The sequence below is a fragment of the Colossoma macropomum genome, unplaced genomic scaffold, assembly GCF_904425465.1.
Source record: "Colossoma macropomum unplaced genomic scaffold, Colossoma_macropomum, whole genome shotgun sequence".
NCBI lineage: Eukaryota > Metazoa > Chordata > Actinopteri > Characiformes > Serrasalmidae > Colossoma > Colossoma macropomum.
In genome coordinates this window covers 11,768,638-11,890,533 of record NW_023494804.1, presented here as the reverse complement: position 1 = coordinate 11,890,533, position 121,896 = coordinate 11,768,638, and the positions used below count along the sequence as shown (strand labels likewise).

Below are 121,896 nucleotides of genomic sequence, written 5' to 3'. Positions count from 1 at the left end.
GTATTTAAATTCCTATGTGGTGCACTAGCTATGTAGGGAACAGGGAGCCATTTGAAATTCAGCCCCAGCGTGAGAAAAGTGGCATCGTCAGACTGGCAAAAGACTCACCAGTATTTAAATTCCTACGTGGTGCACTAGCTATGTAGGGAACAGGGAGCCATTTGAAATTCAGCCCCAGCGTGAGAAAAGTGGCATCGTCAGACTGGCAAAAGACTCACTCAATTTGGTGACCAAAGGTACTTATAAACCGAAAGTATTTGCATTAAACAGTGCTGCGTTACATATGTTCACTGTTCACGTAAAAGTTTTAAAAATCATGAAATGTCTGCAGTATACAGTGACTGGCGACCGAACGTTCTCCTCCCCATTCAGCGGTCAATGGTTGCTTAGCAACAATACCATACTCTAAAGGAACTGAATTTCTCGGCGGAATACTTGTTTATGTTGGTTATTAATAATAACTTAAATCATTATCTAAAATATTGTGCATTTTTATATATTTTATGTTGGCCACCGTTTTATAAAAGAAATAAGCCACTCGAGGCAGTGGGTAACTGCAAATTTTATCACGGGGAACGGAGATAAAAGAACACCCTTCCTGTGATAAAATTGCAGTAACCCATGGTGTTTCCTGGCTTATTACTTTAATATAAGTATTGTATAAAACGTACCTAATAAACCTGAAAGGTATTGTAGGGCAACACTTCTTATTTAAAATCTTACAAATGCAGGACCTTTTATTACCTTTGGAATTTTCATGTCATCATACTTTTTACATCATGTATGTATTTGTGTTTTTGCAGTTGTTCCTATATAATTTAACTGTACATTTTCTATCATTTTTATGCATATATGGACCAAAAGAGCAATTAAGGAAAAGCAAACTAGTAAAAATAATTAAGCACAAGAAATCAACTAAAATATCCTACATGTAATTTACTATTTTCCACCAGTGGGTTTGTGTGCACAAGCTTCTTGATTAATGTCATTCTTCACTGAATGTCAACATAATTTACTCCTGAATGGCCTGAGAACTTGAAAAATAAAAACATCTAAATAAAAACAGTTAAATCAACTAGAGTAACCCCACTGTTTACAACACACAGCACTGTTGTGAAATCACAAAAGGAAAACCAAATAAAGAAGGCTGAAGTAAGCACTGTAAATGTGACCAGTTCTCTGTTTGTAAGGAAACTTGGACATGGAAAAGGCAATCTTGGATCTGATTTGTTTTATTGCAAACTCAAAGAAACAAGGCAGTATTTGGGATCTTCACAAAGAAAGTTTTCATCAAACAAACACTCACCAGATAAAACATTCTAAGTTACAAAAGTATTTTCTTAGTTTCTTATGTATCCTTAGTTTAAAAAAGCGTATCCCAAAAACTTGCCAGACAATACAGTGCACAGATTTGTATGATTCAATAGTGTTACTGTTCCTCAAACTATAAATACAATAGCTGAACAAGTTTTCTGGCTACAACTTCCTTTGGATTTGTACAAAAGAAAGCTCAAAATTCATTTAGATTTTGATTCCAAGATCTCATTATCAAATCATAATCAATATATCTCATTGGATTTCAGTTTTTGATTTCTATAGCTTACAGTATGGTTTTCTTTTGTATTTCCCTTTAACAAGTGCTGTTAGTTTCGTTGAATTTTAATGCACCCTGTGCACTTCTTGTTAAGTCTATAGGCCTGTTTCAACATCTGACAGGTTTGAAATAAAATCTAAAAAATGAAAAACAAATGACTCAGGTAACATTTTTACTTTTGGTGTTGCTGTTTTACAGTTTGTTCAGTAAATTCTTAAACATAAAACCTAACTCTGAATATTACTGGATTAGCCTGTTAGCAATTTCCTGAGGCAGTTGTTAAACGAAACTCCTTTCTCCAAACTGAACTGTGTCAAAATATTCTTCTTTAAAATGTTTCTCTGAACTCTCTTTACCTATGACACCACCCATGTCGATACTGTTTTCTGTCCTCCTGCTCTACACATATCGAACAAGAAACCAGTTGATATTTATTAAATTGGCCTGCTTAACATAAGAGTTGGTGTACAAAAGTTCATATAACAGGAACTATGTTAGGGAAGAGCTCTGCACTATAAGCAATGGTCGCAGTATTTCAGAATGTCCCTCGAGGCCCACGCATATTTTCATGCTGACAGGTTTTATAACAAACAGAACAGTATGACCAGAACTGTCACATCTTGCCCAACAAATCTTTGACTACCAAGGTGTGGGAGAAAAAAACAAGCATTCATATATGACTACTCGAGTAAAATTAAATTAATTCAACTCAAGAAGGCCTTGCTTACTATTTGTAGGTTTAATGAGGCAGAACGCTGAAGCCTACAGTGCTTTGGCCTGCAAGGACTGGAACCTGACGTGTTATGGCATCAGTTAGGAGCAGCCACTGCTGTGCAATAGCTTAGAGGTACTTCCAGTCTTACCATAGGTCCTACCACACTCAGCCATGTAACAATGTAGTTAACTTTCCTGGAACAAGATACATAAAGTAGTCAAAGGAAGAAAGTGTTTAAATCACAGAATATGCTACTTTTCAACAATTCATAGTATTCGACATTAAGGAGACCATGTTGCCATTTTGGAAGGCAAGCTGTAGTTCTGACTGTGCTCTTAAATAATAAAAACTCATGCATAAATAGTAAGCTTATTCACCTGCTTCTCATTTGAATTTTCCATGAATGAAATGAATTCTCGTTTGTGTTCCACTTTAAATGGTGCTGCAGATACAAAGAGGCGCCTATTAAACAAAGAACGAATTTTAAAGCTGGCGAACATCGACTTACCTCAATAAATGATCCTTAATCAACAAATATGTCGAAAGTTTGCTTGGAAATGTTTAACTGTTACAGAGCAGTTGTTGCGCAGCACAGCGAAGCTATAATCAGTTATTGGAGCTGCTGATCGCGTCTCACTGACTGATCTCACGCGGCGTCCCAAACCACACACTTCTGTACATCACCTACTACACTAGTAAGTGCACTTCTAATGGTATATGCGCTGATTTTTGCATACCATTTCATGTGCTAGTGTGCAGATTGGAACATGAAAATAATAACGCAGCTGGGAATCTCAGCCATCTAGATTATAGCTTTCATTTGTCATCACTACAACCACAAATCAAATGAAATCAAGTCAGTACACTCAAATACATTGGTTAATGTGCTTTAAAAACGTGAAAAGGTTAAAAACTTGTTTTTCTGCCTTTACTGGATCGGTGATGGCTTTATTACCTCATTACACACAGCCACAGCACTGCTGAATGAACTTGAAGTTGCCATCCAAAATGGTGGCAGCGCAATCATGATGTCATCAGATTACTATCAATAGCTAATTCACCATACATGAACAAATAGGCAGTGGAAGACATGATGAGCTGAAATGTAATGTTACCTTTTCTTCGCATGTGCCATTTGCAAAACTGGTCGCATAAACTCCTCAGTGCAACAAGGATGGAGCACAAAGAATGGTTGCCCAAGTAAAGGATGTTCCTAACACATACACACATATACAAAAAAAAAGGCAAAAAACAACGTTAATTTGCAACCTGACCTCATCCTTTTTAAAAAGGAAGAAAAGATCAATTGTTAATTAATAATTTTTTCCATTATTTTCATCTTATTATTACTATTATTAGTAACAAAGTAACCAAATTATTTTAAAAAATTATAAACATACAGGTATAATATGTACTAACAGTATTCTTTACAAATAAATAAGCATATAAAATGTCCAGTAATAGCAGAACACCAGCTGCCCTCATTAAACAGCAAAAGAGGGAAAGGAGCATAGTTATAGGAACTGTTGTAGTGTCACATACACGGAACTCAATATGTTCAAACTGTTTCTTCCATCTGAATTTCTCAGAGGTGATATATAGTTTAGGAACACCTTTAAAGTGAAGGTGTTGTGCTAGTAAGTGATGAGATTTGTGCTAGGAATCCAGCCTTATATTTCCACTAAATGTTACCATTTCAACCTGTACAGGGTGTATCCTACCTTCAGCCCAATGAATGCTGGGATAGGCTCCAGCTCCCCCTGCGACCCAGAAGGATAAGCGGCTTAGAAAATGTGTGTGTGTGTGTGTGTGTGTTATCATTTCAGAATCAACTATCCTATTAGAAACTATTATCATTAACCATGACTTAGATCAGGTGTGACAATCACAGGTTGAACCCAAAGCTTAGAAAATCATCAGTACTTTGGGGAGCATATGTTGATTCACTGTATGATTAACTGCTCACCAGTTCAGCTGCTGATGCGAGTTTCTCACCAGTATGTGAGTTCAAAATCAGTAGTGAACTAGTTGTCTGCAGAAGGCAGGTTCACTCCTGGGTCCTGTGTGATCTGCAAATAACTTGCGGGAAGGATTTATTTTGAAGCACCACGCTCATTGCCGGTAAACAGCCAACAGGTTGTGGGCTCATGGTATTATGTAATTACTTAAATTACGTACATAATTACGTAAATGACATTTATTTTGTTTGTGCACAAACTAAAAAAAAATGTGCACAATAAAAAAAAAAGAACACATGAGCATGATTAAAAGAAAACAAGAGAACGAATGAAGACACTGTGACCATAAATAAATAAAAAAAATGTACCCACAAATTAAAGAAAATGTACACATGAGTACTAGAAAATGAGAGGAGTTCTTAGTCGTGGGAACGAATTAAGAAATCGTGACCATGAATAAAAGAAAACGTGCATACAAATGGCAAAACTTTCACTCAAATTAATATTTTTACCTCAGTCCCCTCCAGGGCTCCATAAATATAATGCTGACACAGATTATATTATTATTAATAATCAGGCCCGTGCAGACCTCTACAGTCAACTCTGATGCTCTTTAGCACAAACAAAGAGCCAGTTTGGTTAATCTTTACTTTACCTCATCTTGCTACAATACATTTTGTAACTGCTCCACACTGAATATTTTCTGTAACTGGACTTTTATCAACAGAATAGGCTTATATTTTGGCAGGCCCTTCAAGTAATAAGAGACAAATTGTAAGTTCTCTTTACTGAATCTTTACTGAAATAGTGTAGGATTTGACACTAATGACTTCCCATGGCAAATACTAAGGGCTGCATCTGGTTAATGTTTGCAGTGGCGCTGATTAATTTTGCATGCATAAAAGCACCAAAAAGCCACTGGCTTAAGCGTGTCCGACTTCATGAAGAAGCACTTTAGGGCCTCATACTCTTAAGGTGCAAAAATAGGGAAAATCTGTGAAAAATCTGTAACTGTACAAATTAACAACCTGGAGTTACTAACCTTATTACTGTTCAGCATGTTTTTAAATGCAAGAAAAAGGCGTAATTACTTTGAAAATGGCTGCCAGTCTTAAGGTGCAAGAAAAGCCAAAGACAATTTTCCATTAGAGAATTACTCTCATTCAGATTTTTTAAAAGCAACCTTTTCAACATAAAAAATATTACAATTCTGGTAAGTTCTTCCTCTATTTAGCAGTTTGCTTTTATCATTGTCTTTGTTTTCCCAAGCCAGACTTTCTATTTGGACTTTTTCTTTGGACCATTAGCTCTTCTTATATGAAAAATATTGTATTGTACATTATGTATTTGGAAAGAAATGGATGAAAATTACCAATTTATTTTAATTTGATTTTTATTTGTTTTGAACTTTCGTACTTCTAATGCATTTTGGAAAATAAAAAATACCTACCCATGTTTCTTTTCCCATACAATTTATTATTATTATTATTATAATTATTACTAAATTTCCATTTTTTAAATAAGCTGGTATGATAATGTATGGATTCTTATTTTCTTCAGAGGGATTTTTTTTCTTCTTCTGTCTGCTTTACTACAATGGGTCCACATGCACTCTGAGATGATTTGTTTTAAAATCTGTAAAATTCAAATTGCTACATCATACTACATCAGTTGCAAATGTAGAGCCAACAGTGATGTTTCAGCACATTCTATAAGTTTTACACACACCTTTGTAAATACAGCCCAAAGTCGAGGCAGCAGCATTGAAAATCACTTATCCAGATAGGAAAGCTTATGGTCAGTGACAGGATAGTTCTGGACCTACAGAAATAATAAGTCTAAACCAGTATCTTGTTGGCAACGTCCAAATTTAAGTACATGTATTTACTGTTATGGAATTTTCAGGGAGGCAATCATCTTTTGCATACAAGAAAAAGAAATGGAAACATGGAACAACACGGGCATTTAGTTTTAGAGTTTTGAGCTGATCTACATGCTACATAGCAAATGGACTTCAAATTTCTTTTTTAGTGTTTGACAACCAAGTAGGGATGCATTGATGTGAAACAATGCAGATATCCAATATGTTTTATGTACGTATCTGTCAATGTTGATGCCGATACATTAATTTTAATAAAATGTAAAAATGTTCATGTAAGTCTATAGGGTTAGAAATGCAGTGAAATTAATAAAATGCAGACATTTTAGCAGAGTAGACCAGCATCATCTAACTATTCTTCTTCTTACAAAGGACAAAAATCTTCATCATATATTATTTTGGAATATCACTCAAATTTAAAGATCTATCTATTTGATTGAATACTGTCATGGCATATTTATTTCAGTCTAATTTTTTTAAATATCGAAAACAGTTGCTGAATTGTGTGTATAAGGACCAGTCTTAATGTAATCCAAACATTTACACCCATAAATGTTATATATAGTCTTAAATAAACATTTACATAACATTGGATGCTAATGAATGCCTTTTTGGGGTTCTCATAAGTTACAATCCAATTTCAGAAAACACTCTCAGCATTCTCTGTCCAGATTCACTGCTACTTGTTTCCCCATCCAAAAGCCAAAAGTCTCCAGTGGTGGTATGCTATACACTACTCCAGCCAACACTTGTCTTACTGTAATCCAAACATTTACACACATAAATGTTATATATAGTCTTAAATAAACATTTCTGTGGTTATTTACATAACATTTACATAACATTGGACGCTAATGAATGCCTTTTTGGGGTTCTCATAAGTTACAATTCAATTTCAGAAAACACGCTCAGCATTCTCTGTCCAGATTCAATGCTACTTGTTTCCCAACCAAAAGCCAAAAGACTCCAGTGGTGGTATGCTATACACTACTCCAGCCAACACTTTATATAGTGTATAGTGATCAGAGGCTTGTGTGTAGCTGCTCAGCCAGAGAAACATAGTTCTTGTGCTGATGTCACTTCCAAAGGTAGTTTCGGAACTCTGTAATGAGACATGCAAAGTAGGATTTTTTTAGAAATTTATATGTGCTTATGCTCTTCAGCACTCAGCGGCCCTGCTCTGTGAGTTTGCACAGTCTACTGCTTCGGGGCTGTGCTGTTGTTACTCCTAGATGCTTCTATTTAACAACAATAGCACTTACAGGACAGATCTAGTAGGACAGAAATTTCACAAATTGACTTCTTGTAAAGGTGGCATCCCTCTTCTGACAGTGCCACATTTAAAGTTCCTGAGTTTTCCAATACAACCCATTTTACTGTGGTGTGTCTATGGAGATTGCATGGTTATGTGCTAAACTCAATAATTGGGAGGGGTTTTGGCCATATATCTGTGTCCTACTCATCAAGAGCTTTTTCATAATATTAATGATGAGTGTGTAATTTATTGGCAAATTTGCTGACTACTGATCTACACACAAAATATAATTGCTCAAGACTGTTGACACTGCAAAAATAATGGAAAATCATCTAGGGTGACACCTGGTAGCCAAAATGTCAGAGTTCCTAAAGACTTTGAATTTCTTAAACGTTTATATATGAAAATATATCAGTTATATTTTGTTCATAAAAATGGTTATTGGTCTTCTGTAGGACCTATTGTTTTTCTGCTCTGCACAGTGTTTACTGCACTGTTTCTATTAGTGTAGTACATGATAGTCTTTCTCATCAGTCTATAAAACTACAGGTGCTTGTTTTTAAATCTTTCAATGGTTGAACAAGGAAACTTAATGAGAATATTCAAATCAACCAACAAAGCAACACAAGTTCCCCACTGATTGAGAGACCCCCCAAAGGCTAAAATAAATGGCCCCCCATCTAAATACATCTTCTGACTGAACCACCCCCAAATAAGAAACTGTGTCAGTCATTCTTAATCCTCACTATCTACAGTTTTTATATACATTTGTTGACATCCTCTCAATTTTTTTAGCTTCTATGATTTGATTTTGATTGGAGTTAAATATTAATTTTAATAATGCACAAAAGTCACACCTTCCTCAGACCTGGCTATGCCTTCCCAGAACCAATCGCTGCAACATGTGACACAGGACTCTCTCAGATCCACCTATCCCCTTCCAGATCTCCTGACTACTGATTATCCACACCTGTTGCTTGTTACAAGTGTTTGTTAGTTGTGAGTATATAAGCCCGAGCTTTTCCTTTGTGCCATTTTCTGTCTCTCTGTATTATGACTTGTATTTTGTTTGTGACCATGATTCAAGTCTTGCCCTATTTTTCGGTACTAATTATCTGGTTCTGCTTCTGCTCGTGTTTACCTACGAGTTTGGATTGCCCAATTGCTATTAAAGTATTGTTCTTAAGCCTCTGCTGCAAGCATCTGGTTCCGCCTTGAATCATGAAGCAATACGTTCTGCAATTCATGTGCCAAAATTAAATTTATCGCTAATCTGTATGAGAATTATATGTTCATAAAAATGATTAGGGAAAACAATAATTGTGCCATGTTTTTGTGTTTTCTTCACTGCACTGTTTCTATAGGTGTAGAGCTTGATATTGCTCGGTTTAATATTGACTACGCTCTAAATCAGTCTATTAAACTAAAGGTGCTCAAGTCTTTCAAGGACTGAACAAGGACATCTTCAGTAAGAATATTATTTCACATCTGCTTCTCCATGATTGATTTTTCAATTTGAATGTAACTAAACAGGTCACTGATGCCATTTGACTGTGATCCATGTGCCAGAATTAAAGGCATTGCTTCTCTATTACATTATTGCTTGTCTGCCGTTAGTAGCAGCAACTAAAATAGGCAAATTATGGAGATGGTACAGCTCTGATGTGCTGCTAAAAAAGAGAACAACATGCTCTGTTGCTGTCTTCCCTCTTCTCGTGTGGACCATTACAAAAATGCATTCCCACCACCAGCAAACTAAACCAGGATTCATCTGGAAATGAACCAAGACCCACAATTTTTGCTTCATTTTTTTGGTGGAGACACAAGTACGTATAGAGCGTTCATGCCTGTCAAAGTGGCGTGAACCACTTCACTAAATCATAATTCATTTTGTACATGCTGTTTTTGTTACTGTGTTTTCAAAACTAATATATTTAAATGACATCTGTGCTGAAAGCTGCTTTTCTTACCCCAGATTTAGTTGACTTCACTCTTAAATATTCAAAGCAAAATATTTGCTTGTTGAACAAAATTCTAGCCTGTCTGCCTGAAATCGGGTTATTAGTCACCTTAATTAATTAGAAATAAGAAATAAACTAGGAAATGTCTAAGGGGATGCAAACTTTTGAGCTTAGATAATTGCTGACATGGATTTCACTATTTTGACATGTAGACAATGTGGTGAGAGTTTAATAGTGAAACATCTGTGAATAAACATAGACTGCCATTTTACAGATACACAGAAAAAAACAAGGGGTAGATTTTCTGTCACTCTGAAACCATGGGGAATACAAACATTTGCACTTAACTTATGTCATCCAAAATATAAGCCTTTATTCTCACCGACTATCCTGTGTCTCGTGAACCATTTACTTAGACTATTAATCTGGTGAGTAGACGATGCACATGTTTAATCAGTTTACTGACTTAGAAGCCTTCTGTGACTGGGTCATTTTGAACAGCGTATAATACTTTTAATGCATTGTAATATTTCTAAAAAAAATTGCTTAAATCGGCAAGTAGAATTGCCAAATCAAATCACAGTTTTGTGCATCTAATTGAATTGTTTGTAATTTACAAAAATCACTTTGAATCTAATCAGAAAACACACACAAATTTTCTATGCCGTTTATCCTTCTGGGTCACGGGGTAATCAGAAAAAGAATTCTATTTTTCTATTTTCAAATGTAAAGATCCACTTGGGATTGTGATGTCTTATAGGTGATCTGCCAGGTTTAGTCAGCCTAGGTGGCTGAGTAGTTGAATGAATCTTCTTTCATACCTGATTTTGGTTGAACTGTAGCGAATGGACCCACTAAATATGTTTTCTGAGCTGACTAACAGATCTTCATGGCTAACAGATCAAAGATCAGAGCAAAATCAAGAAAATCAAATAGAAAAGGACATTTCATTCAATTACTTGGATACAGCCCTAGGCTTCACAGTGAGGGTGCTGATAAACATCAAGCTCAAGCTCATTTTATATTCTAATATGTAACTGCTCCTTTTTTTATTTTCATTTAGGCTTGGGTGTGGAGTTACTGTTCGGATTTGTTAGTTGTTTTAGCTTCTGTTTACCTCTGGAGAGATGGCATATTTGTTGATTGTCAAGTGGTGGTTCTAACATTGCTGACACACACAGTACATACATATACATCAATGCCAGCATTTGTTAGAACTGTGATAGAACTAACTATCAGCAAAGCTTTATTTTACCGCAAAGGAGGATTAGTTTACCTACAAATCTAATTTTGCTGTGGAGCCACAACAGGGCAGTAAAAGCGCCTGTCTCCAAGCAGCAGTTAATTTAAAATACAGACCTGCCCTACAATGCAGACTTGCAAGTTAGGATTCTGGATCCAGATTTCTGACAAGATGCTTTGTGACTATGACTGTTGTTAAAAGAATATTTTTTCTTTGAATAATTTTACCTCAATGAAAGGATAAATTTCTCTTATATCTTCGATTTAAGCTGATAAACAACAAATGCATTTTTTCATAGCCTTTCAGTATTTTTTGTGTTCCTATTTCCTGGTATCCTACTTCTCTGTTTATACTTTCCCTTTTTCTGTGATCTCTGTTTCTAGCTTCTTGTAGTTTCTAGGTTTGACACTGCCTGCCTGTTTGCCTGCTTTTATTATGGATTACCCTGTGTTAATTCTTTCTGCCTGTGCCCTGATCCCCACTACAAACTATGATGTCTAAAAAAGCTTTAATATACATTCTCTGCACATCTCCCGACCTTATGCTCCCTTTCATTACACCTCATAAACAAGCAAGAAATGAACGTGGAAAGAAGACAGAAGATACAAAAACAGCAATGAGTTTCACCTGCTGGGTTAGAGTATCCCAAGGTCCTTGCAGTAGACGTTTTCTGTAGTTTGGGTGAATATTGTTCCAAACCTCTTCAAGGGACAAAAGCCGTCCATCTGTAATGGAAAAATGGAGTTAATAGAAGCCATGGAAAAACAACTGTTATCTTCTGGCACATCAACTCATGTTAAAAACAAGAGGAACCTCAATCCAAACATTACTTAAAGAGGAAGTCACCAAAACAGCATGAGAGGCTATAAACATACCCAGTGTAGATGCTCTGAAGTACAGGATAGGGACCTGATAGCTGCAGGAGTATAGAACATGATATTCATAGCACATCACAGCTTGGTTTTCACATACAGCTTGATCTTCATCATCATCATCCACCTAGAGAAAGAGAAAGTGAGAAAGAGGGAGAGGGAGACTTTTTAAATCCCCAATGCAATGAAAAAATATCCAGTGCTTGATAGAAATAAATGTACTTTATTGATACCTGAGGTATACACATACTCACATACTTACACATACACCTAGCCAAGACATCAGTGCAAAAGCCATGATATGAGGTGCAAAAAAACAATAACATTAAACAAAAAGGAAAGCCTGCCTCATTATTCATACTGAAAGGCTGATAATAAGGTAGCATGCTAAGAGGAGGTATTATGGATCCTGACAGTAGCCGGCAGAGATCCACAAAAAACGCTAAAAAAAAAACGCCAAAAAAAAAGCTTGTCGGTCCTGGATATTGAACCATGTAGGAATTGAAGAAAATTGCATCCCTTTGCATTCCTCTTTAAACCGAGCCTTGCTCGTAGTTCTAGTGCAAAGCTAAAGAAGCCAATTTTGAACACTAAACCTGATCAACATGATTTGGGAGAAACTGTACAAATTTAATTTTTGGCTGAACCATCCCTCTGAGAGCAGCTGCACACTTTATAGCGGTTATGCATATTAAGGTGAATGCTTTAGATAGCCAGATATTTACCATGGAGCAATTTACTCAAGTTTTATTACTACACAGTTAAAAAAGTGCAACAAATGGTCCTTAAAGCAATGCCATAGATGACTCATTTTTAAATGCTAATTTTTATAAAAGAGATGTGAGGGTGTTAAGAACTTTTTAAAAGTTTAATAAGCCTTCATATACTGTAAAGGTTCTTAACATATTTAAGTGCTTTTCCTAGAACTTTTATATTATTTCAAGCTCATTTCAAGGTTCTTCAAATTTACATGTCATTACAAAAAATGTTTCTCATTAAAGGTTCTTTGGGAGTAAAGAAAAAACTATGTCTAATTATTTATCTTTACATTTCCTCATTGCCTTCTTACCCTTCATCTTTTATCATTTTCACAGATTCTCACTCTTGATCTTTCAACAACTGTTACATTACAGTATCTGCTGCTGTTGTACTTACACTTTATCAGGAACACCTCTTGTTTCTACACTCATGTTATCAGCTCCACTTCACAGTTCTACAATTATAGATTGTAGTCCATCTTTTTCTCTGCATAGTTACCCTGACCACTGACCACTGATGATGTACCAGAGGATAACAACACAAACTGTGCAGCAGCACATGAGCTATCATTTCTGACTTTGTGGACCAACAAAGTAGATGTATCTAATAGAGTGGACAGTGAGTGGATACACTGTTTAAGAACTCCAGCAGCATTGCTGTCATTTGTTTGGCTGAAATGAGAACTAGGAACTAAATGAATACGATCAAATATTTGGTAATGCTAACAGATCTTGTAATTTTGATGCACTGTATACAACACTGATTCAAAATTCATCCTATTTTTAAGTGGCACTTGGTTTATTATAACATACTCATGTTCTCAGATGAAATCACATAAGACTGTCATTCTGATCTTTATATTAATAAACTCTGCTGTGAATCTAGCTTTTTCTATTTTCCTATGTATTTTTCTATATTTTCTGTGATGATTGCAAATGCAAAAAACAGATATTCTGTAGATTTTACCTGGTCTTCTACCAGAGCATCCATGTTTTCAGTCTTGTGCTTCCAAAACTGGTTAAGCAAAGAAGAAAATCTTCCAGGTATTAGAACAGTCTTTTTCATGTAGCCTTCTTTAACACCCTAAATGAGAATAAATCAAAGTAATACTCAATGTGGGATGACACTTTAATAGGAGTAGTGTTATATATGCTCATTGTTATATATGTTCAGACATACTGGGTAGATAATTTAGCTTTAGTATACAACTTGATCTTCCAGGTCTTTTATTTTAACAGATAAGAAAATTACACCATTACACAATTACACCAAAAGTATACCATCACTGTCAGAACAAAATATTGAATTTCCACAATGGTAACTTTACAGCAGAAGTAAAAAAACATTCTTAACTTATAACAGAAATTAAGGTAAAGATATATTTTTTCCTGAATAATTTTGGAACATTAGCATTAGCCTATTCATCATAAAATTTTTACACAGTGTAAAAGAAAAAAAAAAAAAAACAAACATGGAGACACAAAGCATCGTTCCAACAGCGACGATATATCACCTTGAACTCTGTCCAGCTCCATCCATCTTTGAGGACACTGGAATGCTGGAGGAAAAGCTGGCAGCAGATATGGAAGCTTTTCTCATCCAGGTAACAGCGAGCAGCACTTGATTCTTCTTTATCTGACATCTGAAAAGAAGAGAATTTGCATTAAAATTAAAAACATTTACTCAAGTACAGTAACTATAGACTTTCAAAAAGTATCAAACACCTTAACCTCATTTATTATTGTTCATTGCCAATATGTGGCCCCAACAAAATGGGGTGCAAGGAGAAATAGAAAAACAATAATTAAATGTTTAATACTAGTGCTCTTAATCAGTCAGCATAGGAACAGTGAAGTGATCCACTTTTATTAACAATAGAAAACATTGCCAATCTTGCACATATAGCAAATAAGCAGTGCAGAAACGCTGAGTACTTACAAGTTTAGTGGCTTATCCGACCTGTAATCTATTTTTTACTTTGATTTAGCCACCAGGTTGTACATAAAACTTTGACGCTATAAGGTATGTTATGGCTTGCAAGGGATCTTAAGCAAAGGCATTTTTTTACTGGCTTAGAAGTATTGACTCCTATCGTGTTCTTGCATGTTAAAATAACAACAACAACAACAACAACAACAACAATAATAATAATAATAATAATAATGCTGCCCGCTAGTTTTCATTTCAGAATTGTTCTAGTCCCCATGACTAGTGGAAAAGCATGTGCCCAGGTGGCTTTTACTAATTCGAAGGAAAAGTGCAAAATATTTAAAGAAGCGCATGACACTCAGTTGCCGTCTTGAGAAAAGATCCTCAGAGTTCGTCTTAAGAAATATGCGTTTATATTCCTTTAAGAACAACTCGTCCGCCCCGGTCAAAAAAACCACAAAGAGTCTGAGTAGTGCTCCTTTTCCAAAGGTAGAACCGGTTCATTTCTGAATAGTTTACTTAAACTTGCTTTGCCTTTATTTTGCCTGAAGTGGTAGCTATGTGGATGTACGTGGTCAGCAGTTCTGCCCATATATTTAGTGAGGCGATGGGCTACAAATGGCGGAATCAATGATCGTAGATAGGAAAGGACGTTTCAGTCAAGTATTCGGACGCAGATTCTGTAGACCAGCTCTGCTGTCTTTTCGGTTTTACCATGCTTAGCTCTTTTGCCCCGCTTATAACGTGACACTATAATTCAGCCAGTCTACTGACGAGCACAACAGTTGCTCCTTAGAGCTGGTTTGTGCAGCCTACTTTGTTACCAAACCTAACTGACCCAAGAGACATCATTTTCATATCACACATATGGTGTTTTGGTATTGTAGAATTAATCTATAGACTACATGGTACTTTTACGACGAAGTAATTTCATTAAAAACAACAGCATTACATAAAGCCAAACTACGAAGTAGCGTGCTGCTATCAATTTTGCCTTACCATGGTGGTTCCATGCCACTTCCGGGATCCCTTAAGCAAAAGGGGAGAAATGTAACAGGAAATGCCATTTAGCAACGGTCTGAAAAGTGGTTGGGCTGTTTCAAACCTGTGTTCTTCTGAGTGTATTTTTCTAACCACTGTATCAACAACTTTTTTGAAAACAAGACATTATTATTACTCATTTTGTTCTACACATATAACACCGTCATCGTGGGTGTTTTATGACCATACATGTTTCATGCAAATGAACATTTTATAAATATTTATTGCGAAATAGCTCAGCTTGCGAGTGTTCAAGAATAGTCTGTATCAGCTGTCAACTACCCGTTAAAAACTCTCAAAAGGAATAGTTTGTCCCAGTATCACATGACCTGCAACGCATGATGTAATTTCCTAAGGAAAAAAGGAGTTGTGCTGTTGCGTCTCATTTTTCCCCCAAATATGTCTTATAAGCTGAGTTACCGTCAACTCATATCACTCGTACATGAAACTGTATTTATATGAAACTATTCTCACTGACCAAGAAATGTTAAGAAATGACAAAAAATAAATAAAATAAGGAGAACCAGTTTCAGTATCAGAATTACTGAGTATGTTTATTAGGGTATTTACCATAACCAGAGTCTGAGAAAGACAAATCCTTAAACTCAATGGCTGTGTCCCTGGAACATGTGGTCAGAATAATGCCTCGACTAAAACCTCTTCACTGTGTCGTGTAGAAATCATGCACCTGCCACCAGATGTCACTGTATCTGAGGTTTATCTTAAAATTGCTGCAGAACTGTAGGATCTGCGTGTAGTCAGTTACACAGCACCTTGTGAGTGTAGGACAGTGGTGGGCCCTTTATTAAGAGAATAGGGACAAAAGAGTGGGCCATGAGATTTTAAGAAATAGGGAGGTTTTAAAAGTAATTGCTACAATACTTGTAGGTTTAAGTGAACTAGTAGTTTTTATTTTGTATGTAATTAAATAGGACAACATTTCAGAAAATTGTGTGTTGAAAAATGAACACATGTTGACATAATTATATCATAAATGCAAAATTGAATGTATGATTTCCTTAAATGAAAATGGCATAATAAATAATTTTTAAAAATATATTTGCATTTTGACGCTATATGGCAACAGCATGTGACACGGGGCATGCAATCTGCAATGCATACAAAGGCAGCATATATGGAGTTTTTAATAAAAACAAAAAAATCATTGCATTTTATATTATATAATCATTGTATTCATATCTGTGGGATTCCGGTTACCAATTAATGAATCAAAGTCAATATGGACCAAATTATCAGTTATGAAAAAGGTTGTTAGTTGCAGTCCTAGTTGAATGTCTTTTTATACATCTAAAAAGAGGACACTACCTTACTATATCTATTGCCCCTGTGTCCTTGATTAAAGAGCTCATGTGATACACTGTTCCACTACGGCTAACCATGCATTCTGACACCTTCACCCAAGTCTGTGTAAAAGAATACAGTGTCTATATGTACATGAAATGTGTATAAATTACTTTCTTTCCTTTTTCCTATGGTATTACAGCATTAAAACACAATTATACTATGTATACACAGTATAATAAATTAAATATGATTTTTTTTTTCTTGCAGTTGTTTATTGTGGTTTAGTCTTTCTTTTATTGCTAAACACAAAGTAAGGCTTTTATACAGACACAGAGAAGCTGATTCTCCATTAGCTATCCAGAGTATGTTCCAGATCTCTTGATATTCTTACTGTAACTTGCAACATAACAGCTCTGACTATTCTGGCAGCAAAACAAGGCTGGGATGCAAGCAGTATTAACAGTAAGGTATCATTGTGTGAGAGCCACCTCATCTTTTACTGTTTATGCATTACCTAATACCCTACATGCCAATGCACACCAACTATGCCTGTGTTCCAGATTAGTGTGTATGTGCATGAGAATCCAGAGCCACTCTGTATAAATGTGGAGATGGATGTTTAGACTCCAGCCTTCTACACCTTCTCTGTGCTAGCAGACCTCAGATTGCGACCTTACTGGGACAAACAGCTCCTATATACAGTATGTGGTAAATACATATTAGAACGATTAGAAATATGCAGTACTCTTATAACTGAACATGGCATTTTGTGAACACAATGAGGAATAATCTTTAGAGTTCAGTCAAATGTAAGACTAAATTGTAAGACAGAAACAGGTTTAACTAAGCCACTGTGTTTAGAACTTGAACTTTGGAATGGGCAAAAGAATTGAGTTTGAATGTGACATGATGGTAGTGCTTCATGTTCCAGTTCCAGTATTTCCTAAATGACTGTTGCCTGTAGCTTTTCATGAATGTCTGTTTCAAGAGTCTACTGAGAATGCTGTTTTTAAAATTGTGGCTCAACGGGATCAAAGAAGAATGGGGAGCACAATACCCAGGGATGCAGATTTCAGCGTTGGTTAACTGTAACTGTGTATAATGAACTTAGAGCTTAAAATAAATGTCATCTTTCACTTTATGCTTTTTGGAAATTAGGTCAACTTTTACTTGCTTAGCTATTCACAGTAACAGAAGTTATGACCAAAGGTGGCCAAACTTTTGCATGCCACTGACTAATTTATGATAGTTAACTCACCTTACCATCACATAGCTTACCTCATATTGTATCTTACAGCACAGCACTGCTGAAGGAACCCAGTGCACTGGGTTGCCTGTTTGCTAAGCAAATTAGCCTAGATACACTAATTATTAAATACAGTGTCATACTTTATAACTGATTTGATAACTATCTTGATTTTCACCATAAAATGTAAGTGATGCTTTATTGATGATGGTTGACTGGCTGTCTCACTTTCCCTTGGCTATGCCTCTACATGGGGAGGTGGGGTAATGTCATTTCTCAGTAACTTCATTCCTCTCTGAATCCGCCACGTCAGTATTTTTTTTTTATGGACTGCTCGCTCTGTGACGATTTCTTACCTATTATAAAATGATTCATTGAAATAACCCTTTTATCTTAAGTATGGAGGTGCTTGTTTAAAGCCAAACATTATAACATGTAGAATGACAAAAAAGATTTTATGTAGTGATGTTGGCTGTTGGCTTTTCATTTCCAAGCAAATTATACATTTCATTTACTTAAGATACCTTTGTAGAAGGTAAGAGTAAATGAAATCAAATGAAATTTTGGACAGTTTCTGCTTGTGAGCAGTCAAAAGTATTGCATATGGAACTTTTTTGGTGTGATGGTGATGTGTAAATTGAGAAGCCAACCCCATCTCTAATTTATACCCAGATTTTTTATCTTGTGCCAATAGGCCATATACATTACAGACATCCTGTGGTAAAATTATATTACCCCACTTCCCCATGTATAACAAACTCCTCACCTACCCTCCTTCTTCACACAAACTTCAGATTTTATCCAAGTCTCTGAACACACTGATTAAGATCTATCACCTCTTGTTTAGGAAATGGACTGTCTTAAGGATATTAAAGCCTGGATGACCTTAAATATTTTAAACTTTAATGAGAACAAAACTGAAATCCTGAATTTGAATTCAGTGGTGCTTGTAATATCCCTCATATGAATCTACATTCTCTGGACACGGATGTAAAACCTACTGTAAAAAATCTAGGTGTGATAATGGACAGTGATTTTAAATTAGACAAACAGATTAACTCAGCGGTTAAATCTACCTTTTTCCAACTGAGGCTCTTATCTAAAGTAACTTTTTCTTATCTAAACACTTTTTATCTTTCAATAATTCAATAATAAGGGTTATCCATGCTTTTATTTTGTCCAGACTTGACTTCGTACCCTCTTACTGGCCTCTCTTCTTTGGCTCCCTGTACATTTTAGGATTGATTTTAGGATACTATTGTTTGCTTATAAATTGTTAAATGGGTTAGCTCCAACTTATCTTTCTGACCTATTACAACCATATGTTCCATCAAGGGCACTTAGGTCTGCTGATCAATTCCCTTCGACTGTCCCTAAATCAAGGTTGAAGCACAGGCGAGATCATGCTCGTTTTAAGCAGTTTTAATGTGTATGAATTTCATCAAAATATTACATTTAAGGCTAAAGTAATTGGTATTGTACATTATCTCTTATGAATGAAATGGGGTCAAATTATCTGTGATGTCATCGCTATAACGGTCACTGTGTTATGTGCATAGCGAAATGGTAAGTAGAAAGGATGAGCTCTGCTCCTAAAAATAATATAAAGTGTACATTACACTTTGTAAACAACTGCTCTTATTTGTTTAGTATGTTAATATTAGTGAGTGACCAGAAAGCCGCTGGATACAGAGTAGTCCACCTCTTAACGGTAAACAAACTGTCTTACTGTGGTTTACATTTTGTTGTATAGGAGCTGAGAGCTGTAGTCTGTGCCTTTTAATGACCAATGGTTTGTTCTTGTGTTTGTCACGTATGTTTATTTCATTATTTTTACTTTATTAATATCTTTCTATGTATTTCTATTGTTTTAGTAATCATTGTTTCTGAATGTAATGGCCTGTTATTGTTGCCATAGTAACATAACAGAAAATGGGTTCTTGTCAGTCAGCTGCATGGTAGATCATATCAAATCAAAACAAACTGATATAATTTCTTATTTTTATGGTATCTAATCTATACAATCACACTTCTTACGGGCACTGCATTATGTGCATAGCGAGACGGAGCTGAGAGCTGTAGCCTGTGCCTTTTAATGACCCCAACGTTTTGTTCTTGTGTTTGTCAGCTAATAAACTTGGCACAATGCCTGAACCCAAAGCTTTGGTGAAGAATCGTTACTCGCACAAAGTGGTCACAGACCGATACAGAGGGGTTACACCCCCAAACTCTGAAATGTTGCTTTCACATGTTAGGCTGGCCCCTACACTTTCTGTTTGTAAATGCTGTCTTAAAACACACTTTTATTCTTTGGCTTTTGATTTAGAGTGAGAGCTGCTCATCTTTTGTGTTGTTACAATAAGACTGTATGTACTTACTGTCTTTTTTTTATTATTATTTAACAGGTTCTGTGTTTCATTGCCTGTTTTATAAGTTTTCCTACATTGAGTGTGCAGTACTTTGGTCAACAACTGTTTTTGAATGTGCTCTTTATTTAAATTTACAATGACATTGACAAATGGGTAAAAGTTCATTTTTAGGATATCAGGTACACCACACACAATGCTGTTGCATATTGTACAGTTTTAAAAGCTTGTCAGAGTTGCTAATGACTTGTTACAGTTGCTACATAACAATTAGACAGTAAGTGCTCGGGGAAGGTTTTAGAGAAGGGTTGGCGTAATGGGGAAAATGCAGCATGGGCAATGACTAACATAGCCAATTTGTAACCTTGCAGAGCCTACTTTAGGGATACCTGGTAAAAAGTACTCTGCGATCATATTCCTTGTAGGTAACAGAATAATTAGGTACATTTGGCCACTCTTGCTCAAGTGTTGCTCTACGCAGTTGCCTAGATTACCTATATGGAGCACTGGCCTTAATCACAGGTCTTGCAGAGCTCAAGCTGGCCACTGCATGCCGTTCAGTTATACACATAATTGTAAACATGATTTGACAGTTCAACCTAAAAAAATACTTTATGTGGTAACAAGCAATTTAACTGTTTATTAACTTGCTGTTACTCATTGGCAGTTTTGTTCATGTAATTCTTCTGTTAATATTTTTACTGGAAAATGTGCTTATGTGTTTAAATCAAGTTCTGAAATTCTTAAGTTTTTTCCTTTCTGTCATCGCCTGCTTCAGTCCACTGCTGTTCCCACAATCTCCCGAACAAGAGTCCAAGGACAACACCGTTGCTAAACTTATCAGTCACAAACATGTCCAAAACTGGGGAGATTATGAGTCTGATCATCTCTCAAAAGAGTTTATTAACACAGAGATTAATAACTGATCATCGCATTGATTTATCAGTCTGCTCAGGCTTTAGCAGAGCCCAGTAACACTGAGATTAATAACTGATAATCACATTGATTTATTAGACTACCCAGGCTTTAGCAAAGCTCAGAAACACTGAGATTAACTGACCACCACATTGATTTATCAGTCTTCTGAGGCTTTAGCAGGAACTTTAGTGTTTGTAATAAGCCATTAATTGAGGTCCTCTTTAGAACTTGTCTAATGAGCATGTTTGCTACATGCTGTGTATTGATTTTAAATAATAAACAAACACTGATGTGTTTCTTTTAAAGATTTATTTTTATTTAGTGGTTAAGTATTTTTAAATCTCCTAAAAATGTTAAAAGTAACTATTCTGAATTCTGCACTTACAAAATGTACACACACTTAATTTATGTATTCTTATGTATTTGGTTATGACATTGTCATTCTATAGTGTTTCTCTTATAACAATGTCATGTGCTGGCCCTGACACCCAAATACTTCTACCTAGAAAAAAATCATTTTAAGTAGGTTGCACTATTAATAAATGGAACGTGATATTTTACATACATTATTTTGCTGATAATTACATGAATATTGTTGTAACTTCATACTAAAGTGGCCTGTTAAGCCCCAATCTCTGATGAGGGTGAAAAAGCATGAAGCTGTCTAATATTTTCTGACACAACATTCCTGTATTCATCTCTGTTATAAGGGGTTTATACACTGCAACCATACTATAACATCTCTCTCTCTGTAGTTGCCAACAGACTGTTCTGATTATGTCCTGCATTGACATTTTGAGTCACCTAAGGAACAGCTACTCTCAAGGCCAACTGGGCTTGCTCAACATTTTTATACATACCACATTGCATGGTAGTATGTTAATTGCTTAATTGTATCATGCAGTATACCTGTCGGGAAGTCTCTGTATTTGTTATGTGTCTCCACTTATTTATAAACATTTTCCTTTGTCATCCATCAATAACGATACCTTATGAACTAGTACCTTCCTGTACTGCCAAAGGGTATTAATGCTTTGCATATCCTGTGCCCAGAAAAGTTTGTGTAGAATTTTACTTAATGGTACAGTAAATAAATGGTATGTCCTAAATAACAATGTAAATACTAAAGTAATTACTTTGTATGTTGAAATACAGAATACTGCAATTGTTATGCTTTTTATATCTGGATAATGTACAACAAAATAAAAAAGTATTCTCAGTACTGCAAAACCTAAGAGTTTATGCTTAATAAATGGGTTACTAAATCTGCATTCGCTCTCCTATAGGTGTCTTATTATAGTGGGATATTAGCTGGGATATTAGCAGGCTGGTCTGAGTCTTTGGAGGAGACAGCCATGTCCTACATTTCTTTTCTTGAGAAAGATGTACTAAAAACTCCCTTCTGAACACACTATTGCAACTACAACATTTTCTAAAAATTGTCTTTAAAACAGAATTCCCACTAATATCCATGTACCCTGTCCCATATTTCAATCTAGACCATCTTTAAAAGTAATAAAAGATGAAAAAGGCATTTTATGGCATTAGAAATAAAACAAGTTGTCAGACTCAGGTTGTAGTTTATGCTGCTTTATAACCTTGCTAATTTGCTAATCAACACAAAATCTGTTTTTTTTTTAGCATACAGCAATACTGATTACGATATACTGAGTAACCTACCTGTAATTAAGTAGTTTTTGTGTAACTGAGTGCAATGCTCCTCACCAGTTAAATTATGCAAATCTAGCTCATTTTAAATGACATGCATTAGCTAGCTACGCTACATTTGTTACCATAAAAAGTTCTGAATAATTTCCATAATGAATTGCAACACCTACTAAGTGAAAATCAGGGTCAAATCTGGCAAGACTCATTACTCTACATAAGATACAGTCATATGCAAATGTTTGGCCACCCCATGTTTGCAATAGTTTTAAAACAATTGATCAGAATGCACCAAAACACATGTGTAATAAATTTTGATAACAGGTTTTATGAAATCATTTTAACAGCTTTTGAATGTTTGATTGGAATGCTCCAAAACAACTCTATTAAGTGCAATAAAATGTACACTTCCGACAGGTTTATGTGAATTAATTTTAATAGCTTTTGAACAGTTGACCATTTTGCTCCAAAACAAGTTATACTTAACCAAGTACAATCCACATGATGTGCTGCACCTAATATATTGGCAAATTTAACAACTTCCAAACTCTAGTAACAGGTTTAATAACTTCAACTTCTGTTGATTTGCAGTGAAAGGTTTTTGTGAATTATTCAATAACTTCTGAGTGGTTCACCATGTTGCTCCAAAAGATGTGTAATGAAGTGCCTTCTACATAACATACTACACCTCTAATGTTGGCAGCTTTAACTGCTGAATTCTAATGATAGTTTTCTATGAAATAATTTGAACAGATTTTGAATGGTTGACCAAAACAAGATGCATTTAATAAAGTGCAACCTACAGGACGTACCAAACCTCATAGTAAATATAACTTCATCAAACTGAAAACGCAATGATTAAAGCTTTTTGTGTAATAATTTCAATAGCCTATTGAAATTGCTCTAAATAAGTGGCATATACTCAAGTGTAACCCACATGACATGCTACGCCTATTATGAATCTTTATGAATATTAATGAGTTTCTCCCACACATCCTACGAAAAAAGTGTGTCTATACTCACAAGCAGCACAACATTCAACATATCTTTTACATTCCTTAAAAGATGATGCCCAAGTTAATCCTTAGTGCAAGCTTGAAATGTTTATTTGAAGTATGGTTGCTCTATATATTGATAATTTACAATTGTTGCATTTTTTGCAACATATACTACAACTTGTAATACAAAGAATTCAGAGCAATGAGTACTGTAATCGCAGGCACACTAACAGCAGAATATTAAAATTTACCTTTCAGTTTTTTCTTTGAAAACAAACATCAATAACTAACAGCACATTTTGGTAGCTCAGCTCAGAAGACCACTTAGACTTAGCTCAGAAGACCACCACCTTAGTCTTCTTGGTTGGCAAATTCTTCACAGAAACACAAATGTCCTCCTGATCAGCACTTGTCTGGTTGGACAGGCGGCTAAGGGTGATGGAGTTTGCTGCGGAAGAAAGTGAAAATTCAAAATACATCATTCCGTAATTTAAAGAATATGGACAAAAGAATTACTTATATTAAACCAAGGATACCTAGAGACACTCTGGTCAAAATCACAAATTTAACCGTCGTTATATGTTATTAATACGCCACTTGCATCCTACAGCAGTACCACAGTAGTCTCCAGAGTGAAATTTTCCTGTGGATTATTATAAACATTATTGTCCAATTATCATTACAATGGAGAGAATGGATTACTTGAATGACAGAAATGACTAGTCAGATGTAGTTGGAAGTGCTGCACATTTTTACATTTTTTTGGTGTATTTACACTCTTTCCTTGTTTTGCAAACAGATTTTTCTCAGAAAACAGTAAAATTACACTAATGCTACCTTGGTTGTATTTTTTACCCTGTTATTGGCTAGGCTAGCAGTCAGGATTGGTTGAGCACAGGGATTCCCAAAGGTTGGATGACATCTTTACATAATGCATGATGGGTATTGTATTGAAAGAACAATGAAGAACGAACATAATCAATTCTGGCAAACCGATGAACCTAAGGGATATAATTCTGTGATACAGTAGCTTAAGCAGAGAATTCTAATTATTTCAGCAGCATGTTTGAAAAATATGGTGAAAATGTTTTATATTGCTAGTGGTGCCTTAACCTTAACACATCATTTGCTAGTGGGGTAACACACCTAACAGGAAAGTCTGTAAGCTGTACAAAATAAAAAAAATAGCTAATTCACTAAATGTAATCTTAATTACGTTTTTTCTATACTTAAATTCTGGGAAATAAGGAACTTATGATATTCATGGACAGGGTGTCAAGGCATAGCCGAGGTCAGGAGGACATTATGTGTGGAGGTTGGAGGGTGGCGTCTCTGCTATTTGCAGATGATGTCCTTTCAGCTGGATCTGAAGTCTGAAGTGGTTGGTATGAAGATCAGCACCTCCAAGTCTGAGTCCATGGTTCTAGCCCAGAAAAGGATGACATACCCACTACAGGTAAGGGGAAAGGACTTTCCCCAGGTGTAGAAGTTTTAGTATCTCGGGGTCACGTTCACGAGTGATGGGAAGAGGGATCGTGAGATCGGCTGCAGACTGGGACAGGCGGCAGCAGTAATGCGGTCACTGTAACAGGCTGTAGTGGTGAACAGGAAGCTGAGCCATAAGGCAAAGCTCTCTGTTTACCGGTCGGTCTACATCCCAACCCTCACCTATGATCATGAGCTGTGGGTAAAGACCGAAAGAATGAGATCTCCACCGCATTGAGAGGAGCCAATTGAGGTGGTTGGGGCAACTGACCAGGCACGGCCTACTGGGACGAGACCCTGGGGTTTTCCTAGGACCCGCTGGAGGGATTACATCTCCAAGTTGGCCTGGGAGTGGCTTGGGGTCCCCCCGAATGAGCTGGAGGAAGTTGCGGGGGACAGGGTCATCTAGGATTCTCTGCGCTCACAACTGCTACTGCGACCCTATCTGGACTAAGCGGTTAATGATGATGATGAGGATGACAACTGATGAAATTGTAGGACATCTACTCTTCTGTAGGTGTCTGTGTTTGAGTCTGTTCCTGGTCCTTAGGAATCCTGTCTGTGTTCCAGTTTATCCTAGTCCCATCTGTGTCTAATCCTGTGCATATTTTCTATGTGTCGTTGTGCATTGTTTCAATGTTACATCTTAGCATCAGTAGCTATTTTAAAATATTATTGAAATTAAAGGAACAGCTTGATGCGCCCTTCGATTAAGGATATATTTATTGTGGCTCTTGTGCTTACTTACAGGATTCTGGGATATGCCTTGTCTTTTTGGATACTGTTAGCCTGGTTATTGTGTCCAATTTGTAAATACTGGAACATTTTTGCTGGGGGTTTGGTTTATCTGTGTTTTCTGTTTTTACCAGGCAACTTATGCTTATGCTACACGTCTAACCAGGGCAGGTTAAGCTCAGAATTTCAGATCAAAAAAAGCTCCTGGACAAATCAAGGTCAAGCTTTAACAAAGAAATCATACTACATACAGTCAGTTCCAGAATTATAAGCACCTCTCCTATAAAAATAAACAGTATAATTTTTTAGTAACTTTTCAAATGTTCCTCAAAAATATTTAGAAAAACTGCTTAGCATCTAATTGAAATCATTCCAACAAGAGTGCTGTTTTATTGTAATATAATTGTGTATTCTTTCAAAAACACTGGGGGCCCAAATATTGATACTCCTAAAGAATATTTCAAGAAAACTAAAAAAATTTGCATCTTTGGTGTAAAAAAAAAAAGTTTCTTTTTATTGCTCTTGGTTTCCAGGAACTCAATTGTTGTCTATGACAATTTTCTGTTTCCCTGCGGTATAAATGAGGTGTTACACTTGTAAAATCCCTTTGTCATTTAGCAACATGGGTAAAACCAAGTCTTCAAATATTAGAATACACTGTCAGACACCACGTCCACGTCTAGATGCCTTTTGGAAGAGTTACACGAAAGAAGCTTTTCCTAAGAGCAAGCCACAAACTCTGCAAAATTGCACCGGAACTACAAATGGAAATCATGTGACATACTCAGATTTTGCAAAAACTTACCTTTTTGGCCTTGTACACCATTGTCACATTTAGTGGAAAAAAAGGACTGCATACAGTGAAAAGCTCCTGATATTCACTGTCAAATATGGTGATAGATTGTTAATGCTTGTAAAAATCAATGGCATAATGAATTCCGCTAAATACCAGGAGATTGTAGCCTAAAATCTGTCTGCTTCTCCTAGAAGACTAAAACCTAGTCGTGGGTTGACCTTTCAGCAAGACAGTGACCCCAAACACATCCACATGGAAATGGTTTCAGGAACACATAATTATTTACAAAAAGTAATTTATTAAAAATAATCAGTTCTGGGTGGCGGGTTGGGGGCAGACAATTCAAGAATAATGTTTCTCACCATAAAATAGCAAAGAACTTTTGCTTTTCCATCAACACACACACTTTCTATGCCGCTTATCCTTCTGGGTCGCAGGGGGAAGCTGGAGCCTATCCCAGCAGTCATTGGGTGAAAGGCAGGATACACCCTGGACAGGTCACCAGTCCATCGCAGGGCAGACAGATAGACACATACATTCACACCTAGGGGCAATTTAGCATGTCCAATTAGCCTGACTGCATGTCTTTGCACTGTGGGAGGAAACTGGAGTACCCGGAGGAAACCCACACAAACACGGGGAGAACATGCAAACTCCACACAGAAAGGACCCTGGTTGCCCGGCCAGGGAATCAAACCCAGGCAATACAGTGTTCTCTGTATACAAGGGACAAGGCCAAAAACCAGTATTTGATGGCTGTGATCTTTGGGCCCCCAGGCAGCACTGCATTAAAAACAGACAGGATTCTGCAGTGGAAATCGCTGCATGGACTCAGGAACATTTCTGAAAACCACTGTCTGTGAACACAGTTCATCACTGCATCCACAAATGCAAAACTCTAAAACTCTAAAACTCTAAAACGTAAAGAAAAAAACATACATAAACAGGATCCAGAAACACCGCCACCTTCTCTGGACCCAAGATCATTTAAAATGGACTGAGGAGAAGTGGAAAAGTGTCCTGTGGTCATTGTGAAATTTTTTTTGGAAATCATGGATACTGTGTTTTCCAAGCTAAAGGGTCCATGTACCTTCTGTTCATTTGATTTTCATTTTAAAAACCAGTATTGAAAACGGCAAATGGGTCGATTCTCGTTTCTGGTTCTGTTATTGTCAGTGGAAAAATCATGAAATAGCTTCGTTTTACAATTTCACAAATTAATCATAAAATCAAATAACAAACAAACAGCAATGGAATAAAGGGTCATATTCTAATGACCCAAATAAAAAAATTCACAAAATAATCATAAAACCAAAAAACAACAAACAACAATGGAATAAAGGGTCGTATTCTAGTGATTCAAATTCAGAATTTCCCATCATAAGCGGAAATAAACCTGCAGAGCGCAGGTATGGAAGCTCAGAAATCAGAGATATCAGGCCTGTGGTGTATTGGTCGGCTATATTACCTTTTGTATAAGCGTTTGTATATTTGACGTGCACACACTATATGAGAAAGAAATGATATGGGGAAGAAACTGAACTCCCACCATTTGACGGCGGCTTCGTGCTCCCCAGATCAGTTGCCGATGCACTCAAGTTCAAGGAGTATTCTGCCAGTATGCTGCCGACCTCTCCTATGTGTGCGTGCGCATCATACAGGCATATAGACACTAGATTACATTCAGTCTTTCAGTCATAATGACCAGTACTGTAGCCTCTTGGTGAAGAAGGAGACTCAGGAGAGACTGTCATTCTGCTAGAGAAGTGCTCTTTATTGTCACCTGCAGAAAAGACACATACAGGGCAGCCCTTAGCAATGAAGGTCACCTCCACTCCCTCCGCTTCATGGTAGACACTTAACCCAACTAACTAAACACACCCAGGCCAGGGGGGCAAGGGGGTGCTGAAGGGTGCTGAAGGCCCCCTGAAAATCATTCAGTGCCCACATTATCTCCCATGAAAAATGTTGAATTCCCTCGTTTGATTCAGACCGTCGTAAAAAAACACTCCCAGAAGCGAACAGAACACAAAGACCCCCAGCGCAGCTCTAATGCGCCTCTAAAGCTCCTTTCCCCCCAAAACCGGAGCCAGTGCTGCCACCACATGGTTATAAGAACACTATGATCACAGGACAGCGTACATGGCGGGAGTCGTATCACGTGTCAGCGCAGTTTTTTGCTAATAGAACGAAGTCATATATAAAACGTTATATAGTCTTCCATAATGCCAGATCTAGGCTGACCTTTTCAATACTCACGCTCGATCTTTGCTGGCCTCACCATTTTTTAACTGCGACAGCCTGATTTCTGAGCTCCTGCAACCACACTGCTCTCTGCATGTTTATTTTTGTTTAATTTGAATCAGTAAAATCAACTCCTTATCCCATTGCTGTTTGTTTGTTATTTGAATTTTTGATTAGTTTGTAAAATTGTAAAATGAAGCTATTTCTTGTTTCTCAACTGACAATAACAGAATCAAAAACAAGAATTGACTCATTTGCCGTTTTTCAATGCTGGATTTTGAAATTAAAATCAACTGAACAGAAGGTACGCGGACCCTAAAGACCACTCAGCTTTTTATCAATGTTCAAAATCCAGCATCCGTGATGGTATGGGGTGCATTAGTGCATATGGCAGGGTTACGTGCACATCTGTGAGGGTACCATTAATGCTGATATATATGTGTTTTGGCAACATATGCTGCCATCCAGACGTCTTTTTCAGGAAATGCCTTGATTACTTCAGCAAGACGATGTAAAACCACATTCTGCAGTTATTACAGCAGCATTGCTCCGTATTAAAAAAGTCCAGGTGCTAAACTGGCCTACCTGCAGTCCAGACCTGTCACCCACTTAAAACATTATGAAATGAAAAATATGACAAAGGAGACCCCGAACTGCTGAGCAGCTAAAAATCCTATATCAAACAAGAATGGTAAACATTTCACTTTCAAAACTACAGTAATTGGTCTCCTCAGGTCCCAAACTTACAGTGTTGTTAAAAGAAGAGGTGATGAAACCCAACTTTTTGGAACATGTTGTTGGCATCAAATTCAAAATGGGCATATATTTTCCAAAAAACAATAAAATTTCTCAATTTCAACATTTGTCTTTTCAACATTGTCTTTGTAATATGTTCCTTATTCAATATGGTTTACATGGTTTGACAAATCTTTAAAAACTTTAAACAAATTAAAGCAACGGGCAAGACTCCTTGCAAGACCTCACCTGAGGTCTGGTGCTCAGGGCAGTCCTTCTGGAAGTGTTCCACTGAACCACATACACGACAGCAGCCCCCTGAACAAAACACCATGACCTCAGTGTTAATAAGGATCTCTGAATCATTGCATGAAAAGTTGTACAAAGTGAGAACCACAATTATTTAAGTATGTTTTTCTTTTTTTTCCTGTGTAAGTTATTTTTTAAAACAAGGCTGTCCAAGAACACACCTGCAGCATACAGTCCTTTTGGGTTATCAGGGCAGGATTTGGATAGGTGACCGGTCTGGCCACAAATGAAACATTTGGCATAGGCATAATCACCTAGAAAAAAAGACAGTGTTATTTAAATAAGTGTTATTAAGATTCAGGTGTATAACACTGAGTAAGAATTTTGAAATGTAAAATTTAGAATTTAATATATTGGTCCTTAAGCATCACTGTCCTTCACATATTACTTTTTCGCCTGCTCCACCATATCCACTCTGGAAGGGATCAAGTGTAATAGGGGGAATTCCAGGACAAAGTTGGGGAAACACTGATTTAGTAAACAAATCATGGTCAAACATAAAAAGTGCATCAGTACAAGCTCTTCCACATGTAAGAAGGAAAAAAAAGTCAACCCTCTGCATAGTGCTTTCCCCACTTTCTGATATAGGTAGCTTTTTTACAATTAAACTTCAAAAAGGTAGGGACGTTCATGTACTACTATTCACAAAAAACACAAATGGAAACAGAAATGGAAAACCCCCAGTAAATCATTAATCATTCTTTCTTTACACTTGACTATGACACTCATTCTACATCCTTACCTAGAGCAGGGTCCACTTTAGCTCTACACATCTGGATCTCATGCTCTGTAGAGCCACAACGATAGCAGATCCCTCTGCCCAACTCTTCATCATTATCAGCCTCTGGGCAGTTGGCCAGTCCATGGCCAAGCTTTCTACAGTAAAAGCACACCTGAACATAGTAAACAGGAATAAATGAATTTGTATGAAGCCAACATACCACCCACTCACAAAATGTAACCCCCATCTTCATCAATATCCAAAGCTACATACCATATTGTTCTTTTTAGCATTCTGTCTCTTAACCCTTCGGACTCCTCTTCTTTTGTCTTTTTCAATTGCTGTGACTACAACGCCTCCCAAAGAGGCTCCTTTACGTGGTCCTAGGGCTAGTGACTGCCGTGGCTGTTTCAAATAATCCATAAACCCATTCACATCAAGTTCTCTTTCATTGTTAGCTCTCTTTCTACCAGGGCGTGGCTGAATGTGCCGTGAACTATGTGATGCACCATCCCAGGCACGTGTACCTGAAGAACTGCCTCTTCTTGATCTTGTGTCAATTTCATTGATCCTTCCAGCTTTACCTGCCCTTAGTTGGCTCCATGGTGTAGCCTCTGTTGCTTTGTGTTTATGAACATTGTTAGCTCTGGCCCACCGTGTCATTGTTTCACTGCATGAAGAGAGCATTCATATTAAAAAGTCACTCTGTCTCTCAAACAATTTGTCAACAAATTATAGAGTTTATGCACACCTTAAGGTAAACACCACCACCAAGACTGTAGTGAGAACAGAGCAACAGTTTGAACTGTAATGTAACTTGCAGACTGGATGGAAAACAACTTATGCAAGTTACAGCTGCCTTGCCCTAGGACTGCAACAGTTTAAAAGAACATACAAACAGGGATTTGCAAACAATTTTGGTTATATCGAATTTGCAGCATGCATGTAATGATTCTTGAAACATTTATGAGCTGAGTGATGCAGAATAAATGATTTAGATATTGGGGAATAAGAAAATGCAACAATGTTTTATAAATATTGGTAATTTGTCACTGCCTATATTTAAACAAAGTTGAAGTAATGACAAACAAAATATCGGAGGAGTGGAACAGTCAATGTTTCAGGTTTGTTTCAGGTGCAAAAGATAAAAAAAGACATATATGAAATCCAAATAAACTATTTTAACCTTGTTAGTTCACGTTGATTGTTAAATTACCATGATTCATCATGCCTGATGATGGGGGCAACAAAAGGCTGGTAAAGTTGTGCAATGCTTTAAAAAAAAACAAACACCTGGTGGTCAACTGGCAACAAGTCAGTAACATGATTGGGTATAAAAAGAGCATCCCAGAGAGGCTGAGTCTTTCAGAAGTAAAGATTGGGAGCAGTTCACCACCCTGTGAAAGACTGCAAGCAAATAGTGCAACAATTCAAGAATAACGTTTCTCAATGTAACATAGCAAAGAACTTTTGCTTTTCATCATCTATGGTACATAATATCATTAAAAGATTCAGAGAATCTGGAGACATCTCTATAAACAAGGAACAAGGGCAAAAACTAATATTGGCTGCCCGCGATCTTTGGGCCCTCAGGCAGTACTGCTTTAAAAACAGACATGATTCTGTAGTGGAAATCACTGCACGGGCTCAGGAACACTTCCGTTTGTCACTGCATCCACAAATGCAAGTTAAAACTCTAAAACACAAAGAAGAAACCACATATATACAGGATCCAGAAACACTGCCACCTTCTCTGGGCTGGAGCTCATTTAAAATGGACTGAGGGGAAGTGGAATAGTGTCCTATGGTCTGACAAATCAACATTTGAAATTCTTTGTGGAAATCATGGACACTGTGACCACTAAAGACCACTCAGCTTGTTATCAGTGCATGGTTCAAAAGTCAGTATTCATGATGGTATAGGGGTGCATTAGTGCACATGGCATGGGTGATGTACACATCTGTGAAGGCAACATTAATGCATGAATGATATTTACAGGTTTTGGCAACATATGCTGCCATCCAGATGACGTCTTCTTCAGGGAAGACCTTGCTTATTTCAACAAGACAATGTCAAACCACATACTGCATGTATTACAACAGCATTGCTTCGTATTAAAAGAGTCCGGGTGCTAAACTGACCTGCCTGCAGTCCAGACCTGTCACCCACTGAAAACATTTGGCGCATTATGAAATGAAAAATACAAAAAAAGGAGACCCTGAACTGTTGAGCAGCTGAAATCCTATTTCAAGTAAGAATAGGAAAACATTTCACTTTCAAAACTACAGCAGTCGGTCTCCTCAGTTCCTAAATGCTTACAGAGTGTTGTTAAAAGAAGAGGTGATGAAACACAGTGATAAACATGGCCCAGTCCCAACTTTTTTGGAACATGTTGTTGGCATCAAATTTAAAAAGGGGCATATATTTTCCAAAAAACAATAACATTTCTTAATTTCAACATTTGATACGTTATCTTTGTAGTATATTCCCAACTTTTTTGGAAATGGAGTCTGTGTACATACATACATACATACATACATACATACATATGGGTATGGGTCGTTTTAGCCATTTGTTAAACCTACACAGTTGGTTTCAGGAAGCTTGTCTAGCGAATAAATTGCTTTTTATCGACAATTTTAATATTTTCTGGAACCATCCATCTTTTTTATAGGAATGATGGCATTCATCCCTGCCAGCTTGACTCGCAGATTTTAAGTCATAACGTGTTTTACTCAGAATTGACTGCCTGAAATTAGAAATGATTCAGCTATCCCTGTAGTCATTAGCACTCAACCTAGGATCAACCATTCAAACAACGGAACAAAGCGAAAAGGAAATTTTATCAACCAATCTAATCTTATTAGCATTAGCATCTTGGTCACCCCTCTGCCCCCAAACTGTTTAACAGACCCCGAAACCTATGCTTGCAGCAAAATTATTAACAGATCTTAATAGTTTTAAGCACAGAAAAGGAATTTTCCCATTCCAGCTTAAATGGTGCATCAGTCAGCTTGTTCAAATTATCCTGTTCCACCTTAAATGGTGCAGCTTCAGGCACCAGAAAGTGACTGCTGCACCATTTAAGTTGAACGGGGAAAATTCGAACAAGAAGCTGGCGAATAGGAAGCCAACTTCAGCTTTGTCCTTCTTACTGGTGTTTTGGGGATTATTTTATTTTTATGTGCATTATGATTAGAAGTGATTCACACATTGATGGATTTGCTGATGTGTGTAATGTTGTGTTTCTACTCACGCTAAACTCGGTTTTTAACGTCAGGTGCAGACTGAATACTTTCCTGCTGGTCCGGACGGCTAATTAGCACGATCAGTTATTAAAAAAATAAAAGCTACTGAGAACAGTCCGTGCAACCTAGATTAATCTATGTCTGAGGATTATAACAAAACAAATTTGGTTAAAATCGGTTGAGTAATATGGATATATATAATATATATATATATCCTATTTATATATATGTGTAACAAAATTATCCCATTTATTACTATGACTATTATTACTTTTTAACATTTGTTGTCTTAATATATACACACACACACACAGTGGGACCCACAAGTCTGAGACCATTAGTGAAAATGCTTCTATTTTGTATTGCTATCTAATAGGAGGAAAATATGACTGAAAAATAGAAAATTAAAATTTCAGCATAAATTTTAGAATTTCCTAGTATTTGTTATGCACTTCTTTTGCTTTCACAAGATATACTCAAGCTAGCAAGGCCTCCACAAGTTTGTGCAAAAGCCTCTGAGTAGATCAAACCCTCCTGAGAGCTGCCAGAACATGTGCTGCAATAGAAGAGATAAGACTAAAAAAATGACTTTTTTTGTACGAAGTACTCAACACAGTCACAAATTTGCTTAAATCTGACTAGTTATCTAAAAAGAGCAGAATCTTGAATATTTCTTCACTTAACTTTGTCACAACTTCATAATTGTTTTAAATGTTTACAAATTCTAAAATGTTCTGTTTATTTCCAAGTTTAAATAGAAAACTTCAGTTTTTCAATATAGTCTCAGACTTTTGGACCCCATTGTGTATGTATGTGTGTTTTAGTGTTGTAGAGGCCACAAACTAGCAGTCTCAGTCTCAACATCATCTGGATTTGAGGTAAGATAGGCTCAGAAATTGTTCTCAACAGAAGCTGAGTGTGATGCCTTCATCTGAGATAACTGGAAGCCTATCAACAAAACCAGAATAAATCAAATAGGACAGTCCTTTCTTTGCATCAGAGGTTACCAAAACGACCACAAAAGCTTCTGCAGATTTTACCAATGTTTTTTCTGACTCACCTATTGAAAAGGATGCATCTATTTGCTATGTTTAGTCTTCAAGTGATTGTTAAATTGTTGAGTTTTAAAACTTCATTTGAAAAGACCCTTGAGCAAACAGCACAGAGCGGTAGTTACTCGTTTTCAGTTCTCACATATTGTAACAAAGTTTTGTCTTAAAAAAAAAAAAATTCAGTACCGCCAAGGCCAAATCATAAACATATACTTTGTATACACTATGAACTCTATCAGGTTGTGAAATAAAATGAGTAAATCTAATTGTGTGAGTGTGTGTGTATGTTAGTATTACTGACATATTGGTATATATCACGGTATAAGGTATTGCTATATTTGTATTCCAAATAAAATCATATTTTTTGTAGATTAACAATGGCGTATTATTCCTCAAGTCCTTTCACTTTTATAAAGAACCATATTAAACCAATTATTTAACTGAATAAACAAATCTAAAATATTTAATTTGGCAAAACAGTAAAAAACAGATATTAACAATATATAGACAGTTAACATGTAAGTCATGTTAACTGCATTCATTTCTATATTGGTATAATGGTAATAACAAAACTAAAACCTTAAAAATAATTTCAATCGATATATATTACCCACTACTATTGCATGTTTGTTTTTTTTTGCACTGGAGTGGCAGAGTGTGGTAACAATGGTGTGTGCCTTGCAAATAAATGTAGCCTACAAATGATGCTCTCTTTTTTGCTTTTGCAATGCCATCTTATAGAATGCCTAAATACTTGGAGAGATGAAAGAAGCTGCTCCAAAAATCTGCCAAAGCAGGTCCCAACAAAAGATTAATAAGTGTATATGCTACCCAGGAAGCCTTTTGCAGATTTTAAACTGACAATAATGCATGCACATCCAGAGAGAATGGATAAACATGGAGCAATCCAGCTATACTTTAAATTATTTTTAGTTTTGTTTGTGTTTATATATTCTCTGCATTATTCAGGGATAGAAGCAATAGCATAAGTTTCTGAATGGGGGCAATGTCTTACAAGACTTACATCTTCCAGGAAGAGCCTCCTCTTAAGACTTCTTTAATAATGGCCTTGGTTCTTCAGACTGTCCCCACCATGGTCAGTTTTCTCTGAAGCAGTTCTTAGCCAAAGACATATGAAGCCGAAAAAAAAAAGTTGTCTTTGTATGTTATATGTAATGTAGTGCACCTTTATACCAGGTATCATTTCAAACTCTCTAATTCACTAATTCTTCTCTGGTCCTCCAACAGTAGGTTTACCACTGTACACCTGAATGTTCCAGGTTTGGTTTGTCATGACATGGAATGCTGCCCAGATATGTATACCATATGTCGGGTTTACCTGGTATTTATTGTTTGAAACGTCAGTGAGTAAGTAAGCTGTATTTAGAACTTATACCTGCATGAACAAGTCTGTACAATCTTAAAACAGGTTCAGGTTTTGCTGAACCAAGGTGAATGTTGATGTCAGACTTACAAGTGCAAATATTTCTTTATATAAAGCATCTATGTGCAAGTATGTTTGTGTGCGTTAATACTGAAATTCTATTTTTCACTACAAAAATAATGTAACAAAATTGAATAAACCACCTAAAACTCGGTGAAAGTAGTTATGAGCAAGTGTGTTGTTCTAGGATCAGACACGTCTTATTTAACTACTATGACTTTATTGCTAGGAACGGCTCCTAAGTCAGTACTCCTACTCTGAGAAGCTTTGTGAATACGGAAATGGCTAATCTGGACAACGTCATGAAGTCTTATGACAGTTATTAAAGAAATCATATTTATGAAAGAGAAAAACAGTAAATCGGTCAAACTTGACCAGAACATAACCAGAGGGCTGACCCTAATGAGCATTTATAATCAGCTTTTAGAGATGATTTAGCCAGTAGCAAGCTAACATAAAACATTAAGCTATAAAGCTAACCGGCGTTTTACCGAACTAATCCCAAGGAGTTCCACGAACTCCATTCGAAAAAGGAACGTTAGCTAAAATACCGGGAACACAAAAATGTCCTTACCGAAAAAATTATTTCGTTGCACCAAATAAAGCGTTCACGTCTGTTTTTTTCTGTTTTGTGTCGTCCGACCTATAAAAATGTCCGTCGTGTTTCTTCGCCCACTTTTTGTTCCGCTTTCTCTGGTTTTCATAACGTTCGGCTCTTTCCTTTTATGTGATTATTGCTTTTAGGTTGTGTCAAGCCATGTCCCAAATGGCAGCTCTGCAGTCCTCTTCCAAGACCGTCATCAACGTGCGGACGAACTTTTAGGGCTGTATATTTGAAGGAATGGATTTGTGAAAGGTCATGCGACGTGCAAATCGTTTGCTTGCTTGTTTGTTTTTGTGTTGTTCACATTATGAACAGAAAAAATAGGGGAATATTACACAGTAAGATTAGGAAAGATGCTTGAATATTATAGGTTTTGAAGTCTTTACAACGTTTACTTAATGGACTTTAAAGTTTCAATATAATTACATTTTCTGAAAAAAGATATGTTTTTTATGTTTTTTATTTTCAATATGCAATTTTAAATCTTCTTAGATATTTCTTAGAATAAAGTTATACAAGTCAGAGCATGTGGGGGTATTGGTATTCCTAAATAAGATATGTCAAACTTTCTTTGCTTGACTTAAAGAAGCTTCAGTACGGAGCCCCTCTGGTGACATCCTGTGTAAATAAAAATAATGCTTGGCTATGACTTAGTAAGGCGTGGGAATGAGATGATTAAGTCGTGGCCAACGACTTAGTAAAGCATGGGAAAGAGATCCTAATGTGTGGCCACCATGTAGTAAGGCATGGGAACGAGATCCTAATGCATGGCCATGACTTAGTAAGCCATGATCTCGTTCCCATGCCTTAGTAAGTCATAGCCATGACTTAATCATCTCATTCCCACGCCTTACTATGTCATGGCCACGCATTATTTTTATTTACACAGGATGTCACCAGCAGGGCTCCGTACTTCAGTGCAAATCCATACCAATAAATTTTTTTAGAAGCTTTCATTGGATTGTATCTGTGTAGTACAGGTAGCATCTGGGTAGCATCTGTGCAGCATTCCAAATTATTTCGTTTGTTGGAAGGTTTTTTTGGAAGTAGCCAGTTGCTTCCCACTGAATATTATAAAACATGTTATTCCACAACAACAGGGGGTGAGGTTGCAATGTGTTGTACATTTCTTATACATTTTTTAGTAGCCTAGAAACTTACTAGAAAATAATCAACAACAACGTAAACAACGTTTTGTTTATTGTTTTTGACCTTTGTCAATCAATAAGCCAAAGTACTTGACTTTATTTGCAATAGGGTTGTCACATATCAGGATATCTGATACATGAAATCTTATTGAGGTACCTTGTGGAAGTTTAATCGAAGCATTGCTATTCTTATAAAGGGTTTTACTGAATTTATAAAAGTGTTTCCAAAAACTGTGTTTGATGATATCCAAGGCCTTGTGAAAGTCAGGGAAAAGAATAAAACTCTCATCATTAACCAGTGATATTTCTTCCCAGTACGTGTTTTCGATAATGTCAAAGCGTTTCTTTGATTTTTTTTGCTAAGCATGTGGCAGTTATCTTATGATAATTTTGAAGGAGGCAAATCATACACCAGTTTTCAAGGAATGTGTCCACTTGCAGTTTAGGGATCAAATTAATTAAGCCTTGAGAAGGTATGTGACAGGTATCCACATTCAATGCATTCAATATAGACTTTAATTAGAAAAGGTGATATGTAGAAGTGTGTTTGAAATCCAGCTGTTAGATTTATTCAATTTGAATTTCTTGATGGTTTCCTCAATTTCATTAATATTTAAAGGCAGGCCACATATAGTTTACAAAACTGAATTCCAAAAAAGTTGGGAAATGCTAATAAAAAGAAAAAGCAGTGATCAGTAAATTCTGTAAATTCTATATTAAATTGAAAACAGTAGAAAACACATTTGATGTTTTACCTAATGAACTTCATTGTTTTTTGTAATATATGCTCATTTCAAATTTGATGCCTGCTATATTTTCCAAAAAAGTTGAGACAGGAGCATGTTTATAACTGTGTAACTCTCTATGTGTTTTCCTTTTCTTTGCCGAGTTGAACAACTCCCCATCCTGTGTGGTCTGATGCTGTTGCTTCTTCTGCTTTGATCGGGTGCCCACTGCTCGCCAGCCTTCTGGACCGGTTTGACCACCACTGAGTTTCATGCTGTATAACACTGTGCAAACCTCACCCTCATGAACTGACCCTCCTGATGTTGCTGCTGCTGCTGCATAAACTAAAACTAATCTAATTAACCATTGCTCTGCCTGTTTTCCCTGTTTTGTATTATAATATTTTATACTAATGCTGTTTGCTATCCGGTGTCAACCAGAGGAGGATGGGTTCCCCTTCTGAGTCTTGGTTCCTCTCAAGATTTCTTCCTCTTGCTCTTAGGGAGTTTTTCCTTGCCACTGTCGCCATTGGCTTGCTCATGGGGGCTCGGACCCGGATTTTTCTGTAAGGCTGCTTTGTGACAACACCTGTTGTAAAAAGCCCTATATAAATAATCTTTGAATTTAATTGAATTGAATTGAATTGTTACATCACTCAACAGCACTTAATAAATGTTTGGGGACTGAAGACACCAGTTGATCCAGTTTTGAAAGCAGACATTTTGTGCAACTGTACAGGGCTTTTGTTATTATATTTTGCTCTTCAATATGATATAGGCAGGCCAGTCTAGCACCCTAACTCTCTCTGATTATGCAGCTATGCTGTTATAACACATACAGAATGGATATCTCTGCAAAAGACGCCATCTAAAAGGCAGCGTGTTTTGCTCCAAAATGTGTAGATATATTTTTGCATTAATGGTGCTTCACAGATGTGCAAGTTATCCAATAATAACCCCATACTATGACAGACACTGGCTTTTGAGCTTAATGCTGGCAACACATTGGATGGTCCTTTTCTTTTTTGACCCAGAGAACACAATATCCATTATTTCCATTAACAGTCCGAACAGTTGACATGTCAGGCAACAATACACATTTCCACTGTGCATCAGTCCATTTCAGATGAGCTTAAGCCCAAAGAAGTCAGCAGAATTTCTGGTTAGCATATTGCTTCCACTGTGCCAAACACAGGCTTGATATCGTGTACACAGCGACAAACAGTGTTTATTGCAGAAACGGTGCAGATAATGCCATAATTATGTTTGTTCCCTGTAGAGCATGTGTTAACTTTTTTCCACTTAGAAAATCAACAAAAATGTAATTTGACCAGGGGTGTTATATATTCAGAAAAGGACATTGCATGTAAAGACTACATTTTGTGTACAGATAAACATGATTTAACCACTAACTATCCAGAAACATGAGATGAGACCTAGTCAACTACCTCATGTGCTGAAGGCTACATAAGATATTGTTGATATACCGCTATCAATATGTATTTAATATATAGTACAATGTCTTTACTGTAAACAAACATTACAATATGAGTGCTGTAAATATCACTTACAGTATCTACCTGGTAACTCTGCTGCCAGTAAGTTACTGTAAATTTACAGAATAATTTTTGACACTGTACCCCCTTTGTCTTCATAGCTGTAGGCTAATACTTCAGCTGATGCTCCTGTTTCTTCGTTGTAGTAATTAGTTTATGTTAATTTCTTTTGAGATATAGGTAAAAGGTGCAAGTGCAACAAGTATTGTTTGTGTTTCTTATTCTGTGTTTTTATTAGGAAATCAAGGACTATGTTTGGCTATTGATTTGCATAGAGAGTTTAGAATTATTCTGTATAATTCATAGTCTGTCAGTCTCAGCCTGACGGCGTGAAAACGCATTTGAACTTCACAGACATGCATTTTTAAAATGTAAGAAAAATCTAAATGACGTTAAAGGTACAAGGCTGTGTACGTAGGCCTCAGGCAGACATTTAGACAACTAGTTAATAGTTTCAGAAGTATTTTACTTTTAGTTTTCTTTATTTCTATGCAGTTTGCGATAATCACGATATACGATTTCTTAACGACAGAATGAGAAGCCTGATGAAACGAAATTCTCCTCTTCAAGCCGTTAGTCACTTCATTTCAATTAGCAGAATCTACCACAAGATTAAAACGTGCTAAAAGTTTATAGCCCTGCTCATTATTATGTTATAGCTCCATTATTTCGATTCATGCTGCAAGATGTGAATGTAAGCAACATAACAGCACATTAATCTGCTGTATTCGGTTAACCATATTCAACTATATTAAATTTCAATTCACATGCCACCTGCTATGGTGATATGTAATTAATCTACTGCAGCAGCAAAATGCTGACTGGCGCGCTGTGGTTCTGTCAAACAGATCAGTGCTGGAACTCGCTAAATTGAGGCGCGTGTCGGCTCAGCCGGTATGGAAATAACCTTAAGAAAATAAGGCGGAGTTCGTCTGCTAAGAAGCAGTGGCTATTTTGCATTAACATTATAAAACGCAGTGACAATTTACGCAAACCCGGACGTTACGCTACTATCCCCACCCTGTGATGTCTCTGGAACTTCCATTTATTGATTCCACTGCATACTGTAGGTGGCGGTATGTGTTTCGTACTTGAAACCAGAAGAAGAGCCAGACAACAAAGCGACAATAGCAGCAACAAATGCCTACTTTTTCCTCTAAGACTGCTTTAGATAGTAGGACTAAACAGATCAACAGGGACGTTTTCACCACCAAATGATAACTGAAAGTGGTTCACAGCTGTCGTTGAACAAAACGTATAAAGTAACTTTAGCTACCTATGTGACGTTAGCTAGCTAACTGCGTTTATATGTCCAGCTAGAAAAAGCTAACTAGCTAACGTCAGTAAGCTGGCTAACTTAGCTAAATGAGTTATTATTATTAATATCGACAAGCGTCTTTAGGCTTTTTAATGCGTAATGTCATGATTCCTGTGATTGTCTCCATCCATCTTGTCGCTGGGCATCCTCCTCTTTTGCTTCCAGTTTTTTTCCAAGCATAGCTAGCTAATAGCTTTTCCAGTAAATTGGTTCTTATGCTTCCCATGTACAAAATAATATAGCCAGCAGGCTTCCGTTTGGTTATATGTACTTCAAGTGAGAATTGAAGCTTGATTTGTTGAAGGATCCGTTTGTTTGTTTGTTTTTAATGTACTTATAAAAATCTTCGCCAACAAAGTTAATAATTTGCCATCTTAACATACGAGATCATTGGTCTTATTCGTATCGCTAAAGATTCTCCTGTCTGGCCTGGCCATTTAACAAGGAAACGTGTAAATAATACCATTTATCGTTTTGTTTGCTTCGTGCAAGCAGTGAAAGCATGGCTCAGCAGCGAGGCGTCAACAGTCTGCAATTCAACCAGGACCAGGGTGAGTTACGTTTTCTGAGCTTTGTATTTATTCTTATCGTATAGTTTAATGACTGATAATCTAAAATAGTTTAATACAATTAACATTATTAGGAATCAGCAGGTACAATCTGCTCACATATTTGTCTCCTGTCTGATTGTGAATTTTTCCAGCACTGGTATCAGATTCTAAACAAACATCCACTTTCAGATAACTAGAATCCTAAGTGAATAAAATAATTTTACTTATTATTTTAATTATTACTGTTCATAGCATTTACTTAGAGTTCTTCTATTTCAAACAGAAAATTCTGCATTTATTCTATTATTAATTCGCTTGTCTCAAAAAGCAGCATAAGTCCACACACAAAAGACTAGCAACACTGTCATTGTCTATCTTTGGATTTTTTTTTTAAAATGAAAAAAGTGACTCCTGTATTAACCAGTACCACTTTGTATTTTCGTTGTATCTAATACTGATTCTGACTTTCTCTATGCAGAATTATGCTTCAGCTTTTCTGACATTATTCTCTTTTTTTTGTAGGTTGTTTCTGTTGTGCCATGGAGACAGGTGTTCGAATTTACAATGTGGAGCCCCTTATGGAAAAAGGACACTTAGGCAAGAAAGTGTGTGTGTGTTTCTGTGTGCGTGTATTTCAAATTACATGCATAGCACAAAGTTTTTACAGTGGTCACATTTTATTGATTGTTTTTTTTCATTGTGTTTAAAATTCAGACCTAACTAAGCTCACAAATTAATATGCAGTAATTTTTTTGAGATGATGAGCATAGTTTAGTTTTTAAGGAGCCTTAAAATCAAAGCAAACTAGACATTGTTGAGTATTTTATGAAGCTTATCATTTCTGTCAAATAAAAAACAGGGTAGCCTATAATCATGAAATAATATTAATGGGCTCATTTAAGCTTTGAAACACTTGGCATGAATATAAGATTTACCCATTTTTAATTTTAATTTCATTTAATTTCTTTGTACGTTTCGCTCGATGAAACTGTTCAGCATGCATCTTCTAAAACTACCTTCCAAAAAAAATTGTTGATGAACATTTTTAGTTCTATCTTGAGAAAATACTTATTGTCTGTCCCTCTTCATAATAATTTTATAAAAAAAAAACCTTTAGGCAATGCCTGTCATTTGTTCTGTGCTACTGTGTCTGTAAAGTTAAAATAAGGTAAATATTTAAGGTTATGGATGACAATTTTGTGTAAAATAAGAATTAAAGCAATATTATGTCACAGTTTTACCTTAAAACAGCTTCAAAAATGTTAAGATAAGATAATCCTTTCTTAGCTCCACAACAGGGAAATTCACAGTGCTACAGCAGCGAAGGGAATGCAAGGCACTGAAGAAAAGAATTAACACGAAGAGAATTAACAAACAGAGTAATTAACCTTGTTAATTACTTAACCTAGGACTTCCTAGGACAGAGCTGGCCCTCTTAATGAGTCTGTCAAGTCTCTTCCTGTCCGCAGTTGAGATGCTGCCGTCCCAGTAGACCACTCCATAAAAGATGGTTGATGTCACTACAGTGTCGAAAAAGGTTCTCAGGAGTGCCCTCTGCACTCCAAACAACCTCAGTCTCCTAGGCAGGTAGAGTCTGCTCTGGTCTTTCCTGTAAAGTGCACTTATGTTATCTGACCAGTCCAGTCTGTTGTTGAGGTGACTTATAAGAGTCCACTCACTAAGAGTCCATTCCCTGGATGTTCACTGGTGGAGGGAGGTGACTGCACCTGCGGAAATCCACCACCATCTCTTTGGTCTTCCCTGCATTAACCAGGAGGTGGTTCCTCAGACACACAGGGTGAAAAGGAATGGTGCCAGGACGGTGCAGGGGCCCCTGTGCTACTGACCACCATGTCAGACACACAGTCCTGTGCCCTCACATGCTGTGGTCAGTTGGTGAGGTAGTCCAGAATCCAGTTTGATAGGTGGTGATCCACCCCAGTTTTCTCCAGCTTTTTCCTCAGAAGTCTAGGCTGTATGGTGTCAAAGGCACTGGATAAATTAAAGAACATGATTCTCATAGTGCTCCCAGGCTTCTCCAGGTGAAATAGAGCTCTGTGTAGGAGGTAGATGACTGCATCATCCAGTCCAATGCCAGTAAGAGTAAATCTCAAACTGTCTTTTACTCGTTGAGAGCTAAAAGAGATGAAAGGATGCAAGACTCACCAATGTTATTTGTGAAAGATTGCGATGAAGCTGTAATCTTATTGGTCTTGGTCTTATTATCTTTGTCTCACAGACTTTTGTAGTTTTTTCGTATGGTAAAAGTCATCTAATCTCAGTCCCTTTTCACGCTAGTATGCAAAGAAAGAAAGTCACCTCACGCCAAAACGTTTGGTCGGTCTTTGTCAGTCTCATACCAAATAAGCCTTGAAAGTTTGCAACCTCCTGTAATAAAATGCTGTAATTTTACTTTACCTTGTAAAGTAATTTGGTTACTTCCCCTACAGTGCAAATTGAACTTTATGCTATTACATAGCTTTTACATGGTGCTTTATCAACGTTGGTTAAGACTGCTGTAACTTATAAGGCTAACTTAGCGGCTGTGCTTAGGCTTTATCATTGAGCATTTTTGATGACGCCATATGTAATGGGGCATGTTAAGTTGTCATGAAAATTTGTTTATTTTTTTTAATTCTGTTAATTCTTTTAATGGAGTCTGTGAGCATGATGGGCCTGTGAGCAGACTTGCAGACCATTGTTAAAGCCCATGTATATGTTTTTCATTTTCATTTACATAACTGGCAGTGTTTTTTGTTTGTTTTCACAGACCATGAACAGGTTGGCAGCATTGCTCACTGCTCGATGCTTCATCGTTCCAACCTCTTGGCCTTTGTGGGTGGAGGTGTCAATCCAAAGTTCTCTGAGATATCTGGTACGCTAAGGTGCTTTTTTACATCCCTAAACACATTTTTTGAAGAGTCTTCTGAAACAGCTTTTAACAGGATCTAAAATCTAATTGGCTGAGCCACAAAGCTGTTGTAAAATACTCCATCTATACACATTAACAGCACACATCAATTGATTCATTATTAATGCATCAAATTATTAAAACAATTTTGCTGTTCATGTTCATCCTTGACTCTTGTGTTGCTTGGCCACCATAGCGTACTGTTAACAAACATAATTGCTTGGTGGAAGATCAATTTTTGCAATTATTATTAACAATATATTATATATTTATCATCAATGTGTTTTTATTGCATTATGTTCCTTTATGTTATGTTTTATAAAAGCAATAAGCTGTTGAAGGCTGTAGGTTGCAGTGATTTTACCACAGTCAGTGGATGGTGTTAGAAATGATGCAGAGCAAATTACTAACTTGTGGGCTTTTGTGGCTTATTGCTTTACTCCACTGTCCTTCCTAATGCCTTTTGTTTTACTGGCCATTTGTCTTACTGCAGTTTTAATCTGGGATGACGCTAGAGAGGTGCGAGACACTAAGGATAAATTAGTGTTAGAGTTCACATTCACCAAACCAGTTCTGGCTGTACGCATGAGACATGACAAGTAAGAACAAGACAAATTTCTCTTATGTGCCTTTGAAAACAATACCTTTTGTTTTTAAAAGTAAACTGACATATAGTTAATGTAGCTTTACTTTCTTGTATACACAGAATCATCATGGTTTTAAAGAACAGGATTTACGTGTACAGTTTTCCAGACAACCCTGTGAAGTTGTTTGAATTTGATACTCGAGATAATACGAAAGGTATTTCCTTTTTGCTCTATGCTTACATACAGAAAGTTCTGTGAATGTGATGCTCAGCTGCTGTAACTAAAAGACCCCATATTAACTTCTCTTAGGTGTGTGTGACATATCTCCCAGTATGGAAAAGCAACTGCTGGTTTTCCCTGGACACAAATGTGGCAGCTTACAGTTGGTGGTAAGTGGTCATTGCGCTTTGGCCAGATGTTATTGTGTGTGCTGTATCTGGATTTCTGCTCTCCAAAGATGTGGCTTATGAGCATGATGGGAGTGTGTTCTGATTGTAATTGTAGAGATTGAAGTGAAATTGCACTAAAAAAACTTCAGCCTAAATATCAGCTATGCTTTTGCTGCATTTCCTGTTGAAACGTAATAGTATAAGGTTAACTCATTTAGCTGAATGGCTGAGTCAGGGCTGTTTCAATCTTGTTTCAGTGATAATGAAAAAAAGCAATTCCTCCTCTGAGGTCCAGGTTGTTGTCAAGGGGGGAGAGAAATGTGAAGAGATATGGATATCTATGAAAGGAACACAAGTTTCTTGGAGTTAGCTTTAAGCCTAGCATGGACACCAGACCGCTTGCTATGTTTCTGTTCCCTTCTGCACCACCTGCAGCACTACCACTCTCAGTTAGCTGCATTGTCTCCGTCCCTGGTGCTTGCAACAAGCCACTTCCATGTAAACAACTTATATAACTATCCTACTTGCATATTTTTTTTCTTTTTTTTGTAAAAGTTGTTTTGTAACTAAGTAGCCAAACAATTGCAACTCCTCCTCTTAGTATTATCCCCCACTAAGCCAAAACACATGCATTAATGCTACCTAGGCTAGAGTGCCTGAATGCAGTTGCTCGATGAGTTGAAACTTATTGTTACCAATAAAATGATGAAATGAGTGGATATCGATGCAGCTAATTACCTTGCAAGACAGATACCACAAACATTAACCAATGTTACTTTCAGTCCGTCAAAGCCCAAAGCCCATTTTGTTGGCTTCAAAATGACAAATCATTTTCTTAGCTAGAGCTAAAACATATGCTAGCTAACATTGTTCATGGTTAACTAATTAGTTGGCTACATAACTTCCTTAGCTGGACAGTTTAGAACTTGTTATAGTTCAGCTCCATTAGCTCTCTTTAGCACCGGAAAGTCACACTGATTCTTAGTTGGGGAAATATTCTTTTCTTTGCTTGTGGCTTGTGAGCTACGGAGACTGTGTGCTGCGGATACACAAAATGATTGACAGGCAAGATCCTGTTTCTCTGTCCTGACTGGTACAAAGTACATGAAACCACCTACAAATCAGCTTTAAATCCCTTAAATGGGCTCACTACTAATTGTGCAGTCTCATCCTACGCCTGAGTCCCACTATAAAAGACTAAGCTATGTCTAAGCCATCTTTAGAACAACTCCTAAATGAGTGAGAATACTGACACAGTCAAAAGGAAAGAGCATAAATATAAGATAGACATCACAACCATGATGGTGTCAAAAGGTTTGTGAACGCATAATAATTCTCTGAATTTCTATAAAGGTATGACCAGAAAAATGGGATCATACCTTTATCTTGTTCATCCCATTACATGACAATCTTAAAGAGAACATAAGAGAAGTTGTGACTTTATGAAAAAAGAACCCAATTAAACAAATAACACAAACAGCTATATCATTTTCATAGATTTATTGAACAAAGTGATCCACATTAAATGTCTTTTCTGGCAAAAGTATGTGTGCCTCTGCTTTGAAGAAATGGTGTCACCTCTTTAAGCAGCAATGACATCAGCCGTCAAATGTTTCTTGTAACTGTTAATCAGTCCTGCACATTGACTTGGAAGAATTTTACTATTCTTCTTTATAGAACTGCTTCAATTCCATCATGTTGCTAGGCTTTCTTGCATTAACTTCATACTGTAGGTCCTGCCAATATATTTCTATGGACTAAGGTCTGGAATTCAACTTAGTCATTCCAAAATGTAAAATTACTTTGGCTTTAATCATTCTTCGGTCGGCTAACTGGTGTCTAGTTTAATTGTGTTTCTGCAAGACTCTCTTTTTGTTGAGCTTCAGTTCATGGATGGATAATTATGGAATTTCCTGATACAATCCAGAATTCATAGCTTCATCAAATTACCAAATGATAGCCAGTACAAGAAAAACAGGCAGATTCTTATATGTTACCATATGGTTCTTTGTGGTCTCCCAGAATATTATTCACCTTGCGCTTGTAGTGATTTTTGTCTGAACACCACTCCAGGGACTGGTAACTACTTCACTTGCAGATTAGTGAAACTTTTCAGAAATTGTTTTGTAACCCCTTCTAGCCTTCATGTGGCCGAAGACTAGACTTTGATAGTGAAGACTCGGGTTGATATTTTTTAAAATAAGGCAGGACCCTATGTACAGAATGCTAATGAGTTCACAGACTTTCAAAATGGCTCTTCAGTAGCATGGATAGTGTTTGCACTTACAGGAGTCTGTGTCTCTTGCTAAATTACCAATTAATGACTGTGTGACTTATCGCCAGTCTTGAAACGCGTATGTGCAAGGTAAGCAGCAGGCGCTGTACACCAGTAAATTTCATACTCTCCATATACTCTATTCATACTCTAGGTTTCACTGACTTCATTTGGAATTTTTCCTTCATCTTGCTGTATAAGCAGCCATTTTTAGCTAATTTGTAGCCATATTATTTTGTTTTTAGCCATATTGTTGACATACCACTGGTCAGTGCAACGATAACAGTGGCGCTCAGAGAGCCACCATTTGTACATCGTTTGTTAATAAAATATCCTGATTGATAAAGTCATGGTGTGTTGTAGGGGTGCCGGAAAAAATCTATTCTTAGATGCATCGTGATGCGGACGTGAACGATTCTGAATCGATTCACAAATGTCAAAAATCGATTTTCTAAATATTTAATTTATACCGTAATGTTGACGGAACGCAAAAGGCAGAACCTGGAAGTGCGGAAGTGCAGCGCCCGGACACTCTGTGAGGTGCACAAAAGCGCACATGGATGATCGAGAAATCTGACCGGCTCTCTCTGCATTAAAAGCCTGGTCAGGTCAGGAGTCACAACCCAAATGTTAAGAAGAGACAGGTTGTCCTTGCAACAAAAATCAAACCACCTTGGCAGCCACAACATTTATGTCCAGTATGTGTTAATGTCCTGCTATAATTTAGGTTAAAATATAAACGAAAACGCGGATTTACTTTGCTCTGCTTTAAGCTTTAGCTATAGCCGCTTTTCTCCATCTCCACCAGAAAACTTTTCCTCTAAAGTAGATCAGTTTCTTGTAAAATGTCTCTCAAAGTTCGGTTGTTTTACGAGGCTGAAGTCGCTTCTTTAAGTCGCTCCAGCTTCTTGTTCGAATTTTCCTGTTCCACCTTAAATTCTGACTGAGGTGAGGCACCATTTAAGGTGGAACGGGAAAACTCGAAAGAGAAGCTGACTTCATCTTCGCAACTTTTTAGTGTTTGATAGTCTCTCGTTGCAGATTTAGCTTGCAAATAAACCAACAGCAGCGCTTATAAATGCGAATAACGCATCGTTGCTAGGTGACCTGCAGTCGGAGAATGCCAGTTCTCAGTCGTTGCGAAACAGGGCTTTCGTGCTATGTTGCACACGCCCCAAAGATATTTTACTGACACAGCGATTCCCCCCACTCTCTACTACGAGACTAAAACCGAAGTTATAAAATCACTAACAAAAACGGGCAGGATGGCTTTAACGTGTTTAACGAGAAAGCCATTTTTGTGCGGCATACTGGAGTCAAGGGGGTCTGCCAGTATCCCTTGGTTAAATCCACTGTTGAATAAAAACGAGCAGCACCTAACCGATCAAGCAGTTCATCAATACGTGGCATTGGGCAGACAGCGAATTTAGACACCGCGTTGATCTTTCTGTAGTCCAGACAGAACTGAACAATCCCGTCAGGCTTGGGGACAAGCACCACAGGGATGCACCAGTCATTGTGAGACTCCTCAATTACACCCATATTGAGCGTAACCTTGATTTCATCCTGAACCAAATTCTTTTTGTGTTCAGGTAAGCGATAAGGCCAGCTGCCGACAACCATGACGGAAAGAGTCACAATGTGGTTCTGTGAAGTCAGTATGGCCAGGCAGAGGGGAGAACACGATGGAAAACTGTTTGCAACTTGGCAACAGGGAGAGCTTATTGCCATGAGGAACTAGAGTATGATCAAGTTTTGTGGGAATCTCCTGTCCTAACTCAGCTTTCTCCAGCTGAGTTAGGACAGAAGATCCTAAGGATGTACTCCAGGAGGTTAAGGTGGTATATCTGAAGTGCTCCACCTTTGTCTGACCATTTTACCTCATAGTCGACTTCTCTCACTCGCTGTGTGACCTTGAAGGGTCCTTGCCACTTGGTGAGTAGTTTGGAACTTGATGTGGGGAGTAAAACGAGCACTTTGTGTCCCAGCGTAATCCCACGCATCCTCTCATATAATAATTATAATAATATAATAAACCCTGAGGAGGCTTGCAGGACCTCTCACACTGCAGAAATCAGGGGTTCTAGTCACTTGGCCCAGTTTGTAGCATCCTTGTGAACAAACTTCCGAATCATGTTCTTAAGAGTCTGATTAAACTGTTCAATCAGTCCATCCGTTTCAGTGATAAACACTGGTATGAATCAATTCAATGCCCAACAGGTCGTATAGCTTGCATAAAGTGCATGAAATGAAAGTAGTGCCCTGATCAGTCAGGATCTCTTTTGGGATCCCAGCTTGGAAGATCACTTGGAAGAGTGCCTCCGCAACACTACGTGCTGAGGAGTACATGTTGTGGAGAGGCAACGCCTATCGTTGCATAATTGGCTAAGACCAATACAAAGCGGGACCTTCGTGCACTCCTATCTAATGGTTCAATGAGGTCCATACCAGTTCTTTCGAAGTGGACTTTGATTAAAGGAAGTAGGCTAATGGTGCTATTGGGATGGCTGGGTGGGTTGGTTTGCAAGCTGAAATTAATGGCATGATGTACACCAACTGCATACATCCATGTCCGGCCAGTAAAAACGGACCATTAGCCGGTTTTGTGTCTTTTCTTGTCCCAGATGCCCTGCCATGGGATTGTAACTCCCACCTTAATGCTATGGTTTTCACCCCTAAATTCGATAGTAATTGGCATGAGTGAATAATCATCACCATGAGCACAGAGCACCTTCAACTGATAAGCCTCAAACATGAATCAAACATTTGTTGAATTGTGGTTTGATTGCAGCCGGAATCCACAAAGGCGCAATATGTACCCCCTTGAATAGTCATTGGTATAAGGTATGTTCCGGCTCGATCATGGAAGATGTGTGGCCATGTGGGATCCCAAACCAGTGTGCCAACCTCCATATTGTGACTTTGGTCCTGAAAATGCCAGAGCTCCACACCTGCCCAGGCTTCTCCCCAGCTTTTGTGAGCTCAGCTAATCCCACCTGTGTGGAGAGAGAAGGGAGATGTTGAGAGGAGGTGGGAGGGGTGAGTGAGAGTGAGAGTGAGAGTTATGGGGAAGTTGAGTGGAAGGAAAGGGTTTAGGTGCCAGAGCTCCTCTTCTCATTGGTGCAAGAGTAAGAAAAGAAAGAGAGAGTTTGCTGAGTTAGCCACCTCCTGCAGGAGTCCTGCTGTGCAAACACAAAGGGCCAGTCAAACTCCCGCAGTATCAGCAAGCGAAACTGCTGTCTGTGTTGTTTGGGAGTCGAGCCAAGCTTCTGAATGACGGCCTTTTTCAGCTCGCCATACTCCAGCTGCTGCTGAGCAGGGAGCTGTTGGGTGGCGAGCAGGGGGAGTAAACAAACCGCCTTGTCTTTTTAGGCCAGCCCCAGTTATCCACCGCTCTCTTGAAGAGCTACACAAAGTCCTCTGGATTGTCCTAGGGAATTCGTCTTCAAGATTGTGATTGCGGCCGCTGCTGGAGCACTGGTGGTTTTCATCAAGCTCTGCATTAGCTTCTGATCCTCTTCTTGAGATCGCTTTGAATTGGGCTTGGTTCTTCCTTTGCATATCTAGGAGAGCTTGATGTTGGGTCTGCTGCAGGAAGGAGAGGGCCTTGACAATTTCCCAAGTGGCGAGAATTTCATGGCGACATTTGTCCCACCCTCCTGGCTTTCAGCCCCGCCGTGTTAACTCTTTTATAGGAGTAATTATAGGTAAAGGTCAGGCATATTGTAATACCACAGTTCATATGTGTGTATTGAACTGTAGGGGGTGAACCGATCTGTAGTGATATGATGATGTAGGGGTGTACTTACTTTTTCCACATAAGAAAACTGCATCGCTGTCTGTTGTGAATGTGAAATTATGTTGTCAAATTATGACATTTAACTATCAACACTGTTAAAATGAAGACTTGATATCTGTATAAATATGTCTGTCTAAATATGTTGAAAAAGTCAAAACTTTTCATGAGGTTCCTTCTTCACATGACTATATATCCTGTATCATAGACACTTGCATGACAAATGCCTTATAGCTGGTGGTGATCCAGTAAAACTAAGCTCGCCTAGTCTTGTTTTAATTTCCAGTATTAGCCAAGTTAGCGATATTATCTGTCCTTTAATGTTCAACAAGTTTTATTATAGATTCTACTTGACAGTTGCATTCTATTTGAAAACACCATTTAAATACGTGTGAAACTATCAAGATTTTAAAGTAAGTAGCAGCTGTTCTGGAAACAGGCTTGCAGGTCAAATTTTATAAGAATTGCTAATTGTTAAATAAATAAAAGACAGGAACATAAATGAAATGAAATGAAAGAAACTGCAGGAAAAGAACATAAATACTGAATGACTGAAAATGGTAGTTTATAATGTTGTTCAGGAAAGGGAACAGGGAAATCATAAAAAAACAGTAGGAAAAATCTGATTGCTGAATTAAACAATATCTCTGACTGACAGGTGGGATGGAAGAGAAAGAGAGGAAATAAAAGTTAATATTTGTGTGAGATGTCAGGGGGGTCAGGAGCCAGTTATGGAAAATTTAATTGGAAATTTAAAATGAGGTTCTTAATCCCGCTGACAGCTTGTGTATTTAAAAAAAATTCTACCAGTGCTGGAGAAACTGTGATATGGTTGGTGATTACACCTACATATTTTGGGATCTGAAAAAACAGATATTTTGGAAAAATGTTAAAGAAATTGAGTAAATCCTGGAAATTGACATTAAACTGGATACATTATTGTTGATATTGGTAATACTGCCTGAACAGATGGCCACCATAGACCAAGGCTACATACTGCATATTCTTTTAATCCTTTTAATCCTTTTATTTTTTTATTCTCACTATCAAGTAGATGAAGCCTAATCCTTCTACAATTGCTCAGTGGTTACAAAAAGTGAAGCATGTGTATATGGAACACATGACTGTTCAACTACAACTGAAATTACCTGTCTGTACAAGAAGGCGATCACTCAGTTATTAATTACCTTGGTTAGAAATTGTGTGCTTTTTTTTACATTTTTTTTTCTTTTTCTCCCCAGTGTTTGTTTTTTGAAGTACAAATATATGTATGTGGGTAGCCGCCATCCATTTATGTTATTCTATATGCATATGTGTCAAGTGATGCCCAACCTCAAGGTGATTTTGTTATATGATGTTAATTGCCTGATAATGTGTTAATGGCAATAAAGTTAAAAAAAAAAAAAGGTTCATACTAAGTATAGGCTTATAGGCTTCCTTTCTGTAGGGATATGTTGGATATGAGGCTGACTACAGCAGTGTTATCTGCAAACTTCAGGATCTCTACAGCTGGTTCCTTACAGACACTGAGAGCTGGGATAGTTTGCCCTGCAGCAGCTCTGGAACTATGGTGTTACAAGCGGAGCTGAAGTCCACAAACAGAACTCTAGCATAGGTCCTTGGACTGTCAAGATGCTGATGCACCTTTTGTCTCCTGAAAAGCTTGTTGATGTCCTGCTTGTTGACTGCAAGATGAGCAGGGGGCAGTGGTGAGAGAGGCAGGGTATGAGGACATGGGATTGGAGGAGTAAGGCTGAAGATTGTCCTTTGCACTTTGAAAATCGGCATTAGAGCTTATTCAGGTTGCTGGAGAAGCTCCTTCAGGAGAAAGAGAGTTCTTCTCACTAAGTAGTTGGTAATCGCCTGCAGGTCTTTCCAGACTAAAGTTGAGTCATTAGCATCAAAGCCTCTGTTCAGTTGCTTTGAGTATCTTCTCTTTGCTGCTCAGTATGCTCTGCGTCTCTGTCCGCTCTGTGCAGCTGAAAGTAGGCGTAGTGCTGTCTGGAGTCATGTCAGAAAGTCGGGTTTCTGAAAAGTCTTTTTGGTTTCATTAATAAGTGTTTCCCCCATTTTATTGCATAGAGATCACAGATTGGAGGCAAATAAAGATGATTGTAAAATCCACAGAGTCTACAGCACACGTGCATGCCTACCCCTCCTTTTCACATCATGGTCAGGCTAAGCAAAGTTGTTGGAATTTCCAGAAATTCTGATGTATTTTGAAAAAACAAAAATGAAATAATGCCAAGTGAAGCATCCCCTGTGAAAATATTCTGTTCTCCTTTTACATAATGCTAACAAGCTGGGAGGATAAGGGGTAGCATGTTTTTCCTCCAAGTCACATTGTCAGCCATTGCATCTTTTCAAGTTGCTGCTTATGCAAAAGGGCTTTATGGAGAGCATCAACTGCCTAACTCTGTTACCAGAGCTAACAGGTTGTAGGTAGCATTGTACTGAGTGGCAAGGGAAAAGGGGTTTATGCTTTCTTGGTCTCCTGGCCACAGATGGCTGTGGCATCACCAGGGATCATATTCAATCTATTGATGATGGGGCCAACCCTTAGACATTTGCATTTTTTTGCATTGCATTGCTGTTTTTTCATTCTGGAAACAAGTCTCTTGAATGAAATATTTCTGTTAAATATGATAGCCTAATGTAAAGTAAAATATTTTGTCATCTTTTTAAATTGATATTTAACAATATTAGCAAATAAATACAGGGAAATGTCATTCTAAACAGGTTACACCGTACATTGCCAATAGAAGACAGTTGTGCCATTATTAAAACTGTCATTATCTTCTCATGTACGTCTTCTACAAGGCACTGTGTTGACCTGCCCTAGTTGCTAAAAAACATAATTGCAAGTTGCCTGAGCACAGCTATGTTCCGCTGTGGTATGGTATGCCGATATAGTCTGTTGCTGACAACATTGCAGTCATCATCTTACATAGACAGACATGTTAAAATATAATGTTAAACAGCAAAGATGAATAAAACACCAGCAATCTTGAAAACCCAAGCATATTAGTGTGGCAGGCATGAAAAATGTTTATGCACAGAAGTAGACAGGTTTTCATTTTTTTAACCAGGCTGACATTTTTTTAAATTTGTGTTTGACTTTAAAAATGGCCATCCTCTACTTTACTTAGGATATAAGGTCCCTCTTTAACAGGTCCCACAGGCATATCTTTTGAATATTTGGCACTTCCAATTCAAAATATATTCACAGGGATGCTGGCTTGCTACTAAAAATTAAAACAAAGTTTGACCAAGGTAGGGTAGAAGGGTTACTTAACAGTGATTGAAGGAAAAATTATTTTTTGCTGTTGTTGAAAACTTCCTGCCACAAGTCTAGGCAACTATTTAGATTTTGTAACAATTGCTCACAAGGGCTGCTTATTGGCATGTGCCCATAAAACCCATGGAATGAACTGGGCCTGCCTGTAGTGTACATCAAGGTGTACTATTTTTGGCAGATTGCTTCCTATTCATATTGTTATGTGTGTCATATAAATTTGAGGCTTTGTTTGTCTGTGTTTGATAGGACCTTTCAAACACAAAACCTGGTACATCATCTGCACCCTTCACCATCAACGCTCACCAAAGTGAAATAGCATGTTTGGCTCTGAACCAGCCTGGTAGTGTGGTAGCATCTGCCTCCCAGAAGGGTACCTTGATCCGCCTGTTTGACACCACTACCCGTGACAAGCTTGTGGAGCTTCGAAGAGGAACTGATCCTGCTACTTTATACTGGTGATACATACTGAATGTATATATCAGTAGCATGAAGTCAAGGAATTTAGAAAAAACTTAAGGCAAAATAAAAGGTTGTTGGAAGCCATGCAAAAAATCCAACATATATCTTTCTCAAAAGAGACATTTTGTTTTATGCTTTAGTTGTTGAACTTGACTAAAACGTACAGGAGAGGGATTGACCAACATGCAGAATGCACAACCACAGAGGTTATTTTTCATGCTAATGTTCTCTGTGTATAGACTTGTCCACTGAGTGAAAGACACTCTTTGCCAAGGGTTAAAACAAGTAGATGATATTTCAACTTGGCAGGAGCAACTGGTAATCAGAACTGATTTTAGCAGAGTCAGTTATTTTTCAGTATTTAGGTGTGGTAAGCTAGTAATAGCAAGTTCTATTAATGAGAGATTGCTGTCATGGATGCAATGGAATTTTACTACAGCAAAACATTGGTCACTGTAGTTTTTTTCAAGAAACATCTGAGCAATTTTATGCAACACCCTTAGCGAATTCCCTTAGATAAGTAAAAACCCTCTCTTAAGGTTTATAATTAAGGGAAAAACTTCAGGTGTTTTATGCAGCCTGGCGAAAAAGTGGATTGTCTGGGGGCCCTGAGGACTGGTTTGAAAATCGCCTTCCTTTGGTTCCTTCATTGGACTAAACCAAGGAGGCACAACTGTGGTCCTGAAGAGTGGTGTTTAGCACAATCTGATATTTCCCCTATTCAAGCTCACCCACTGACCTGGCAATAAACAGATGAGCTGATTTAGGTTTTTGAGAAGGTACAGTTATGTGCAAAATAATAGCAGTCTAACATCACTAATGTGTTTAATTACTGATTTTGGCAGAAAAGATAAAATACAACATGGGAAAAAAATTCATGACTAGGTGTAGCCGAGTAATGGGCAACCAACAGAATCAACAGTCATGACATGCACGCTGCTAATTGGGTGTAATTGACTCATTTAATGAAAGGGGCATGTTCAAATTAATAGCAGTGTGGAGTTCAATTAGTGAGGTCATTCATTCTGTGAAGAAACACGTGTCAATTATGGCCATTATTTAAAGAAGGAGGGCAGGAAATGTTGTACCTGCTGGTTTTAGCCCTTGCTCAGTGAGTAAAATGTGTTGTTCCAGACACTGTACCGAAGGAGAAATAACTTTGATCAAGAAGTTGATTGGAGAGGGGAAAACATATAAAGAAGTGCAGAAAATAATTGGCTGCTCAGCTAAAATGATCTCAAATGCTTTAAAATGGCAAACAAAACCTCAAACACGTGGTAGGAAAAGAAATACTACCATCCACGTAGATCATAGAATAAAAAGAATGGCAAAGAAGCATCCAGTGATCAGCTCCAGAGAAATCAAAGAAGATCTTCAGTTACCTGTGAGTACTGCAACAATCAGAAGACGCCTACGTGAAGCCAAACTATTTGCAAGAAACCCTCGTAAAGTACCATTGCTGAAAAAAAGACATGTTGAAAAGGTTACAGTTTGTCAAAGAACACATTGACTGGCCTAAAGAGAAGTGGCGCAACATTCTATGGACAGATGAGAGCAAGATTGTTCCTATTGGGTCTAAAGGCCACAGACAGTTTGTGAGACGACCCATAAACACTGAATTCAAGCCACAGTACACTGTGAAGACTGTAAAACATGGAGGTGCAAGCATAATTGTTTGGGTATGTTTCTCATACTTTGGAGTCGGGCCCATTTATCGCATACCAGGCACCATAGACCAGTTTGAATATATCAAAATACTGGAAGAGGTCATGTTGCCTTATGCTGAAGAAGAAATGCCCTTGAAATGGGTGTTTCAGCAGGACAACGACCCCAAACACCAACCTAGATTGATGTTATAAAGTGGCCAGCCCAATCCCCAGACCTCAATCCGATTGAGAATTGATGGAGTGACATCAAAAATGCTGTTTTTGATGCAAAACCCAAGAATGCAGAAGAACTGTGAAATGTAGTCCAGTCAGCTTGGGCTGGAATATCTGTTCGCAGGTGTCGATGTTAGTTGACTCCATGCCACTCAGATGTAAAGCAGTTATCAGAAATAAAGATTGTACAACTAAACATTAGTTCAGTGATTAACAGAAAAGCTAAATCTATAAACAAATTTCAGTGTATACTGTAAATATTCGAGTTTGTAAATGAAAATGCAGACACTGCTATTTTTTTGAACAGCCTATTATTTTTTTTTTCTTCATTTTCCCTAAAAAATGGATATTTTGTTCATGTATTCATTTGGAATTGAATGTGCAGTGCTCCCAGTGCCTTTGAGTATATGGAAATAAATGCTATTATGAGGATGGAGCTTTTTCTCAGTTATTTTAAACACACTGCTATTATTTTGCACATAACTGTAAATCACCAAACTGTGCTGGACACCAGCCATCCATGACCGTGTTTGTTCACACCTGGACTAAACATCTAAGAACCTGTGACCAAAACATAATACACAGGCTCTTTACTGTCCTCTTGTGGAGTACAGAATTCAGACATCTCACGATTTTCAAATAAGACAAAATGTAAGGTTACAGAGAAGCTAAATTGCATGTCAAAAGTTTCAATTTGCCATTTGATTTTTTACTCTTTCATGACTCTTCTAAAATGAAGAAAATTCTGAGTCATACCTAGCCTACTTAGCTTTATTGACTATATGTAGTAACAAAATTAATTCCAAGTCTCAGGGTGTTTTCGTATTTTCATACAGACCAGAGGCCATTTGCACAGAGAGATATGATTGGTTAATTGTGAAGGCTGTTTTAGAATCTGGGTGTAGTCCACAAAAAGGATATCTGGGCCACCTAGCAAAAGTGGTCTTCAGTTCACTTAAATTCTGAAACCCAGAACATGTCAAAAAATGTATCTGCTTCCAGCACTGGACATTCAAATAACATGATTGGTTTAACTTATCACATTTGTTTTTTCTTCTATTTCTCTATAGATGCACAAAGCAACGTGAATGAATTACCATCATGTTTTTTCTTCTGTAAATGCAGAATATCCCAATTAATAGCATTTTTTTTGAAAGTGCAGAGTGTTAAGAGCACACCAAAAGTACTTCTGGTGACAGCTTGCTGGGTTAAAAAAAAATCTCCAGTGAGGAAGGCATGTAATTTGCATATATTCATGCATGAGACATTCCATGCATCCAGCAATAACCACTTTTCATCCTGGTTTTTAGTCTTGGTATGTAAAGTATATGCTGGAAAGGAGTGGCAGTGATATGATTAAGCCTGGATATGGACATAATTATTCAAGCCGAGTGTGAAAACAGCCTCAGAGACATTACCTAGCTAAAAATGTAATACAGTGACCTGTTCAGTCATCGTATCTAAAGCCAATTGAGGATGCTTCTCCTGTTCTGAAAATGAGACTTACAGATCCTGTGGATTATCACCAGAGAATATACTCAGCATCTGACGATATCTAGGTACCCTTGGTGTTCTAATCCGTAGGAAAATGTAAATAGTATATCAGAGGAAATCAGATTCTGTTCTGTAACGTTACCTGAAAGATCACATAATTGCTTCTAGTGTAAAGTGAAGTAAAGCAGGTCAAATGACAACAATAGCCATGGGTAGCCCTACGTTAACATAAGAAGAATGAGTAATGAATAGGCAAGTATTATACTAGAATACCAATTCCTTTATTTGAAGTACTCTAATCTTGCACACATTTACACATACTTTATGTTTTGTCTGTATTCATGAGTTGAATTTACATATAAAAATTTCAGAAAGCTGCAGTTTTGGGTCATGATTTGGGCTGAAGCTATATATTTCTTCCTGTATAGCTGTAAAACATATGGTACTTGATGGCCATCTAAAGTGGAACACATTTGATTAAAAATAGTTCATTTTATGTCCCAGTCCTTATTGTATGCAGATATAACCATGAATGAAAGATGATTCATGATAATCTAGACCATTTAAATAGAACAAAAATAACAATTTCCTTTGATACTGTAGTCTTTCTACAGATTTTTCTTTTACTGTTTTATTGTTTGTTTACACATTGTTTTAATTCTGTTTTCCAGCATCAACTTCAGCCATGACTCTTCCTTCCTGTGTGCTTCTAGTGACAAAGGCACTGTTCACATTTTTGCACTCAAAGACACCAAACTGAATCGACGATCTGCGTAAGGCTCATATTGACTGTGAACCAGCAAATCTTAGGTTTTCGCAGTTAATGTTTATGCACAACCTTTCACAGTACAGTTAATCACCAGCTTTTTAATCTTACACAGGATTCATTATTTACCTCTAACTAATTTTAATTATGTATTGTAATTATTTCCTATTTAGCTTGGCTCGGGTAGGAAAAGTGGGACCAGTAATTGGGCAGTACGTGGACAGTCAGTGGTCTCTAGCCAGTTTTACTGTGCCAGCTGAATGTGCTTGCATATGTGCCTTTGGGAAGAACACCTCCAAAAATGTCAACTCTGTCATTGGTGAGTAGGTTTTGTGATAAGAACTTTCTTTAGACTTCTTGGAGCTTATCCTTAGAATTAAATAACTATGTTGTTTCTTAAGGTTTTTTTTTTTTCCCCCAGCTATATGTGTTGATGGCACATTCCATAAATACGTCTTCACTCCTGACGGAAACTGTAATCGGGAAGCTTTTGATGTGTATCTTGACATCTGTGATGATGATGATTTCTAAGATTAGTGTCGACAAGAGATGAAGTTTAGTGCTGTATACTCATAGATTGTGTTTTGAATGTTGATGTATAATCAAATCTATATAAAGCAGTTTGTACAAAGTAAATAAAATGCCTCATAAACCATTTTGTGTGGTAAACAATAATGCAATTTGTGAACCAAAAATCTTAGTAATTGCAAGTTTAACAGATGATTCATCATGCAAAGTATTGAATGCAGTGGTAGATTAGTTGTTCCCTATGCTGATGTACTATTCTAACTAAAGGTTTGGTTTCCTTGGTGGTAATGTTTAATGAAACAAATTACTGTTTAAAATTGAGTTTATATATATGTGTGTGTGTGAGATTATATATATATATATATATATATATATATATATATATATATATATATATATATATATATTTGAAGGATCTATTTTATAAAACAACAATAATACTTTAAGGGCATTTACTAAAAATAATTAGACAATGTGAAATTTTGCCAGACAAAATTATGTCCTCTGCTGTGATGCAAAACTGTTTAATAAACACGTGTCTATTTAAAGACTATTTCATTTAGGACATCCAATCACTAGGACAAATATAAACTAGAAGTACACATACCATCTAGCCAAATAAATAAATAAATAAATCTTATTTCTTAAAAAAAAGATACTTGTCATGTTCCCATACAAAAAGGGGGTTCTTTCATGTGCCCCTAAACAGACCAAAAATAAATAAAAAAATTACAGCCATTTTCAGTAAAATCAGCAAAGTCAATAACAATGTGAACATGATTAACTTCATTAAAAGGAGAGTCTTGACTGCTGCAAGCTGGGCCAAAACTGTGACGTAAGAAGGATATTACAAGAGAGGATAGGAGCAACTTGAGAGAACAGAGCGTATAGTAGTGGTGATTATTTGTAGTTTTTAAAAATACTTTGTGTGGCAATATGATATGAAATAAGGTGTTTGACTGGTACTTGTTTCATCACATTTTTAACTACTACCAAAACTGTTGCCACAAAAAAAAAAACCTAGCAAATTAAAGTGATTGTGATAGTGTTTCCATCACTGTTTTGTTTAGTTAATTTGATCATCATTGGCAGTATTTAATTTTTAAATTACTTTTAAATTTGTCACTAGTGCTACTTTTTGTGATTTTTTGCAATGTTCTGTTTGAATAGTAAAAATGATTATTGTAATTGTTATTCTTGAATCATTAAAGTATCTGAGCTTTGTTTTCCTTATCTATGTCCTTTCATTTTACATTGTCCTTATGAGTAATATAAGCAAGTTTTTTTCTTTTGTTTTTTGTTTTTTTGTTTAAAAAAAGCACTGTTGTCAACATTTTTGATAAAAAATATTTAATGAGTTTACAAGGGCAAAGAAAATACATTCAGAAAACAAATTTACAAAAGTAAAAGCAAACAAATTTACAAGATGTGAAACACTTACCAATACCGAAACAAATTTACAAAGGGCGAGTCTGACGGAAAGGGTAGGCACCTTAAACAGGAAGTACTTGTTGCTGACCTTTTGCGTCAATCAAACATATAACCACTGCCTTTACGAAAGAACCCTTGAATAGCCTTTTTTTTTTAAAAACGTGCATAGCCAATCTGTTTCTCTGCATACTTTGTTACCTTGTTCTTCAATGGTCAGGAGCCCCACAGAGCAGGTATTATTTGGGTGGTGGGCCATTCTCAGCACTGCAGTGACACTGATGTGGTGGTGCGTTAGTGTGTGTTGCACAACACACACTAACACACCACCATCACATCAGTGTCACTGCAGAAACAAATCAATAAACTATGTCCTACCATAGCCTTCCACTTTTCTCTTTACACCTCTCACAAAGCTTTCCCTATTTCTTCATTGAGTTATTAAGTCAACTGTTGCTTTGAAAGAAGACAGGCCTGCAAGGTAAAGTACAAGATCTTCTGACAGGAAATTGGGGCCTGGACCTCCATGCACAACTGACACTGCAATCATCTTTCCTGCCAAGTAGTACCCATCCTCCCTGACAGCTGTGAATAAAAATCATTCATATTTCTAAATTCAGATATACTACATAATCCATTAGAACTGAGATGAAACTCCTACCTATGAAAATCCAACCTGTTGCATAATGTCTCTGGAACAGTTCAGTTAACAAAGCATATCAGTGATGTGTAAGTGCAAGTCACACATCTAACACCTTGCATACCATTTGCATTGTAGACCATGAAATGCTGTCCTGCTGGTACATCAAACATTGGACGATCTTTTAGATGGCCAAAATATTGGCCAGCATTATGCACAGATTCAATGTGCCCATTAAAGGTATCGCTTTCCTAAATTATTTGTTTAATGTTAACTCACCACAGTGTCAGCCTGACTGAATTCAGTTCTGCTCCTAGTTGTGATGACAATGTCATGTTTTAAACTACTATGACATACTTCATGTGTTGAATTTGATTTTATTTATTTGTTTGAGCTAACATCCACTGCAGCTAAAAGAAATAAAATCAAATTCAACACATTAAGTATGCCATAGTAGTTTAAAACATGATAAAAAAAAAAAAAGTACTAAATTGTCAAACCCACAAACCTCCTCTAAAGTGATTTTTAGGCATATGTAAAAAGCAATCCTGCAATATGCCTTTCCTATTTCTTTTTTATATTCTGCCAGTATGAATGGCCTTTCTGTCCCAGGCATATGGACCACTTCAGAGCAATCTTGATACAAAAGGACGTATGGTCCTTCATCCATGTCCTTGTTAAATACTCTAATTTTCTGGACAGCTAGTTTCAGCAAATCAGGTGCTGCTACCTCCAGGTCTGTAAATAAAGGGAGTATTTTTCCTCTTACAGGTTTTAAGTCACATCAACGTGGCACCATCAATCCTATGTTTATCTAGGAAAATATAAGAAAGAATATGCTTACTGTAAATCTTATATTTGTATGTTTGTTGCATAGGAAGTTAAACACCAAAATGGTCTACTGATTAAAACGAAACTTTAAACCTATTCTCTTGCAGACAGTTGTCATTTATACATGACACAAAACAGATGAGCCATCTTACCTGAACTTGTCTCCTTTCTTGTTTTAGTCGTCTCTTTGGCCCACAGCTAACTGTCTTCCTTTCGATTTTTCGACACAAAGTAAGCAATCCCAGCATATGTTTCGACAGGACTGCCAACTCTCCTGCCCTGGCTGGTCCGATTTGCCACTCTCCTGCAAAACTTGCATTTTTCCCGCACGGATTAAAGTTTAGCCCCCCTCCCAGCTCCAAGCTGGCCTCAAAAGTTGGCAGCCCTTTTCCAGTGGTACTCAAACAATTAACTGATTATATTAAACTTAAAAGAAATTATACAGCTGTGCCTATGATACCTAGTGCTAGCTAAGTTAGCGTTTACAGTCCACTTACTTTCGTTAACATTTCCAGGTGGTTTAAACGTCGCCGGTGCATTTTTCGCCGTCAAGTAAACGCGAGGCGCCGCCACGCGTTTTAGAATGTCTGCCGACGGCAGGCGCTTAGTTAACGCCACCACGCGTCTCATAAGCAGAAATGACCTGAATTTACATATCCCCTCCTTCCCCAACACGTTCAGCCCTGGCAGGGGGAGGGTTATACAGGGAGTTGGTTTGCCCAGTTCAAAACTCAGTGATAGCCAGGAGAATTTTTATTGCTTCCACTGATTACGGTGATGGGTTTTGCGCACTCCTAATCGGTCTGCTTCCGAGTATACATGCATGCAGCAAGCAGGCTATGTAGCCTACATGTGGGCCTACGGATAGCTCTGCTGTAAGGTTGTTCACTTTCCTTTGCCCCAAGATGGACAAAAGCAGAACTTGTGAGAAGTGAATGTCTTTACTTTGCTCGTACTGTCAGCTTTCATTATCTTGTGACTGCTCATTCGTGTGAAACAATTACAGGCATCGTGGTTGCAGGTTGTACAGTGGATACGAAATCACGAGCCTCCTTAAACTAAATCCGCGCTTTTTTACTTGATGTTGTTTCTGTTGTGACAGACATCCCTTAGTTCGTTAGTGTGGACTGCAGTAGCCCCACATGAGGAATCGAGTCAGTGGAAGCAATAGAAATTCTCCTGGCTATCACTGAGTTTTGAACTGGGCAAACCGGCTCTCCGTATAACCCTCCCCCTACCAGGGCTGAACCTGTTAGGGAAGGAGGGGATATGTAAATTCAGGTCATTTCTGCTTATGAGACGCGTGGTGGCGTTAACTAAGCGCCTGCTGCCGTCAGACGTTGTAAAACGCCTGGCGGCGCCTCGCGTTTACCTGACGGCGAAAAGAAGACCTTTAAACGCCGATCTGGACGGCGTTTTAAAACATAGCGCGCACTTTATACGCCGTCAAAACCCTGACGAGTTCTGACCCACTTGGCTTGCCATATAAACGCCCCTCTGGACGGCGTTTTTAAACATAGCGCGCGCTTTATACGCCGTCAAAACCCTGACGAATTCTGAGCCTCTTGGCTTGCCATAGAAATGACCTGAATTTACATATCCCTCGCGCTTTTTATGCCCACTGCACTATGTGCCACCCAGAGCCACAGCTCTGTTATGAAATGTATCCATAAATGTATACATACACTGACCAACCACTTCATTAAGTCCACCTCCTTGCTTTTACACTCATTGTCCATTTTATTAGCTCCACTGACCAAATAGTTTCACTTTGTAGTTCTACAATTACAGACTGTAGTCCATCTGTTTCTCTGCATACTTTGTTACCCTGTTCTTCAATGGTCAGAACCCCCTCAGGACCACCACAGAGCAGGTATTATTTGGGTGGTGGATCATTCTCAACACTGCAGTGACACTGACGTGGTTGTTGCTTGTTAGTGTTTTATTATGTGTGGATCAGACACAGCAGTGTCCTGAGTAAGATTATATTAATAAATTACCAGTGCAAACTCAGCAACTAATACTAATTTTAGTATAGACATCTGAGACAAAATGCCTGAAAATCTACTGATTGTGTGTACAACTGGTACAAAATGTGCTGCAAGTACCTATATTTTTCCTGAGTAATCCTGAGTATTATTTTCTTATAATGTTTCCTGAGTAACATTATGTTAAAGTAACAGCAAAACAGTATTTCTTAGCCACACCAGTTGTGCGTATGGGCATTAGTCAAACAGTCAGAAATCCACTGGTGCCAGTGCTCCAAGGCCTACATTTTAAAAATATGACTTTTCTTATAGAACCGTGTGTTTTAAATAAGATCATATTAATGTGGCCGCTACTACCAAGTAAAATACAGACTACGCCACTCCCTAATTATGAGAACCCTGTTTAGCAGCACTTTTCCCCAGCACAGATTCACTTAACCATACTTGGATCACACAACTGATGGCTTAATACCATAAGTTTATTAAAGAAAGGTCACATAAAGGAAATCACTTGCACATTTATATACGTAAATATCCCCTTTTTTAAAATGAAAAAAAAGATTCCTGCCTCCTACTATGGCTATTAAAATATAGCAAGGACTAAAAATACCAGTGGTATAGGAGCAACTAGACAGAACTAGCTGAGCTGCCTATCCGCAGTCACCACACCGTTCGAATTAAAAAGGACAAAAAAACGTGTCTTAAGCCCCAATAAGAGGATACCTGGTACTTGCTAATATAAAGGTAAACAATTACATTTAATTTCACAAAAAAAAAATACAGATTCTAAATGACTGTAGGAAGCTTGACATTCAAGAGGATATTGCACTGTGCATGTCGCACTCTTGTCTTCAGCCACTCTCTCTTTGTAGGTTATTTCAGTAATTGTGTCTGCTGACACCCTCTGAGAGCTTTCCTTCTGTCACCAGCCTCCACAGTTAGCTGTATGTCCAATCTTCCTCCCCAATATTACTGACCATTTAAGCAGGACAAAGCACCAAGACTGCATTCAGCTACAGAGTATATAAGACAAGCCAGTAAGGGGTTAAACAGAGATTTTAAGCTACCACTGTGCACACATCAATAAGCATGCTAAAATAGTCACACATAGCATTTCCACTGCGTACACAAGGATAAAAGTCGGAGTACTCCAGACTACGGTGGCGTTCTAAGCACGTTGCTTGAACAATGCCGGCATACTACGGGTCTCGAAAGAGCTCAAGATATTCGTGTTTGCTCCCGACTCTCAAAACTAGCCTTCCTGCTGGGTCATAGTGCCCCTCCTATTTCCTTCCCAGCTGGGACCTAGTGTCCCGCAGGCTACATTAATGAAAGCTGAAAACTGTATTTCCTAAGCACAACAGCTTAAGTAAAATACCTACTTCCAAAACATCAGAAACCCTTCGTTTTTTGGTCTAATATAAACCAAAATTGCATCTATGCAAAAACAAACAAACAAACAAATAAACAAACAAAAACACAGCATTGCTAAAATGCTTTCAATCTTTAACATCTTTTTTGGCTTAAGGCTTGAACCAAACATATCAAGACAATTGCAGTTAGCAGTTGTATTTGTAAATTTGTATAGCTCATTTCACGGAGCTCTGGTCATGTGACAATGATGCGTTAACCACCTGTGAAATAGGTGGTGCACAATCATAGTCACATGATTATAACATTTCGATTACGATACTCCTACGTGCAGATTATGTATCACCACGTACACAGGTATGTCACGCTCCATCGACACTACGTTTTACACACGTAAGGGCCTCATGAATATGTTATACCATACGTTGCATCTCGTCAGGTATTAAAATGCAGATATATTCATATACAGCTTTGCTGATTGGATGTAAGATGTCAAAACCTGTAGACACGTAATTTTTTACTGCCTGCACACTTGCATTTTTACGTGTGGACGTATGGAGGACCAGACTTGCCAAATTGAAAAGTAAATAAAATAAAAAAATAAATGGCTCAGTAAATTAATCAATAAATAAAAATAAATAAATAAAGTATATACTGCTTATTGTGATTGTAATTATACACATATTTCCTTTTTCTGCAGTTATATATTTCTCAATTCATTTATTTCTGTATATTTTTTTTTGTTTTCTTAATGCCATTTTTATATTTTTTCCATATCTATATTTTTAACGAATGTTCGCTTTATTTTTTGATTTATGTATTCATTTATTTATTTTTTAGTCAATTATTTTATTTATTTATTTTTTCATCAATTTAGTTATTTCTACATTCATATGATAATGAGGGGGCGTGTTTTTCACGTTCAGGCTTAGCAATCAAGACCAGCAGGAGAAGAGCTGATTAAACTGTTCTTTCACCAACTCCATAAAGAACTACACGGACAGACAAACCTGCCGATAAACAACTCTCGATGGCTTCCATAGGCAGTATGTGAGAAGTGTGTCCAAATGTCTGAGTGATCTGAAATTTTCAGAAAAAGACGATGAACCACCTCCTCCAAAGTTCTGAACACTACTGGTCGACCTCTGTATCAGCAGAAGCAGCAAAATGGATCAAACTGTCCCCACAGCCTCCACACGAAAGAGTAAATAATCCGGACCTGCATTTTCAGTCAGATCAGCCGAGAGTGTCAGATCTCTGACTGTCTGCTGCTGTAAGAAGCCATTATTGTACTGTCTTGTCCTTAGTTACCGCTGAGAGAGCAAGACATGTACAATCGATCTACAGAGTCTGACATCGATCAACCAATAGGAATATTAAGACACTGTGACATCATTGACTGACAGCCCCTTTATTAGCATAAGGACAAGGAAATACAGAAATAAATAGAGAAATAAATAAATATAGAAATTGATAGTTATGAAAATAAATTAATAGAAGAACAGAAAGAAATGTTAATAAAGAAACATAAATAACAAAATAAATAAATACAAAAATTAGTGAGAAGAGGAAATTACTAAATAGACATATAAATAAATGCAGACATATTAATTTGTATAAGATTTTAATAATTAATATATTAATTGTTATGTATATTTATTTATTTGTAGATTTATCATCATTATTCTTTACAATTCTACTTCATATATTAATTTACTAAGTCATTTATTTTTATTTTATTTATTTTTCATTTTGGCAAATCTGCTCCTCCATATGGACGCGTGATTTTTTTACTCGTGCAGGCGTTTGCTCATTAGGCGTTTTGGCACTATTGGCTTGCCATACAAAAGCGGGCCAACTGCCCAATAGAGTCTGGCTGCAGACATTCACTCTCAGCCAGATGCCAGGGCCAGTTTATGAGGAGCCTGGCCACTTCCTATTTTCTCGGTTATATCCAAAACAGGACTGCTAAACAGCAGAGGGTCCTCGCGAGTGAGTCCTCAGTGAATAGGAGTAAATGGAGCTCAACGGCTAAAAACGAAAAGTTAAAATAGTTTCTAATCACTTACCCAGAATGTTTCTTTAATTTTAGAAAATAGAAGGATGTATTTCACTAAAAAAGCAAAGAAAACTCACCTGTATATTTCCCTTTTTCTACAGCAAACGGGTTTTGGGCAGCAGGAGGCGGGCATTACTGCTAGAGCGTGATGATTGATTGGCGAGCAGAGCAGCTCATTGTCTGTTCGCGCTCACTGACGTCATGGACATACATGAGGTGCCGTTTTAAACTTCTATAGCTCGAGTTTTAAAGCTCTTAAAAATATAACAGCGGTGTTAAAATGTTTTATGTTGTTCAGTGTTCAGGAAATGATTGTATTCTTTTACATTAAAAATGTTTAAGCATTTATAAACTATGATTTTGCTCAAATGCTCCATATCAACCCATTCATTTTGGACTCACTCGGGAGCGCCCTCTAGCGTTTGAGAAAACCGGAAGACATTGCAGAGTGCTAATTCTCCTCTCTACAAGTTCTCTGGCAAGATGCACTCTCAGCCCCAGTGACGTCACATGCACACGCACTCTCTGCCACAGCGGCGGAAGCAGCCCAGTGGCACGATAACTTTTGGCTGCTGTTGCTTAGCGATTATCGTCACTTAATCCATGTTTCGTCCATAACACGGTTAGAGAGTTACACTTAATGTGCTTCCCTGTTAAAGAAAATCATAGAACCCATTGAAAGTGTCTGTTGGTTCCTGGTGTTATTCAGTAGTCGCTTATCTGTGTTTTCCCGATGGGTTGATATCACGGTGTTAAGGATTCTGATCGTTTAATCAGTTGTTTTGGGACTGATTCTACATACCTTTGATAATTTCCTAATGTCCTCTAACGGCAACCATCAAGCCAATTCCCGTTAGGAAGCGAAACCATCAGGTTTTATTCCTAACGGCCCTGCAAACACAGTTACGTTGCGACAACGTACTGTTTTGGTGCCCACGTTATCTGTTTGGTGCTCTCTATATTGTCACAACGTTGAAATGTAAATCCTCAATAAGTTATGACAACGTTGTCTGACAACTTTCTAGGAGGTTGTGACAACGTTGACGAGAAAGCAAAAGTAATCGGTACTACGTTGACTGTACGTTGTCACCTCCTAGAATCCTTAATAAATTCTATTTTCAATCAATATTACAGTTTTTGATAACCGATTCTAATCGTCTTCAGCATGGCTTTCATGAGTTTCAGCAGTAGCCTTTTTGTTTTTTCTGCGACATTCATGTCTTATCGTCGTGGTAGGTTTTATTTTGAAAGTTTCCATGTTCAATTACCTTATTATTAGTATGGCAAGGTCAATATACATCCACTGTAACTCTTGTCGCCCGGCAGTACGTGGTTCACTGTTTTTCCTCATAAAAGCGACAAAAACACTGTCGTGGCAGAGCGTGCACTGACGTCATCAATAGGCTGGCGGTGCATGTCAGGCTGAGAGTGCATGCTAATGAAACTCTCAAATAAAATAGATTTAACTAATGAAGAACCCCATGCATTGTCTACTTTACAGTTTAAATTTGATAATATATATGAAGATAAAACAAGAGGGGCGTTTATAAAATCTAGACGTAGATGTCTGGAAAAAGGGGAAAAAATACAAAATATTTCTTTAGCTTAGTGAAAAAAAAATCAAGAGCTGTCAGCACTGAATAAACTTATGATCAACATCTCTCTTTGTGATAATGATAAAATGATAGCACAATATGTTGCTCAGTTTTATGAAAAATTATATACTGCGGTTGCATGTGATGACAGAGAGGTAGATCTTTTTTTGAGCAAGATATCAAGTATCTTAAGGAAAATTGATAGAGACTTCCAAGTATTCTATGATGAAAATATTAGTTACACAGAAATTAAAGAATGTATTATGTCTAAATTATGGATAAATTATATATAGAAAATTGGAGACCAATTACTCTATTAAATAATGATGCAAAGTTATTTGCTTTAGTTTTTGCCAAAAGATTTAAAAAGGCACTGGATATTATCATTGATGAACAATCTGGTTTTATGAACAGACAACATATTTGTAACAATATAAGGCTTATATTAGATATGATTGATTATAATAATCTTATATCAGATGCAGGATTACTTATGTTTATTGATTTTTATAAAGCCTTTGATACGGTGAGCCATAGATTTATGTTTAAAACAATTCAGACCTTTGGTTGTGGAGATTTTTTTTCTAAAGGTTATTAAAACTTCACATAATGGTTGTTCTAGCTCAGTAAAGTTGGCAAATGGTACAACTGCTCGGTTTGAAATAGATCATGGTGTACAATAAGGAAGTCCACTATCTTCATATTTATTTTTTATTAGTAGCTCAAATTATGGCAGTACAAATTTAAAAAAGCCAATTTCAAGGCATAACAGCATTGGGAAAGGAATTCAAGTTGTGCCAACTGACAGATGATACTACGCTTTTTCTTAAAAATAATACAGAGGTTCAAAAAGCTGTGAAATGTATTGAAGAATTTTCATAGGTATCTGGTCTTAAAATGAATACAAACAAATTTGTACTGTTTCCATTTAAATCATGTGACTTAACAGAAATAAATGGAATAGCTATCAAAAACAAAGTCACATTGTAACGCTCGGACAGAAAACCAGACGTGTGCGGATGGGTGAGTGCAGGTGGTTTAATATAAAACAAGCGGCCGTAGTCAAAAGGGGAAAAACAGAGATCGTAGTCAAAAAACAGTCCAAAGGTCAAAACACAGACCATACACACAAGCGAAAGTACCAAAGGAATAGGCATTAGGCAAAAACGGAGTCAATCGAAGCAAAAGGTCAAACACGGTAAACAATCAAAACAGGATGAAAAACGCTCAGTAGTCTCAGAGAAACAATACCTCGCAGTGAGTCTAACTAAAGCCCGGGCTTATCTACTCTAAACTACCTGTCATATGATCATCAACACAGGTTCAAGCAGTCAAAACTCAGGGGATTGTGAGCGCTGATAGGAGCGCCTGTGAGAGTCCGAAGTCACATGAGACTCCATAGTATCCTGGGAAATGGAGTTCTCGTCAGAGTCGGATTCCGAGTGCGGCTGCTCAGTCACATGATCTCCCAGAGAATTCTGGGAGATGATGTCCGTTTCCTCCATAGAGGGAGCCGAATGCATGAAACACATATTTAGGAGTTGTTATAGAAAAAGCGTAGAAGTATGGCTAATTTTAAACCTATCCTTGAAAAAATGTAAAAAAGATTTAATCTCTGGCTACAGAAAGATCTTTCTTTGACTGAAAGGATTTTATTATCCAAAGCTTAGGGTATCTCCAGATCTGTTTATATATCTTTATCATTAGATTTGCCCCATAACATGTGCCAAGAGTTAGATGTTAAAATGTTATTCAACTTCATATGGAAGAATAGACCTCATTATTTAAAAAAGGATGTTTTATGTAATAATAAAAGTATTGGTGGTTTAGAAGTTTTAAGTTATGAAACCTTAAATAATACATTCAAAGCTAACTGGCTTATTAGGCTCATTCAAGAAAAAAATAATATATGGAATACATTTCCAAAGTATTTGTTTAATTTGATGGGTGGTGGGTTCAGCAAATAGTGATATGGGTGTTATAGGCAATGCAAGACAACAAGTGATGGGAAAGAGTGCAGGTTTTGAGCAACAGGAGCACACACCTGTGAGGGCATCACTGCAACAGAGAGTATGAATCTGAAAGAGAAGACAGAGCTTTTCTCTCAGAAACTGTGGCTACTGCAACAGAAGCACTTGAAAGAGGTGTTTTCCAAGGATAAAATCCACACTGTCAATGTTGCAAACAGACAAGCATTAGGTAGAACAGAATACATAGATATTGCAGTTAATGAGGAAGAGAAGGACATGGCTAAACAGTATCTCACTTCACTGTTGCAATTGACAGATCCACATAAAAAATGTCAACACAGATGAGGGAGATCAGATTCCATAGCACAGTATATTGTCGATACAGGAGAAGATTTGAGTCTTTTACAGAAATACTAACAGCTTCAGCTCAGTAATCAGACTTCACAAGATGAAGTTAACAGATTTAATGAAAGAATGAATAGGGTGCACCCAGAAATCTGCCAAATGTATTGATTTCACATAAAAACCAATTATCAGAAGTGACAGTGTAATTAAAAATCTGGTCAAATTGGAGAGAGGAGGCAATTAATACATTTTACTCAGGGACAGTAAAGTTAAAAAGTTTTTTCACATAGGAAAAAAGCATTGCCATATTTCATCAAATCTTAGCGTGGAACCTCTTAAGGTCCATCAAATGTGTTCCAGGGTAGTATGGTGACTTCCAATGTAGCACTATAAGGCATCTGGCCAAAAGGGTCAGAAATGCCACAAAACGGGACTTAAGATTGGAGATTGCTTCTGTAAGGGGAAGAACTCCAAACAATGCTGTAACTGCATTAGGTTTGCATTGTACATTCAAAACCTCTGATATTGTTGAAAAATTCTCAGACCAATAACTATGAAGTACTGGACAAGACCAGAGGATGTGAATTAAAGATGCTTAAGCTGAATGACAGCGATCACAGAGTGGGTCTATTTCCAGGTAAAAGTCTGACCCTAGTCCAGTAAATTCAGTGAAGAGTTTTACATCGAATAATTCCATGTTTTGTGCAAATAGAAGATGAATGCACTCTTTTAAGGATTTCATCCCACTCTTTCTCTGCAAGATTGATCTGTAAATCTTCCTCCCATAAAGACTGAATTCCCTCCAAGGAATCAACCCTAATGGACTGGATTAATTCACAGAGTTGCGATATTATCCTTTTAGGGAGAGGGAGTGGCTTTAGAAATGTATCAAAAAATGTAGAGATCAGCAGAATTGGAAATTCAGGGTTTAGTTCATGGGCAAAGCTGTGAACCTGAAGATATCGAAAGAAGTGGTTTTGGTGATTGAAAATGTCTCTGCTAATTGCTGAAATGATATAAAAGTGCCATCAGCATATACACGATCAGGCATAACATTATGACCACCTCCTTGTTTCTACACTCATTGTCCATTTTATCAGCTCCACTTATTATATAGGTGCACTTCTAGTTCTACAATTACAGACTGTAGTCCATCTGTTTCTCTGCATACTTTGTTGGTGCCTTTTACCCTGTTCTTCAGTGGTCAGGACCCCCATGGACCCTCACAGAGCAGGTACTATTTGGGTGGTGGATCATTCTCAGCACTGTAGTAACACTGACATGGTGGTGGTCTGTTAGTGTGTGTTGTGCTGGTACGAGTGGATCAGACACAGCAGTGGTACTGGAGTTTTTAAACACTGTCTCCACTCACTGTCCACTCTGCTGGACACTCCTACCTTGTCAGTCCATGTTGAAGATGTAAAGTCAGAGACGATAGCTCATGTGCTGCTGCACAGTTTGTGTTGGTTATCCTCTAGTCCTTCATCAGTGGTCACAGGACACTGCCCACAGGACTCTGTTGGCTGGATATTTTTGGTTGGTGGACTATTCTCAGTCCAGCAGTAACACTGAGGTGTTTAAAAACTCCAGCAGCACTGCTGTGTCTGATCCACTTGTACCAGCACAACACACACTAACTCACTACAACCACATCAGTGTTACTACAGTGCTGAGAATGATCCACCACCCAAATAGTACCTGCTCTGTGATGGTCCATGGGGGTCCTGACTACCGAAGAACAGGGTAAAAGGGGGCTAACAAAGTATGCAGAGAAACAGATGGACTACAGTCTGTAATTGTAGAACTACAAAGTGCACCTATATAATAAGTGGAGCTGATAAATTGGACAATGAGCATAGAAACAAGGAGGTGGTCATAATGTTATGCCTGATCGGTGTAAGTCCCCTAGAGTTTTAACACCATGTCTAGACCAAATAGCAAATCCACTGTCCATAGTTCATAGGGGAGACAGATGATTAGAATGGAGTGGGATTGATATGGGAAGGGATGAGAAATTGAAATGTTTCCAAAACTGCTTCCAGATTTTCAAAGAGGACTTAATTACAATATTATATGGCTCGAAATAGGACGAGTAAGCGGGGAATGTAAAATAGCGGTTAGTGAAATTGGTTGACAAGCAGCATCCAAATACAGCCATTCTGGGGCTAGCTGTTTCATAGAAGAGTTGATCCAGTACTGTAATGCTCTCAAATTGCTTGCCCAGTAATAAGCCTGGATATTAGGCTGCCATACCACCCAATGATTTAGGGCATTGAATCAGAGTTTTCCGCAGTCTGGGTGGCCATTTATTCCATAAATATTCTGAAATTAAATTGTGTAGTGTTCGAAAAAAGGTTTTAGGGATGAAAACTGGCATAGTCTAGAATAGATATGATAATTTAGGCAGCATATTAATTTTAATCACATTAATTCTTGCAGCAAAAGAGGTTAGTAGAAGTGCCCATCTTTTAAGGTCTTGTTTAATTTTGGACAACATTGGGTGGAAGTTAGCATTAAACAGATTCTCGAATTTATCTGTTATTCAAATCCCTAAATACTTAAATTTCTGATGTGCTATTGTAAAGGGTAAAGAGTGTAAAGGATATTCATGTTAGGGGTTGGAAACTCTAGGCACCTCACGATTCGATTCGATTACGATTCAGAGGGCTGCGATGCGATTATAAAACGATTATCGATGCATCTTGATGCATCCTTCTTTCTATACACAATTTCTTTTTTCTCACTGTGTGAGGACTTGGTAGTTTTAAAGCAAAGCATTCGTAATGAGCCATAATGCATTTACTTCCAATATCTTTTATTAATAAAACAAACGGAAGCAATGAGGCAAGTCAGATGGAAGGCTCTCATTCACTGCTTTTGTTTGGAGCACATGAGATGCAGGCTGCCACTCATCTGAAAAAATTGTAGTTAGCTACTTTGTAGGTAATTTCCCAAAATTTGTAGCTAGCTACAATTTAGCTACTTTTCCAGAAAAAGTAGTAGCTACTTTTTAGCTACTTTTTGAAAAGTAGTGCACTACTTTTTAGCTACTTTCAAAGCGCGATTGTCAATGTTTGTAAATCTCCATCTGACACACCAAACAAGCCCGACTGAAAGTGTGAACAAGACACTGCATTTAATCATGTGCCAGAAAGAAACATCCAATTGAAAAGCTGCAAGTATTCAAAAAGATCACCAAAAAGTAAGTTTAAGTGTAACCAACAATCAAACTTACACAACCAAAGACGTGATATCCAACAAAAATTTAGACTAAGTAAAGGCAAAGTCAATCATTCCAGGTTTTTCCTAACAAAAATCAACAAAAATAACCGGATACAAACTAAACAATTTTGTGCAAAGCATTGTCAACTGTTGAAATAAAACTGCTCCAATTTAAACATTTCAGCATGATATGTACAGACATGACATTCAGAGTCCTTTGTTAAACTTCAGCAACACTTTAGCTTCAAAATTCTCATCAGTGACTCTGGCTCTGTTTGGAGTGAGAATCAGGCCTGCACAGCTGAATAATCTCTCCCCTGCTGCAGAGCTGTTGCGGTTCCACAGCAGAACTAGATTTTTAGGTAAAATAACATAATCCTCCTTTGCTGTAAAATCGTTACACAGTTCTAACACAGCTTTCACAATAAATGGTTCTTAAACGCTGGAGTTACTGCATAACTGCTAATTCACCAACCTTTAATGCGGAAGACTGACGCGCAGACTGCTGGTCACACAGCAGTTCCGATAACCGCATCTAGCTCATAGCCAACAAAAAGGCAAAGAGAGAGATTTAAGACGAACATCAATAATTTGGAGATTACTATATTTTATGTATTATATTATATGTATTTATATGCACTCAACTGGTTTCCTCATATGTTTAATCTGCAACAACTCACGAAGCTGAAGTCGTTTATCATTCACCTGCTTCTCGTTCGAATTCTCCCGTTCCACCATAAATGGTGCAACAGTACAATCTGGCGCGTCAGGCACCATTTAAGGTGAAATGGGACAATTTGAACAAGAAGCTAGAGAACGAGAAGCGACTGCAACCTCGCAAAAAGTCGAACATTGACAGACATTTTACAAGAAGCTCGCAGAAAACTTTCCCGAGATGCGATAGAAAATGGCTATGGCTGACCGGAAGCTTAAAGTCTGCATTTTCATTTATATTATTTTTTTAGCCTGTACTAGCACATTAGCACATAGTGAGACATATTTACAGCCAAGATGGTAAAACGGATATAAAATGTTCTGGCTCCCAAGGTGGTTGCATTTTTGTTGAAAGTTAAGCCTGCTAGTAAAGGGTGATCAGCGATTGGGGCCAGCGTGTGACTATTTGCTTGAACTGTCCGCGGCTCAGTCAGGACAGTTGCCAACAGCCCAGTAACGACCGCGTTCTATGGTTCCGATTTTGCACAGATTACCTGAAGCCTGTAGCGAAATTGTAGCAAAAATGATCGCTATAGCTACACAACAATTTATAGGTGCTATAGGTATTAGCTACATTTAATAAAACTGTAGTGGCTACAGCTATTAGCTACAAAAATTTGTAGTTAGCTACAAAAAGTAGCGCGCTACTTAGCTACTTCCCCATTCCTGGACACAACTTGCATGATAGTATGGCTCCTGTCCAGGTCCTTTTTCCCTTCAACTCCATAGAAGCCAAAGTGCTTCCATACGCTAGCTCAGGCATCAGCAACATACGGCTCTTTTACTGGCCTGGTGCGGCTCCACAGCAGAATTAAATTTTTACGTAAAAATAAAATAATTCTCCTTTGCAGTAAAATAAATCTGTTAATCGTTCTAACACTATTTTAACAATAGATGGTCTTGAACACTACTAATTTACCTCCCTATAACCATGAAGGTTGGCGTGCAGACTGCAGGTCACATAGCAATGCAAACAGTCTCGCCCAGCTAGTAGCTAACAAAAAGGCAAAGAGAAAGATTTAAGATGAACGTCTGGAGACGAATGGACTTATTGGCATTCATAAGCACTGCAGCTGGTTTCCTGGTACTTTTAATCTCCAACGAGAAACTGACAAATACTAAAAAGTCGCGGGGCTGAAGTCAGCTTAGGTTATCCAGGTTACAAAGTTTCCACCAAAACCAAATTTTTCCAAAGCACAAAACAAATATCCCCATTTGACACAATCAAATGCCTTCTCTGCATCCATTGATATGACTACTTCAGGGTGTTTGGATACTGTGGTGTCATAGATAATGTTTAGCAGTTGTCTAATATTGGAGAAGGCATGTCTAACCCCGCCTGGTCAATGGAAATTAACACCGGTAACACCGGTAAAAAGAGCTTTTGCAAGCAATTTATAATCAACATTCAGCAAGAAGATGGGGTCTTTATCTTTTTTAAGTATCACAGATATCAGGGCATGTGTAAGGGTTGGCGGTAGTTTCAAGTTATCGTACGACTCTTGAAACATATCTACTAACAGAGGGACCAAAAATAAATTTTTTATAAAATTCTGTTGGGAACCGATCTGGTCCAGGACACTTACCAGATTGCATTGATTTTATGACTTAAGTCAATTCTTCAACTGTTAGATTATTTGGCCCCAAATGTATGCCTTTAGTGCTTCCCATAAAATAGACGGTTTCACTTCTGGAGTCTTACTCATCTCGACAAAGAAATCAATTTGTTCTAATATAAATTTTACAAACTCATCGTTTGACAACAAGCATGCGTTAGGTTGCCAATATTTAGTTGGTTTCTCCCCCTCACCCACGGACAGCTCTAACATAAGAGAACTATTGTGTGGTAATTGCAACCACAAATAAGAGAGTCTGTTGTCAATTAAGAAGTAGTCTATCCTAGTGAATGTGTACATTGGACATTCGAAAACAAAGACAACTACTTAATAGGCTTAGGTGGCACCATGGGTCAATAAGTGCAAATTCGGTCATTAACATTTTGATAGCTTTGGCAGAGCTTGAGAGCTTCTGTGGTCTAAGACATGATCTATCTAGTGTTGGATCTAACCAGCAGTTGAAATCTCCCCCTAATATTAAAGGACTATGGGTCATATCGGGTAGTTTAGCAAAAGGATCTCTAAAAAGCTTTTCATTTCCCCAGTTCCGTCCATATATGTTGGCAATAATAACTGGGGTGTTTAAGAGTCTTCCTTTCACAACAATATATTGACCATTAGGGTTAGGGTAATAATATGAGAAGCAATGAATGAGATTGTTTTATGTATCAGAACTCCTCTAGATTTTAAGGTGCTATGATGTACTTGCCCTACCCATCCCCTCCTCAGCTTAGTATGATCATATAACTTTAAATGAGTCCCTTGCAAAAAATCTATCTGATCATTCAAATGTTCAAGATGATACAGTATTTTGCTACATTTGTTTGGGTTATTAGGGCTCCTAACATTCCAGCTAGTGAATCTAAGACACTATTATCTTTTACATTAGCTCCAGACATAAACTATTATCACTGACAGATTATTATCATTATAGCAGTAGTACTTATGGCCAAAGGACAGGCTTGGTGAGTGCCAAAAAAAAACAAAAAAAAAAACAACAGTGAATAGGACAAAAATGCAAAACAGAACATCCCCTCCATTATCCTCCCACCCACCCTTTCACCCACCCTTTCACCCACCTTTTCTGCCTTTCTATGCAGCGACCGAAGAGGTGTGTCCACTGTACTATACACTGGTGGTCAAACTAGTAATTTATTTTAATTTAATTTTTATACGATATTGCTCTGCTAAATGAATGTGGATTCAGTTATAAACAATCTTGGAGGCCATTTAGGTTGGTTCTGTGGTTCCAAGCGCTACATTAATGTTCAGCAATCAATAATATTTGACAGCCTTCATTGGGCATGAAAAACTTTGTGCAGGAACACTATAAATTGAACCACGGTTCAGCAGAGCTAACGGAACATGCATCACTCCTTCATGCGCCCCCTAGCGGTCCCCCAAAAAGACAAACTTTCAAATACAAATTTGATGCACCAGACTGACAGGGGATTAAACAAAGGATACAATGAGGAAGAGGTTATAGAAACAATCAGTCCATGTCTGAACATTTGTGACATGCTAAAGATCAAAAGTGATTTTACCCTCCACCAAATTAAGATAACATTGAAAGGACATTTCAAAGAGGATAGCACTACTGACCTGTACCATCGTTTGGTGAACATCAAGCTCAAGATGCCCGCGAATCCCCTCAAAATACCTTATTCAGAGCAACTGAGTTAAAGGAGGGGTTAATGCTTACATCAAAAGAGGGGTGTTGTGATGAGCAGTATAGCCCTTAGCTCATCCAAAAGAAATTCTTAAGGTCAGTTAGCACGGGACTCAGTGAGCATATAAAGTTCCAAATGAAATCTTATCTGGACAACCAGAGAGTGACAGATGAGACTCTTATTGACAAGGTGAATGAAGCAGCAAGAGTAGAGTCTGAAAGGCAATTGAAACAAAAGAAAAACATGAGCCGTAAACTTCCCAAAGTGAGCAAGTTACAAGCAGAAGTGCAAATATTTCAACAGAGCCATGGTGTGGGTGCAGCAATGTCTGAACACTGTTTTAAATGCGGGGCTGCAGGGGGCCTAAAAGATCAGCAGGTAAACCTAACTAAATTAACGTAGCAGCCAGTACATGCCTGAGCTACGTAAGGCTTTAAAATAATGCACATGAGTGTCAGGGTGAGCAGATCAAGTGTGAGGCAGAGCAAGATCATGCTGTAAAAGCCATAGGCAGCTCCCCTTCCCTGTGTCAGTGAACCTCTCCCTACGCCGACAGGCAAAGCTACAGGCTCTGATTAGATAAATAAAATGTATGGTAGACAGCTCATTTGAGGGTGTAGCCACAAAAACATTGTGGGATATTGGGTCACAGGTCACCATTGTCAATGACCAGTGGTGGAATGTGTCCTTCCCGCACCTTGAGTTACATAATATGGATGAACTGTTGTTGTTTATTGTAAAAAAGGGCTCCCTTAAACATCCACACCCTTTTCAGGCTGGGTAGAGCTTAAGTTCCAGCCTCGTTCATGTAGTAGCAGGCACAGTTCTGGGACATCTCCAGAAAATAAACACAGTGTATCCAGTGGAAGCAAAACCAGTCAGTGTTGAGCCACTGGAAACTCTTGATGGGAAATAGCATACTCAAAAGCAGAATACTCAGAGTCTTCGAGAAGGATACAAAGGTGCCTATGGAAGAAGAACCGTGGGACCCACTTGTAGCTTCAAGATAATTATGGAATGGAGCTTTGATCATTTGCAACTTTTTCATTTAATTGTTTTCCTAGAAATATTACAAGGTTAGTTAAATTCCTATGTTCCTTTCAATCATTTGTTAATTTCATATCCTTTCCTTTTGAGTCTTCATGTTGTTTTTCTTTAAAAAGTAGAGCTGTGTAAAGTTTGTAACCTGTGTTGTACGTAACAGAGTTTTTGCCATCATATCTACAGAGACATTTTATAATAACTAGATAATCTGTTCAGCATTATCCTGTAAAAGCATTTATCCAAGCCCCCATGAGCAAACCAATGGTGATAGTGGCAAGGAAAAACTCCCTAAGAGCAAGAGGATGAAACCTTGAGAGGAACCAAGACTTAAGAGTGAAACCCATCTTCCTCTGGTCAACACCAGATAACAAGACAATAACAAAAAAGCAACATGAACAACGAATAAGGTTTTTGTAACCATTCAGCAGAATCCAGACGCGTGTGGATAAAACTAACAAGATTGGTTTTATTAACACTAGGCAAAAACGTAGTCAAAACACAGGCGTGGGTCAAAACCAAGAAGTGCAAAAAGATCACGAAAGTGATCATATCACGCAGCAAACAAAACAATGGGGCAAGACAAAAGACGAGGTCAAAAAGGCAGGCAAAATAGTCAAAACACAAATGGGTAGGCAACAGTACAAAGGGAACAGGCAAAAAGCAGAGTCAAAAATGAAGCAATGGTCAATCAAGTAATCAGAAATAACGCTCAGTAAGTTCTCAGGGAAGCAATACCTCGCACTGATACTCACTAAAGCCCGGGCTTATATATTACTCTAACTAAACACATGACTAGGCACACAGGTGAAGCTAGTCAATACTCAGGGGATTGGGAGTGCTGATAGGTGTGTGAGTGCTTGTCAGAAGTCATATGATCCCCGCTTGACTTGTGATTCAGAAGGGAAGTTCGGAGTCACATGATCTTCCAAAGGAGCTTGGGAAATGAAGTCCGTTTCCATCTGAGAGTTAGTACAATGTGTGACAGTACCCCCCCAAAAGAGTCTGGGCGGGCCTCGGCACGAGGACGACCAGGACGACCCCCACGCCTACCACCGGATCCATGAACAGGGGCTGAACCAGTGCTGCCGAGGTGCTGGATCGAGGAACCCTCCTCGTGGGAACCTCGCAGGCGGGCCGGAAGAGAACTGGTCAGCTGCTTACGGGGGCGACCCCTGGGGCGAGGAGCTGGCTTCTCCGGATGTCGACTGTGGAAGTCCGCCATGAGCGCTGGGTCCAGCACATCCTTAGCCAACACCCAACATTGCTCCTCTGGGCCATACCCCTCCCAGTCCACCAGGTACTGATGAAGCCCGCCACGTCTTCTGGAGTCCAGCAACCTACGGACAGTGTAGACTGGAGCCCCGTCTATCTCCTCCGGTGGCGGATGGGTGACGTCAGAAGTGGCCTCGTCCAAGGGCCCTGCAATGACAGGTTTAAGAAGTGAGACATGGAATGAACGTGAGACCTGGAAACGTGGAGGTAAGTCAAGTCTGTAAGTGACTTCATTAATTCTTTTGACTATCCTAAAAGGCCCAATATACTTGGGCTGTAGTTTTTTACAACTTCCCTCCGAGCTGCAGAAATCCTTAGTGGCCAGCCACACCCGATCTCCTGGTTGATAGATAGGGGTTGGACCTCTATGTCGGTCAGCTTGTTCCTTGTGGCACTGGAGAGCAGTTTCGATGCGTTGATGAGTTTCCTCCCAAACCTGTTCGCTCCTCGTCATCCACTCATCCACTGCCGGAACATCAGTCTGCACCCCGGTCCAAGGAGCTAGGGGTGGTTGATAGCCTAAGATACACTGGAAGGGAATCATCCCTGTGGCAGAACTAGTTAAAGAATTTTGCGCTATCTCAGCCCACACTAAATATTTAGACCATTCAGATGGGTTATCATGACAGAACAATCGCAGGAACTTGCCTAATTCTTGATTAACCCTTTCAAAAGGCACTAGGGTACAGTTTCTGAGGAGACCCCATTCTTTGGGATAGCACAGCCCCGACCCCGGTCTCAGAGGCATCAACTTCAACTATAAAGGGCTTGGTCGGATCAGGGTGTTGCAAAATGGGGGCTGTAGTGAATGCTTCTTTGAGACTTTTGAATGCATTCTCTGCCTGTGAGGACCAGACGATCTTCTTGGGTGTTCCTTTTAACAATGACGTTAGGGGAGCAGCGATGCTACTAAAATTTCTAGTAAATCTGCGATAAAAATTGGCAAACCCCAAGAATCTCTGCAGTTCCTTAACTGAATTAGGCGTGGGCCATTGAACTACAGCGTCTACTTTATGGTCATCCATTGTTACTCCTTGTGGACTTATGATATACCCCAAGAATGCTACAGACTGTAAATGAAACTCTTCTTGGGTGTTCCTTTTAACAATGACGTTAGGGGAGCAGCGATGCTACTAAAATTTCTAGTAAATCTGCGATAAAAATTGGCAAACCCCAAGAATCTCTGCAGTTCCTTAACTGAATTAGGCGTGGGCCATTGAACTACAGCGTCTACTTTATGGTCATCCATTGTTACTCCTTGTGGACTTATGATATACCCCAAGAATGCTACAGACTGTAAATGAAACTCACCTTTTTCTTCTTTTAAAAACAAATTGTTGTCTAACAGGCATTGCAGGACAGATCTCACATGTTGGCCATGTACTTCTAGATTAGGTGAATAGACCAGAATGTCATCAAGGTAAGCGATAACATACTGCCCTAGCATGTCTCTAAGGACGTCATTAATGAAGGCTTGAAACACCGAGGGGGCGATAGAGAGTCCGAAGGGCATCCCCTGATATTCATAGTGCCCCCTGGTGGTCACAAAAGCAGTCTTCCACTCATCGCCCTGCTTAATCATAATGAGGTTATAGGCGCTACGTAAATCCAATTTAGTGAAAAATTTGGCTCCTTGCAGTTGTTCTAATGCCACCGGCACCAATGGAAGAGGGTAGGGATAGGCCTTAGACATCTGATTAAGAGCTCTGTAATCTATGCAAGGTCGTAGCCCGCCGTCTTTCTTTTTAATAAAGAAAAAACTGGAAGCAATCGGGGAAGTCGATGGCCGAATGAAACCCTGCTGGAGGGCTTCCTGGATGTACACATCGAGGGCTTCTTGTTCTTCTTGTGTTAATGGGTATACTCGGGCTTTGGGAAACACAGGGTCTTCTATCAGTTCAATTGCACAATCATATTCTCTATGTGGGGGCAGCTCTGTGGCTTTCTGTTTGTTAAACACTTCTTTAAGATCGAGATACTCAGGGGGAATGACAAATGTGGCATCAGCATTGGGGCTTTCTATTGAGGTGGATAAAATGGACATAGGAGTTGTCAGACAGGATTGGACACAATAATCTGACCATTTAGTGATGGTATGTTCAGACCATGAGATGGTAGGGTTGTGTTTTTCTAACCAAGGAAGGCCTAAGATTAATTCAAATTCAGATTGTTCAAGAACTAGGAAGGACAGGGTCTCCTTGTGGAGGGTGCTGGTATGCAATTCTAGAGGGTCTGTGATGCAGGAAATGGTGCCAACTCCCACTGGTCCCCCATCTAACGCAGCCACCTTGAGTATGGTTGGGAGCTTCTGTACAGGAATTCATAGCTGCTCCACCAGTTTGGCATGGATGAAGTTGCCTTCTGCCCCATAATCGATCAAGGCTGAAAGAACAAGAGAGTGGGGATGACAGTAAATAGTGACAGGTAATGAACTCCACGTGCTTTCCAAGGGTCGGCGTCTTGCTTTGTTGTGGTCTGGCTCTGCACTGTATCAGACAAACAAGGGATGAAAAAAAAAAAGTAGATGAGTGCATGTCAGAACAAAATTGAATTTGTACTCAAGGGTCTGTCCTGAGATAGTATATATAAAACAATGTCTTTCAGTCGAGCAGAAGTACAGTTGATGGGCATGCCACTTTTGCACCCTATTCATTTCTATGGAGTAAAAAAAATCAGAATTTAATGAAGCTTGTACAAAAACTGTATGTCAGATCACGAAGCTGTAAACAAGCACACAATTCCCAAGCAGAACGAACATTCCGGAGTTGGAATAGTGTCGACGAGTGGGACGAGTTAGCAGATAAAATCGGACAGGAAAAGAAGAAAAAGAAGAAAAAGAAAAATACTAGAATTGTGCATTTCCCGAAGAAAATTCAGTGATTGCGCAGCCTAAGCTTCTTGGCTAGGTGGTTGCTAATTTGTTGCTAGGTGGCTGCTATGGTATAAGGGTTGGCCATGTTGTACAGGGTGTTAACTCAATGGTTGTTAGGAGGTGGCCGAGTGGTTGTTAGGTTGTTTAAAATAAATGGGAGTCTAAGGGAGGATGAAAAAAATGACACGTAGAGGAGTGCAGGTAAGTATGACTATGGATTAGAGCTTGAGGACCTGCCCTGAGTGAGTGCATGCAGGTTGTCGGCTGTCGGGCAAAGTAAATAATAGGGTTTGGGTTGGGTTGAAAATAAATAACAGATAATTAAAGGAACAAGGGATGAAAAAAAAAACAACACACCAAGGAGTGTGGGTCAGTATGGCTGTAGATTAGATATTGGTGACATGCCCTATATAAGGACATGTAGTCTGGTAGATGACTGGCAAAAGAAAGATTAGGACTTTGGTGGGGGTGAAAAGAAAGTAGAAGTACAGTAGATGGGCATGCAGTTTTTCACCCCATTTATTTCTATAGGAAAAAATTGTAATTATAAAAGATTGTATGAAAATTGTATGTCGGATCAAATGGAGTTGGAACGGTGTCGATATCTCTAAAATCGCAGGATAAGTTAGTGGACAAAAATCAGACAGAAACATAACATTAATAAGAAGAATATAAATCAGATAACAATAGTATTGCACATCACTAACTAGAATAGTGCATTTCCATAACAAAATGCAAAGCGACTTTGCAGCTTAAGGGATTTAAGAACGGTTGCTAGGTTGTTGCCAGGCAGTTATTATGGTATTTCACATGGTTGATAGGGTGTTGGAAAATGGTTTACTTTGGTATTTCAGGTGGTTGTTATGGTGTCTCTAAGGTGTTATTAGGTAGTTGCTAAGCTGTTGCTAGATAGTTTCTATGGTGTCCCAGGTGGTTACTATGGTGTTGCTGGTGGTTTTTAGGGCACAATAGCGGGTTGCTAGGGTGTTTCTAGGCAGTTGCCGTGGTATCCCAAGCGGTTGCTAGGGTGTTGCTAGGCGGTAGCTATGGTATCCCAGGTCATTCCTAAGGTGTTGCTAAGCAATTGCTGTGGTATCCCAGATGGTTGTTAAGGTGTTGATAGTTGGTTGCTATGGTATGCCAGGCATTTGCTAAGGTGTTGCCAGGCGGTTGCTATAGTATCCCAGATTGTAGGCCGTTGCCAAGGTGTACAAGGCATTTATTTACTGTTTTCAGGGGTTTGCCCAGTTATCAGTAGCTGTTGTTGAAAATGAATTGGAGACTATGAAAGGAACAAAGGATAAAGAAACACCACATAGAGAAGTGTGGGTCAGTATGGGTGGGTCAGTGTGTACCAAGTAGAAAGAAGAAGAAGAAACACTAGAATATTGCATTTCTTGAAAAAAAAAGCAGAGGGAGGAACTAGGGATGAAATAATGACACATAGGGTAGTATAATAGAAATAATAGAGCATTTGTGGGAATAAAAATGAATAGTAGTCTATAAGAGAAACCAAAATGAAAATAAAATGGCAGCCAATAAAATAAAATGGCCAATAAAACGAGTGTAGTGAGCCAAGGAGTGCAAGTTTTCAGAAAGTGTTTACAAGCACACCGGACACATGAATCAAAGTTGGTTTGGAGCCAATATCTCAAAAACTGCAGTAGAAGAAAGCTGGAACAAACCGGTGGAAAACATGAGTTGAATGCACAAATTGCACTGCAGCTGTGCCTATGGGAAATATATATATATATATTCAGTCCTCATCTATCTTCTTCTCTCTTCCCTTCTGGCCCCACTGGGAAGAGTTGAAGAGCCTAATGGCTCTAGGGACAAAGGATCTCCTGAGTCTGTCAGGTGAGCAGCTCTGTGACAGCAACTTGCCACTAAACTTGCACCTCTTGTCCATGATGATGGTGTGCAGTGGGTGGCCATCATCATCCATAATGGAGAGCAGTTTGTGCAGTGTCCTTCTTTGGGCCACCTTAACCACAGAGTCCAGTTCCACACCGACCACTGACCCCGCTCACCTGACCAGCTTGTCCACTCGCAACTTGTTTCTCTTTTTCATGTTTCCTCCCAAGCACACCACAGCATAAAAAAGACAACTGGCGACCATGGTCTGATAGAACATCTGCAGGAGCTTCCTACAGATGTTAAAGGACCCCAGCCTCCTCAGGAAATAGAGCCGGCTTTGCCACTTTCTGTACAGGATGTCTGTGTTGGCTGACCAGTCCAACCTATCATCCAGTTGCAGTCCGAAATACCTGTAGGTGTATCTCAGTCGTGCAATGCAAAGCAGTGCGTAATCACTAAAAAAAGATAAACATGAACTACCAAAGACCAAATTCCACTGTGATTTCAGGTTGATTTTGAATGTACTTTATCAAAGTATCATATATGGCACTACAGCTGTTACAGCAAGATTACATTAGAGTTAACTGTTCATTAGAGTTAACTGTTCATGTGTGTAGCCCCACAGTTCTCCTTAACAGAAAGCATTTATCATAGTTACATATTTTCTATAATAGGGTGGGAAATACAATTTACTTATTGTCTTTAGTACAGACAACTTCACAAGTAAAACCAAGTATTAACAAAGGCTGCGACGTGAGCATGCACAGTTCTCAGCATTCAGTCTCCCGCTCAAGACTGGTTTGATGGATGTGTGGATCATTTCGTGGTGTCTCGTTTTGTCTTTTGAAGGAAAATAAGGTAAGTTATCAAGCAAGCAATGAATTTAAATTTATTTATTTCTTTAATCAATTAAACAAATAAAATTGTGTGAATTTGTGTTTGTATTGCCATAGCGCTAGCTAGCTAGCTGGGTAAGTCATGCATGTGTTAGCATAAATGGTATAGTAGCTAGATTGCCTGTGAATAAGCAGACGCTGGAGTCTAGTCAGAGAAGAAATTTAGCTAAACTTAAAGAAAGCAACCGCTAGTTCCACCTGGAAACCAGTTCGCTGCACTTCCAAAATGCTCGTTTTAGAAGTGACAAGCGCATCAAGCACGGTCACGTGCGCCGGGAGTGCGTTGAGAAAGTTTTATTCCTGCCCATGTAATGTAAGTAAGGAACCCCGTATTAAGGGTAAGTTAACTGAACTGTCTATATAACCCATTAGTTTACCCAGGCCACATAAGCTGTAGTTTGTGTAATATTTAGACTGTGAATCTCTATATGCATTCAAATCAAAGTTTGTTGTAGCCTAAAGCTTAAAATATCCCAACGCAAATGTATCACATTTATTGGAAACCCACATAAAACTACTGAAATATTGATTAGCCTAAAAATCGCTAAGAAAAACCAAAACAAGTGTTAGCGCATGCGCTGAATGCCACTAGTTTGAACCTGCTAGAGTGAAACTGCTGGTGTGAAACTGTGGGTCTTAACTCTATTTGCAGTCCCTATCACTGTGTTGCATTGCTGAGCTTAACGGTGCTAAGCCTGCTTGCCATGTCTTGTTTGTGAATTCTGCACAAGGTAGAACATCTCTACATTGCATACACAAGCTATACAAGTTAGCAAGGTAGCAAAGGAAATTGAACATGAGGAAGACTTCAGTACTTAATTTCACATCATTTATTACATTTGTAAACTGGTCTAAAATGTTTAAGGGCTGGTAATGTTGACAGAACTGATAAATACAGGTGTCTGTGAAGTGACAACTTAATGGACAAGGCTGGAAGGCAGTTTTATCAGTGAAGGTATGCCTCTCTCCAAATCATCTCCACCTTGACCCAGTGTTTACTGCCATCATTGTTGAGGCAGGTATTGTAATGGACGGTCTACAGAACCTACCCCAGCAATGTACCTCTTGTTTGGGCTGGCTTTCAACATCATTCAAAGAGTGATGCTTGGCTTGGGAGAGAACAAATTCCACCTAAACTACAAACACTTAAAAATCTCCTGTTGAGTTAGAATGTATAATCAAGATTAATGTTAAGACAGCTCACTTAAGACAGTGGATTTATTTTCTGTCGATGTATGTTCGTTTAATTTTTTTTTCTTTATTGTGTTGCTGGCGTATATGTATGCAGATTTCCTCTTATAAATCAATGCCAACCCTATTTTCAGACCTTTGTGCCTCTTCTTAAAAATAAAAATGCATATAATTGAACTTTAAACTGTGTCAGTACCTTGATTTATTATGTGAAACTGTAAATGGGATATATTTCAAAGAGAATGGAATCTGCTTTTCATTAATGTTTAATGGATGTGTAAAGTACGTAAGTTACACGAGTAACATTTACTTGGACTTTTTAGGGCAATCGGTTTGCATGGTTTTAATAAGTAAATCAGATTGCTGTTCAGGTAAACACAACTGACAAAAGTTGCAGGAAATGTCACATTAGTTAGCCCAACTTAAATAAATGAGTTGTTTTGAATGCACACACACTACATTTTAATTGAAATGATTTAGTTGTTGGAAATAGTAATTCTGAGTAGACTATACTAAGTCAGAAGTACACCTAAAGTAAATCATTAAGTAGTCTAAACAGGTTTTTCTAAGTGAATTAAACTTAAGTGTAAGTAAACTATACTAAATAAGCATTTGTTAGTACAATTCCTATACCACTTAGTTTTTTTAAGGCAATCAGTTTGCATGCTTTTTTTAAGTAAGGTTAACTAATTAGAATTTACAGTGTAGTAACACTTCTCCAAGGTACTTTCATTTATACAACCCCATTTCCAAAAAATGTGCAAAATGTAAATAAAAACAAATTGCAATGATGTGCAAATCATTTAAACACTATATTTCATTGAGATTGGTACAAAGACAATATATTAAAAGGTTGAAACTGAGAAAATTTATTGTTTTTTGAAAAGTATATGCCCAGTCTTTCAGAAGTTAAGATGGGGAGGAGTTCATCACTCTGTGAAAGACTGCGCAGGCAAATAGTGCAACAATTGAAGAATAACATTTCTCAGCATAAAACTGTAAAGAATGTTTGCTTTTCATTATCTACGGTACATAATGACATTAAAAGATTCAGAGAATTTGGAGAAATCACTGTATGCAAGGGACAAGGCCAAAAGCCAATATTTGCTGGCCATGATCTTTGGGACCTCAGGCAGCACTGCATTAAAAACAGACATGATTCTGCAGGGGAAATCACTGCATGGGCTCAGGAACACTTTTGAAAACCACTGTCTGTGAAAACAGTTCGTCGCTGCATCCACAAATGCAAGTTAAAACACAAAGAACAAACCAAAAATAAAGAGGATCCAGAAACGCTCCCACCTTCTCTGGGCCTGAGCTCATTTAAACTGGATTGAGGGGAAGTGGAAAAGTGTCCTGTGGTTCGACGAATCAACATGTGAAATTCTTTTTGCATAGACCTTTTCTTTTTGCTTTGTAGATTTATTTTTCATACTGTCTACTATTCATTTAGAATTATTCTCATCCTTATGTTTTGTGTGGTTTTTATTAGTAATTTTGTTTACTTTTTTTTCATTTGAGATGCAGTCATGAATATTTCACATTGACAAGCTGCAAGAGACAACGAAATTGACCAAAAATTAACCTCCACCTCTGTCAAATGCTGAGTATGTTTAGCATTATGGGGTAAGGTCCTTGACATTCATTCACTTGCTTGTCTCTCTCTCTCCTACACATACTCTACATATACTGGCTATTTTCAAGGTACTCCCAACTTACAGACTGTTAGCCCTAATGTAACTTGTTCTTCAATGGTCAGGACCCCCAGAGGACCACCACAGAGCAGGTATTATTTTGGTGGTAGATTGGTCCTGATCATTGATGAACAAGGTGAAAGAGGTTTAACAAATTAGGCGGAGAAACAGATCAGCGACAATCTGCAAAGTGTACTTACTGTATATATTAAGAAGACTTGACTAAATTGAATAAAGTGGCAAGTGAGTGCACACACACACACACATATATGTATGTGTATATATATATATATATATATATATATATATATATATATATATATATATACACATTCCTGAGATTTCTCTGCCTCATCCTGGGACTGGTGTACTGTAGATAACGCATCTACCTTAGTATTATGAGTAGTCAAGTCAATTCAAGTCAAGTCAAGTCAGCTTTATTGTCAATACTACAATATGTACAGGACATACAGAGTATTGAAATTGTGTTACTCTCAGACCCCATGATGTAGCAATAACATTAAATAGAAAGTAAACAGGAAAAGTGTGTATTTAAATAGACATAAAAAAAACACCAAACACTAATTGTAAAAAATAAACACAAATTGTAGAAAAATAGAATAATAAAAATATATAAATATGGAAGGTCCTGAAATTAACACTAAAATGACATAAGGCACATACAGATTAAGGTCTGGGGGTATAAATAGTGCAAATATCAACAGTAGTGCAATTAGAATGAGCTGTTAAAGTGATGAGTGCATAACAGAAAGTGATGGGTGCGTAACAGTCCCTGAGAATGTCAGAGTTCAGTATTGGGGAGTGGGGGTCAGGAACCTGTGTTTGACCAATACTGTCACGTTCTCCTGAAGTCCACATTGATCTCCTTTGTCTTCTCAATGTTCAGATGGAGATTGTTGTGTCCACACCACAAGGCCAGGCGGCTCACCTCACTCCTGTAGTTTGTCTCATCGCTGTTGCTGATGAGACCCACCACAGTCGTATCGTCCGCGAACTTGATGAAGAGGTTGGAGCTGTGCGACGGTGTGCAGTCATGGGACATCAGAGTGAATAGGAGGGGGCTCAGTACACATCCTTGGGGGGCACCCGTGTTCAGTGTGATGGTGCGGGATGTGTTGTTGCCGGCCCGTACTGCTTGTGGTCTCCCAGCCAGGAAGTCTAACAGCCAATTGCGCAGTGAAGTGTTCAGCCCCAGCCTGTCCAGTTTGAGAATGAGCTGCTGGGGGATGATGGTGTTAAATGCGGAGCTGAAATCTATGAATAGCATTCTGACGTAAGAGTCTTTTTTGTCCAGATGTGTGAGGGCTGAGTGGAGGGCAGTGGAGATGGCATCATCAACAGAGCGATTAGGCCGATATGCAAACTGGAAGGGGTCCAGGGAGGGGGGGTCATTGAAACAGGAGGGTGACGCTTTCTTCGGGACAGGGATGATGGTGGTGGCTTTCAGACATGTGAGGACAACAGCCTGACTCAGCGAGATGTTAAAGATATCTGTAAAGACATCTGTGAGCTCCCCAGCACAGTCCCTCAGCACACGACCGGGTATGTTGTCAGGACCAGGAGTTTTCCGAATGTTGATCCTGCTGAATGATCTCCTCACACTGACTGAGCACAGCGTCAGCACCTGGTCTCCAGGAGGGGGTGGGATCTTCTGTGCAGGCATGTTGTTGTCTGTCTCAAACCGGGTGAAGAAGTTGTTAAGCTCATTCAGCAGAGAGGTGGAGCTGTCACAGGTCTGCGGTGGGGGCTTGTAGTCTGTGATGGTCTGTATCCCCCGCCACAGGCTCCGTGTATCTCTGCTGTCGCTGAAGCAATGGGCTATCCTCCTGGAGTACTGCCTCTTTGCCTTTCTGATGCCGCGGGACAGGTTGGTCCTAGCTGCCCTCAGGCCCACCTCATCTCCTGCTGAGAAGGCAGCATTCCTAGCTTTCAGTAGCCTGTAGAGCTCCCCTGTCAGCCATGGCTTCTGATTGGCCCGAACCGTGATGGTCTTGAGAACAGTTACATCCTCAATGCACTTGGAGATGTAGCCACTGACTGTGTCAGCATACTCCTGAAGATCTGTGGTATTGTTGTTGTAGTTGTAGTATATTAGTATTATATTAGTATTATATTCTAGGTTTTTATGATCTGTCTGGACAGTGAAGAAATGATTAGCATCCTCTAGCCAGTGTCTATATTTTTCTAAGGCTAGTTTTACTGCCAGGAGCTCACGATCCCCGATCCCATGGTTCAGTTGGTGTTAGTTTATGTGAAAAGAACGTGATAGGGTACAATTTAGGGAGTTCTCCAGATCTTTGAACTGCACCCACACCAGTCTCAGAGGCATCTACCTCTACAGTGAAGGGTTCTGTGCTCTGTCGCACAGACGTGAGATTAAAAAAGAAATCTTTGCCTGATCATTGCTTGGAGGGAATTATTAAAAGAAAATCGAGCTCTGTATCAAAAATTCATGGCACTTTTCAGGGTTATCATCGAGTTTATCATGCTTACTGACAGAAGAAAACAGCTTGGTAAATCAACAGGTGTTGTAATATTAGAATTGTTATCACTTTTTGTGGATATACCTAAGGCTTGCAGTTGGGCTGTTAGCTGTTTAACACTGGCAACCAAATTAGCTATTTAGGATTGTTGCTCAGTTTGCTGCTACATAAGAGCCCCCAGACATTGAGTAATGCTGACTAAAACCTGTTAGTCGACTAAAATCTACGACCAAATTAGTTGGCTAATAGTTGCGATTAGTTGCTGATGTTATCGCGCGTTTCTTGCGCTAACTAGGAAAGTTTTGACATTACCGCTTCCTGTAGAGTCGACAAAACGCGATGACAGTCTTGAGAACGAAAAGTATGGGAGCATTTCACGCAGTTCAACTCCGAAAAAAAATGTCAGTTCTGCTATTTGTAAAGCCGACCTTAGCTACCTATAGGAACACATCATTCCTGTTGGAGCATCATAGCTACCTATGGGAACACATCATTCCTGTTGGAGTTGTGCTAGCGGGCTAGAATGTGAAAAGTCATCCTACTTCATGTTATGAGCTGAGCTGTAACATTTTCTATTTTGAAATGCATGTTCTCTGGAATTGTTAATAGAGCTGAAACAGAGAGACAAGCAACTATTATTCACAACGACCCTGTTCGCATATATCATCAATCATCAGTTAATGTTTACAGTTTTAAACATTACATGACATCATTTTCCACGCCAAAATCCGTCAATATTACACATCACGGTTTTATTTTCAAAAGCTTATAACTTTAAATCTTGAGCTCTCAGGTGAAACCAGGTTCAAACTGACCAGGCTGATTTGTGAAAAAATTCACAGTTCTTATTTAGCCCATTCATGGCCTGAGTAGACCATGAGCACGGAAAGTGAAAGTAAGTGAAATATAATATACCCAAGCATTGACACAGTAATATACATGTAAGGTGATGGAAACAATTATTTGTCAGTCATTGATTAAAAAGCTTTTGCACAAAGAAGCTGAAAAATATGTGGTTTTAACTTTGGAACACAATTTAATATATATACACTCCAATAATTAATGTTGGTTATCACCCGATTTGTGAAAACTTACACAAACACAGTATATTTGAATGATTTATGCAGTTTTTGGGGCACATATAGAACATTAATGCTTGTAACTTTAATAACTAATTAATTATTGAGATAACAGCACAGACAAATTAACTCAAGCATTAGAGCCAGAGGGATGTGTGACAATATATAATATATAGTGTGTGTACAGCTGCCGGTGTGCATTCAGAACAATTCTGCCCAAAATTATCCAATTTTAAGAGCATTAAATTAAGAAGGTGAGACAGGATTATATAAATGAGAGCACGCAGCAATCAACACTCCTATTTAAGCAATGTTTGTGCACAGATATGATCATGTGGCTGGTGAAGCACAGAGAATTTGTCAGTGTAATTGCAGTTATATTTGTTTATTTACATACAATTATGGTTAACATTGTGCATTGTAGGTACAGCATACTTTCAAGGGCATAACTGGAACTTTTAGAATGGGGTGGCCAGGTGAGACTCAGAGTTTTTATATGGGTGGCACACCACACTGCTTGTGTTACTGTATTAAGATGACGTAAAAAGTGACATATTGGTTTTTCTCTGTATATAACTGAATCTGTCCATGATTTTCATGAGTAATATACAACTATTGCAAAAAGGGAAATTAAAAAACAAAACTGTAGTGATGTAATTTATTTTAGTCATGCATGAAAAAATTAGGTATTTGAAATGAGTAAATTAAATGCATGACTTTAATCAGTGCACAACATTAACTTTAATAAAAACATTTCATATGGAAGCCATGGAAGTTATTAATTGAGAATGCCCATGCTTCAGGTTACACATGGGTCTATTGATCAAAAAGCTAGCCAGACTGGCACTATATGAGAAAAGCTATGCATGTATTCAAATGTATTAACTACTTAGTTAGCATGATTTATGATTATAGCTGACTAATTTTTGATAGTTAAGTCATCTTACCATTGCACAACCTACTTTACAAAGCTGCACTGCTGAAGGGACTCTGCGCATATTCACTCACCTGTTTGCTCCACAAATTAGTCTAATATGTGTACTAACTATTGAAGGCAGTGCTATGAGACCATAATGAATGATTTGTAACAGTCTCAAAGGTAGTCAAAATAAAGTGTGGCTGACTGATTAATGCTGTCTCACTTTCCATAACTGAGGTGGCCAGAAGGGTGGACTTACTTCTTGCTAGGGTGGCAACCCATTTGCTACGCCTCTGCATATCTAAATCCATACCTTAATCCACACTTGATCAGCACCTCCTTCCTGTGTTTTGAAGGGGTTAATGCATTTTTATGTGCACAAAGATTAGAAGTGATTCACACATTTGTGGATTTGCTGATGTGTGTAAGAGTGTTTCTAGCAGAGCTCATGACTGTCTTTAAAGTCAGGTGGAGACTGAATACTGTTCCTGCTGCTCCCAACAGCTACACAGCACATTTGTTGTGAAACAGAAATAAAAGCAACTGACAGCAATTAGTGCAACCTAGATACTAACTATTAATTTACACTGAAATGTAAATACTCTTCTTTTTACATCTGGTATGTATTTTCATGACAGCTAGTTTAATGTTAATGTTCAGATTTTCAAAACCTAGATCATAAACATGATTATGTGATTGATCTGCTACTCAAGAGAGATCCTATTACTGCCTTTAAGCATCAGATCAATGTAAATCTAAATATTAATTCACTCTGACACTTTTTATAACTGTATGAGCTTCCTTATATTTTTATTATCCTTGTTTTTTTTAACTGAAGCACATTACAAATATATCCCATGCAAACCATATGTTTAAATAGTCAGCAACATGCAGAAATGTCTGAAAAATAAATGTGAAGTTATGGCTAATTTAATAATAAAAACTCATCATATCTCAGTAGACATGTATTTGTTTGCAAGTGGATCTTGGCTGCTCCAACATGGCGCACGTGCAGACGTATTGCCTCAGATAGAGAAAAACAGACAGTGTGGCATCAATGCATTTAAATCTATGGTGTACAGTGCCAGTGATGTCACATAGCGCCCAAGCATTTAATCCTTTCTGTTCCAAATTATGCAGTTTATTACACGCAATAAAGTGATTAAACATTACATACCACTGTATGTAGTTATAGAAAAGTATGTGAACTCTTCACAATTACTTGCATTTATATATAAAATCATCTTATTATTTTAGCTTAATATAGTTTGGTCTTCATCTAAGTTACAATAAAGAACAAACCCATTTTGTTCAAACTAATAGATAGACATATTGTCCATCATTCAAACATTTACAGTATAGGTTGGAAAAAGCTAGTGAACCCCTAGGATAATTCAAGATTCAAGATTCAAGATTCTATATTGTCATTGCACAGGGTACAATGAAATTGGGTAGCAATCCTAAAGGTGCATAGACAAAAAAAGATTAAACTAGGAATAAAGCAAAAATATAGGCTAATGTAAAATATAAAATACAAGATATTAAAAGAAAGACTATATAATTTAAAATTATAAAAAAGTAAAAGTAGAAAATTAAACAAAAACAATTTAAACTAAAATTATAAAAGTAAAATAAGAAATAAAAAGGGTGGATGTGGAGGGTGTTGCACATATGTGAACAGTAGTATTTCTATTTACAGTGCAGTTTAATAATAAATATGAAGTGCAGTATGAATGTAAACATCTTTTAATATTCTTTGAGTATGTTTTGGAAAGGTGTGGGTAGACACTCTATTCCTGTGTTGTTGGTGCCCGGATGGCAGTGTGCAACGTCAACATTGTGCAGTGTTCAGTTCTCTTATTGCACTGGGGTAGAAGCTGTTTTTAAGCCTGCTTGATGGTAACAGGTCGAACAGGTGATGACCAGGATGAGATGGGTCTTTCAGGATGTTAGTTGCCCTGCTGAGGCAGCGGGTCCTGAAAACCTCCTCCAAGGAGGGCAGCGAGCACCCTATGATCCTCTGGGCTGTGCTGATGACTCTCTGAAGGGCTGTCCTGTCCGCTGCTGAGCTGCTGGTGTACCATGTGGAGATGCTATATGTAAGTACGCTTTCAATGGAGCAGCAGTAGTAAGACACCAGAAGCTTCTCTTGCAGGGTGTTTTTCCGGAAGGTTCTTAGGTAGTAGAGTCGCTGCTGTGCCTTTTTCACTAATGCCGTGGTGTTGGTGGTCCAGGAGAGATCTTCAGCAATGTGTGTGCCCAGGTACCTGAAATCATGTACTCTTTTCACACAGTTAATGTATAATGGGTCTGATTTTGTGAAGTTCTTTCTGAAGTCTATGATGAGTTCTTTAGTTTTTGAGGAGTTCAGTGTAAGGTTTCAAGCAGAGTCAGACGCTTGCAGATGTAACTTACAGAAAGGGCTTTACTGATAGGAACAAAGTTTAAAGTCATCGTCAAAAACCAGGCAGTGTTCAGATCCAGAAAGCACAAGAAATACATACAGATATACATCAGACAATGCATCAAATCCAAAAAGGGAAAGGCAGAAGCGTGGTCGAAGGTGCAGGCAATTGGTCAAAATCCAAGATCAGAATCAATGCAAACAAATCCAAAGGGCAGAGCAGAAGGGGCAGAGTCGAGAAAACGAAAGGCAAAAATCATACATGGAATACACAACAATAGAAAAACGCTCAGTAGGTCACAATAGTGGATACAATACCTCACAACTTTACTAAGCTAAAGCCCGGGCTTATATACTAAACTAACTGTGTCATATGACAACTAACACAGGTGATTCACATCAATACTCCAGAGATCTAGAGCGCTGATAGGAGCGCGGAGTCACGTAAGAAGTCATGTGATTCCTCAGAGGTTCTTGGGATATTGAGTCCGTCTCAGTGTTATTATTGCCTAAGGGAAGCTCGGAAGTCATGTGATCTCCCAGAGGATTCTGGGAGATTGAGTCCGAATCCACAAGGGAGTTTGGTGGATGCGTGACATTCAGGGTGAGATTGTTCTCTGAACACCAAGAGCCCGTCCTTGGACTTTATCTGTAGGCTGTCTCATCTCCTATCACGGTTGTGTTGTCTGCGAATTTGATTATAGTGTTGATGGGATGGGTGGGCAGAGCTAAATTAAAGGCAGAGCTATGGTCTATGAAAAGCATCCTCACATAACTCCCCTGGTGTTCAAGGTGGGTTAGTGCTGTGTGTAGAGCGGTGCTGATGGCGTCTTCCACGGACCTGTAGGCAAACTGTTGTGGGTCGAAGCTTGGTGGGAGGCTGGCTTTGATGTGCTGCAGGACCAGCCTCTCAAAGCGCTTCATTATGACAGGTGTAAGTGCAATTGGACGGTAGTCACTGAGGTCACTGAGGACAGACTTTTTTGGAAGTGGAATAACTTCCACTAGTTGACTAATGACTTTCAAAAACAAAAAAAAAAGCTAACTGGAGTCAGGAATTAGCAAACCTGGAGTCCAGTCAATGAAATGAGATTAGAGATGTGAGTTAGGGCTAATTTGACGAATGAAAAACACTCACCGCACGTGAACCGCACCTTGCAAAAAAGAGATCTCAAAAGACCTAAGATCAATAAATGTTGAGTGTCACAAAGCTGGAAAAGGTTATAAAGTGATATAAAAGAGTTAGTGTGTCTCTCCCTAAAAGTGGGTGCCTAGCCAAGATTACTCCAAAGGCACAACACATATGCTAAATGAAGTAAAAGGAACCTTAAGGCAATAGTTAAAGTTTTGAAGAAATTGTTGGAACTCAAAAGTCTATGTGAAAAACATTGAACAGGCATTGTGTCCATGGCAGGACTGTCCTCTAGGCCTGAACTGACTGCCATCACCAATGGAAAACTGAATTCCCAAGTTTATGTCAGGGTAGCTGTCTGCCAGGTGAAGCTAAGTAGAAGCTAGGTGATGCAGCAGGACAAGAACTCTAAACATCAAAGTAAATCTACTACAGAATGGCTTCAAAAAATAAAATCTGCCTTCACAACCCAATAGAGATGCTGTGGAATCACCTCGAGAGATGTTCACACAAGACATCCAAAGAATACGGCTGAGCTGAAGCAGTTCTGTAAGGAAGAACGTTCTGGTATTCCTCCTGCTGGAAAGCATGTGCTTGAGGTTATTGCTGCCAAATTAGGTTTGACTAGCTATTAAATCCAAGGGTTAACTTACTTTTTCCATCAACACTGTGAATGTTAATTGGACAATAAAGTGAACTGTGAATGTTAATTGGCATTATAAAGACACAAAGATTATAACTACTTGTGTGTTGTCAGCTTCAGCAGATTGTGTTTGTCTGTACCAGTGATTTAGAAATTAGGTAATTCCAAAAGGTACTGTATTTAGTTACAGTGTCATAATGTTATGCCTGATCGGTGTATATGTACAATGAAAAGTAATTACGTATCTTCTAAAGCATACATGTACCATGAAGATGTAAGTAGTGTTACTGGCTATATTAGCTCCATATATCTTGAAAATTTCTGAGTACATATCTCATAGATTAAATTTCTTGGTTACAAAACCAAAGTCTGCAGTGTGCTGGCCTATGAAAAGTGAAACCTGGCACATAATTTTAAGAAACATCAGTGACTTTTGTTAGCCAGATTTCAACAAAGCACATGATATTACTGTTAAAAATACTGTCAAGAGTATTTGTGAGGAAACATAAACTCAAGACTAGAATCTGCAGTAATGTAAACCAATCTTCATTTCTTTACCTTAATCTTAGCTCTTTGCCATGGATTTCTTAACAGCTCCTAACAATCAACTGGCGGCTAATATTCAAAGATGCCAGCCTGAGTGTGCAGTGTTAACAGGTGTTCTCTTCTGTAAACATACATTAAAAGAGAAAAATAGCACAACATTCATTAAAAATAATCTAAAAATAACACTTTCATGTTTATTCATATCACAATTAAGTGTAACCAATTAATTGTAACTTCTTTGTTCTATTTTAACAAGCAAAAAGTAACAACACTCTACTAGGGGAATATGTAACCTTTGTAACTTTAGTCTGACTTTGAAGATTTTTGGATATTTTCCAAGAGCTTCTCCCTGGCTGAGAGTTTTCAATAAATATATTACTATTGAGCATTAATTGTGATTTTGAGATTTTACTGTTTTTTGATTTATTCAGAATTTCTTCCACAGCACACTGCCCCATTAAACACACATTATTCAGCTTATCAGCTTTATTAAGGACTTCATGAACCGAATTCAGAGCAATAGATGAAGTTAAACATTAATCTCAGCAGCACTTTGGCTCAAAAGGTCCCCACTTTGACACGCCTGCTTTAAATGATCAAAACAGTGTTGTATTCATGAGCTGATATGTACTGCCAGTAATGACATAGTGACAGTTTCACTGAGGCCATTTCACCTGTCCAGCGAGTTTGGACAGATTTCTTAACAAATGTGCCAGGACCAAACAGCAATAAAGCTGCTGAAAGGGTAGCAGACAGATGTAATAATGCATTTTTGCGCTCACCAGATTACCTGGGTGTCATCTTGGGGGATTTTAAAACCTGCAGACTGTGTGGGTTTATTCTATACCACTTTGTTGACTGTTGACACACAAGATGCCAATTCTTGATCGGTGTTATAGAAATGAGTCACCTTCCTTTGGGCAAAACTGACTATACTGCTATGCATCTACTTTTAAAATTGAAGATTAAGCTCATACTTTTTAAGTCGGTTATTAACGCGGTGATTTACATTGAATAATAAATTGTTAAATATTTTTATGTATTATTGTTATGCAGAAGCTAATACAAATGGCTAGGAGCATCCCTACAATTTAACACTCATGAGGAATATAAAGAACTATGAATACGCCACTTGTAAATCAGGCAAATCACTCCCTTGCCTTCCAGTTTTCAAACCCCGACCCTTCAACAGCATATTTGACAGTTTTAGATATTTGAATTTTTTAAAACCATTGTAATTTTAAATACCAATATCATGTATCTGCACTTTATGGCCAAAAGTATGTGGACACCCCTCCTAATTACTGAGTTCAGGAGTTTCAGCCACACCCATGGCTAACAGGTGTATAAAATCAAGCACATAGCCATACAATTTCCATAGAAAAACAGTAAGACCGGTCATCAATGACTTTAAATGTTACACTGTCATAGGATGCCACCTTTACCACAAGTCAATTTGTGAAAGTTCTGTCCTCTAGATCTGCCCCAATCAACTGTAAGTGCTATTATAGTGAAATGGAAGTCTATGAGCAACAACAGCTCAGCTTAGACCATGAAAACTTCCAGAGTGGGGCCACTGATTACTGAAGTGCATAGCTCACAAAAATGGTCTATACTCTGTTGCATTACTCACTACAGAGTAGACTGCCTCTGAAACCAACTTTAGCACAAGAACTGTGTGTCAGGAACTTCATGAAATGGGTTTCCATGGCCAAGCAGCTGCACACAAGCCCAAGATCACTATGCACATTTAGAAAATGACTAAAGCTTTATTCTATTCTTTTAAAAGTTTGTGCTTTGAGAGCTTCAGTGACGTACAATCCTTCATGCACAGCACAAAACCATTTGAACAGCAGAGACAGTCACAATTTGTGAGATCTTGTGGCGTCAGACTTCGGAACGAAATGTAAGGCAAGTTTATTTATATTGCACCTTTCATACACTGCTGTCATTAAAGGGCTCTACAAAGGAGAAAATACAAAGTCTTTAAAGATTTAAGATTTACACATTGCTGATGTCAATAAGTTGTGACGTGTTCATACAGCCTGCTCAGGCCACCTTGAATGTGTATGAGTGAATATAGAAAAAGACCCTTTGTATACTGGTGCTAGAACATCTTTCCTCCTTGGCTGCTTCCTTCACTTCCTCTATTATGCCATGTTCATCTTCAGATTTCTCATTTTCGTTTTAACTATAAACTATACTGTGGGCAGGGGTAAACTGTGTACATCTGATTTTTTGCCAAACTAACTTCCACCATCAATTTACAAAGCATCACTGAATAGTCAAGGTCTTAATTAAATTTTATTGATGCATATTTAAACAAAATACTGTAATATATAATTTTTTAAAGGATAGTGAAACAATGTTGATATATGCCTATACAATAAAAAATAAAGTAGTTCTTTTTTGTTAAAACATGATGCTGTGTCTTAAAAAGGACATCATAACTTAAATAGCAAGTTATATACTTAAATTGAAATATGAAAATACTTGCATTTAATGTACCAAAGTGTCAATAGTACTGCCAATTATTGCAATTATGTTATTTTGATTTAATAAAAAGGTTCTATTAAGTATGCAAAACTGAGTAAGCTTTTCGTATTGTTCGTATTCACAAGGCTGCCGGAACAACAGGGAGAGATAACATATGACACAACCTTTTTTATAACATTAGGTGTTTACCTGCTGGAGTGGCTTCAAGCTGAGGATACATGAGTGTTTGCTATCTGGGAAGTATTTTTTAGATTTTAAAGTAGCATCACTGCATGTATGCCCAGAAAGGACAAACAGAGGAGGCCAGTCACTGGTTATTGTTCTGTGCTTATCATTGATCAGTCGGTGTTTTGTATATTTTGTACTTGAGGTTGTGTAAAGATTAAAAAGCATGGAGGAGAGGGCCACAAACATATATAAATAGTAAGCCTAGTCCTACTTAAGAAACTATATTGTTAGTCCCTCAGTTTGAACAAAACTCTTCATCATTACCTGGTGGTCAGTGCAATCAGCATTACAGTCAAAGATTATTCCATTAACAGCACAAGGATGTTTTTGTGATGTGGCGTTGTTATACAGACTTTAATTGTTGTGAGGTGGCCATAAGTGTGCACGGAGTATAAACCCAATAATAATAATAATAATAATAATAATAATAATATATTTAAAAAGCATACTTAATAAAATGTACTTAATAAAGAAATTAATAATACATAATAAAACCCAATAAATCCTGATCCTGCTTCATGTTCTTCCAGGGTAGGAGGGGAGCAGTAGCAAGGGACGGAGAAAATAGGAGCAGTAGCAAAAGTATCCAGTCACAGCCATAGTAATCTCTGCAGAGCTGTGGACCAGAAGGAACCTATTTTGACACCACTTGTGTAAACTTTATCTTGTTTCTGTTGCTAGCACCTAACCCAGGCTTTCTTGCTTGAACCTATTAAACATTGGTTGGTATAGTATAGTGGGCAACATCTCTGCCTTTTATGCTGTAGACTAGGATTTAATCCCCTGCCTGGGCAAGCACCAATAATACCTTACGCCAATAAGAGTGCTTGGGCAAGATCCCTAACACTATCTTTGCATACCTGTATAAAATAATCAAATTGTAAGTTGCTTTGGATAAGAGTTGTCTGCCAAATGCTGTAAGTGTAATGAAAAGGCACACTTCACCCTTGCTGTGGGACAACACTGCAAGTTTGGGGAGATGAGATCAACTGGGTATCAACAGGTATCTTCCTTATCTAACACAGACTTGGTCAAAGCAGTCATACCTTCATGCAAATTAGACAATCTACATATACAATTGCTGATTCATTATTACAAATCACAACTGCAATAATGCAGACTTAGATTGGTTCAGAAACCAGTGTCCCTCATGGGCATCCTATTGACATCAGCAACCAGCCCCAAGGCCAGGAAGCTTCCCAAACAGTCACCTTTCACCCAGTTATGTGATGATGGAAATACCAAGTTCCAACTCTTGTACCATAGTCCACCACCATGTACTGTGGAATAGATTAGAGATGGGCATAATCTCAAGTACTCATTAAACAGCATCCTTCTCTAAGTACATACCACAAGCCTCACAGACACAGAAAGACAAATTATTACTTTTGTGAGTAAGAAATATATTCTTAAAATATTCTAGATTAAAAAGAATCAAATTTGATTATTTAGTGCTGTTTAGATACACATAGTTCTATTTTTTCTCAGACTCCCACTGAGGGAAATTACCAATACACTGCTGTTGTTAGTAAACGCAGCAGTGACTTCTACTTGTAAGAGTGATGTGAATAGTGTCATCCAAACAAATATTTAAAACTTTTTTTTAATGATGAATATATGCAGTTTGAACTGTAGTGTCTAACATAAAATAAACCTGTTACCAAAATAAAAGTATTAAATGCAATATTTTGTAGAAGCCAGTGGACAAAAACACCTGACACACCATATATTTGGATTTATTAGAACTGCCTGCACTGATAGGATTTTTTCAACAATTTATTTGAACACAAGTACAAAATAACAAAAAAGGACATTGAAAATCAGTACATTTGAAAAGTCTTTTTGTAATTAGTCAACAAGTAAATTATACACTTAATGGCATGTCTTCTTCCAACATATCCTGAAAATATGCTGCATTCCTTTAGAGTTCCTTTGTGTTCTCTCTATTGGCAGCATTAGCTGACTGACCCTTACAACAATAAACCAAGTCGTTGATTACTTTCACTGTTGAACAGTCCGTCCAAATGCATCCATTGTTTCCATTACCAGTGCTAGGTGATCTAAAAATGAGCCTACAGATACACGAAGAATGCGGGCCTCCTCGGCAGTCCACTTTCTGGAATTGCATTAGAGAGAAGTTAAGATGAAATTCACATATACACATCATGAAATAAGTCAAATCAAATTACAGGATACAGCCTGCGTTTTGCAAATTAATTTTCAATACTGTTATTGTACCTACAGGTCAGAATTTGCTGAATTCTCAATGTAAAACAAAATGATTGCAAACACCTCTAAAATAAATAATGAAATAATGGTGCAGCAACCATTGTAGAAGACTATTTGTAATAATCGCTATACGTGCATACAGTCACATCATATTTGACAAAACAGCAGCAAAACTAATACATACCTCACCACTCTCGAATCTAACAATTTGGTGAAGGTCAGTGTTGTTAGTACATCATTATTTCTGGAGACTCATTGCACCTACCCCCTCATAACTAATTAAAATGGGTGTTACTCATGAAGCCTAGCGTAAACACACTTTCTAAACCACTTATCCTTCTGGGTCATGGGGGGAGCTGGAGCGTAAAACATTCAGTCAGTCATATTTTACTTAATTCATTAGGGAAAAAACAAAATCAAATTCTATAAAGAGGTAAGACTATTAAGACATTTTCATTGTGAAATTATTTGTAGTATAAATAATCAAACACATGCTATGCCATTATACTACTCACTATTAACATCTGACTTAACAAAAAGAACCTCATTATTGTTGCACATCTTTCTCATTACTACCAAGGCTTATATCGGTATTTGTGAACCCTAGAAACTGTCACTGTATTATTTTAAAATATTTAAAATATTAAGTTTCATGCAAAATCACCACTGTTGTGAACACAAGCAGGGCCAACGCAACCAGATATGCAAAGGGAATAGCCTAGAGTGGCACTTGAGCCAGGACAGCCAAACACACCAAATTATAATGTTACCTATTAAGAACTTCACAAACTCCATGTGAGTGTGTTCTTTAAAGGAGTGGTTCGGTGAAAAATCTAATTTACACTATGTTCCACATACCCCAAATGTAGCCAGACATGTTTGGTGTAGTTTAGCACTAGAGCTACAAGGTTAATGCTGCAAACAAACACTACAATTCCCAAATCTTTCCATTAATACATGCCAAAACTACTGTTAACTCACCAAAATCACACTGAAGTCAGGGCAGGCTTGTCAATGTGGTCTATGGCACAGTATGAACAACAAAAATAAAGAAAATGACTGCATGCATGCACAGCACAGAAGCATATGGATGCTAGATTACATTCTTGATTTTTATTGTTTCTATTTAAATATATATCTTCAGTTTCAAAAGTTATTTATAAATAGAAACAACAGAAATCACAAATGCAATCTGTACTGTCCATATGTCTGTGTGACATGCATACATATTGTACATACAAATGACTAATTCTCTCAGACTATAATTGGATTACATTACTTATTAATCCTGGAAAAAGTAATGTCATTACTTATTACTTCACTTCAACATTACTTTCTAAAGCCCATACAAATCTGTACCAACTGTAAATTACAAGAAGAAGCTGAAAATGACTTAGTATTTATTTAGAAACAAGTGGCCAATCAGTAAACATCATTTAAAAGGTCTTTCACTATCTCTGCCTCTGCTCCATATCCAGCCAGTTATGCTTTATTAAAAGTATAAATGGCTAATGCTGTTTGAAAACCTAGAAACTAGCCAAAAGAAACCATTAAAATAAACAAACAGACCAATAAAAAGGAAACAGTTGCCTTGAAATATAATCTTTAAGAAAAAAATGTAAAGCTTACAGAGAAGTTTCTGAAAGAAAATTGACTCTGGCCTGTTTAGATGAAGTTGGTGCTCTATTTTTCAGCATGGGAATTAACAAAATTGGACATCAGGCATGTCTTGGCTGATAGTCAGCACCTGGGGTTATAGTGGAAATATACATATTTTTTTTTTTCATGAAAATAATTCCTTTTACCACACCATCTGGCTGAGGAATATGGCAGTCCCTAACCCTGCCCCAACCCTTCACTTAAAACCCATCCCTGAACATTAATTACCGAATTATAGATTAGCAACTGTAACTAGGCACAGGCACCTGACAAACTTGCAGAACTCAAAATGTTCAGAACAATATTCAGTTGGTATGGAGTTAAGACTAAATTACCAATACATTTTTTAAAAACAAACATAGCTCCAAAATATTTGGCCAAGTTATCTAGCTTGCAAGTCTGGCTAGCTAATTAAGTCTCTCTTTGTTAACTCACTTAATTAACTACGGTCACCTAGTTAAAAAAAAGAAATTAACATGAAGTCGCAGGTATAAAAAGGCAATATCACTGTTGCCTTTTATGAATAAGTGGCCTATTTCTGAATAAATCCTGTCATTACTCCAACCCTGTCAAGAGGGGTTGTGTGATGGATAAAAACCACAATTACAGCACAAAATCCTGGTAAGGTTTAGAGCATAATGAAGAACATGACAGCCTAATTACTGTTTGCTAGCTAGCTTAGAAGTAACATGAGGTATTAGTACAATGGGGCACACCTAATATCCTTAAAATGCATATAATCATACACTTACCTACCCTGTCGTACAGTAACAGTTCTTAAGCTTAACAACAGAGGAGCAATTTACTAAACTTTTGCACTGGATCTCTAGGCCTTAGCTTCTACCTTTTATGCTAAGATGATTTAACACACACACACACACACACACACACACACACACACACACACACACACACACACACATTTTCTAAACCGCTTATCCTTCTGGGTCGCAGGGGGGTGCTGGAGCCTATTTCAGCAGACTTTGGGCGGAAGGCAGGAAACACCCTGGACAGGTCGCCAGTTCATCACAGGGCAGACAGACAGACAGACACACAGACATACATTCACACACACACTTACACACCTAGGGGCAATGCTGCATGTCCAATTGCCTGACTGCATGTCTTTGGACTGCGGGAGAAAGCCAGAGTGACTGGAGGAAACCCACGCAGACACAGGCAGAACACGCAAATTCCACACAGAAAGGACCCTGGTCGTCTGGCCAGGAATCGAACCCAGGCCCTTCTTGCTGTGAGGCAACAGTGCTACCGACTGTGCCACCGTGCCGCCTAAGATGCTTTTTCAGAAAGTTTTTAGTATTAGAAAGTATAAAGGTATAAAAAACCTAACTGTATTTTAGTATGTAAGACTTAATTTCTCTATTAAATAATTAAACAATCATAATAATGATAGTAATAACAACAACAACAATAATAATAATAATTATTATTATTATTGTTATTATTATTATTATTATTATTAAAGGCTCTTTGTAATTCATTATAATTACAGTAAAAATAAAAATAATTACAGTACTAAAATTAATTAACATTAACAAATAACATTAAATTAATACTAATTAAAATTAACATGCTGTAAGTGAAATTCCTATAGCAAGCTCTTTTAGTTTTATTTCCTGGATCTCGTAATCACTAAAGGTTTAAATACAAATGTGAGAGATAATTTCTGTATTTTCTTTCAAATCAATATAGAAGTAAGAAATTTACTTTAAAAACATTACATTAGCTCAGAAACAGTTGAGAAGCTTAAACACATTTATCGAATACAGCTCTGACTCCCTCCTGTAATGATCTGGTCTCAATGCTTAATTTAAGGAAACTCTTGACATTCACACTCCAGTCAAATGGGAAAAAAAAACATGCGTTCTCATAAAAATCTATAGATGAATGCAGAAATACACCAGCTTAAGAGAAATTAATCAGAGCACTTATGGAGGAAAACAAAGCTGCAGGTATGATATTCTCAAAGAGCAGACCTCCACCTACAATACTGCTAAGAAAATATCCAGAGTTATACCACTCTATTATAAACACCAAGATCATGCCACACCCATGAACTAATTAACCTTAACTTTTTTTCGAGATTGTCTCATGACTTATCTTCTAAAATTTGCAAAGAGTTTGTGATTCACTTTCAAAATAAAATAGCCTAGATAAGACAAAGCATAGCTCAGCCAGCTGAAACAGGCTCCTATAACCTTCCTGTTGAGCCACCTACATCAATAATGGCATCTTTCTCTGTTATCAATTATCAGCAGTTTAAAACTGTCATAAACAAAAAGTTCGTCCAAATTATTTTAAACCAATTTCAAACCTTCCTTTTTTTTTTTAGGTAAAATCTTAGAAAATGTTGTTTAGAAACAACTAAATGCATATCTAGTATCAAACAAGTTTTTGAGAAGTTTCAATCAGGTTTTCATTTTAACCATAGTACTGCATCATGTCAGTGACCTCAGGCTCAGCGCTTAGGCACAAAATCCTTCTATTCTGGTCTTACTGGATTAGTGCAGTTTTTGATACTGTTGATCACAAGATTCTAATCCACCATTTTAAATACTGGGTAGGCCTCTCAGGCTCAGTTTTAGAATGGTTTAAATCATATTTAGTGAATAGACAGTTCTTGGTTTCACTGGAAAAGGATTTCTTGTGGAGTCACACAAAGTTCAGTTTTAGGGCCTTTGCTTTTTCTCTTTGTACATGTTACCTCTAGGTGATGCCATTAAGAAACATACCTATTTAATAGCTAAGCTGATGACCTACAATAATACATTTCCATTCCTTCTAATAATCTAGACTCTTGACAAGCTAACCAGCCGTGTGTCCGATATTTCTCAGTGGATGTCACAAATTCTGTACAACTAAATCATGAAAAAACTACAGTACTGATTCTTGGTACTAAAATTCAGAGAAAAATGCTTTGAGAAGCTCGACTCTTTAGCTTCACATCCCAAGTACGTAACCTGGGATGCTGAGCTCCGTTTTATCCCGCATGTAAACAAAGTTACTAAAGTAGCTTTTTATCGTTTGAGAAATACTGCCACAGTTAGACCTTTTCTATCTCAGAGTGACACAGAGAAACTTGTTCATGCATTTGTTAAAGCAGAGTTGATGGCTGTAATGCTCTTCTTACTGGGCTCCCTAAGAAAACAATACATCCTCTACAACTTGTGCAAAATGTGGCAGCACGGATCCTAACAAAAACATTAAAAAAAAGAAAAAAAAAGAAAAAAAGAGTGCTTATATCACTCCCGTCTTGAAAGAACTGCACTGTTACCTATATCTTTCAAGATAGATTAAGTTCTGCTACTACTTTTAAGGCTCTAATTGACATAGCACCCACTTACATTACACAATGTCTGTGTTTATGTTCCAGCATGTGATCTTACATCTGCCGATACTGGCCTTCTGCAAATACCGTCCATAAAATTCAGAAAACATGGAGAGGTCTCTCTTAGTGCTCACTTTTAAGAAATCATCGCTTTCAAGAAAAACATCTCTCTTTAAGAGCGTTTAATTAAAACAAGTCTCTTGGTATTTATCTGTTTAACTTAATCTGTGTCATTGTCATATGATTTGAATTTCTTCAGTTACAGTTAAACTTTATCACTTGTCTGTAAAGCATTTTGAGCTGCCACTCATATAAATAAAGATTATTATTACTATATTATTAGTGCGAGTTAAATCTGTAATACCGGCTCTAGCAAGTCTTTTTTGTTCCCTGTGCACTCCTACAACAGAAGTTAGAAGGTTTATCATGCTACTCTGTCAAAAAGAGATCAAAGCATGTCTTTTAAAAGTAGTTAAACACATTATATAATACATGTATTAAACGTAGAAAGTATAAGTTTACTAGCACTACAATATTTAATTTGTGTGTTTTGGCAGGGTATAGGCTTTTGTGTGTGTTGCCGACTGGTAATGGTATTGCTAATTTAGAGGGAGCAGCATACCTGTGAATGCATCCACATGCAACAATGCATCAGTATCTACATGAGCATACAGCAATAAAATAACACTGGCCCTGTTGTCAGATTACATGTGTCTTGTTCTTTATCAAGTACTACAAAAAGAAGTTTGGGGAATATTGTGCCATTGCATTAGGGTTCTATTGCTTCTAATTTAGCTGTCTCATTCTGTGCCCTCTTGAATCAAAAGACCCTGGACCTTTCATTAGAGAACATCAGACCTTTGGCTCATGCCAAAATTATATTTGTCAATTTAGCCCCTCCATCGAAAAACCACATACTAACTGTTCCACCAATTTTTTTTTAGATTCAGTTATTTTGCTTTGTATTTTATTTTGTACACATTTTTACTTTAAAAAGTCAAACTATGCTTTATTTACATTTTAGTGACCCTTTAATTTTAAATACAGGGTATGAAACAAAGCCATACCATGCATACTATGCATTGTGCATAGTGATCTTAGCCTTATGTGCAGCTGCTTGGCCATGGAAACCCATGTAGCTTCCTATGTACAATTATTAAGCTTCCAGATAGAATTTCGAACTGTATTGTAAGTGATTTCTTAAGTGCTACATGGCATCCCCGCTCTGGGTTTGTGTCATCCCCCGCTTCGTGGCTGAGCTGTTGTTGCCCTTAGACGCTTCCGTTTCACAATAATAGCACTTACAGTTAATCTGGACAGATCCAGCAGGGCAGAAATTTCATGAACTGACTTGCAGCAAGATGGCATCCTCTGAAGTGCTATGTTTAAAGTCACTGAGCTCTTTACTACAAGCCATTCTACTGTCTTGAAATGGAGATTGCATGTCTATGTGCTTGATTTTATACACCTGTTAGCAACTGGTGTGGCTGAGACACCTGAACTCAATAATTACAAGGGGTATACACAAACCTTTAGCCATAGTAGTGCCATAATAGTGGCCATAATAGTGTCAGGGGTGCTTTCACAGACGTGCAAATTATCCAGGTCGTGGGCATTAATACACCCTCATATCATGACAGAACCTAGCTGGTTTGGATGGTCCTTTAAGGCTTTGGTCCAGCGAACACAATGTTCATATTTCCATAACCTGAACGGCTGACACATATTTATATTATGCATCAGTCCATTTCAACTGAGATCAAGCTCACAGAAGTGGGCAGCATTTCTGGAAGTTGTTATGGCTTCCACTGTACACAGTAGAGCTGTGTATTGGCAAGAACAAGGCAATATGAAAATCTAATTTTAGGAAAACTGTCATAGTATACAAGCACACCACCATATGCATAGAATCTGAGTAAAGGAAAAAGTTTATTGCTATGAAAAACCATTAAAAAGATGCAAAGCTAAAGTCAGCTTGTCATTCGCCAGATTCTTGTTCAAATTTTCCCATTCAGCTATTATTACAACAGCCTTTGCGCACTGGACACACCATGCAGCTTCTAAAAATTCAAAACCATTGTTTTTACAGGAGGTACACATACCAGCGCTCCATGATTTCGAGCACTGTTCAATTTCTCAGCACGCCACACAGCATGAGACATTATTACATTAAATTAAAGTCACATTATGACCACAGAAAGCCAGAGTAGATCACATGGCTTCAATTCACACAGAGAAAGTCAGCCAGTCTTTTAGGTAAACACACGGATGATCATGGTCAGTTCCCTCAGCTAACGTTAATTTTCGTTAATTTTACCACACCATTTAAAGAGTAACTACACCGCACTATTTCCAGGTAACTCCACCCCGGCTCAACTTTGAAAAATGCTCAAAAATGGGAACGGCACGTTGGGAGGGGCACTGCAGTGATCTACGGGTTTGGAGGTGGAGCTGCAAGGGAAACCGGGCGGGCTGGGCTGCTGTGTTTTTATAGCTAATGTTAGCTACTACATAATATGGAGAGTGACAGTATTAAACCACACTTCTGCAAATTTAAGGTCTTACGAGGTTGAAGGTTTTTCTCTACTACAATCCCTATCCTCAACAACGGACAGCGTTTCTGATCAGACGGTGTGTCTTCAGCTTTACCAGTATGAGCCACTGACTCAAGCTGCCGAAGAGTTAACATAGTGCCAGAAAATTAATAACAGCGAGCGGGAGAGGTGTCCGAACGGCAAAATATTCCCTAAAACCATGACAGCTGGCTGCTAATTATCTGTTCAGCAGGTCCATATTTGATATAACCTGAGCCCTGATTTCTTAGACTTACTAAATTCCGAATGAATGAAGTGGAGTTCTGTCTAAGTTTCATTTATTTTTAAAATCAAGCTATGAAAAACATACTTCTATGAAGCCTGAGGGTACCATTTACTTCTATATAGGTGCACTTGTGGCACTGTACCAATCTCTCACTTGTTAAGAACAACTGCAGTAGTGAGGTGGCCAAGGTATGTTAAAAGTTAATGCAGAAAAAAGCTAACCCAGCCTTTGTAGCCTAAGCTAGTTAGCTTACGCTAGCCATTCTCTAGCATTTCCTGCATCACGACCTAGCTTTTAGCATGCTCCTGTTTGATTCCAAGAACAGAAGTATAACAGGGAGACTGTATCGTACCAAACAGGTTGTTCACAGATGTGAGCAGGTTGAGGTCATACACTGCCTCACCTGTCATCCACGGTTTGCTGCAGTGGCCCTAAATCCTTACATTCTGCAAGCTGTTCATGGCACTTTATATGCTATATGGAGACCTGCAAGAATCCTTACTTAATCGGTCCGTGAGGTTACCTAATCATACATTAAATGTTATCAATATAGGGCAAGTTAAATCTAAAAGGCTAAAAACTACAATATCTACAAATACAATAACTAAGCATTACCAATAATAACTAACTAGAACACTAAATAACACGCTAAATGTGATGAGACTCATCCAAAATGGCGCAGATGTTCTCCCTTGCTCTAAGCGCGTATGGTTTCACATTTATGAGCACGGCACGAGCAGAGCCATCTCTCTACATGGCACTGGGGCACGAGTAGGGCGTCATCAGGAGGCGGTAATGTTGGTTGACCGATTTGCATACTGTGAATATAGGCGTGGATGATGTAGAGGCGCTGCAGAGGTGAAACTGACCATGATAAAAAAATATTATTTTACAGTTTGGAAAGATGTGTTCACAATTCAAGCAAGTTCTGTATTATTACAGAACAATGCCATTCAGCTATTAATGAAAAAGGATCTTAGGGTGTAGTTACTCTTTAAGCTGTAACATGAAAATTCAAACAAGAAGCTGGCAAATAAGAAGCTGAGTCAGCCTTGGCTAAATCTTCCTCAGAAAAATCAGAAAATGTTACCAGCATATAAAAGAATAAGTAGTATATTTTGATAGCCTAAATCACCTTAACAGAGGGTAAGGTAAAATTAAGCTGGTCAATGCAATAGACTGTAAAATAGACTTGAAGTAAGGCTAAATTAACATAAAACACAAATCGTTATAACACCAGTCTAAGTCTTTCAGATTCAGCTATTGGTGGTATCACTACTACTCAGCTAGGTTTGCTAATGCTAATGTTAGCAGTGCACCCTTACGCTACCTTACATTTATGTTGATGTGAAAGAGCCTAATGGCTGAAGATAGATTACAATACTGCTCATATAGTCATTGTGATATCCAACAGCTTTATCGAACATCGCATATTATTTTCAATATCGTGCAGCCCTACTAGGCCTACAGGTATCTTTAACAATAATCCTAGGCCTGAATGTTCCTAAAATCAGCATGTCATGCACAATACTGAGAAATGTGCTCAGTTTGATTAGAAATATGGTTCATATATTTGCCAAATTTTTTAAGATGTGTTGTGCAAGATCTTTGATTTTGAAATTAGTGATTATTCTAGTGATTGAGATCAGTTGTGGCCCAAAGCCACTTTCAAGATCACATCCTACAAAGCTGATCAGTTATTTACTTTTTAAAAAGCAGATGCACTCTCCTTCAGAGCACATAAATAGGACTTTACGGAAATCAGAGAAGGGTAATATGACAATATTTATCGTTATCATGATAAATTACATCATGTCACAATATGCTTTTCTAAACATATTGTGGATACTGTCAGTCCTTAAAAACCTCTTACCAAATGCAAATTACAAATAATGCATAATTAGTATTGTTTAATTTGATTTAGTTCGGCACAGTGTGTAAAATGTTGAATACAAATAGTTTAATGAATAGTTTTTGGTAGTATTTTTAAAATGTAGGTTTATTTTGTTCTAACTTATCAGATGTCAGAAAAAATAAATATTGTGACAGACTGTGTATCGTAAATAATTTCTTAAGGCATTTTGCCATATTGCACACCTCTCCTGGGAATATGGAAAAATAATTAATTTACAAGATTAGCCTGAGAAAGGCACAGGCTTCTACAATGTTGAGTCAAAAAACGGGGCCTCCTATAACCAGGAATAACATCTCAGACTCCATGAAATACCAGATGTTTATATCAGATTGCCTCTGTGATTTAGGATTCCCAGATCTTTCAAAAAAAAAAAAAAAACTATCCAATTATAAGGAAATATTTTACGAGGATAATTTTACTTCACTGAAAGGTATCTCATATTTTCCACTGGATTAACAACAGATGTTCCTTCACAGCCTTTTTTGCTCATCAACCTACCAAGGCTACCAATAATCAAGGAAGGCACTATATGTAATATAAGGGGTAAATGAATAGTTCCTAAATTCATTAACATGTGTGCATTTCTATCATCACTGTTAATACGTCTCCACTGTTAGTGCTGTAAAAATTGGGTGTTAATACCTAGTTGCTTTGGGGTTAAGCACTTACACAGACAGTCTGTTGGCTGAAACACTGATAGTTTTTGTGATGCCTCCTTTTCTAGGCTCGCGATCAGGGAACAAGGACTGGACTGCAATGGATGCCTCCCTTTGAGAAGGAAAAGGAACTTCCAAAGTACTGACTTAGTAGTAAAGGGAAAACAAGCTTTTTAAAGTTAACTCAAAATAATTACACACATACATATACATACATACATACATACATACACACACACACACACACATATACATACATACATATATATACACACACATTATATATAAATGCATTTTATATGTTACTATACCGTAACATATTTCTGAGTGAGTAGGGAGGGTGTTTGAGCTAGTTGAGCATCTTCACTCAGTGATACGGGGTGGAGGGAGGAGGTCAAACATATTATTTGTTAATATTATTTTTCCCTGCCTGCATGGTGACATAACCAAAATTCAAGGTATATTTTATAGACAGGCAAAAAAATTACATTTTGATGAAAGACAGGAAAACAAGAATTTACAGAGATATGATGAATGCTTAATATGACAAGGCAAACAAGGTAAAAGAACAAGAAAAAAAAAATTACTATACAGGTAGATCAAATTTACTAGCCAGTTTCACTGTGACTTTCCTTCTTACTAACATGCTATACCCATTAAAACCTGCACAGTCTCGGATAGTTTTTCTATGTGGCACACTATTAATTTTGTTAACTCATAACTACAATGTCAACATTTTTATTACTGCAATAATTTCTTGTTTGTTATTAGCTAGAAAGCGCATGTGTGTTTTTAAGCAACTTCTATGGAAAACAGAAAAGACTAGAGCATTTCAACTATACTACATATATTAAATAAAACTTATCCACACACACACATCCTTACAATGTGCACCTATGGAAACATTCTTCAGTCCAAGTCTAAGAGTTTAACATTCTAGGTTAAACAGGTGCACCAGAGTAATGGAGACTTTGGGTAAACTGTGTTGTACATTTCATGGAGTGAACACACAAAATGTTTCTGGATCCTGAAAAACATGTTTGGCTACACACGCAAACTAGTGCAAGGCTTGTGGCTCCTGTCTAGGTGTGTTAACTTGCAGGAAATTGATCAAACTCTGCAGGGCACTTTTTGAAGATTCATGACTGAGAATGAAGACATTCATAATATATCCTCAACTCAGGCTTTTCTTTTATACAAGGATGGGGTGCTGTTTCCAAAATGATGTGCTTTCAAACTCCCGTTTTGAAAGTCCTTGGAGCAAATGTAACAGACAAAGTGCCTGTCTCCTCCGCTCTTTAGATAATTGGTAATCGTTTTCCTCTTCATTAATTATACAAATATATATGCACTATACAGGTGAATTTACAACAAAAGTAACCCTCCCATAGTGTGTGTTTTGAATTCGTGCATAAAGAGAGACACGTGCATTAAACTAGAAGATAATAACGTTACGAAGGTCAGAAATAGACATGCATTCCAAAATGACCTATTTCAATCTCTGAAATGTTCTGCTCGATCCACAATTTTTGCTATTTAAAGTCACAAAAATTATTATTAATATTTGAAATGAATTAAGTAGATGCTAATCGCAGACACTCGTCTAGGTTTGTATAATGCAAGCATTTCCCAGGCTAAAGGCTGCTAGGAAACCTGTTAAGGATACAACATTTCCACACTAAATCAGCAAACAATATGTTACCAATACTGTAAGGATACAATTCAAGTTTTCCGTCAGAATTCCTAGCTCCCATGCTGGACGCCATCTTGAAATATCTGCTGCAATTGAGACCAGCACTTTCGTCAGTTCCGACATACAGACATATATACATACATACATACATACATACATACATGCATGCATACATGCACACATACAAGCATACATACATAATTTTATAGGCCCGACTCCCTTCCCTTTGTTCACAATATGGGAAGCTGGCGTATGTTTATGTTCTCCCACCCGTATTCGGAGTAAGGATTGGCTAGCAGGCTAGTCCAAGCTATTTGCCTATTGGACAGTTGAGAAGTCGTTTACGTCACCGCAGCAACTAACTTGCAGAAATATTTAGACGAATCACAAGATCAAAGCATTAATGGGAAGGAAGTGTAGGACTATCTGCTTTAAAAGTTATTTTTGCCAGGAGAATTTAGACAACAGGCTTAAAATCACTTAAAGGGTAATTCCACCGATTCAAACTTCTGCATAATTCAGTCCTTAACAACCATTTGTAATGCTCAGCTATGAATAAATTAATGGTAGATTTCTTTGTTGAGATTAGATTATTATCAGATTTTACAATATTTCCACTATAATCAGTTGGCTACGTATCTATCACATTTATACTATTCCTTAGCATTTTAGCAGCCTTGATTTATTCGGTAATATGGATTTATTTTATTTTAATTGATCGTATTCTTTGATGGATTTATTTAATATTATAATGAGTTGAGTATGGTTTTATTGGTTTCTAAAACATATTTTGTGAAACTAGTTTCTGTGAATCTTCATTGTTACCTTCTTGGCAGATGAGAGGTTTTGTAAATATATTTTTCAAACATTTTCAAAACAGTTAGCACAAATGTCACAGAAAAAACAAAACAAAACTCCATTGTATGATTGTGTAAAACATAAGTAACACATTTAGTGAAGCGGAATTAATCTCAAATTATACTAAAAACAGACAAAAAACAGCAATTGCAAACAACTCTACAACATCCTCTAGATGGCACCAAATAGCTGCATTGGAAGTTTCCTGAACACTATTAATCTATTATTCCAGAGAATACAGTGCAAAATATTTAAAACGTTTGTATGGTACTAAACTAGTGTTAGACGAAACAAATGTTTTAATGAAAAACAACATACGAAAATGACAAACTTTACTGATCAGACCTCTCTGAGAACTGATATGACTTTTTATTCTGATGAACACAATTGACATCCTTCTATTCAAAATTCCCAACCTGCTTCGCCACTCCTGCTGATCTAAACACAATAGCAAGCGTGGAGAATGCAGGTGGCGTTGCAGGGGTTCCCAGACTTTTTCATGCCAGGACCAACATAAATTTGTCAAAAAAGTCCTCAAGCTTGCATTCGGTGATCCACTCAGCTCTTAGCTTTAAAATGTATTTAATACTTCGACATTAAAACGAATAATGAAACTGTGGTTAACAAATAGCACAATGTGTGAGCATGAACTATCAACAGCGCAAAGAGCCATTTTTCACTTCTTTCACTATTTTGGTAAAGCAAATAGATTTTACGTACAGCATGAATCACATTTGGTGAGTGAAGAGGCTAGACATAAGTGCAAGCAGATTTTATTTGACAAAAAACGAACTAGAACAAACACTGAAAAAAGTACAAAAGACATACTACATGACTTGTAATTGCACTGTAATTAGTTTTGCTGTGGTTAAGAGTTTAAACTGAGTTTAAACCTGAATGAGTCATGTGGGTCCTTAAACTCCAATGCTGTGTCCTAGAAAGCTGCCGTTTAAAGCACAACTGCGGTTTAGCAAGCAAGCAAGCAAAGTTTATTTATACAGCGCCTTTTACAACAGGTGTTGTCACAAAGCAGCTTTACAGAAAAATCCGGGTCCAAGCCCCCATGAGCAAGCCAGTGGCGACAGTGGCAAGGAAAAACTCCCTAAAAGCAAGAGGAAGAAACCTTGAGAGGAACCAAGACTCAAAAGGGGAACCCGTCCTCCTCTGGTGGACACCGGATAGCAAACAGCGTTAGTATAAAGTATTATAGTACAAAACGGGGAAAACAGGCGGAGCAATGGTTAATAACAGAAACCAGATTATTGTAATAGAATATTTTAATATTCCATACGTAGGCCCTTATACATCCCATCATAACGTTCATGGCATGTTTTAATTAAATATTATCTTGCTTAATTAAACACACACTGAGGTACCATGCACAAGAGGAAGCGTTAATCATTGCTGCCTTCTCTTTTAGAATATTGAGAGAGGCTAAAGATATCCTGTGTTTAGGCCAGGGGTCGGCCTAAACACAGGATACGGCCAAGCTGCTTTTCTTGCATCTCTGGCAGGAAACTTTTCCTCAAAAGTGGAATAGTTTCTTGTAAAATGTCTCTCAACCTGCCTTTTTTTATGAGGCTAAAGTCAGCTCCTCATTCGCCAGCTTCTTGTACTATTTTTTGGTTTTTTTTTTGGCCACACTACCACCCCCCTTTTTTCAGGGAACATTAAATTTTTCATTTTCATTTCACTATTAATGTCACAACTCATTGTGACATTAATAATCATACAATTATAACCCAACCCACCTCCAAACACCACCCCCACCCACCCAAATTGTGACCAGGTTTTCTTGAATGGATTTGAATTATTTTTAAGATTTGCTGTTAGTCTTTCAAAGTGGCAGTGAGCTGTATGGAGGTTAAACCAATGCTTTATTGAAATTTGGTTCTGTCCTTCCAGTTCAGCAATATAACTTTTTTGGCAATGGTAAGTGATATTAGTATAAAGGATTTGATGTGATTGGGTGCTGAAAGTGAGGAAAGATCATTATGTAGTGCTACAATGGGACATAAAGAGATGACAAGGCCCAAAATCTATGATAGCCTGTCCATGACCTCTGACCAAAACTGTTGGGTTGGAAAACAATTCCAGAAAGCACGATAGTAGTTGTCTGTTAAAGCTGGGCAATGTTGGCATGCATCACTGTGATTAAATCCCATATGGTGTAGTTTAGAGGCTGTAATATGTGTTCTGTGACAGGTTTTATATCGAATTAGCTGGAGTTTTGAATTGCTGGTCATAGAGATGTCACTACATATATTTTGCCAGTTGAGATTACATGTTTCTCAGGTCCATTTTTCATTTTTTTCATTTTTCACGTTTATATATTTGTGACAACATTTTCTGAGGTTTAAGGCAGTGTAGTTTTAAGTGCGTGGGGGGGTGTAATTACAAAAATGTCCACTATTAAGTGTTCTTTAAAACATCTTTGAGTTGTATATACTGAAAGGGACAATTATCTGGCATATTGTATTTTTCTTTGATGTCATCAAAGGTCATGAGCAAGCCATCAGAGAACAACTGTGCCAGGCTGGTTATTCCTCTCTGCTTCCAGGCTGAGAATATAAAAGGTTTGTTATTTATTAAAAACATGGGATTGTTCCAGAAAGGAGTTTGACCGGAGGGAGAGTGGCTGTAGTTAAGGATTTTGTTTGAATTCCACCAAGCAAGTATTAGTAGAAATTTGGGGCTCCAAGTCCTCCAAGATGTTTAGGTTTCTGGAGGGTAGCTACTTTGATTCGAGGCTTTTGGTGCTTCCAATAGAACTTTGTGACTACATTGTCAAGAGAGGAGAACCAGCCTGATGGTGGGGTAACAGGGGTCATAGAGAACAGATAATTGATTTTAGGAAGGATATTCATTTTAACTGCTGATATTTGGCCAATTAGAGTTAATGGTAGTTTATTTTATCTTTCTAGATTATCCTTTATTTCTTGCATTAAAGGTATATAGTTAGGTTTATACAATTTTTTTTATGTTTGAAGAGACATGAATACCAAGATATTTAATAGACTGTGTGATATGTTCAAATGGTATATCATTGAACAGTTGAATTTACTTAGAGGCAGAAACTCCGATTTGGACCAATTAATGGAATAGCCAGTAACCCTGTTATACTTATTTATCAGATCATGGACTGATGGAAGGGACAGTGAAGGGTTACTGATGATATATAGTAAAACATCATTTGCATATAGACTGATTTCATGGTGGTATGACTTTGACTGTATACCTGAGATTTTATCACACTGTCTGATAGAAGCAGCCAAGGTCTCAGTAAAAAGACAAAACAATAAAGGTGATAAAGCACATCCTTGTCAACTTCATCTTTGTAGGGTCTGGATATGTCTTTTTGTTGAGGCAGAAGGTGAGTTGTATAATGTTTTTATCCAGTTGACAAAATATGGGCCAAATCCAAAGTGTTTAAGAGAGGCAAAAAGAAAGGACCACTCTACCCTATCAAATGCCTTTTCAGCATCCAGAGATGCTATTATACATGGTGATATATTTGGAGCTGTTATATTTATGAGTTAGGTGGAATAACCTATGTGTGTTCTCTGTCTCCCTTTGATGAACCCAGTTTAATCTGTGCTTATGAGAGTGGATATCACTGATTCCAGTGTTTGATAAAGGTTTACTTATGATTTTTATATTAAGATTTAGATTAAGTGACCCTTATTAGTCCCACAACAGGGAAATTTCACCTCTGCATTTAACCCATCCGTG

The 121,896-nt window shown here is 37.8% G+C and overlaps 4 protein-coding genes across 9 annotated transcripts; 1 reads left to right on the top strand and 3 right to left on the bottom strand.

Moving 5' to 3' along the window:
• Positions 1-1,216: 1,216 nt before the first annotated feature.
• Positions 1,217-15,292, bottom strand: atg10 (ATG10 autophagy related 10 homolog (S. cerevisiae)). Of its 4 annotated transcripts, XM_036594812.1 has the most exons (8): positions 15,165-15,292; positions 13,750-13,878; positions 13,203-13,319; positions 11,481-11,604; positions 11,233-11,330; positions 3,425-3,522; positions 2,687-2,771; positions 2,367-2,503 (listed from the first exon to the last, which is right to left on the bottom strand). In XM_036594812.1, exons 1-8 carry the CDS (start codon positions 15,165-15,167, stop codon positions 2,495-2,497), a joined length of 663 nt encoding a protein of 220 aa, XP_036450705.1. In that variant the 5' UTR covers positions 15,168-15,292; the 3' UTR covers positions 2,367-2,494. The 4 variants fall into 4 exon arrangements, with proteins under 4 accessions (XP_036450704.1, XP_036450705.1, XP_036450707.1 ...); XM_036594811.1 differs by lacking the exon at positions 2,687-2,771 and having other exon boundaries at positions 1,217-2,503; XM_036594814.1 differs by lacking the exon at positions 2,367-2,503 and having other exon boundaries at positions 2,700-2,751.
• A 7,832-nt stretch (positions 15,293-23,124) lies between these two features.
• Positions 23,125-37,212, bottom strand: zcchc9 (zinc finger, CCHC domain containing 9). 2 transcript variants are annotated; one of them, XM_036594883.1, is made up of 7 exons: positions 37,049-37,212; positions 36,055-36,148; positions 31,003-31,399; positions 30,751-30,901; positions 30,170-30,262; positions 29,949-30,017; positions 23,125-24,152 (listed from the first exon to the last, which is right to left on the bottom strand). In XM_036594883.1, the coding sequence occupies exons 3-7, from the start codon at positions 31,390-31,392 to the stop codon at positions 24,040-24,042; spliced, it is 816 nt and encodes a 271-aa protein (XP_036450776.1). In that variant the 5' UTR covers positions 31,393-31,399; positions 36,055-36,148; positions 37,049-37,212; the 3' UTR covers positions 23,125-24,039. The 2 variants fall into 2 exon arrangements, with proteins under 2 accessions (XP_036450776.1, XP_036450777.1); XM_036594884.1 differs by lacking the exon at positions 36,055-36,148 and having other exon boundaries at positions 37,049-37,209.
• Positions 37,213-41,557: 4,345 nt separating this feature from the next.
• wdr45 (WD repeat domain 45) lies at positions 41,558-60,886 on the top strand. The gene is made up of 10 exons (XM_036594425.1): positions 41,558-42,376; positions 42,899-42,973; positions 45,147-45,251; positions 45,781-45,886; positions 45,994-46,088; positions 46,184-46,263; positions 55,879-56,087; positions 60,137-60,238; positions 60,405-60,550; positions 60,653-60,886. The coding sequence occupies exons 1-10, from the start codon at positions 42,328-42,330 to the stop codon at positions 60,760-60,762; spliced, it is 1,077 nt and encodes a 358-aa protein (XP_036450318.1). The 5' UTR covers positions 41,558-42,327; the 3' UTR covers positions 60,763-60,886.
• A 43,819-nt stretch (positions 60,887-104,705) lies between these two features.
• On the bottom strand, positions 104,706-117,618 carry LOC118824720 (EKC/KEOPS complex subunit LAGE3). Of its 2 annotated transcripts, none has more exons than XM_036595087.1 (4): positions 117,504-117,618; positions 117,333-117,392; positions 115,627-115,755; positions 104,706-105,101 (listed from the first exon to the last, which is right to left on the bottom strand). In XM_036595087.1, exons 2-4 carry the CDS (start codon positions 117,377-117,379, stop codon positions 104,987-104,989), a joined length of 291 nt encoding a protein of 96 aa, XP_036450980.1. In that variant the 5' UTR covers positions 117,380-117,392; positions 117,504-117,618; the 3' UTR covers positions 104,706-104,986. The 2 variants fall into 2 exon arrangements, with proteins under 2 accessions (XP_036450980.1, XP_036450981.1); XM_036595088.1 differs by having other exon boundaries at positions 117,333-117,389; positions 117,504-117,617.
• Positions 117,619-121,896: the final 4,278 nt, after the last annotated feature.

What these genes read in the sequence shown, in the direction of transcription:
- atg10 (XM_036594811.1), bottom strand. An exon ending in CTTCAGAGCATCTACACTGG is followed by an intron (nt 11,331 to 11,480) that starts GTATGTTTATAG and finishes TTTCCATTACAG; the next exon opens with ATGGACGGCTTTTGTCCCTT. An exon ending in ATGGCACATGCGAAGAAAAG is followed by an intron (nt 2,504 to 3,424) that starts GTAACATTACAT and finishes ATCTTGTTCCAG; the next exon opens with GAAAGTTAACTACATTGTTA.
- zcchc9 (XM_036594883.1), bottom strand. Translation starts at nt 31,392, where the DNA reads ATGACACGGTGGGCCAGAGCTAACAATGTTCATAAACACAAAGCAACA. An exon ending in ATGCTAAAAAGAACAATATG is followed by an intron (nt 30,902 to 31,002) that starts GTATGTAGCTTT and finishes TACTATGTTCAG; the next exon opens with GTGTGCTTTTACTGTAGAAA. An exon ending in TAAAGTGGACCCTGCTCTAG is followed by an intron (nt 30,263 to 30,750) that starts GTAAGGATGTAG and finishes CTTTTTTTCTAG; the next exon opens with GTGATTATGCCTATGCCAAA.
- wdr45 (XM_036594425.1), top strand. Translation starts at nt 42,328, where the DNA reads ATGGCTCAGCAGCGAGGCGTCAACAGTCTGCAATTCAACCAGGACCAG. An exon ending in TATGGAAAAAGGACACTTAG is followed by an intron (nt 42,974 to 45,146) that starts GCAAGAAAGTGT and finishes TTGTTTTCACAG; the next exon opens with ACCATGAACAGGTTGGCAGC. An exon ending in GATCCTGCTACTTTATACTG is followed by an intron (nt 56,088 to 60,136) that starts GTGATACATACT and finishes TCTGTTTTCCAG; the next exon opens with CATCAACTTCAGCCATGACT.
- LOC118824720 (XM_036595087.1), bottom strand. Translation starts at nt 117,379, where the DNA reads ATGGCGTCCAGCATGGGAGCTAGGAATTCTGACGGAAAACTTGAATT. An exon ending in TCTGACGGAAAACTTGAATT is followed by an intron (nt 115,756 to 117,332) that starts GTATCCTTACAG and finishes CTACTAAGTCAG; the next exon opens with TACTTTGGAAGTTCCTTTTC. An exon ending in TCAGCCAACAGACTGTCTGT is followed by an intron (nt 105,102 to 115,626) that starts GTAAGTGCTTAA and finishes ATGCAATTCCAG; the next exon opens with AAAGTGGACTGCCGAGGAGG.